The sequence below is a fragment of the Anopheles maculipalpis genome, chromosome 3RL (assembly GCF_943734695.1).
Source record: "Anopheles maculipalpis chromosome 3RL, idAnoMacuDA_375_x, whole genome shotgun sequence".
Lineage (NCBI taxonomy): Eukaryota > Metazoa > Arthropoda > Insecta > Diptera > Culicidae > Anopheles > Anopheles maculipalpis.
Genome location: NC_064872.1, coordinates 91,864,775 through 91,997,525, shown reverse-complemented (window position 1 = coordinate 91,997,525; position 132,751 = coordinate 91,864,775). Strand labels below are relative to the sequence as shown.

Below are 132,751 nucleotides of genomic sequence, written 5' to 3'. Positions count from 1 at the left end.
GCATTATGGCTTCTTTGGTGCTTTTCAAGTTCAATCCACCGTCGGCTCATGGTGTCGCATGTCCCGCGTCTGTCCATGAAATGTTCGATGTACTTGAAGGCTCATGATCTCATAAGGACGCAATGGCACAGTTCTGTAAAAGCGATGGGCATGCTGAAGGACGCCCTGAATAGTCGAGCGAAAGGGATCGGCTTAGGTCATGCCCTCTCCCCAACAGGCTGAGGCGGAACCAAAGGACGGAAGTAATTATAGCTAGCGCGTAGGTCAACCGCAAAACATCTCCACCGTGGCACGACAACTTGCTAAATGTTTCACTTTCGGTGCACTCACACAAAGCACTTTATTTGGTCGTTAATTGTAGTACATGACCAGTAATGAGTTTGCCGGCTTGGCATGAGAAAGCTGAAGAGTGTTTTATCACATTAAAAAAGCAACAACACCTCCCAAGGCAAATCAGCATCTGACTAGCTATTGCGCAAGCGAAACCATTTAAAACACTGAAGCGGAAAATGAAATTCGTCTGTAAAATGTTGTGTTGGTGGAAATCAAGCATTCGCTTTCGTCTCGAAGCCATGCAAATGTCGTACACAAGAGCTTCAATTTGGTAAGTAGTATCCGTGTCCTGTGAGCACATATTTGGAAGTGATTTCATATCAGTTTTCGTCTCGGATTGTTGAACATATTTATGTCTGTCGGTTTTCTGCACTCGGGGCAACACCAATGTGTTGCAGTTCCGTACAAGTGTTGATTTGTTGCATACAGGCTGTGAGCTTTTTCGCACACAACCAACAGCAAAGCTTACTTTGTCAAAGCTCGCCGTACACAATGTTACGGCAACATTTTTCAACAGCTGTCTGAGTATGAACAACAACACAGTAAAAACAGTTTTAAATCTCATACTGCACATACAAAATTAGTATCAATATGAAAGTTATAATCATTACCTTTTGAAACTAGTCAAACGGATGACGATTGTAACCCTCAAATGCACGGTTCGGAGAATCAACATCCCTATAAACCAACAATGAAAGAGCTTCTTTCTCACCTTATGATTAAATATTTATTATTTCATTCTCATTATTTTATACGATTCCGTTTTTTTGCTAAAATACTTTTGCCTTTCACTTGTAGCTATTGAGTGCGGCGATCTCACTGCCATTTACCTTTATCCCGTTTCAGTTCCTTGCTATCCCTTAATGAATCCAGCGTGAAAACAAAAAAGAAAAGAAATCCTCCGTCAACCGTCAACTGCGCAGCGATAAGTTTTCGTACTGAATATTCGTTGCATTTTCTAACAAAAACACTTTTTTTTACAACATTTTACAATTTTAAAACACTAACTTCGTTATACCACCCTTGGCAAAGACTGTCGGGGCGAGACATCTTCGCAGATGAGAAGGGCATTGGTAATCCGGGTTTTAATTTTGCCTCCTATTCATCTACCTAATAGTGGAATGTATTGAAACTACGTTACGCACGCTTCACGGCGGCATTGCGGCGCATTGAAGCAGTGAGTATCGCTTACATATCTTGTCTCTATCACGGCTATCTGTCGTCTACTTATCAATTACCCATTTGGAAAGGGCTTCGAACGATGACTTCGAACCACATACAATCACACCTAGATTGCAGTAGTAGTTGTTGCTGTTATTGGTGTAGTAATAATAATAGTAGTAGTAGTAGTAGTAGTTTAAAACACATCACATTTCACGAGCGCCCCTCGTCCATCGATTGCTGCCTTCGTTTCTTCGTAAATGCTCCTATTTTGTTGTTGTTTATCTCAAGTAGGATCTCGTCTCGTCGTTTCATCAATTGGCTTCCCCGCGGCCAGACTCTGGCTCCTTTTATCTTTTGTATCGTCCGTGGCGTGCGTCCGTGATGGCGCCCCAGAGCTCGATGATGAAATCGTCAGTAAAACCAAAAGCCTCCAGATCGGACGCATCGATCGCTTCCGCAAAGTCCATCGAATTAATTTTGTTGTTACCTAGTTCCCAGATCTGCAGGCAAGAAACGAAGTTATTTTCATTTTATGGTTATATCATGCGCGCCCGAACGGGTGATGTGCTTTGCATCGGTTACTCACTTGTGTGGCGAGCTCACTATCGTTGATTCCCATGAAGGAGTCGAGCAGTGAGTTAATGGCATCAATTCCACTTTGCGTAGCATCGTCGTGCTGAAACGAAGTTGGCGAAATGCGTGTTACAATGCTGACTGTTTCCTTGTTACCTGCCCATGGCCACGATAGCCAGATTCACCAACGTACCTCATCTTCAATGGCTGCATTTCCATTGGCCTTAAACCGCAGCGTCTCCTTGCCACTGCCATATCCCTGCTTGCCCGGTTTGCTACCAGCCGTACCCTTCCGTGGCGCTATTCCCTGGAACCCGCTCTTCATCGGTTCCACCAGACGAATGGTAAATGTGGATCCCGTGGGAATGTCTTTCAGCATGCGGGCCACCTCGTAGTGTCTCTTTCCAACCACATTGATCCCGTCCAGCTTCTCGATGTGATCCCCAATCTGCAGCGAAAGTAAAGTGATCAGGAAACCATATAAGTTTAATGCTTGATTTCGCTATCACAATGATCATTCGATTGTTCGATCGGTAGACGGACACTTTACCTGTATGTGAGGGATCCGATCGATGACACTGCCGCTTTTTATGCGCTTGATAAACGCGTAACCCGCACCGTTGTCCGTGATCGTTAGACCGAGGGCGTCCTCCGATTTGACGATCTCCACCTCCTTTGGGCGACCCTTTTTATGTGCGAAAATGAAATCGTTCAACCCGATCTGACCGCCCAGCAGATTGCTCATGTCGACTTTGTGCGAGTTTAGCGTGCAGAACAGAATCTGAAAGGATTATATATAAGAAGCTTGATGAATCATTTTTAAACACAAGGAGCAAACAAATAAATTGCAATTTAAAATCTAACACAAGTTCACGTTCGTTTAAAAGCAGGTCAACAAATTGTTTATCTATATTGTGATGAGATGTGCACTACGAAGCATTATTCTGTCCTTCTTTAGCTACCTTTTGACACCGTTTTGTGCAGTGCAAAGTTTAGTAAACAATAAATCAAAACTATTCTAAAGCAGCACTCCAAAACTATCGAACAAAAGCACAAACGTGTCTCGAAAGATCCACTCCGCAGCACCGACTGCAGAGTTCGAGGTGATCGTGCATGCTGAGTGCCTTACCATGGAGCACACCTTTGAGAAAAGTGTGATCATCATCAAGTAAGACGCTCTCGCGCACATCTCGCACTTTTCGCGGAAGGGTACAACCGACTCTGGCCAGTTGAAAAGGGGAAATTTGACCCAATGGTCTAGCAAAGGTGGCAATCAATTCCATGCAACCGATGCCGTGTTTTTCTTTGTGACTTGTTTTCCCTCTTGACGCTTTGTTGCTTTCCATCGGGCGCCATGGGAGGGAAAATCCACCCGAAAACAAGCCCCAAAAAAGCCTCATCATCATCCATCGCTGACGTGAGCGGGTGCAATTTTACTATTATTATTGCGATGCGATGGTGCCAACCGTTCGGCTGTGGATGAAAATTCATCATGAGTGCCCATGTTCGTCTACGGTGGTGTGCACGGCCGACATTATTTTCCACTGACTTCCTCCGCCCGGCCGCCGGGCTGTGGGTGGTCCCGGTTTCGGAATTTCCTCGACAGTTTCGTGACTTTCCTTGAAATTCCAACAATTTCACTCTTGTCCTTCGGGTCAGGCTGTACGCGAGTACATTCGGGTGCACAACAGCTTACACGTGCCTTCGCTAATAGGCTTTTCGTAGCTCTGCTTTTGTTTGTGAAAATTACCGAGTAGATCACTTGGTGTGGGGTGTTTGAGATGTTTTAGGAATATGTAACTCCGGTTGTTTGCAGTTAAGCACAATATGATTTGTTTATCATCAGCAGTCGAAAAAAGGCTCGTGCGATGGTATATAGTTCGTAATAAACGTAATGGGTTACGTTGAGGGCGTAGTAGACCGCCTCTAGACGAAGCAGTTGTTTCGATCGAGTACGCTCGAGAAGAACGCATGATGATGGATTATCGGAAAGTTATCGATAAAACTTAACACTCCTCAATGACCCACTCGTAACGATTGGCTCGCAACCTTGACACGCCACCCAAGCGCAGAGAAACGATCCACCGTACAAACAGGGGAGGAATCGCCTAAAATCGTCAACGGTCACACAACTTTCGAGCTGCATATGCGTTACGTATCGGTGCACTTTCGCTCCAACAACCCTTCCCTCGCCCAACAACCAATGCACGATCGATCTCCGGTGTGGAAAGTTTTCCATCCACAGTGATCCATCATCTCTCCGCTTTGGTTGTGTGATGCTTTGGTTGGATTGATTTCGACCTCGAGCGTTGAGCTTCTCGCTGTTCACCGGCAAATTAAATACCTTCGCATGTTCCTTTCCTCCCCTACTGCTCGTTTGTGTTGAGCAAGCGGAAGTGAATCCAACTGTGCGGAACCAGCAGCTAGCGCAGCGCAGGTTGCAATCACGGTGTCGCCGATGTGGTGTACTGCCCTCGAACCTCTTTAGCGAGATTCGGCCGGCAAGACGAAGTGTCAGGTCAGGTCAGACCGGAATCTCGTACGACAACCACCCCGTGCCAAACAGAGCGTGATTCCTATGCTGCGTGTGTGTGAGTGGGTAATGGGTGCGGGTTTCTGTCGCGGTTTTAGACCTCTCACCATCCACAAGGGTCTTCTGAGTACGAGCAAGCGAACAATTAGGGGTGGTACGATGTAAAAGTTCCATCACTCGTTGACTGAACAGTTTGTCTGCTGTCTCTTAATTGATATCAGTTAATTAAAAAGAAATATGTTTTTATGGAGAGTTAATCAAGCGACTGCTCAGCTGTTCTGTTCTACTACATAGACATAAATCTTCTCTTTTTTCCATTGAAGTGCATTAGGTGCATAATGTGATTGCACAGTGGAATTAATTTCCCTCGGTCCGTTTTACAGCAAACATGACGGGAGCTGCAATAACATCACCATTTGTAGCCTCCATCTTTAATTAGCTTTATATGTTTCCATTATTTGCTCATTATTTAGTTAGTTTTCCACGCAAACGCTTGCGGTAAAACACCTGGACGTATTTTTAGAGACGAAGCCCCACATGGTATTTCGGCGAGCGAAGGAGAAACAGGCTGTTAGCCATCGGCAAAGCATGCAGTTGACAGGCCACAGCGATGTGGTGAAGGTCCGGACTTTAGTTGCAGCTAGGGGCTCCAATTGCAACGAGTGTATGAAGTTACTTTCTAATTGAATTGAACCACACCAAAAGACCTTGCCAGTGAAAAGGCCGGCTGCAACCTTTCGCGTTAGCGCAAACACAAATGGTCACAAACGTGTGCGAGCTATTTTGTTGGCACAACACGGCGTAACAGACTTTATCTATATCGGATGTGCATGGATCCAGCAGGAGCTGGATGGTACTGTTAGTAAATTATGCAATTTTTGCTATCACCAGTTATTTTTCCTGTTGTTTCTCAATGGAATCATCTCGGTGGATGTTTCTTTTTTGTTTTAATCATGTTTGCAAGCATCGTCACATCCATAACAAACTTATACACGTTACTGGGAATAGTTTTATGTATCACATCCACGAACACACAATCGGCAGACGTGATGAGCGCCCTACAGCCCAACACAACCGCTTTTTAATGCGACCTGCAGTATGCAAATGCAACGCAATCCCCACGCATTACTACGGCCTGTGTGGATTGGAGGTGAAAAGCGGGGTTTTGTTTGTCTATACCTATGCTGCCCTAGTCACGTTCACACGGCCACAAACATCAAACAGGCCACAAATGTTGTTTTGCGCTGATGTATAGCTACAAAAGGAAAGCACAACACTCCTGTACACCCTAGCAGCGCCAACCGCCGCACCTAACGGTAACAAATCGCGCTGATGCATTTGAGCTGGTAGGGCCCTATTTAGGGTCGCCCATGCTGGTACTACCAGTTTGGGGACGGGACTGGTTCTAGTCCACTTTCGGATGGGTCGTTAATCCTATTCCGCGCTCCAGTAAAAGCGAAGAAATAGAATTAACCTTGCATTGCGTTAGAAATTGTCAGAGTTATCGGTCCAATAAAATAGTCCTTCCCTAACATTTCGGTCGATCATTTAACTATATCGTCATAGATCAAGTCTAAAAAAAATTTTGTCTTGCACCAGCCTAGTCCAAACACGATCACTTACATTTTAACGAACGAACAAAACTGATCCAGTTCGGCTATTCCGACCAAAACTTGTCCCGATCGGGCTGCTTCCGGAACCGACAAGAGAAAGTAGTTAGACGTAAGTCGAGCTGCAAGCTTTAACTAATTTCACTTGGGCACACATTTCCACTGCACCAGGTTCGACCAAGAGGGCCAACCACTTTGTTGCAGTTTAGTGGGAACAGTGGATGTAGACGGTGACCACAGACTACGGCGGAATGGGTGGGTTAGGAGTGGAAACCGGTAAAGGAGTGTTCCATCCCAACGAAACTTTGGTCCACGCCAACCACCACAGTTGGGACAGTTTCCTTCTTTTACATTTTACGATTTATCTTGCTCACTTTGTCTTTCGCCAAACGGTACACGATCTCGATCGCTGTTACCGATCGCCTGTCGCAGGATGGCAGTTCATGATGCATCGAAAACATATCCAAGTTAATGGGCGAGTTATTTTCCATTTATCTTCCCTTGATGCTGCTGCTGCTATCTATTTATTCTCGATCGTCGATCCATTCTGCAGCCTATTGGATCTGTAATCGGGCTGAAGCATCGGAAACGTATTTAGCGACTTGCTTTTCACATCTTCCTTTCCTGCGCTAAAGATGCGATCTTGGATGAGTTAGTCGCAAATTACCTTGCAGGCAGTAATATTGGACATAGGGTCGAAAACGGGTGGAGTGACTCGGTTTAGCTCTGACTGACTTTCACTCCTAGGAAGACAAACTCGCTGTCAAACGGAGCTTAGAAATGAAGACTTTTTCATCGCTTGACACGATACTGCCACCATCGTTTCCTACCACAGCTGTATGGTTTATAATAATTATATTTAGCTTTAGTGCCATTGTGAAGCTTGCAAGACATGAAACATTTTGTTGTTCATTGTACTTCATTAGATCAAACATTCGTAGCCGCGCAAACATTACAGTAGTCGCTTTTCCGCTACAGTACTTTTCCGCTTCTTATGTGTTTCACATTTCATTTCATTCACACGTTCCGCATTATTGCACCAACACACGGTAACAACGAATGTACATTGTCCGATCACATGAAAATATGCACTTCAAGCATTATCTTACCCAGAAAAGAAAACCGTACATCCCACGATGTACATGTGACTGCACCGATAGCAAAGAATGGCGATTGCATCCACGATCCTCTCTCGTCCAAACATCAATAACCGTCCTCCAAACTAATCGCTGTCATAATGATTCACATGCTGCTAAATGTCGGTCAAACAGCGGGCTCATCACGTTATTCATGAGCGTTATTCAATACATGGGCAAAGCTGTGAGAACTTCTTTAAGATCAATCCAACAGAGACGATCGTCGTACATCATGGCACGTATGTGGGGCCTTAATTCTCGCCCCTCAGCCTATTTTTCGACACGCTAATGATGCACAACCTGCGTGGCCTCATTTTTCGCGGATCCCAAAAAACACCGACTCCAGAAAACTTTCAGAAATAGGTTGCCGAATACTACCAACGAGAGGGTTCGGAGTTTTTTTTTCACACATACATACATATACACACAAACGTTCCATAAGCCAAGTGTGGTGGTAGGGTCTTAATCATTTGGAAGAAGCATAAGAAAGATGCTAGAGGTAGAAATATACCGAGAGGCCAACCAACACCTCCCAAAGCTCGAGTTTCATCGACCCAATTTGGGATTCCAACGGCAATAGAAACGGGCTCCGCCACACCACCGGGTTCGCTGGGATTGTATCTTTAACTCGTTTCTTTTCCAATTTTCTAAATTTCTTCCTCCACCGGGGCCTTCGGGGAGGGATGGAGGTGGTATTTTGCGGTACTTTGCCAACGCAGCTGACCAACGGAACAATCGCACCGTGCTGTTGTGCTGCCTAGATCGATCGTTATTGCACTGTAAAGTCAATACGAATGACAATCAACTGGTAGCTCACTGCCTCACTACCTACCGTCGCTGTTATTTAGCTCCAATCAGCATGTTCTGGCATGGCTCAATGTGTGCTTACTAAAATCTATGTTTTATAGTTACCGTGCCTCGATCAAATCAATCTGCACGAAAGCAACGAACTTGCTGGCGAGTTTCCGTCAATGACCGGGCCAAAAATTCATTCCCTCGTAACACTACAAAAACATTGGTCATGCGTACAAACAGCTGACGGGGTAGCAATAATGGCCCCATGCCATGATGCCGTTACGCAATCCGTTGAGCGTTTTTTTATCCACCAAAAATGGCTAGTTCCTTGCATCAGTACCGATTGGATTTGAGGAAGAAAATAAAATAATCGGCTTTTATGACAGGTTTGCACAAGTAGAAGAGGAAGGTGCATTCAACTGTGTACACCGCACTGCACAGAAGCGCAGGTGAAACCAATAGAAGTGGGAATATTATTATCATAGGCCTAAAGAGGACTGTGAACTTAAGAAGCTACACAAGTACAGGGTTGCTGATCGTGATATAAGGATAGATGATCTTCTCTTGGAAACTTTGAATAACGTTATAAAAATATTTGGACACGTCATGCAAATGGCACGTCGTATTTTCTAGAAAAGCCTGTATAAATGTTTCGTTGACAATATGTGACGGCTTTAGAGTTTCCGGATGACAAAGTGACACTCATACACTAGACACCCTCTCCATGGGACAGTGTGTAATTTGTGGCATTATCGATTGCGAGCGGTTTCGCTACAACGATTTCTTCAAGTACCTCATCTCAAGTCTACAATCGCTGGGACAGGGCTATGTTCTTTGACATGTGCTATGTGCTTTGGGCTATGTGCTATGACAAAGATAATTCGCCCACGAATCACACCTCGTAAAATCGTCAATTGGAAGATAAGATACTGTAGTGCGAATATAGCCGTGAAACATGGAAGGCACAAAGGGACTTTGCTGGCTAATTCATACAATTTCCATACGCCCATTCATTGGTGCCCTAAAGCCATAAACCTAAACCTTGACTTACCTCATCCATAGCAAAATCGTAACATTCGGCGATCTTCTGGTAAAGCTCCTTCACACTGGCAAACCCGGTGATGAAGCCGGTCGGACTGCCGTGCGCCAGCTGACAATTGAACACCAGCTGTGGCTTGGTGACGGTCGATTCGCCGTGGCCACCGTTGCTCATGCTGTCTTGGTGGATCGTGGGCGCTGTTGGGATCGGAGGGTTTTTGTAGTTGTTGTTATCGTGGTACGCGTGCGGATCCTTGGTCATCGGTGGCGAAGGATTGGATATTTTGGTGCTTTTCTTATTGAACAACGGCATCGTGATCGGTGGTGGTCGTGTCAAAAACCCAGCAGGGGCGATTGGAGGAAGTGAGGTATGGGGAAGGGACTCGAGTGGGGGAGGGGGGGGGGGGCGTTATTCTCTACTGGCACTTTACACTAGGGATGAGAGACACGTTTTAGCTCGTGTCCGCAATGACGCGCCCCGTTTATAATTAAAAAAACAGTTTATAAGGGGAAGGAAGGAATGGGCAAAGTAAATTTTGTTTTTAAGGAAACCGGAACCGGAAGATCAAACGGAGCAAATGGGTGAAAAGTCACAACAACAATAATAACAACAAAAAAACACGAATCAAAACCACCCGGGAAAACACACACGTCTCCAGCCGATGGGAGTTGGAAGTTTAGGCTGGCGGGTTAGAATGCTGCTTCTATGCAGTGGACCAGAATTTAGGTCCGGGGTTCTTTTTTTATCGAACTTAAACGTGTTAACAGCTAGTAGCTGTATGAGTTTTGTCAGTAGGTTAGCTATGTCAGTGGGAAGTTATCGAAGTTGTTGGAACATGGGAACAGGAAGTTAAGGAAGGGAATATTAAAAAAGAGAAAAAAGAAAAAAAGATAGAAGAGATTGTAGAGCACTCAGCGATATACGGTACTGATTCAACGTACGCAACCACACACATATATTCACACATACAAAAGACACACACACACACACACACACGCAGACGTTATCTTGGTATTATCTAAAATATGAGCAATATCTGTTTAAACTCGCAAACGCGCAAACACGGGCAATTCGCGCTTGCTGTTGCAAATATTTGCCACATAGCGAAAAAAACGGAAACCCGTACATTATGGTTGTTGTTCCCCAACAAAGTGTGCTTAGCTCAATTCACCAAGATTTACTTCACAGTACGGTAACAGTTAGCACACGATCAACTACTACACTAATCATGCTCAAAGGCTCCGTTAAACTTTCGCTGGCGTGTAACTAAGGACGCTTTTCCGGTCTGCTTACTACTATCGTACAGGATACACTGTTTGGTAGCGCTCGTAAGCAGTCTTGTAGATGGGCAGCTTTTCTTATCGGGTGCCCCACCGGTTCGGTTCGCTGATAAGAGCGCGCACTCTATACAATGTACACACCGTGACACCAACAACGTTTAAGGGGTGAAAACAAAACAAAAAACTAAACGACCACCACATACTGCACGACACTTTACAATACAACGGTTTCCTACGTCTGCCGGAGTTGTCGATAAAGCGGGAAGCGCACAGATAACAAACCGTACGTACCAGCGATCGAAAACGGCCAGAAACTATACTTTGCCCACATGGAACGTCGCTGCACAAGGTGTAAGGTGTCGGCAAACTGCGGCGAACACGAATTGTCTCCGGGCTGTGCTGCGTGCGAAGGAGCCTGCTGCTGCCCTTTTGGGGCTCCCCTTTGGTTTTCCGATCGACAATGCCGTTGACAGTGTACAACCTCACGGACAGGTATTTGCCGCGCGTAACAATATCTCGTACCGGATCGGAAGTACACGGATCGATCAGCCAATTACTGTGTACCGTCGCAGGCTCTGCGTACGTGTACGCTGTCGCGAATAACACGGGTCGTTTTCCACTGCCAAAGGCCGTTTTCCGCGCGACGAATTCACTAACGGACTAGCAGCAGCAACAGCAGCAGCAGCCTACACCGCGCGCGCTTGGTCCGACCTTCGTGGGGTTCTCTCGGCTGTGCTCTTTCTCACGTATCGCTGCTGGCTTTCTCGCTTTAACGGCTGTTATGCACCGTTACAACAGCAGCAGCGAGCGAAGAAACGGGTTAGGTGGCGAACCACTCGATGGGTGGGGGGAGGGGAGGGTCTACGTGTACACGCTGCTGTTTCACTTGACCGCGTAACCGACCGCACCGCAACGCACCTCGTGGCTTCCGACCAGCTCTCTCAAACCTCTCACGCACAACCAAACACCACGTAGTCGGGAGGGGGAAAAACCATCCCCCAAGTGCGCGCATACACAAACACACAACACACAGAGAGAGAGAGAGAGAACCGGGAGGGAAATTGTAGCTGAACGAGCAAACACACACACAACCACACAGCGCAACTAACCGTAAGTAATCTGTGCGTCGAATTTCGCGACTTCCACACGGGGCACTTTACAGCCTTCAATTGGGGATTTTGACCGGTTTGCACTGTTGCACTTATGGCGTGTGTATTTCTCGACCTCACGCGAACGAATGCAGGAACACAACCGGCAGGAACGCGTGGCTAACTCGTACGCCGCCTCTTGGCAAATGAAAATGCGTTCGTTGAGTGTGGCGCTCGATGGAAAGCAAACGATGGAAGTGCGATGCAGTGCTTCTCAATCAAATTCCGATCCGCGATCGTCCCTGCTGATCGCACGTGATCGTATTTGAAATTATTTTTAAGTCATGGAAATACGGAATAATTAACACACGGAATAACAACACAATTATTAAGTTGTTGCTAGAAAACTTTCAAGGTAGCTTGAGTGGGACTGACATCGTTTGTGTCAGGGGTTTTGTAAGCCCCCGCACCAAAAGAGGGACAACCAATGAGATGGACTTCAGACCTTTATTTTGTTCCGTCAACTTCATCTTGGATCGTTTCTTGCTTACTTCCGTTTACCGTTATCAAAGGCGAAAGGGGACAGTCTCCAGTCGGCTATCTGCGGCGGCTCACACGTGTTGGTGGGAGAAGTTTCTCAAATCTATTCTCTTTGTACATCGCACTCTCATCGTAGGGCCCTTCTATCCAATTGATCCACGATCCATGCATACCTTCGCTTGTAATACGCCGTGAATGGGACGACCTTCAATATGTTCTAGTGTTAGTTCTAGCAAAGATGCTGTCCATGTTCCACTCGTCGGAGTTGTGCTCGATGTGCTGAATATAAGCAATGTCTCCCGATGTTGTATGGTCAAGCACAGCACCCAGAGCAAGGTACTGCGTAGGAATATGCCAAAAGCTGCATGAGACCGAATTCGATCGTTCCATCAGCGGTAAGAGCAAATGATCGCCCATTGTTTCCCCGGATGTTGGGTCTGTAAATGGTGCCTGTAGTCTGGGGTGTTATTTTTCCTCTCTTTACTTTTCATACCATTTGCATAATTTATGACCAAGAGGTGGGTGATTGTCCTATTTGCATTAGAATGCGCTATGGCGCTGGCACGGGATATTCTCGATAGTGTGACAGTCCGTGCGTGCGTATTGAGCAACAACAAAAAGTGGCGAAGTTCAACGACCAATCCAATTCCTCCCACAAACCCCCTTTTTGGTTACAGAGAGCAGGTGTGAGCGTGTAGAGTTTGGTTTCTCACTTTAGTTAGACAATTCGGACACATTACGATCGTTACTTGATCTAGCAGTGTGTTTCAGCTGCATGATCTATTTTTTAGGGACTAGTTAGGCCGTTCTTTATGTAATAAACTAATGTTATTATTAAATTACATTATTTTTAACTTACCTTCGTGCAGGTGTAGATGAAGTTCGTTACCATCAGATGTGAAGGTCATCGACCAACGCCGAATCCGGAGCGAGAGAGCCATTCGATCCGGATTTATCTTCCGCACTGCTGCAATAGGGCATGATGGTAGGATATATCGTTTACGCACAGTCATGTCCAGCCCCGGGGAAAATGCACTAAGAAAAAGTCTTCCATTCCTTAATATGGTGCGGGAGCCTTAATATGGTCCAGCCCGCTTCATCCATACCGCTTCATGCTCAAACCAGTACCGAACATAGCTCGCATTTCCTTTTTGTTTTCCCTTCTACCGGCGCAATGACGACTGTTATGGCTATTTCCGAAGCTATGTCAACATAGCTCCGGAAGCAATACCATACGTTATTCTATCACGATCACGGTACAGCATAAATTTTTGAAAGCTTGTTTCGAATTACACGAAAGAAACGAATGGGGTAATTAAATTAGATTTATTCGCCTAGTAATTCGTCCACGAAAATGACATATACAATAGACATTCACTTTGATTTTCTTTGTCCACTTCTGCTCTTTACTTTCATGACCAAACATTGCATGTTGTGTGTTATGATAAAGCGGCAGGAATGCAAAGAAAATACAAAGATGACCGGCTTGAAAGGTTAGTCATGGTGTTACGAGAAGCGAAATCATTTTCAGGTGATTTTTATTATACTTTTGTTTGATAAGGACTTTCATACAGATAAGGAGGATAAGGAGTTTTCATACATATATAATTTTTTCATTCATAAAGGACGGCCAGGCCGTATTGCTTGTTTTCATACATATCGTCTCGATACAATTGTCAAAAACCACTAGTAAGTCAATATATTTGATAAAATTACCCATGCCGTAATTTGTTTCGTTTATTTATATAGGCTTTGAGTCTTAGTGACAACATTCGCCTCTACCTATGCTGTAATCCTATTCATAATCTTCTCACTCAAAAAAAAATTCTTTATTTAGAGGGCTACTTAATGTTTCATTTTCGTTAAATTCTTGTTTGATTGATACTTTTTACTATATTATGCGTTTTCCAAATATTAAATTTGTCAATAATCCACGAAATTGAATTATTTCAAATATTTTTTGTACAGTTGTAATAACGAATGCGTACCGGCTTTTTCAAATTTATTCCGAACAGCAAATGTCAAACAACCAGGTTGGATCATCTACTCGCTTGACAGTCATCGAGCGCGCCAACAACAACGCCGCACAATGAAAGCACATACACAAATATGTCAGACAAAAACAATTGTACCAAAAACCGCGTGCTTTGTGAATTCAAAACAACGAAATAGTATTTGTATCATGTGTAGTGCTAGTACATTAATAATAAAAGTAACAAGATCAACTAGTTTTATAGTGTGTAAAGTGCAATAAAAAGTGTTTATTCCCAATTTCACAAGCGTTGAGTGTTAAAATTTTGAAGTTAACACTACATAAACTAATTTTAGTGCATTTGTTTTCTTGTGTTGTTTTTCTATTCCAAATATTAGTGAACGGTGATCCAATTACTTGATATCACACAAAAGTGCAACTCCGCGAAGAACCCAATGTTCCGGTGGTTTCGCTGTTTGTAACCACAGTGGAGTAATGTAATTCAAATCAGTTCGATTGGCTTTCTTGTAAACTGGACACTGTAGTGAAAAGGAATAAGGTGATAACATGTAATAAGGTGTGAAATGTAAAGTGAAATTTACCTCGTACAGCTTTGGATCTTTCGGTGCCGTGGAGTTGATGGCGTAAACATGTATGACAGGCATGGGTGAGTAGAGAACTTTGTTAGTAGCTTCCTGCAGACGAATAAACCGTTTGTCCCATCCAGCTCCATCGATGTACAGACCATAAACATACACTCCTTCCGGTGGTGTTACCTTGCACTCCTCGGTGAGCATCTGTGTGACGTCGTTATGAAGCGTGATCATATCTAATGCCCACCCTTTGTGTGCACGAGCCACTTCCTGTCGCATGGCCGTTAAAAATCCTTGCGGGTTGAAAAATCCTGTCATCCAGAACATGTTGGGCCGCTTCCGGAAACACCAGTTATAGAATTGTGTGTTTCTCTCGATAAGCTCGGTGAACCAGAAGCCAAGCGATGCCGAAGCCCAGCTACCTCGCTTCCAGACGGTCGGCACACGGGCATCGTAGATGTTGTCCAGTGCATCGCGGAGCTGTTCATTCATTATAATGACTCCGTCGATAGCTAGCAGTAGATCGTCTAATGTTTGTCGTACGAGCAACAGGATGCGCTGAATGCGGTCGATTTCCTGGCGCAAAAAGATATTCATTGACTCTTGGTGGCCCATGATGCGTAATCGTTCCTTCACAGCGTACGGATCGTACGGAGGAGGCACCTTGCCCAACATGTCGTGCACCATCCGTGCTACGGTTACTTCACGCGTCTCGCCACCACCACCGGATGATTCTGTACGAAAGATATAAGATTAAATGTTACTATATGTATTTTCTCACTAAACTTATGCTGTGTAAAACACTTTACCTTTTGGTTGAATCGATAGAATTGTATCTAAAATTTCTTTCGTTGTATTGCTTTGGTATGTAATGTCCGCGTTCGAGTGCAATCCATAAACTTGCGGAGGATCCACGAGTGGCATATTGTCTATCGCCTCCAGATAATCTTCGATAGTCTTGAAACGCATAATACGATACTCACGGAAGAACCGGAATGTTTCCTCAAACATTGCATCGGAGAACCAAACGCGAGCGAAGGTATTGAGTAGCCGCTTGTCGTAGTCGTCGGTAACGCGTCCGCCGTACTGCACCTCACCCAACATGTAACGCATCGTTTTCCAGCTAACACGACCTATTTTAGGGTCTAGTGCATCCAAATGGTTCTGTACAAACATGCAGCTCGCCAGCCAATCGGCCGAATTGAATTCGTATGGAATGTTCCATCCCAACGGTCCAAACTTCCGTCGTTCTTGCACAACCGTATGCAGAAACGAAATGCCGTATATCAGTGGCACATACAGCGGAGAATCACTGTATTCAAACATCTCTATGGACATTGATGCGTAGGTACGTTTCAAACCTGCCTTCACCCCGGACGGTGGTTCGTTGGTGAATTTCAGGGCCATCTGTAGAAATGTGATTGGAAACTGGGGATGTGGTTCGGTCGTCATCCAAATACGGAAATTTTCATGATACGTCGTGGGGCCGGCTCGTTCCAAATCCAGTATCTGAAGCATCAGCTCATTCATGTATTCCAATCCGAGATGGCAGTTCTGCAGCAACACCCAAGAACCTTCTTCTAATGAGGTGCCTACAAGCTTGCGGGCATGCACCTCCTGTCCTTGGCCCATCGAAATAGAGCGACACTTGAATCCGTTCTTTTTGGCCAAATTCTCAATGCTTGGCGTGGGATCGGAGCCCATAGACAAAAAGCAAACTAATGGTGTCAAGGGCCGACTTTCTTCCAGCAGTGCATCATAGTTGATGATAACTGGATCGGCAAAACGTTCACCTAGTGACATGCCCAGATACCGACGACTTTGGAACAGTGTTCTGTCCGGACACCAGGCTCGTATAAGCAGCAAGCGTCGGAAGGCATCCATCGACTGGTAGCCTCCTTCCGGTGGTAACGGCTCTTCTTCGGGTGCTTCTTTTGAGAACCAAGCTTTCCAACCCTTCTCATTGTTTCGTATGCTGTCCAGAATGGCACCGAAATGATCAAGTTTAGAGAGTTGCACCAAATTTAACCAGGTCACATCGGCGATCCATTTGTATGGCTTTTCTGGACATGTGTTGATGTCCAATGCAGCGCCTCCCTTGATGAAGGTTTGGAACTCTGCATGCGTAACTGTTTTTCGGTCCAGATCAATGTTTAGTGCCATCAGTAGGACAAAGAGGTATTTGTGCACTTCGTACAATCCACGGCAAACATAGCGGAATATATCGTATGTGAGGTATTCGATGATGTTATTGATGCGTCTGGTTGGCACTGGATGTCGATCAGAGCGTAACATTGAAATATCAAACCGTTCCAGGAACTGTACTAGTGACGTTTGATACATGTTGTTCACCATGGTCATACTGCATATGAGAAAGTATAGTACGCTGCCTCTTGCAGCCACCGGTCGATACTCTTCACGAGCTCGATTGATTTTAATCTCCGTTTCTCGGGCAATCTTCAGTTTCTCCCGAACTTCTATCGACGTTATTTTACTTGTATTCAGCACTCCGATAACTGTCACATCGTCTACCAGGCTGCCTTGTGTAGTGGACAACTTGTGCAGCAGATTGGCTTCCAGTTCCTGCATTTTTCGACGGTTTGTGGTGACGTCTTTAATCAGATTGGTACGTTCTGATTCGAGCTCCCGTTTCTCTGTAAGAATCACTCGGCCGAGCAATTGATCCTCGAGTCCGCGCATCGTAACTGTAAAGTCAATTATCGACGTTCGAGCAGATACTTCAGGCGTGTAAAGCGGGTTCGGAAGTTTTGTGGTCATGTACATGCGGAACGAATCGTTTACATCGACCTCCTTGTCGCCTACCTTCACCTTGTACGTATTGCCCATTTTGATAAAGTTCTTTTCCAGAACATTATCCAGTACGGGATCGAGTTCTTCACCGATGTCCTCTATCAGCATCGGGTAGCCAAGTGAAACACAGTCCTCAATGTGGTTACGGAAGTACTTGTGGTTTAGAGAGGTTACCACTAGCCCAAAATCGTTTTCTTTACTTCTTATCCACATTTTTCCTTGCGACTGTGGATCTATAAGCAAGGGGTAGCGGGCTGCTTTTGTCACAATGATTCCATTCTGAATCGAAAGCTCATCATTTGGTAGGCCCTGTAAATTCCACTCTCCTATGGTGGCAGGATCGGTAAGACTTTCCGTGATGTTGATACTGCGAGACACTGGAATTCTGCGTCGGCTCAGCTCGTTTTGCCAACTTGTCTGCAGTACTGTACGGTACTCCTGATTAAACGGTCCAGTGTATGAAAGGAAGCCTGTTAAAATCAGGACATCTCCAACAAGTCGTTCGGTTTCGTCCTTAAATTGTTCCAGTTGCTCCGTCCAGCGCACTCGTTCGTCAGCTAATCCATCAATCAGTGCAGAGGCTGCATCCATCTTATCTTGACATAGCTTCGCATCATCTAGGACGGCTTTTTTCTTTGCCATAGCCTCGTCAAACATTTGTTGCACAACGGCCAGTTCCTCCTCCTTTGCTTTTAGAAGTGCCTCTGCGGCGCCTTTCTCAGCCATGGCAATGTCTAGTTTCTTTTGTTGCCGCGCCAAGTTGGCTTTTAGGGGTAAAACGTCCTTATTTACGTCGTAGAAGTCGGCCATTGCAACAGTCCATTTGAGCAGACCGGCCACATTACCGCAAGCTGCTTTGGCCGCCTCAAAAGTGTATAGATGATAGTTAAAATACGGCATCATAAGATCTACCGTTTCGGCGTTAATAAGATCAGCCTGGTAACGAACAATTTTTCCAAGGAAGCCAGTGTCAGCCATTACCTTTAGCGATTGTTCCCAGGAGGCCAACATGAATTGGCGTTCCTCGTCCGGTTTAACAGGTGCCACTCTTCTTCCAAACAGTATGAGCACCACGTCCATAATCAATGTGATCAAATACGGTGGCTTGCCCAACTTTCGTACCGTCGCAATGTCGGCGCCAGTTACAGTTTTCAAGGCAGCCTCGGCCTGTTCCAGCGCTGGTCTTGCAGCTTCGAGTTTTTCCTCTGCAACCAGTGTGTCGGCCTGTATTTGGTCTACCAGGATGTCGGCTTTGTTTTTAACCACCATTACGTCAGCCTTCACCAATTCGGCAGCACGCTGGGACTCTGTCACGGAAGCTAATACCACTTCCGCTGCTTTGGTGGCAATGACGATATCTTTCTCCTTTTCCTCCAATTCTACTCGTAACACATCAACGGATTCGGCCGCCTCAATAAGCTTCACCAGTCCAGTTTGCATACGGCCTGCAAGAATGGCAATATTTTCGTGCTTCTGTCTGTAGATCACTTTGTAACCTTCCAAGAACGAAAGGAACGATTTGGGAGTTACGTGCGCTTGTCGACGGAATCGCTCAAAGTATTCGATGCACACTTCCGCAACGCGGTTCTGTACGAAAGCCATGATTTCGATCAAGCGCACCTTAATGTCGGCCGTGCAGACGATATTGTAGTCGCGCAGGAAATGCGTCGATACAGCGATGAGCGCATCCTCGGGCCATCGTTGGAACCAATCGATAGTGCAGCCTGAGATGAGACCGGGGAACTTGAGTGATCGGTTTCGGAACTTTTCTCCGACTGGCGAGAAACAAAGAACGATGTGCAGATTTGCCCGTGCTCTAGAGATGAAGAAATCGTACAGATTGTCCTGCGTCGGAATTCGCTTGGGATCAACTTTTTTCATCACCGGTATCAGCTCATTTGTGATTTGATCGATTTCGTCCTTCGGGAATAGGTTGGCAATCTCACCAGAACTTAGCACGTTGTTAATGTACTCCAGAAAGCCTTCATCCTTAATGTCATTATCGGTAAAAATGAATGTTATTCCTTGACCGTCAACTCCAGCCACGCGATACAGATACTTGAGATCCTCCATGAGGTTGTTCACATTATACGCCCTTGTCAAAGTGATTTGATAAAACTTGTACCCAGCAATGAAAGATGCCAGACGAGTTAAACTCTGTTTTCCTGAGCCGCCTACACCGACAAGCAGCGCATTTCCGCGCGGGGTGCCCATTATACGTGAAATGATCATCATGTGGATTAGGGCGTCACGGAAGAACACCAAGTCCATTGTAGCTCCACGTATCAGCTCGTTGTACTGCTCAAGAAACATTTTAACTCGTGCCGTCGTTTCTTCGAATCCAGGCATTTCTTCGTACAACTTGGGTGGCTCTAGACTAACATCGTCACCTTCGTCACCAGTTGGTTCGGGTGCATCTCGTAGGAAATCCACAAAGAATTGTTCTTCATCCTGATAGTGTTCAAAGTCAGGTCCCAGTTCCTTTTCAGCAGTCGATCGCAAGTTGTCCACAAACCAATTACGGTCCTCAAAATTAGTAAATCGATCCGCTATCACCCGTGTACATTCGTGTCTCCAAAGCTGCAATAAAAATGGAATTAGATAATAGTTTGGCCAAAAGTTCGATCAATTCTCACACTTACGTTGATGGCTGTTCGGATGGTATTGCACTGTTCTGATTTAACTTTCAACATGCCTTCCCAAATGCGTGAAAGATCGCGGAGGTTGAACACGTAATGGAATTTGGCCGGCGTTGGCAGCATCTTCACCTTTGTCGCCTGCCAAATTTTGCGTGTCAGTGGCACAAGCCGAGGAATAAACCGAACCACCACATCGTTGAATCGAGTATCGCAAAAGTATCCTTCACCAAGCACGCCAAATATCTTGTCCATCGATTTGTTGCTTGGAATGGCACAGTTAAAAATGCAAAATTGGCGTTTTAATCGCGGTGGTATGTCATTTCTGCCACCACCTGGATGAATCATCGCGGCCAGCATTTGAATATCTAGCACTGTTAAGAAATCGCCGGGTTTATCCAAGGAGTAGAAGCCATGATTCTCCATTAGCTGGCGCACGATTTCGTTCGTCACTTGGTCACCCCATTCGTTTACGATCGGCATATTGACATCGTCGATAAAGATGGACATCTTGCGCTGTTGAGGTGGACCGTAAGTTGTTCCGACGCGCTTCTCTACGTACGACTCGATAATGCGCTGAAACATGTTCGGCGTGGTGGCAGAAGAAAAGTTTAAGCTTTTCGAGAGGTGATATTCGGGATCGTATTGTAGCATGTAACCCTTGATCATGACGGTTTTCCCGGTACCTTGTTCGCCAATCAACAGAACCGCTTTACTTTGTCGGGCCACCAAGTCGATCAGGAATGAAGTGCGCACATTGTCTACGTTTGGCACTAGGATACTAGCAAATTCGGGTTCACTGTCATTGGGGTAGATATATTCCTCCACTCGATCGTTCCAATGCTGCCAATTACCCTCTGTTGATACGACATATTCGAAGATTGTTTCTCCCGATTGCAGCTTTGGCCATTCTGAATGACAATTTAAATGAAATGATGATATAAAGATAAAATAATCCACATTTGTACAATCGACATACTTACTCATTTTAGACGGGTGCTTTGCTATAAATTCTCCCATTTTCTCGCGGTCCTCCAGTTCAAGCACGGCACCTAATGACCACATCAACGAAAACAAAAACAGTCGCTCCACATGAGCATCCGTAAAATCTATGATTTCGTTTTCACTTTGTGGAGCCAACAATCCTTCCAGAAGATCACAACACTGACGGATGTAGATTGCTTCCAGTATCTTCATTTTGGCCTTCAGTTTCGTTTGGACAAATTCGTGCAAGTCATTATAGATTTTTAGGAACAATCGCCGCAGCAGGTCGCTTTGGTCTGCTGGCTTAGTTTTGAGCCAACCGTTCAAAATTGGTTCCCACTTCATGACGGATGCACTCATAAACACCATGCCCATACGACTGACGGTTGCCGGTGACGCATTGTCTACGTTGTCAGGTTCAAAAACTAGCTTTGCGTTCGGTGCCATCGTTATACGATCGCCGTTTGCCAACGTTAGTGTTTTGTTATCGTCTAGCACGGAATTTAAGTTCTCAATCCAAACTGCATCGACTGGCCCGTCTAGCACAAGCCATACAAAGTCCGTTTTCTTCACCTTCAGTGTTCGGCGCCACAGGGTGGAGAAGATTCCATCTGTCCAGTCATTTGTAGCCACGTCCAGCCTTCCAAACATCTGTGGAGCAGTAATTGCTTTCGGATTCATTCGAATCTCTTTGTGCGGCATTCCAAGCTCGGTAAAGCTTTTCAACAGTGTCAGAATGCACTGCGTCTTACCCGCTCCGGTCGGTCCCAGTGTCATGAGACCGTGTCGCACTAATGACGTTTCGTACAGTTGAATTACTTTCAAATTCCACTCAGGATGATTCATCAGTCCGAGAGATTCTGCACTGTTTGCTATGGCTTTCTGGAGCTCCTTATAACTGGAGGTGCTTAGCTTGATGCCCGGGAATAGATCCTCAATCAACGAAATAAACAGAGGCTCGTCTTCATCGACAAGTTTCGACACATTCATATCACGCAACACACGCATTACGATAGTTTCCTCTGTGTCGGTGGGATTTGCTCGCTTTTGCGCACCTAGGGTTCTCAAAACGGATAGAATGTTACGCAAACCGAAATCGTAATGCACCTGCTTCGAAAGCTGTTCTTCGCAAAGTTTGTACAGCGTGAAGAATTTTCTCGCTAGTATGACATTGTCCTTAAAACCGCAGCTGGCCAGTTTGACACGCATAATAATCTGCCGATCAGGTACCATCATGGCCACCGAGCGAAACATAATTTTCAAGTTCTCTGGGAGTTCCTGTCTTCCTGCATACCCTGGGTTCATAGTGATGAAAAGTCCAAATTCCGGATTCAACGAAACGGTATCGCCATCACTAAATAAGAAGGATGTTTTTTTCTCCTTTCTGGCAGTAAGTACGATGCTGTTAAACAGAAAAGAAAAATTATAATCACACAATTTGCAAATTATACTGCAACTACTTACTGGATCTGCTGTGCTGCAACCGATAACACTGGGAGCTCGATGCGATTGAACTCATCAAAACAACCCCATGAGCCGGATTGTGCGAGACCTTTGTAAATTCGACCAAGGCCACGGAAATCCATCTGATCGGAGCAATTAAAGACCACGACTAATTTTCCCAGCGCCCGACCCATATCCTTGGTGGTTTCAGTTTTTCCTGTTCCCGCGGGTCCAGCTGGCGCTCCGCCCATCGACATACCGATCGCTTGAGCAAGCGTGATATAGCACCGATCAGTTAGCGGTGTGATGGCCAATCGCTCCGTAACGCCGAGATACTCGTTTTGATAGATGAAATCGACATCTGTTATCTTCACTATCACATCGTCTGTTTCTTCGATGTAGTAAAATCTAGCCTGCTTTTGCCACTCAAAATCCATGGCCGTTCGAATGCGGAAACGAACTAGATCGTCAAAAATGTCACGTTGATGAACGTGTATGGTGACCATCGTTTCAAAACGAATGCGTTCCAGCTTCGTTAAATCCTTTACCGTCAGCTCGATGAGGCTGTTCAGAAGGTTAAGAAACCTATTGTTTGTAACGCGCATGATCGCTTTATCCGTACGGCATCTACTCAGTGCGATCTCAGCTTCGTTTGTCCACAGCAGCTGTACTCCAACGAGTCCCGCTTGTCCGCAATATTCTTGAAATCCGATGATAAAGTTGAAATCAGCACTTGCTAGACAATGCGCCATCTGAGCTAGGATCGTTCGGATGGTGTCTTGCATTTCACCTAGCAAATTTCCGAGCCACATCTCTACTCCGCCGGTACAAAATACGGGATTGGTCAAAGGGACACGCTCGCCATTATCCGAATAAAGGGCAACGATTTTTCCGAACGTTTTTTCATCAAACTCCACCTTGGCAACAGCATCAAATATGCTCAACAGATGCGCTTGAATGGAGGTCGGGTCTGAACTTTGACCAAGAATCTCGAGCAACACCGGATCGGAAATGAAGAAAAAGCGAGGGAATAAGAGTCGCTTTGATTCGAGATATCCAGTAAGCGACTTTTGGCAAGTTTCCAACTGCTCCAACAGGGAAGTTAGAGTATATGACATGACATCTTCACCCGTACAACACTGCACAACGTTTGGATTGTCTCGTGCGCGAAACATTATGCGCACCCAGCTCTTATCGATTCCCGCGAAGCGTTTGGCATCTTGTGGCAGTTGTTTAGATATATCTCCGCCAACGAATACCGCCTCGAGGTATATCCATAGGTTCTGCACTTGTAGCCATTTTTCTAGGATTTCCCCAGTGTTTACCAGCTTGTGCAACCACATCATAATGTCCTTCTTGAAGTGTGCATTGAATCGGTTTGAAGCCAGTGAGTTCACAATCATGATGCTATCCTCGAGTAACGATATGATTTCAACGGTTTCAGCAGGTTTAATGAGCAGTTCGCCACGCGTCTTGAAGGTGGCAAATTGCAGGTTCACCGTAGACCATTCGGCGACGATCGTGCGCAGCTTGGTATCGATATCATTCTCCTTTACAGCGCCAATGCATGTGTCTTCGATGTCATCGGAAAACTTGAGCAATGGTGCTTCCATGATGTTGCCAAGGGTAAATGTCGGATTGGTCACATCGAATTTGCACTCTAGCATCAGCTCCATTTTTTCCCAGTGGCGGTCTTTCATTGCTTCGTTGCACATAAGCTCCAGCAGTGGACAACTGTTGTTGAAATCGTCGATCTTCTGTTTCAATTCAATGTATGCGGGCCAATCCTTCATTGCTTTTGGAAGCTTTCGACAACGATTTTGGAATTCGGTGAGCTCCGCATTAATGTTCTCTATGTTCACATCTTGCCATGGGGTTTCGTAGTACTGATCGATACTTTTCATCACTTGCAGGTACAATGAATACAGTTTGTTGAGCAGATTAAATTCTTTCTTTCGCTTGTGCAACACCGGATAGTCGTTCACTTTCAGTCCCAAGAACGCTTCACCGTTCGCGTACATTTCAAACTTACGCCAAAGCTCATCAAAACGACCCTGAAACATGAGCAACCGATCGCTAGCTTCTTTTGCAGGAATCCCTTCCTCCATCGGGCCGCTCGTTTCAAACTCTTGATCAAATCCGGTTATTTCTTCGTTGAACTTTGCCACGCCTGCCGCGAGTTCTCGCTGCAGTGGTACCTGCAGGGCTATGATATCGTTTTCGACCTTTTCTACCAATTTGACCATTGACTTGAAAGTGTCCCGAATACCATACACGTTATCCACTTGCTCCTGAGTTATTCCGAGCTGCTCGAAGTCGGCCAGTGTGCGGTAGGTTTGCTCGATAAACGTTAGATCAACGTCAATGAAGGAAAAGTTCTCCTGCACCGTTTGCAAGCAGTCCATCGCCATGCGAATGTCGTCCAAATCTGTGAGCGTACGTTTGAGCGTTTCATCGTGTTTGGTGATAAAATCAACTATTTCTTCTATTCGGATGTTGTAGAAAGCGTAGAAACGTCGCAGTACAAGTTCAACTACAGCGTCTAGATTGATGACGATCGGCCCGATGTGACTACTGTAGGTGACGGATGTGAGATCTTCCTTGATCTTTTCGAACAGTCCCGGCTTTGTTTCCAGAGGGACAGTGAACAAATTTTGTTTCCAAAGGTATTCGTAATGGTTGTAGACCTTTTTCAATACGTAACTTATATCGGGCTTCAGCAATAACATTCCGCCATCAAATTCGTGCACCATTCTTGTCACCTCCTTGTGCTCGGAGATGAGTTTGTACCAATCTCGTTCAGCGCGCTGTTCGGCCAACACTGGGCGTCGGGTTTTTCTCTCTGCCGACTTTGCCTGACGGCCCCAAGTCGAAATAGCGTAGAAAGTTTCGACCACATTCAGCACAACTCTTTCGAACGAAAGCTGTATATCTTCTAGCGAGGGCATTATGTCACAGCAGTCGGCCTGCAATTGCATTGCGGTAACGATGAGTGGTTGGATTTCGCTTAAAATGGCTGCCTTGTTTAGCTGTAGACGCACTAGTTCTAGCCGAGAGCGTAGCTTTTCCAATGAATTTTTCACCATACGTACGAAAACATTTATGATTCGATTGTTGAAATATGCAAACAGCTCCATGCAGTCAATGTGCAGTGTACTAACGTCGTAATTGAGCCCTCCATAGTCCTGGAAAAGAGCTTCCAGATGTGCTTCTGGTGTTGGATTAGCAGGCGTTTTATACAGTTTGTCGAAGCGTATCCAATCAAACTTATCGGTTGGGAGTTGCTCTTCGTTGCGCCTATTTTCATCATTGATTTCATCCAGAGGAAGTTGATATCGTCGATTTCCACGATCATCCCTATCGGGAACATCTATTTTATGGACAAACTTATTAATCAACTCTATAACTGCCCCTTCCATAGCCTGAGACTTTTTTTCTAAGTAAACTTGCACCGATTGACGATATCGAATGTTCATTTCGTAAAATTCGTTCGGATCAACAGGGTCAGTCGGGAGCGTCAGAAGGTCGGTGCTTTCAAAGGAATTCAAGGTATCTTCCACGCGCGCCTGCCAAATGTCGTGAACTTCCTTGTAGAACTGTTCCGTTTCTACTAGCGTATTTTCGACATCATCCAGATATTTATCAACGTTCAAAGATTCCCATGTAATGACGCACAGCCCTGGCAAGAAAACTTCGTCTAATTTCACCAACATTGTTCTCATCAATGGCAGAAATATCGCTGGAATGGCTAAACGTAGTGTATTGTTTCTCTGCAATAGATGCTTGGTCCTTTCAAAGCATTGATAAATTTTCTCTTTGCTCTGTACCAGTACAATCGTAAAATCTGGTGCACTTAAACCGAGCTTAAGTATAACTTCCGTTTCCCTGATGACTTGCTTGATCCATGGATGAAAGTTGAGCTCCAACCAGTTATCGGTAGAACGTTTGCGGTACACCGGTGTTGACAGTTTAGTTCTAGCTTGTTCTGCAAACATCATCCATGCTTTGTGATGCAGCAACTCGTAGTGAATCAACACTTCACACAGATAGTTATAATATTTGATACAGAGTTGCGCCTTTCGGTGGTTTAAGACACACGTTCTATTTTTAAGGGCACCAAGCGGTACATCCATTTGACGAAATAGCGCTCGAGCCCACATGATGCGACCCACCGTTTCCGGGACACCGTACGGTACTGGTGGATTCGCCCGATGCTCGTTGTAGATATCCTTGAGTTGAAAAATTTCGCTTTCCAGCATCATTGCGACATCCAGATAGCGACGATCGATGCACAAACAGTCCAGTTGCAACTTCTCGAATCTTCGTAAGATCAAAAGACTACTATCGACGGTACGCTCGTTGATAAGTTGATGTTTGAGAAACTTTTGAAGACCTGATTCAGCTGTTTCTACTTCTTTCAGATAACATTCATAATCGGTATCGAACTGATGTTCGGTGTAAATCAGGGGATCGTAAGGCTTCGAGGTGAGTGTTTCGTACGCTGCCTTAATTCGTCCCGAGAAAACTTCCGTGCCAGATATGGCCACCCGGTCGATAACTTCATACTTCAGATACAACTCCATTACTTCTAGTATTCGTGCCAACCGTAACTTGAAGTGGTTTAATTTTCCAAAAATAAACACTTGTGAGCATTCCCATGGTGTTTCAGTCGGGTTTTCCGTCATTTTCTGTACCGTTTGAGCATAGCTATCTCGAAAAGCAGCATCCAAATTGTGACAAATGATAATTTTACTGATCAGTACTTTCTTGGGCTGATGATAAATCCGTATCTTTCCACGATCAGTAAGAAATAATCGACAGTTTATGATGATCTGATTGGCGATTTTTGTCAGCAGCCCTGTGATGCGATCCGTCGTGTTGTAATACATGGATGACTTGAATACGTGACGAATGACTTCCATCAAGCTTGGAATGCTACGCGTTGCTTCGTGTGGTTCACACCGATACAGAGGATCCCAAAAACGTTCGATTGAGCTGATGAAACGCACGTTGTCCCGAGACTCAATCAATTTTTTTGATAATTCTGCCGCTAATCCTTCCCAAACTTTCACCAACTTGCCACGAGATATTTTTAAGGATTCCAAAAATTGTAGAAAAACTTTGCTCTCCGTAAATTCACTGATCGATGTATAGCGCGTCAGTATAGTACGCCAATATTCTAACTCCACGAGTGGCCCAGCGTAATGGGGCGCTTGCTCTATCTGATCGCCCTGCGTAAGAGCGTACTGAATTTGCTCCATCCATCTACTGAAAATTTGCTCCACACGACCCATCCGTTCTCGATCGCGCACCGTTTCTTTTACCTGAATTGCAGTCAGCAGAAAACCTAAGTACAAATCTCGGTCTACATCAAATACGATTCGCTGTGAAATGTCCTTTTCGGTGCTCTTGAGAAAGTTGATGAACCGATTTACACCGTATTTGAAATTGCTCTTTTGAACATCATTACAATGTCCATAATCGCGAATGTGATCGATAGCTGGTTTAAGAACCTTCTCCAACATAGAAACCAAGCTGTAGACAACTGAACATCCTTCGGGTATTGTGATGTAGGTGAATAGGATTTCCTACAAAGTAAAGTCAATTACATTTTGTGTGCTTTTTCAAGCTCCGAGCCAAAAATGCCTTTACTTACATCACCAAGTCCTTTGGCTTCGATAAGTTTGACGTTACTGTGGCGAAAAACTCCTACACAAATCTTCGTCACTTTACCACTACGCCCATCGGTGATCCAAACTTGATTGTTGTCCTGTTTATGCTTTGCGTTGTATCTTCCCGTGTCCATCCCTGGTGGCGGGCACATTCCATAAAACAGCAACAATGCCTTCACGCCCTCAGGTTCGAAAAAGTTGTCGAGCAAATGCACGTCTGAAATTCGATCCGCAACACATTCGGCAGCATAGTCTTGATCTTCGGCTAAAATGTAAGCACCTACCTCTAGCACATGTCGATGCTTGGTAGCCAATATATTAAGGCGTTCCGAGCGCGCCTCTTTAGATTTCTCGAGCCGTTGTTGAATTTCCTGCTCTTCCGTAATCTTCGGAGGACTCCCACGTCGGCGCTTGACCAGCTGTAACACATTACCGATTTTCGTACTGACACCGATCACATTCAGCACTTTCTTCAGATGGCGCTCTGGATCTGGATCCGTCATGTTGGTTCCAACGATGCACTATTTTCTCTCGGAAGCTCCCAGTGTAGGTGTTGGGAGCGGAATAGTGAACGAATAGTGTGTAATAAAATGTTCAATGCTTGCTACGTTCTTTTATTCTCGGGATACTCTGTTTGTCCTTGCATGAGACTTGAATAAAAGCGTTGATTGTTTTTTTATTTTGGGAAAAAAAAGTTTTAATAACGTTTTTTCGTATTCATAATTAATCATTTCAAAAGTTAAGTATTTTTGCACTCATTATCCCGTCCCGGGAGTACCCCGTCATCGTACAAAAAACAATGACGCTTCTAGTGTTATTTCGATGTTTAAAACATACACACTGCAGCCTGCCAATACGGCACTGGACCGTAATAATTAATTGTAAATAAAAACACTGCAGCCTATCGAACGATGTAAATTATTGCTTATTTTAATGGTACTTTTTCCCATTTCATTGTGTCTTGCTTTGTATTCTTTCGTTCGTAAGTCGCCATATCTTAATCGTAAGCGAATTTAATCGACCCCTGATACATCTTCTTTGATAGACTATCAGGGCAATGCTTTATCGGAGTGTTTGTGTATTGTGATACGGGTACGATTGCGCGGAGCTATTAAATGCCCCACATGCGATATGATAATGGTTTACCCGATTATAGCATTCCACATTTGAAAGGGTCGGTACCAGTTCCTCTTAGTCTACCATACTCTTCAGACATGGAAGAAAGTGAAAATCAGACACCGGCGAACAATAGCTTGTAAGTTTGCTATTTTGCAAATAAAAAAATAAAAAAAAGTTCATTTACCTCCCTGATCTCGATTACAGATCATTACTCACACAGAAAAAGCCTTCAAAGCACGAAGAACAATTATCTGCTTGGTGGCTGCTTGCTATTACCGGTGCGGTTGTAGGAATCTATCTGCTCGTCTATTGGAATTGGGTGTCAATGCCAATAGCTCTGCGACGTGTGGATGAATCAACCTATCCGGATCGTTTCATTGCAGAGGTGGCTAAGCAACACCTGTTTGAGATGAGCAATGTTGGTCCTCGAGTGGCTGGCAGTTACGCCAACGAAATTATCACTGTTCAATTTCTCTTGCGGATCATCAATGAAATCATCGCCGAATCTAACCCGGCACACCGGATTGAGTTGGAAGTGCAGCAAGCCTATGGAAACATGTTTCTGGACTACGAGAAGTATCCACAGACGAGTGTATATCAAGGCATCCAGAATGTGGTTGCTCGTATAGTTCCGTCACAGGGTAAGGAACCGGACAACTATCTGATGCTTAGCTCCCACTTTGACAGTGTGCCGCAGAGTCCCGGAGCAGGTGACGATGGCACGATGAGTGTCATAATGCTGGAGGTGTTGAGAAAGATGTCACAAAACCCACATCCATATAATCATGGTATAGTGTTCGTATTTAATGGATGCGAAGAGAATACGCTTCAAGGTTCCCATGCATTTGTGACGCACCATCGCTGGTTCGACAAGGTGCGTACGTTCATCAACATGGACGTTGCGGCAAATGGGGGACGGGACATCATGTTTCAAGCCGGACCAAAGTATTCGTTCCTTATGAAAGTAAGTATAAACTGTGCCATATTCTCGTTCCTTTTTAATCACAGTTCCGTGTGTTTATATTTCAAACAATAGTATTATCGAGATAACGTTCCTCATCCATACTGTACGGCTGTAGCGGAGGAGCTGTTCCAGGCGGATCTGGTTCCGTCGGAAACGGATTACTACGTGTACTCCAAGTACGGCAAAATCCCAGGCATGGATTTCGCGCACAGTACCTGGGGCTATCTCTATCATACGGCGTACGATACGTACGACACCATACCTAATACAACACTACAGCACACAGGCGACAACGTGTTGGCCCTCGCGAAAGCGTTAGCCAACGCCGAGGAACTGTATGACATTCGTGAGCATGAAGGTAGCAAAGCAGTATTCTTTGATTTTCTTCACTGGTTCCTGGTCTACTACCCATTATGGGCATCGATCTTACTCAACATTGGTCTATCTGTAATTGCACTTTCGGCCATCATTTTATCACTATGGCTGTTGTCGCGAAACACAGATCTCAGTCTCTGGCAGTTGCTGCTACAAGATTTGACGGCCATGGGTGTGGTTCTGCTGTCAATTGTTGTCGGTGCTGGGCTGTCTTTGTTGCTCGCAGTCATTTTAAATGCCGTCGACTCGACGATGGCTTGGTTCACGCAGACATGGTTGATCTTTGGGCTCTACATTTGCCCTTTTCTTATTGCAACATGCAGTGGTCCAGTATTATATATTCACATTGTTAAAAACGTAAGTGTGCCCAATGATTGTGAGGAATTGCTTAAGTGATCAGCATACTATCTCCCAACAGAATCGTCTGTCGCTGCATGCGCGTGTTCAATTGCTGCTTCATGCAACTTGCGCTCTATACGTGTTGATACTGATCGTTCTGACTGGCATGAGCATCCGATCGGGCTATCTATTCACAATGGCCATCCTGTTCTACACCGTTACAACGTTGGTGAACGCGTTATTCAAGCGGGCATCCTTTTACTGGATATACGTACATCTTGTAGGACAAATCGCTCCGATCGCATACTTTAGCTCCGTTTCGCTCACCGCTTTTGGCACCTTCATTCCAATGCAAGGACGTGGTAACGCGGGTGCTAATCCCGAGCTACTGATCGCATTGTTTGCTGTGCTAGTGGGACTTCTGGTGACAGGTTTTCTTACACCGTTAGTCGCTTTGACACGCAAAGGATATCTTTTTATAAGTCTGATTTTCGTTTTCTTCATAATTTCAATCATCGTAATGGTAACCTCGGCCGGATTTCCTTTCCGAGCTCACACCTCGCCAGAACGATTTTATATCTACGTAAGTAATTTATTGCTACATTTTTTTTTCGAGTGTTTTTACTGTACTAAGCAACAGAAACTTTGTTTAATTCCATGATAGCATTGTACGCGCGAGTTTTATCATCAGAATGGAACACTTAGACGTCTCGAGGGTGGTTTCTACGTTCACCCTCAGGACCGGTACACAGGAGATCTTATCAGAGAGCTAGCGATCAAGTCTAGTGCCAATGCAGTACCGCTGGGCGATCAGTGCGAAAAAGAACTGTATTGCGGCATTCCCTTTTATCAAAACTCACATCACGGACAGCGCGAAAATGGTTTGTGGATAAAAGACAATACGTTTACCATTCCCGAAACAATTGATCTACAGTATATTGGCAACCAGCATGATTCCAACCTGAGTACGACTACTTTCTACTTTACCGTGAAAGGAACAGATCATATGAGTTTCTATGTTTCGCCGGTAAGAGGAGTGCAGCTGGTTGACTGGAGCTTTAGTAAGGACATTCCTCGTAGTGGATTGTCCTGGAATGGACAGGATGTGCATTACATAAACTTCGTCCACGGAATCGACGATAAACCGCACGAGTTTTACATTACCGTGCAAGGTTCAGCGAGCAAATCGTCAGAGACAGGCTGGAATTTTTACTTGAACGTCGTTGCGCAGTACATGCACCATGAGCAGTACCGTACGCGCGAATTCCGCCAATTTATTGACCAGTTTCCTGACTATGCACATGTTGTTGCTTACCCGGCACATCTCATAAGCAAAATTTTCTAATCACGTTCATCAGCATTCGCCGATTGAGTTTGAATAAAGATTTTATGAAAATAAACACGGCTAGTTACCCAACAAACTGAATAGTGTGTTATGCGAACGATCGATACAGCATGCTGTTCACTCGATTGTAACATAGAAGAACGAATTGAATTGGTTTTTTTTTTGTGGTTTGTGGCTCACCAGCAGGCTGGCTACAATTGAAGCGTGAATGATCTACATCAGGTGAATTTGTTCAACCGTCGCGACAATAATACGTGTATCAAACAATTGCGCAATAAATTCAAATAAATACAGGCTTGAAATGCGTGTTCATCTGTAGGGTAACAGTCATTGTCGTACGTACACTTCACCGAACAAGATGTATTTTAATTTACAACAATTGATGGTAAGTTAAAGCAAACTTATTATGTTGGATACATAATTTATTGAACATTTTCACGCTGCTTACAGGCTATGATCGCTTTGTTTCTATCAATTAGTTTGATTGCAACTGCAGCACCTCTGCTAGCCTACCAAACAAGCTCATACAAGCACATTCCTCGGCGCGTAGAAATAAGAGTATACCGTGGCCCTGTAGATCATTACACTGGATCAGTTCCGTGGGGTTATTTTGTCCGACAGCCCGCTGATCATTCGAAATAAATAGCTTCTACTGACACATGAGTTATACGGTTCTTGTTGATTTACTTTCCAGCTAGAATATCCAACTTTCCAAATATCCAGGATAAGCGACGGTGTGTGCGTATTTGGGCATTTTATCCAGTAGTGTTTGAAACTCCCGAGCACGATACACATGATCATGATGCATATACTGAGCGACAACTGAGATATAAAACATGGAACTATCTGATTGGTTTGATGATTGGTGCTCAATCTCAACGTAAAAACTTATTGGTGTTAAGTCCAATGAACCAGAGAAAAGGTTCACGAAATAAACGTCTTGATCTTTCCATCGTTTTCCACTTGGGGGAATTTGTTCGCTAAAACTCCATCCAACCAATTTTCGCCCGGCCATAGGAGATACGTACAGGCTCATATGACTTGGGCCTTGTATGCTAAAGTAAAAACGGTGCCGGCCGGGAGTTGGTGACTCACGAGAAACAAATTGGAATCTTAACGGTTCGGGCAGAATCGGTGGTTCCACTGCAGGTAGCCAGTAGCTTGACACACTCTGTCGATGATAGCGGTTGATGTAAAATGGAATGCCGCAGTAAAGCTCACGTTCGCACTCCGCGCCAAGCGTTTGAGCATTGGACCATTCTGGAACATCGGATTGTAATAGTTCCGGCGTATGGCGATCTTGTGGATGAAGGTAGTAGATCGCACCCGAGTCACGTAGTGTGCCGTTTGGCCAGTAGAAATTTCGCTGGTGATGCTGCCATACAGAATAAAAGAAAAAAAAAGGAGCTTTACAATATTTTGCCCTTGCAATGATGATAGATACTTACGAAAATGTAGTATCGCTGGGGTGAAGTTTGCTCCCGGAACGCGAAACCTTCTGGGGTGGCTGCAACAATGGCCGTTACGAGGAAAATTAGCAGTAGCGTACCAAATACGTACAACTTTCGCCGAAACAGCACTATAAATGGTGTCAAGAAACCGACTAACAGTAGCGTCAAAAGTGAGGAAAAGAGGGCCATCTGTAGATCCGGATTGGAGCGATTATCGCTACGACCAGTCATTGGAACAAACACAGCAAACAGTGTCACAGCCAAAGAGCAGAAGTAAAAAATCGGTATTAGTTGACCGACGAGATGCACATAGATCCAGATCTTCAGCCGAAACTGAACGATCATGTTTACTATCGTCGTGGCGCAGTAAAAAATGATTGGAAACAGCAACACGAACGCAGATCGAATGCCACCGATCGATAGCGTTATCAGCAGTACGGCATAGATGCAGTGTTGTGCATGCAGGAAGAGAATAACCCGGCCTTGATCGTGCAGGAAGAGCTGGCGGTGAAAGAAAGTGATTTATAATAGTGTTATAAAACGTACGTCGGAACAACTCACGATTTTCCGAAAATGAACGTACACAAATGGCCCTAGGGTGAGACCAGCGATGCACGGTACAAAGTACAATCCGAACAGCAACCAGGTGGAGGAAAACCAACTCATCGATCGACCGCACGCATCAAATATGACAGCCACCAAAACTGAAAGTCCAGCTCCTAGTATGATGGACAGTGTTTGCACTATAAGAGCCATACCAGACTCGAAGAGCACATTGGTGCCAACTGCTCCTTCCTTTCGCACGATCATGCAAAGGGTTCCAACAATGAGCCCCAACGAGAACACTCCCAGCAGAATGTTGATGATCAGTCCGGTCGTTTCCGTGTAGTACACCAGAAATAGGTGCATAAAGTCGAAAAATACAGCTGTTCCTTCGCTATGTTCCTGTATGTTACCCAGCTCGTCAGCATTGCTCAGGGCGCGCACAAGCCCCAACAGATTGTCTCCAATATGCTGCAAAGTTCCGCCAGATATGGTCTCCCGTGCATCCAACGCTGTGTGGTAAAGGTATCCGTAGGACGACAAGGCAAAGTCTAGTCCCGGCCAACCGCCCTGCTTTGAGAGTGTTTCGTAGTCGGTAAAGGACGGTACCAGTCCCATCTGGAAAACTTCTTCTCCCAGCGTATTTGCATACGGACGACAAATGTGATCGCGATAGTAAGCCATCAAGAATGGATAGTTTGGACCGGATTGAAACATGATCTCTCGCCCACTGTTGGCAGCTACATCCAGATTGATGAAAGCCGCAACGGACTGCGCCAGTGGATGTCCTCGTACAAATCCATGTGCACCCTGCATAGTGTTCTCCTCGCACCCATTAAAGAGAAACAGCACTCCATGCTGCATTGGCGATTTGATACTTTGTGTCAACTGGCGCATCAGTTCCAGCATTACCACAACCATTGTACCATCGTCACCAGCGCCCGGACTCGTCACCGCACTGTCAAAGTGTGCATTCAGCAGAAGGTACTTTCCACTAAACCAGCCCCGACGCACAACGGACACGACGATATTCTGCACATTACGGTAGTAGCTCGTGATGGGATAATCATCGTAATCTAAGAAATAGCTCCCACTGGCTCGCTGTACCTCGTACACAACTTCATACTCGGGAAGAGCTTGGCTTGCGATACGTTCGACTAGTTCATAAAGCGTATCTACTGCAAATTTTTCGTTTGTTTCACTTCCGGCTACCCGTGGTCCACGGCTTGTTAGCGCACCCAGATCATAAAGGGCTCGTTCCGCCACGAAGCGTTCGTCAGCTGACTCAACCTGGAATGAAACCGTGATGCAATAGAGTACATGGTTCAAATAATCTTCTACCGTTATTCATACTCACTGCATCGGCCAGATATACTTCACTCGGAAGAGTATTCCAGTTCCAGTACGTGAGAAAGTACACCCCTATACCTATGCCGGGACCGAGGACACACCAAAGCAGTTCCAGTGTTAGTATGTTCGCAAGCAGCTTCCTAAAAAACATGCCAACATGGGTAATTCAATTTGATAGCTCGCAAGATCAAGCTCTCAACTTACATGCCGACATTTACCAGTTTAAGCTCCGGCTTTCGGGACACAGCACACGCACCAAAGATTGAATGATACTGATGCACGACTCGCTCAAATCACCCGTGTACCACCCGGTCACCCGTTATCTCGAGTCGTGGGAAGTGACAAAAAATGCTAAATAAAAACCATTCGCTACGTGTATGACGAACTCTGTGCTCTGTAGGTTGTTGTTTTGGGGCTTATCGCAATAGCATAAGCTATTCCCTTGTTCAATTCGGCAATCTGGTTGATAAGATAGTTTTTTATGTGTGCGCGCAATGCAGACGACTGGTGGCTGTTAAACATTCGCGCTTGATTATTAGAAATCTGCATGGGGTACAAAAATCATTTGCCAGTGCGGCGAGGTATTGTTTGGTACATCCGATAAATTGCCTACATTGGGAGGCATTGTTTTAGCTGGGTTAATTGTTTAATTTACGAGCTCCAATCGGTTGATGACAAGGGAACCAAGGCAGCTTGTGACAGCTTAAAAATTGTTTATGATTTTAATCTCCGTTGAGTGGTCATGTTTTGTGCTACGAGATCATTGGAGATGACGACGCTCTTGCCTGTGCTTCGACACGTAAACAGAGAGCAATTTTCCTCACGTGGTGTGCTTTTCCTCGGGGTTTTCTTCGGTTCCAGCTATCGGCTACTTTTCGGTCCACTCTCTGTGGAATGTTTTCGTCGCGCTCACCCTAACCAAGCACGCGCTTTCTACACGGTTCGAGTGCTTTTCTCGTAGCGTCGTTTATAAGGTAGAACGCGCGCGCTCTCGCTCTCTCTCATTCGCTCTCTTAGCAGGAAGTAGAGTCCGCATCGAAAATTGCTGCATCTCGGCATATCCGGCCGAGTCGAACATTACGAACGAATAAAAGTACCGACCCGAGGACGAAAAAGCTCAATTTTAAACGAAACGCCGCCGTGGGAGCTTGGCTTTTAGCGTGCGTAGTTCAATAATAGGTCGGTTTGGTGAAGCTTTGTGTGGGTTTGCCCTTTTTTGTTTTGGTTTCTGTGTGTGTATGCTGCGCGTTCACGTTGAAAACCTTCCCATTTTCTCAACCCTTCGAAATATTACGCGGTGGCGAGTGGGATGTGTAAATAGAAACAAAACTACGAGCTGATCGTACCGAATAAAGTGAAAATTTAGAATTGTGTGTTGTGAAAAGAGTTTAACAAATTTTTACCGCACTCCTAGAAGATGGTAGAGGAAAACAAACGAGTGGAGTGCAATAATCAGTGCCCAGCGTGAAGTAAAAAATAACGAGAGAGCAGAAGCAGAATGGAGTTCGAAAAGTCTTCCTTTTATTTCTCTCACTTACAGCACCATGCGAAAAGTTGACTTTTCGTGTTGTTTCATTCGACAGAATTTTAGAAATTGCTACTGCAAAAGTTGTTCGCCGATGGGACGGGATTAGTCAGCGACTTGTCGAGTCTAAGTGTCCCGTTTTGCTAGACGAGGGGTTCCTTAAACGGCGTGTATCAATCGATAAACTTGTGTGTTCTCTCATCCACTCGGACACTCGCCATAGCACAACAGCTGGCTTGTTGGATTATGCTACGTACGTACTGCGATAACCATGTGCTGATAGCATAAGCGCACAGTTTCCCTTGGATGTTGCGATGATTTCCGGTCATTGCACCAACCGAAGCAACCGATTGCATTGCGGCCTGAAACTGCAGCACCAACGCGTGAAAATGTTGGTCCGACAGGGTAAATCCGCACGGACCTCAAACAGACGTGGGTTTATAAAGTATTCAATAATGTAAAGTGTTGCGGCAGGCAGCGTGGCGTATGGATCGCTGCTAAGCATCGTTCTTAACCGTTCCGTTGACGATGATGACGACATGACAACGTCGTCATTCAACACAATTGTGTCGACATGTGCCTATGTTTATTGATTATTGGATATGGCGTAGTATAAAACATATCCCCATCGAGCCACGTGGTCAAACAAACCATCCTCACTTTTGCCGAAACATTTTGCGTATTTTGCGTTATGAATTTCTGTCTTCTATGTGTGTGTGTGTGTGTTTTTTGGGGGAAGTTTTTTGGTCATTTCCTTTGACCGTGAAGTCTTTAATCTCCATGGGAATCTCTGCCCATGTTCAAATTTAAAGGCACTTGCACGATTTGCCTGGGAGAGCAACAGCAGCAACACAAAGAACGAGAAACCGAAAGAATTTTAATTTCCGGAACCGGCGGACGAACCTTGCGAAACAGTACTATGTGTCTGACTGTGACGAGAAGGTGGTTCCTGTGTCTGTTGTTGTTGTGCACAATAGGGATAACATCAAATATAGGAAATTATTATTAGCAATGCAGGCAGCAATCGTCATCAAATTTCAATTATGTGAACCTCGGCAGAGCTTGGCACACCACTGTTTAAGACCCAGTGAATTTTGATGGACTTTCTCGTAATTGGAAGCACGATTACGATTGCAGAAGCAGAGGCCAAAAGGACACTAAATACAAGCATGCCTGCATAAATGAGCAAACCATTAGCGTAGGGATGATGGTTTCAAATAATGTAAAATCTTCAAACCACTCACGACCAGCTCCCAACCAATGTGAAATGGATTCCAAATTCTTGGTAAGTAAACAGTGTTAGTAGCAGTCCTTTCAAGACTATAATCAAAAGCCCCGAATCAGTCATAAATTATGCAAATGCTTTTGGTGGAATATTGCAATTAGCTAGAATGCTGACGAGAGGTACAAAACATTCGAGGGATATTTGTTGTTTGTCATAAATCTTAAATTAGTTTAATAAGCCTTTCAGATATATTTTGAAACTATAAAACATCATCTTGCTTTCTCCCAATTTCCACTTGACTTTTCATTATTTTTATTTAACAAAAATATAGCGATGCAAGTGAAAATTCGCTTTACACGACAACCGGTTGATCCGTTGGGTTGTTTTAACAAAAAAGTTTCACTCAATAGCAAAATGAAAATTGTTTTCATCACTTATCCCTGGAGATGTGCCTTAGGCTAACATATATTCACACAATCCTTTCACTGGAAACTGACTGACACTGAAAGGCCGTATGAATCAACTTTCATTATGTAGAACAGAGAACGATATATAGCTGTGTGGAATCGATAGAACCTGCAGAAACTAAAGTTTTACAGTTCGTGGGGCATGCGGTCAAGTTTACTGTTTTTCGCTTCACTGTTTGCGCTCCCGTGTCAGGATACTTACCACATATCTACTTCTGAATTGAGTGAAATGTCTGAGTGCGACACATCTGTCAATAGGACTGACTGTTATAGAGCAGAAGGGAGGGAAAGGGAGGGAAAAGAAGAAGTTGTTTGTCTTTAGACAAAGACCATCGAGACCCCCATCGGACAACGATGAGAACCGTTTTTTTATCAACGACATGCGGGTGGTTCATTGAGCCTTCCGTGCTCAAAGTTTTAAAGATGTATAAGTATCAAAACTTTATCACCCCCGTGTTAACATTCTAATCCCCTCAGCAGATCATACGATTGCGTTCACGGGAAAAGGACCAAATCTATCCATTAGAGAAAACGCTTCCTTCTTCATGCTTGTTCAGGGGGTAATGGAAAAAGCTGTGCTCAGTAACTTAATAAAAATCTAAAGTGTAGAAAAGTTGAATAACGCTCCACCAAACCGAATTTGTCGTGATTGTTTTTTCTGTTAGTGAGTCATAGAAAACTTGCAGGCCAGGACGACCTTTTACCTTTTTGGTTTTAAATATTTTCCGAAGAGAAACTCAGAAAAGGTGACCAGAATGAATGGTACACAAAATTAGTAAAAGTAGAAAGTAAATTGAAATTCTCCGACCTGATTTAGAAGAGGGTTAAAAAAGGAGGATGATTGACCGTATCATCTTCAGGATGGTAAAGAGCTGCAAATACCAAACTTTACTGTTAAAAGTACGTGGTTAGGTTATATCACGGGAGCCAGAGTTATGTAATTGAAATTTACAACACGAGCTACACCTCCGTTCCCATGGCGACTACAATAGTGCGAAAAGCATGAGAGCAGACAGTGGAATCGCTTACCAGATTCCGGTAATTGGCTCTTGGCGCAATTGCTGTGTCTGCGTTATGTCTCGCTACACTTGCAAATCTGTAGTTTCAACTAACGCGTCACATTCAATGGAAACACCAGACGCAAAGCCGAACGACTGGCTGCTGGCCTGGGTGGATAGAAAATCGGTGTAGAATTTAGCAAAGTTCCTTACCCCGGTACAAAATGGAAAACGCTATGACAACGTAATGTTTCGTTGTTTTCACAGCGATCGAAATGTTCCAAGGCATAAATTATGGCAAATGTCTGTATACCTCTATCTTTCCTTTTGCTTTGAACTACCTTTTAATTTTTAAACGATTAGACCCGAACTTCTCCTTCTACGTGCCTGCAAAACATAACCCTGAGAGTAACCCGTTTCTGCCTTTAGATTTATCTTAGCAACAAGTTGAATGTATAGTTGAATAAAATGATACTTGCCTATTTCTGCTGCTTCCTTCAGTATCATATTAATTCACTTATGTGCATGCTATTTATCTGATTAAAACATGATAGAAACATGATCTGAATAGAAACATGATAACTCAATGTGCAGTAAATTTTAGACGCACATCTAACGATTAATATTGTGCTTTTTTAACATATCCTACACAGAATTGAAGGTTGAAAAAGTAGGTCATGTTTGGGATATTGCACAATTCAGCGCCAAGTGTAACTTGCAGTTTGAATTCAGGACAAGGTGATAGAAAATTCATTAATCACCTTTTTACTTCCTGTGGCGAACTGTAGTGTCCTTGCCCTATGAAGGCTGAACTAAGCACTACTACAGTGAACCGCGTATATCCGTGGATCTAAACAAACTTTCAGTAGGTCATTCTTTCAGTGCAATGACCATCATCAGTTTTACAGCTACAGCAAACTCATCGCAAGCCTCGTTCGACCAACCGTTACTACGTGTTTTGGTTAGCTGTCCTTCATTGAACCATCCGACCGCTCGACCAAGCTACCTATTTTTCTCGTGACTATGTTTATCTACCAGTTAATCATTTCTTTACTTTCAGCTGCTTTTCATTCATTGATTTTTGTGGTAGTAGTGGCTTCTGAATGTTTAGCATAGAAAAGTGTGTAATTTTCGTAAAATTTAAATTTTTTTCATCACTTGTTTTAAAATTTAATCAACTTTATACTGATACTGCTTTTCTAATTCGATTTCTTTATTCAGATCGCTTAACTTCCATGACAAAAACTGAATACTGCGTCTCACTTCCGTGCGGATGGTTGGTATGTGCTTCATCGGGCCATTGAAACCGTCACTTATCATCATCGTTCAATCAATCTCGTAAATCCGAACAGTTTTCCAGAGCCATATGCGGCTCCAGGTGTAGTGATGTTGATTTGTTCGTACAAACATTTGTTCTATTGAGTGTGATCTTGTTGGTACGCTAGAATATCTCTCTCAACGGGGTTCGGCGTTACCGTTTTGTGATGTTTTGGAGTGTTGTGTAGGAATGGTTATGTTATCCTTAAACTTCCAATATGCCTTTGTTCTGCAGTGCTCGAATGTTTACGTTTACGTTTGTTGTTTTGCAGCATGCGGTGGTGTATGGGGGGTGAAGTGCAATTACCGTTTGCTAACAGGCGGATGTAACGTGAGTGCAAGATTATGTTGTTCGCTTAGATCTAGTGCGCTGCAAGGTTCACGAAGCAAGTGCAATCAAAAGCAATATTTATAAATATAGCTCAAAGTGGTGTTATACAATTTTGAGTGTGTGTGTGTGTGTGTAGCAGTGTCAATGAGTGTGGTGGAAAGCTTGGTGCGAAGGTGTAGCGAGCCGGAGATTGGCACTGTTTAACCATATCAGCTCAAGTGAAAAAGGAAGCAGAATCTACAAGCGACGATTGTATATCAGCAGTGTAACAGTGTGGCAACCTGACATAGACTTTCAAGCTGTTCCTGTGCGGTTGTTATACTTTTGAACGGGGGGCCAAACATAGCAGTACGGAAGGTCTCAGGAGTGCTCTAGCCCGTCTTCGTAGGTCGGGCCCACTCCCTAACCCTTCCAGTTCCGAGCATGTAAGTATATTTCCCCTTTACGAAAACATTTGTATGAAATTCAAGAAAATTTAGTTTTATTGATAATTAACATGCTTTTCAAATGACTATACTGTCGCACAAACACACAGACGTCCTAACCGTTCGATAATGTACATATAATCGATAAATGCATTTGAACTGGACTAATTCGAAACAATGGAATTCAATTTGCTTGCCACAAACGCCGATGAGACACCGCGTGCCCGTATGAAGCTGTAATGAGATACAATACGTACTAAAAACAGCCACCCATCAACCGGCAGCCTTTGATGAGGCTAGTGCCGGTCAGCCATAAATGCTGACGATAGGTTGTGCTTGCATTTCCTCTTCAATAAACGCGCAATCGATCAAGCTCGTCAAAACCAGCAGAATGGCCAGCATTGCGCACAATGAACGTAGCCCCGTCAAAGTGCATTCGACGCTCTTCACGTCTGTGTAGGATATGTATAGGCAAAGGTCAGTGTGAGTGATGCTGCTGCCAGAGGGTAACTTGAAAAAAAAAACGGATTGAAGTGAAAAAAACAAGTCCTACCGTACAAACAGATGGGAGGACGTTCCGAGCGATGCGGTGCAATGGATAGAATTTGTTGTGACTGTCGCACAACCGTTGGTGGGGCTGGTGCGAATCGAGCAGCGGTTGTTGGAACGATATATCTTCACCAACCCATCACCACCCTGAGTGATACGGAAGCCATTTACCTGGAACTGCAGGCTACCCTCTTGACCGAGCTGGTAGCTCGAGTTCTGGATGATTTGCCATTGGTCTATGTAGTTATGGGCTGCTGGTACAACGCCACTGCAACGGGGAATAAAAGGAGAAGGAAACCCGAGGCAATCAGATTGTTAAAACTACAAATCCCGACAGATTATGCTGCTGGGAGGGTGCTTACTTGAAGAAAACCTGGTTCACATAATCCGCTTCCATATCCATACTAATCATGTCTGACGTGGTACGTGTGCCAGCCGAATCAACCAGGTAAATTAAGGCGTATCTTGTGCTCGTTAGGCTAATTCCTTTATGCCACATTTTAGCAAAACGGCTGCGTGGAGAAATGAAATGCATACAGCAATCATTGCACAGTTCTCAACTATCTCCGCATGTACTTACATATAAGGATATTTCCGTCTTGCATCGACTGCAGCTATATCAACTCGTGGGCCGTTTTGAAATACGATTCCATTTGGATGATGCATCGCAGTAGCTAGCGTATCGCTCGAAATAGCTATTGCAATATTATGGTTACCATTGACAACCTTCACCGATGCGTCCGCCGTCATGTCCACTCTATGAAAAACAAAAAGGCTTGTCTTATTCAACTGTTTTATGAAGAAAATCTCAATATATCAGAAAGAAAACTCACGTAATTGAATCTCGCAAGCGCAACTGTATGACACCATTATCAAGCAAGATTGGTCCGAAAGGAAATTGGGTAGACTGTGTAGTAGGCTGTTGAAATGGAGACTTTAAGCAGCTTGAAGCTGGCATTGCACTGTTGCTAGGGAATACATTTATGATCTGGCTCTGGGTCGGTCTTGCTGAAGGACCCGTTCGAGCAATGTCTTCGAGCGAATATGAGGAAATCGAGTTCCACACGCGTGTATTAACGGGAAGATGTGTTGGGCCGATGTAAGCAATTTCTTCAATTTTATTGCTGCCCTTGCTGTTACCGTTGCTGTCGCCCTGTGAGTTGGATGGTGCTACTACATTTATCCGACGCAACGGCAGCGTGAAGGGCTTTGCTGCCAAATTTAACTTTAAAAAACGAGCGAGGAAAAGTATTTATCGTCAGGTGTTTTGTCTATTGCTGCGCACACATAAGGGAAGTATTTGTACCCATACCTTGGAGGGAGACTCAGGACCGTCACCACCACTAATTTGACCTTTCCCATTCGTGCTGGCCATATCCTCTTTTCTATTGCGCCACATAACACTTCCGTTTGTGGTTGCTGCACGGAATTGAAGCACTTTTGTGATCTAATCGTACTTTACACTGCACGCTATTCACTTTACGAAAATTTTCGCTAAGAAAGGTCCTGCACCTCCTTAGCCAACGTACCGTCCAAATACTAATGATGCAATATCCTTGGTTTTGCAAATATCCTAAATCGATGGAAGTAACCTTGTTGGAAGTCACCTAGACTACCTATGGTTACTGCAATGCACTTTTGAATTTAACCGATTTGCTATCCGAAAACAATTGTCAAACATGTAAACATACAGATCCTCCTCCTCTCCCCGCCCACCACCATACTGCTTCTTCTTTTTATCCACGCTGACATTTAGTTGACAGGCCACAATGCTTGGAGCGCTCAGTATAGGGGCAGTGTCGCATGACGCTGTTAAGTAATCTAATTTTTAATAAAGTTTCCTTGAGTTTAATCATTCGAAATAGTGTTTTAAAAGTGCACCGTAAGCTTGTGGTATATGAATTGTGAAATATTGTGAAAAGTGTATAAATAGCGTGATTTCATTGGCTCGATCACTCATATCGAAAAAGTGAGGTTAGGGATATATGGAAGCCGTTCGCTACCTTCTTTTGTTTAATTCGTAATTCAATTTGTACAGTTTTTATTGATACTCGTTGATGAAATAATGTTACAATGTTTATTTTGTGAAAGATTAATTTTATGAAAATGGCAGTGTGTTCAAATATTCAGTAAAAATCCGTCCATAGCGAAAACTTGTTCGAGTGGTGCACATCGTACAAACTCTTACTGCAACCTATCGGTGAGCTAATAGTTGCAGAGATAGGTCACCCGCATGGCTGTTACACGAAAGGAATCATCTCAACCGATACAGAAGGTACGAAAACCTTTGTACTGCTTCAAACACTTTCATCTCAAACGTTATCAATCCTACAAACGAAAATTGTGACTTTTTCAAAAGTCTTGGCAACCGGCACGATGTGGTGATGCCCTAGTCATCTTTTGTTTGGACGTTGGGTGAACTCTCAGATCCGACGATGGTGTTGCGCTCTGTAGTCCGTGTGTTTCAAATTATGCGTGCCGCCCAGAAAGTAAATTATGCTCCAATGGGTCTGATGAAATCAATCGGCCGTAACTAATTGATCCGATAAAGGTCTGTCCATCGATGGATGCTTGGATGTGGCTGTTGTTTGCCTAGTACCAACACAGCAAAACAGATTACTGTTCATCGCAGTGAAACTGTACCAAACTTCCAGAACCATTCATGTAAAAGGAAGAGCGCTCGAAATCGACTCATCGAACGTTTGCGGCCCCGAAATCAGTTCCATTATGTACTGCTTACGGATAAACGGGTATGTTCACAACACAGTGTTCTGAAACGAATTTAAGAAACGACACGAAAATGAGAAATTGATATAAATTCATAAATCGTTTATTCGCGCTTTTAGGCCAACAGCCAGTGTATTCAAATACTCCTCATCAGCCTAAGTTACGAAAGATGATATCGATTTTTATAAGCGATCTTTAAAGCAGACATTCAAAACCGGAGGAACGAGTACGGTGAGCTAAAATGTTGCCGCTGCCTTTACTTGGGTGCCTTAGAAAGGGCACTGTATACAAACAGCCACCGTACGGGCTGTTCACCATAAATTGCACGGTAGATGAAAATTAATGTATTTTTAACTAGACTACCGGGTTAGAAAGATGAGAGAAACCACCGATGAGTGTTTTGCATATTCCATCCATTCGTTACAGTGTTTCTGACGCTTCTCATCATAGTCCTTGAAAGTACGATGTGATGTGTCATAACAAGTCGGCAGCCTACGAAGCGATCGCTGTAAATATTCAAACAAATGAGTAACAGGTTTCGTCCTAGGTAATATATAGACACTACTGAGAGGACATACCATGGACTGGTATTACATATCAAAATATTTCATAAACTTTTTCTATTTAACGAGAAAAAATCCTGATAATAGCTGCGCTAGCTAGCTGGCCCAAGCAACATTCCGGAACATTCTACAAATGGGACAAGAAATTTGCGCTCTATCCTTTTATCTTAACCTTAACCTGGCATGGGGCACACGGAATATCCAGGTGTGATATCCACTTGGAACAAGGAAGATACGCACAGCGGAAAGAAGTTAAAAACTCTTATGAATAATTAATGATACCTAAATCTCTACCCGTGACAGGTATTTGATGAATTTCGAAGCACTAATCGAATGTGATGCGGTGTCTTTGGGATTCCCTATTATCAAGGGACCGATGAATTGGAAAAATAAGTTGTCCAATTCATGATACAACTGAACAAAAATAAAACAACCATGAAACAGCGAATCGTGTCACATTAGCTAGCAGGTGGTTTGATAGAAAGGTGATGATTTTGGCAAGAAATTAGCAGCATGCTTATGATATTAGCAATTATTACAATCACTGATTTAAAGCGGCTATTACAGTGTGAGCCTCCCAACCTTCTGGCGCTTTTTTGCGGTCAGCTGGTTAAGGCACGTGCGGTTCAAATAAACAGCTAGACGGTTTACTCCCCATTACCATAATTGGAATCTCTACCCTTGTTGGGCTTGTTGTTATACGGTGCAAAGTTGTGCAAAGACCACAACTCCTTGCCTTAGGGAATAAATTAAGTGGAATGTGTATGATTTACTTTCCCCGGGCAATTTCTCGGTGGGGACTGCGTGTGGGATCCAGTAATCCCTGCCTTTGTAGTTTCACACTTTTTGGACCATTTTCCTCATGGGAGCGAAAAAGCTGTCGACACACAAACTATTTCGCATGTTTGCAGCTCGTAACCGTTTCAAGCCGCGCTCTAATTACACGTTGGGGCGAAAAATGGGCTTGATGGGAAGCGACAAACAACCACTTTGTGTTGGACACGTTTAAACGGTCGAGTGTGTCTCGAAAGGATAGGGATCACTGTTTCAAGAGATCCTATCATCGTAGCGTTAGTGCAGAAGTGTGTTCAATTTGATTGAAAATTCGACCTGACTAATAAACAAAAGCTAGCTCGTTGTGGGATTTCGCCGAACCGACACAGCTCCAACCCCGATGGGGATAGAGTAGAGGGCGCTCGGAACGTACTGTTTCCGGCCATCTCGTTTCAACTACTTCGGTTTGTGTTGTTGAGGTTTCCGATGTGAATTAATCACACCTTATCTACTTTGGCATCATCATTGTGATCCCCATCATCATCTACATTATTCTCCTGGCGGGAGTTAAACAGCGTAGCGTAGCGAACGGAACGGACCCGGTTATGTACGTACGCGGTTTGGAAACGATAAACCCAGAATTGGTTCTGGTGCACCTGGTAAATTACACCATAAATTTACCCGTAGCCAAAACAGGCGCATCGTTCGACCGCTTCATTGCCATTGGTTTACCGGAACCCGGACCATTTTTGGTCACGTTGCAGGATGGAAAAATTTAACGGACAAGGAAACGCAAACCAACGCTCCCTGTGGCGCTGTTGCTATCGCGTTCGACCACAACCCTTCGAGAGAAAAGGATTCTTTCTTCACCCAAAAACCGGCAAGTCATCTATGGAGCTTTCATGCCCACTCTAGGGTTTGCCAGCAACCCGCTGGCAAACCTTGTAGCAAACCGAGACCATTTCATTCTAGGGCCCCGTTTCTGGGTCTATCACGAATCGAGTCATGCACAAAACTTATCCGGTCTGTTTGGAGTAGATCCCGTTCCGAGGCACCATTGAACGTGTCGAAAAATTTCGCCCACGGGTGGGAATATAAATGACACATTGGACGATAAGAGAATTCATCCGTTTAAGGATTAACCACCGGAACAACAAGGGTATACAAAGCGTGTTGCTTTTGGTTGACTTCCTGAAGCGGTTCGGAAACCTCTCATGTCATAAAGAGAACCGTAAGGGAAAGGGTGATTGAGTGAATGAGAAAAAAAAACAGCAAATTCCCAGGGCGCAATATGTTCAACGTAGGTGTAAGAATAATTTGATCAAGCGGAAAATTGGGATGTGTGTACTACCATAAGCCGGACTTGCAAATTTAGGGGCAGCAGCTGGGATGGAAGGCCCCCGGATGGATCGGAAAATAAGCTCATTAGATCGAACAAAAGCAAATGATTTCATCCTCAAATAAGCTGAGACGGATTGATGGAATAAAGGTCCTTGATTCATTATTTAGTCTTCTTCATGTGGGGTGATCCTTTTGCTACATTGTGATGTAGTAGTAGAGTCGGTCTATATAATATTTGCACTCGCGCCCAAAGTTGTCTTAGACAGAAACATTTTGATTTGCATGCATTAACTTATGTTGTCCGCTCCAAAATAACTCGTTAGCCTAACGCACAAAATACAGTGTGCAATTTTTATATTCTCTATTATATGAACAGGAGACGGACAAATTCTTGATTATGATGAATGTTGCTTTGGGAGTTCGTTTGATTGAGTCCGGGTGTCAGTAAAGGGTTAACTACAATTCTGGAAGTCACGGTAGGAAATTGGATTTCTTATTTCACCACGCTACGAATAACACATATCATCGCATGAAAATCCTAAACAATAATCGAGTCATGCGTCCTTTTCTAGGCAACAGATCCTTAGTGGTAAAAGGAATAGCAATCGATTACGTTTTTATTTCACATAGGCGAGCATAGCGAGAGAGGTCAACATTATTCATACGGTTCGAGTTTTCGATACTTACAGTCCGATTGCGGTCAATGAAGGAGATGTATTGATGGACTGGAATAGGAAAAATAGTTGCTTTTTAATTCGCAATTCGAATTTTAAACCGAACGTCTGGTGTCAAGTCTCTGTAGTGGAAAAAGTGCTATCGTATAATACAATTTTTTTTTGGTTCCGAATAAAAGTATCCTTCGTAGTGCAATTTACATCTGACAGCTTTTTCCCTTTTCAACATGTCGGTGTGACGTGCGACTCATGAAAAAAGACGAAAAAAAATTATACAAAGCATTAAAGTTTTCTCGAAATTTAGCCCCAAATAATAAACCTCTCGTCTCTGGGGGGAAAAACGCAACGGTTTCCTAGGGCATCAGCAGCTAAACCGACACGCACCTCCCGTAAAATACGTGACAGTAAGCGACAGTTATTCTGCCCTGCCACTTTGCGTTTGGACTCCGTAGAAATCGGACACCGATCTGTTTCCTTGCCGTTTCGAAGGCGTACAATAGAGTGGCGTGCGTGGTAACAGCTCGTTTTGCCACTTTCGTTGGCGCGGTTATGCTGGTGTGCCTGTCATGGCGATATTTGTCTTCCTTTTAACCCAAACTCCTGGGATCCCTGGGTGCCAGTTAAATAGCCTCCAAAGTTCGGCCGTCGCTTCGTCCTTAACGACTTCTTAACGGTTTGTTGAACACTTTAGCACAACGCACATCTTGTCTTCGTTGCGGTATTGTCGATGAGAGATATCCTTCCGTTCCTCCGCTGTTGCTGGACTGGACTGGAGTTTGCCATTCGCTCCTTCGTCGGTATGGTGGGTTCCTTTTGAACGATAATCCGGTTTCGTTGTAGATTGATTGTGTTCATGCAAAAGATAGATAGATACACCCTCAGGAAAAGTCCACCAAGAACACACTGAGAACGGTATAGAGCCTCATGGCCTTTTAGACTTATTTACACTGATACCCGACCGATTGCCGCTTTCTCCATCTTTATTCATCATTGACTGTTGCTGGTACCGCTGATGTCGTGTCGGTCTATCTCCCTACCCGATTACTGTTGCTTAGTACAAAAGGGTTACTTATTGTACTGAACTAAGGTTTGGTGAGTAAAGACGTGAAAATTGGATTGGAATGATGCTAAAGGGGATCGCTTTTCTTTCCTCGTACTGTTACTACTAAAACGTTCTCCCTGCATATGCCAAGCTGGCAAGCGTGTCTGTTAATGATAATATTACGGTTCTTTCCAGCAAGCTATTCCTTAAATTCTATCTACTTTGTTTATCCGGATAAGTCCACGATATAAAAGAACGCTGTTTGTTGTGCATTTGCTGTTAGAAAAGCTCCCATTATCAAAGGACCCTTCTGTTATGGACAAAAAAGGATGTAGGTGAGAGTTGTGATAAATTTTGCATGGAAGCCATATCATGGTGGATATATTTTTCGCTTTACGGTTGTAGGAAGAGCTATACGTTGTCGGAATATTATGTCCTTTTTGGCTAAATATGGAATTAGGAAAGTTAGAGTCGATAGCACTCTCTGCATGACACAACACAGAAAGAGAGTTCGAACACAGAAAAGGCACGCTTCAATCCATAGTACTACGAATGTCTTTAGTTAGTAAAGCCGGTCTTCTTAAGCGATTAACTAAAAAGACCCAAGCGAACCGTATATTTGATGTTGCCGTAGCAAACAACGATGGGTTAGACGAACTGTTTGACCCGCATATGAACGAAAAACATTATTTATTTACTAACTTCTAGGAAAGTAAATAAACTCGACTGTTGTGCGTTTTCAGCGACGATACACGCCAACGCAAGGGAAAGTAGATTATGGATATGGAACTTTTATCCCTCAATTCTTCACCCAATCTCATTAATATCAGGTCGGTTGTCCTTTTCCGCAGGAAGAACGAAAGCTCTACACTGTGATGCGTGCCACCGATATTGCCAGTGATGTGATTTTAATGAGCGGCAGTAATGGAGATGTCGTCGTTGTCGGTTGAACACCGCTGCTGGGCAATCCGGGCACGATCAAATTGTCCGACGCTCCCTCGTTGAGCCCGTTCAGCGCGGAGCCGGAGGATCCGAGAGCATCACCGTCGTTGCACAGATCAGTTGTGCAGGACCGGTAGTAGGTGATGAAAGTAGGATCTTCGATGACTTCGTCGAGATACTGCGAGAGAAATGCGTGAAATTTGACACCCAATTAGGGGCTACGGTATATATACAACCACCATCACTCGCTAAGATGTCGAAACTAGTGATATCTACCAGTGGGCTTTCTTCACATCCCCGCAAGAAAGTAACCAGCTTACCGGGTGGATCCTGCGAACGAAAAGATGATGTTGGTTGAATGAAAAAGGAGCTTGAAGGTTCGCAAATGCATGTACTATAAATAATTCAGAATTGAATCGCAAACGTTAAAACAACAACGTATATTAAAACATTGTGCACTTCATGCACCGATAATGGTTTACAACAGCACTCAAATGTGATTAAATGAGATAAAACCACCACTGCCAGGAGTGCTTTTATTCCATTTCCTTCCTAAACGTTTTGAAAACTATAAAAAACTGTTTCGATTCTACGTGGACGAGTTGTATACATTACAGTTTAATGTTACACAAATGATACATACCACCAATTCCTGTCGCGTGATGGTGCAATACTTTCTAGAGCAAGTAACTACACTTTGTCCCTCAACACTCTGTGGCTCAGTTACACACCTCACGTCCCCGGAAGTTTGTGTCAATCCACATGCATAGCATCGTAATGCTGGTTGATGAGAGATGTTGTGTTCGAGTTATTCGAGTTATTGATAGTATTAGCAAACAACGATAACACACCAAACTTCCAACAATATAACAATCGTCACGTTAACGTTGGCAAGATGCTTGAGGAAACTTACCTTCAATCGTAGGGGTGTTAAATTGTATCATCATTAACAGAATTGGAATCAGCATGACAGCTTTGTCGATAATTGAAAAGGGCGATTTATTTAATAGCAAAAAACGACCGAATCGACAACCATCACCATCACTGCGACTTGACATTTTTATTGATTTCAACTCTTACTCCTTGTTCGTTTGGCTTAAAGTATATTGAAAAAAATGGATCGAATACAGGCCAAGTTCCTGGCTACCTTCGTATGGGTCAGTATGCTACGTTGAACTGCATACTGAGTCTCGAAGATCCGTGGGGAAACACTAAACTATCAATTGAATCACCCGTGGAAGTAGGGGACGCAATACAGTGCGCAACAGCTTTTATGGATGCCAAGTGGACGAATAATATTAGAACAAAGTAATGTAAAGTAATATGAACTTGAACTAACTGTTCACTATGTTCGTAAAACGTTTTGGGATCTTTATCAGTGAATGCACTTTTCCAGCATTTTATATGAAGAGTAAATTTCTAATATATTTATAACCTGAATCTGCAGCCTATCGTCAGACTCGCACTGTAAACTGTCCGGTGTTGATGCAGATAGTAGAAGATAGTGGCGATAAGATAAGATGGTACATTGTACAAGTAGGAGAAAAAAACATCTTTTTTATTTCAGTAGAAATGCAATACGACAGGCGAAGTTATCAGTTTGTCATTGATAGCATCAGCGAACTACTTGTTTTCTACGCTATGTCCGCCTGCAATGGTATATCGTGTTGGAGTTGAGGGGCATGCACTCAGAATAAATTAAATTTCTTCTCTTTACTTGGTATGTGTCAAAATAAGCTACTGCTTTACCGCGTCAAGACCTATTTTAAGGAAATGTATCCACGGTAGAGAGCGAGTTTGCATGTACACAATTATGTTGTGCTGTATTTATCAATCACCTGATTTTCTTCTTCGTGACCTGCTCAGGATTGAGCACGTCGCGTCGACATGGCCAGGTCGCCAATGAATTTCCAGGAAACTCGGTCTAGGGCTGCAGTCCTCCATCCACGGCTGCATCCGATCTCTGACAGGTTGGACTCTACTTGATCCAGCCAACGAGCTTGCTGTGCTCCTCTACCCCTCGTGCCGAACGGGTCGCTGACTAGCACCTTCTTGGTGGGGCATTAGTTCGGCATCCTCTTCACGTGCCGCAGCCAACATATCCTTCCAAACCATCAATCAGCTCGGCAAGCTCGTGGTGCATTCTTCTTCGCCACACGCCCTGCTCGCACACACCGTCAAAGATAGTCCGTAGGAATTGCAGAGATCGGGTGAAAATCGTGCCCCGGATGTCGAAGCCCGCGCTTCGAATGACACCCTCCAGAGCGATGATGAACAACAAACAGTCAAACAAACAACAGACAACAAACAGTCAATCCTCCTGCCTCAGACCCCGGTGAGATTCGAACGATTCCGAAAGCATGCCCGAAACTCTCCGATCTATGGTATCTTAGGCCGCCTTGAAGTCAATGAACAGGTGGTGCGTAGGGATCTGGTGCTCCTGGCATTTTTAAAGGATCTGCCGTCGAGTAAAGATTTAGTCGGTTGTCGAGTTGCCTCCAACAAATCCAGCTTAGCAGCTAGGAGCTCAAGTCTGCAGAAGAGTATTCGGGACTCGATCTTATAGGCAACATTAAGGACTGTGATGACCCGGAAGTTAGCACAGTCCATCCTGTCGCCCTTTTTGTTCACCGGGTGTATGACACCCAGTTTCCACTCGTCCGGTAATCCTTCCTGATCTCAAATCTTAACAATCAGTCGATGCATGATGGCGTTAGGCCTCTCGGGACCAATCTTGAACAGTTCGGCCACCAGCCCATCGCTGCCAGCTGATTTGTTGCATTTCAGCTGTTTGATGGCACTGATGACTTCATCCGAGGATGGCGTGGGCATAGTTCGGTGTCTCCTGCATCTGTTCCGTTAACGTGTCTGTCAGCACTTCCACCGACAGGATATCTCCTTCCTCGCTGCGGCACATAACGATCATTGGAGTAAAACCGTCTCGTGCCATTCAACATACTGCAGAACTTGCAACTTTCCCCCGACTGGGATAGCTGCTGCATCAGTAGCTCGTCCGACACTTCCACTGGGGAATACCAGGACAGAAGGACAACCAGCCGCCCCTAACATGGAGAACAAACGTTTCTTATATCCACCCCCTCCCCAACTCAATATAGCCAAAAAAAACCCATCTTCCCAAGGAGTTGGGTTTCCCCATATACCAATGCTCAGATATTTGGTGATATATGCTACCATTATGTACGCCGTGGACGTTTTGAGTCGGAGTAGAGTATGGAGAGCATATGATGTCCTTCAAAAGGAGTCGGATCTATACCCATATCAGTGCGGTATTGCTACATACACTGATAACAGAACCAGCTGATTATATAAATGTATAATATCCATCCTCGTTCTTCATACGATTATCGACGATAATCGAATAATAATTTATTAATTCTTTCGGAAGAATCATATCGAGTATGATTCTTCCGAAAGGAAACAATTCGAACAAAGACCGCAGTGTGATGCGCATTGATCCATGATTTGTTTATCGTTCACTTTTCCTTTTCTTCGTTGTGTTACAGATTGAAAGTGTTGAACGATCCTCCTCACCTTTCCGATGTCGCCGCGAGCGAGATAAATGCCGATCTCCGCCTCCAACGCCGGCACCACCTCCTTCAACACCTCGGAAAATTAAAGGTAAGACCTCCTTGTCACTGAAGCGTGAGGCCACGCGACGACGGTATGCAGTTTTTCGTTCGTGGTTGTCGAATTGTTGGCTCAAGGTAAACGGAGTCAAGATAAAGGGAGTCCTTACCCCCTAGGGAAGCGAACTTTTCGTTGCGGAGAGTATACTTTTTGAAGTTTGTTTTTCTAGTTGGAACGCATTTAAGGTTGATTGTACCATGAGACGTCCTCTGTCAGAAGAAAAACGAATAACCTCCAACACAAGCAAACAAAAATCGACAGAGTTCAACTCAGGCTTGCCCTCAAACATTTGTAGAACACAACACAGTGAGCAAACCTGGCCTGTTCAAACTGGTCGATTGGTTGTCTAGAACAGAAAAGATTTACGTGCAGGTAACGTTACGTCAACTTTGTACAGTCAACAAGCAATCTTTACTCCTTAAAGTGTGAGGTGAAATTCAAACATTGTAATAACTTTGTCGTTCCATCCCAGGGACGGGTCCCTCCTAAGTTGCAACTACCCGCTAACATTCAAAAGCCTTTGGAAATATTTTCGACGATATATGGTGCGGAGTCAGTTGAAATTTTGGCGGAGAACTAATCGACGTTTTGGAGTGGTTTGAAAAAAAACTTTTCAAAATCTGCCATCGTGTCACGGCTGGACGGAACCACTGGGTAAACATTCAATTTTAACAGCTGACAACCAATCACGCATAACACTATAATGTTCGATGAAGCTTTTTATATCATAAATAAAATTAAAAATTTCTACTTGAAGGTCGATTGATGATTTACACATCATACAATCTTTATGCCCTAAAAATATCGAACAACAATTTTCATTTAACAACCTGTATTATGTACTTTTCACGAAACTGGAACTGAGTAGAACTTTCCATTTGGTTTTAATTGGACTTTTTTTTTGGTATAGTTCCCCCCGATGCCATGACAGTGTCGGTAACGCAGCCGCAGCAGCCGATTGAAAGCGTCCACTGCGGTCCCTTGAAGCCCAACTACATCTTACCCCCTGCCGCATCCTCATCCTCTTCGACTTCATCTACTGCCATCGTTGAAACTGTCGTCAGTTCTTCAATGGCACTGTCTACGTCCACTATGTCATCCGCCTCCTCATCCACCACACACTCGGGAAGTCCAGGACATGGGCGTTCGCACTCATCCCGCGCTAGTCCCGAACCGGAATCGACCCAAGGCAACCATTCACAGCACACGTCCACACCAACGTCGGCACTACGAAGGCTTTATTTCAAGACCGCTCGGGCAAGCAAGGCAGCCAAAATGGCAGCAACAGCAGCTACCACGGTAACCGCAGTTGCTGCAGCAGCCGCCAACTCCTCAACAGTGCCGAAGGTAGTCGTAATGGGGTCGTCTACAACGTCCGAGGCTACTATCAACACCTCCACCGATTCAGCCTCGACGCACGTCACCAACGTCACGACAACTACGGACACGGAGACTAACGATTCACTAGATTTAGGTAAGAAAGATAGCGTTATATATATATATATATTCGTTTTTCTGCAACCCTTTTTCTATGCCACACGTGCAGAACGTATCACTGACCCTTTAAGTTAAAATAAATCTACTTTAGCATGTAACTTTTTTAATTCCACAATATAAAATATACGAAGCCGTAATGGATTGAACTCACCTTTTGTTTTTTAATCCATTAAAATCTATTATCAGACCTAAAAACAAGCAACCGAATTTACGTCGCAAATACACCTAAAAACATTACCTTCATCATGACCCTTTTCACCGATCTTCCTCAGTTGTCATAAGAATTTATGAAAGAGTTTCGTAGATGTTTATCACTCGTTCCGCACTGGTGGCGGGGGGACCCTACAATGTCTTGTTGCCAGTTGAAAGTAATGTTTACAAATATTTCGCTCACCAGCGGTGGCGCGGTAGGATGGTGATGTAAGAATGTATCGGAAGCCAGAAGATGAAAAAGGCAAAGGAAAATAACGTGTTTTGCTTGTTTTGTATTTGGTTTGCAATTCCGCGATTGCAGTGATGCAGCATCGTTTGTTTTGTTTTGTTTATAGGATTCAACGTACTCTCGTATCCTTTCTGCATATGCTTTGAATTAAAAATTATGGTTGTTTGCCGGAAAACAACAACGAAACGCACATTACAAGTAATTAAGTAAAATTGATTGTTTTCATCTTTCACACGGCCGTGTAAGTGGAGTAGGGATGGCCAATGGAAATATTGTTTTGATTTTTTCTTTCCAACACATTGGATATTGAATTGAAATTCCATTTTATCAACATTCCATACCTTTTTGTTTCTGTATTCTGTCGACGACAATAACTGATTGGAAATCATTTTCCCTTTGTTCACAGGTGATGTTTCTGGACAAAGTGAACCTCTGTTAAGCTCGCTCGAAGACGAAAGCTCCAGCATCATTGTATTGAACCAAACTGCAGGCGATGAGGAGGATGAAAACATTACCGTCATCAATGGACCCGATACCCCATTACTGATCAGTTACCAGGTAAGTGGCTATTTCGTGACAATTTCTTGCATGCTGCGATATTCTCATGATCATAAAATTCACAGTCAAAATGGGTGAAACTATTACTGCAACAGCATTACCCCTTCGCAGAACATATTACGTGTTCTCATTGATTACCGGAGTACGAGAACATTATCAAAATTGGGTACAAATTTGGTACAATTATCCACCTTCAATTGGTTTGCCCTTTTCGTTGTTTTCGCCCGACTCACTTTATTTCGATTTAACTGCGTTCATTAGTTCGTTACAAGCAAATTGGTTAAGTGCGTGGGTCTTGTTCCCGGAAACCTGTTCCCGAGCAGAAGTTTGCTGTTTACAATCTCTCTGCAAGCGATGGAATGCAGTTACCCCGAAACTGTCGAACTGCACTTTCCCATTAAGCAGTTTTCAATAGCGGTGGCGATTGTGCTGCTGCAGGAATAGACGGTTGATCTCGCGCGAGCTCGTAATATCTCAATTTGTAGCGAGGGAGACTACCGTCTCTAGGTAACAACCACTGCGCCAATCCCCCAGAAGGCAGACCGACATGGGTAAATATTGAAATTGCAATTATGATCAACATTTTAGTGGCATTTCGTTGCGTCCGTTGGGTTGGAGAAGGAGGCGGTGGCGGCGCACTCAGGAATCCTACATCCTTGTTTTGTTCCATGGAAGAGACCGTTGTTTTCAGATTCAATTTTTTTTCAGCTCGGTTGTGCTGCTCGAACGCGCAGCAGCAGAAACACGTGAGCGCTTGACGATCGTTTGCAATCTGCAACGACGACGCAACCTAAATTCTAAAGTACCAAAAAGAAAGCACTCAGTACCACTAGGCCACTACTTTCTACTGCTCGTCGCGCTTTGCAATGCAGCCAGTACCGCTTCTATGACGTCATTTGCGCAGTGTTGAGTAACTTTAGAGAAATGGCCTCATCGCTCACCCATTCATTCGACCCGCTCTTCCTACTCCGTTGTGCCTGCCTGCCTGTACTGCTTTGTGGTACAGGGAGGAGGATGATTGTCGTGTGTTACTGTTGGTAAGAAGAGGGCTGCCGCTTCTGTTGGCAAGATTTCTAAGACGGGTGGTGTACGCATATGCCGCCGCTTGCATCCAATTGCTGCACATCCAGCCGTAAGGTATAGCACGTTTCTCGCGCGAGTTGCAACTCACGTTGCCTATATGCGTGTGTGTACGCGAAGCGATCTTATTAATAGCTAGCGTCACTCTGTGGGCATTTTATAATTAGCATGTTTGTGTGTTATTTTTAGGCACAAACATTGATATGTGTGGCGATCGGGCACGATTTTTCATCTCACTATTGTGTAAACATATCAGAATGGGCGACAGCAGTAATGTATGGTTGAAAAATTGCACCTACAATAGTAGCGCACAACACGCCGTCGCTGCACGTGTTGTTCGTGCGGAAAAAGCGTTGTGTGTGGCGAGCGCTGAGAGTGAAGGATTAATTTGTTATACGCTTTTAAATCATTGCAACATATTAAATTGAGTTTGATGGATGTTGGTTCGATGATGCGCTTGTAAAGTCAGGACTACCTTCTTGACGAATCGTTTCTTACAGAGGCAGCGGTCGTCTGCGGAAGAAGTTCATTGAGAAAGCCTGTTGGGATGACATTAAGAAAGGTTTTATTTTATTGACATTCAAAGAAGTTGCTCAGCTGTGATGAAAAACATTTTCCTTTGTACCCGATGCGCGCTGCGAAACTGTAGCCAATTTGGAAAAAACGCAACACACACACACACACACACACACCAACAATCAATAGAAAGCTGATTTGCGGAGGTACAGCGGTACGACACGAAGCTGCGTTCTCCTTTTCCCAAACACTTACGATGTGCTTTATCATCGTTTATCAAAGCGTAGTCGGATTCAGCTTCAAGGAATCTGTATTACAAAGGTAGACACATTTTGGCTTCCCTTTTATCGGGAACTGCTTTGGTTTGCTGTTTTCCATACCTTGTTTCCATAGTGTTTTCGCCGTCTCTGCCATCGCTCGCCCCATCAACAAACATTGTCCACTTCGATCAACAAGATGTTTCTTACTGCCCCTTACTCGTTATTCTTATTTAGCTTGCCAAATAAATAGGAGCGAAATGTCAGCAACAGGAACAAATGTCTCCAAACATTGGGCGCTGGTGTGTGTCCCTTGTGGAAGGACAATCGCAACCACATGGCGATGCTGACAAATCCGACACACGCGACCACTATTCCGATGCCCGGCGAAGCGTATTTTTGCGGGAAACGTCTGCCGACTCGAAATTCTGCCACTCAAAAACACACTTCACATGAGAAGTGGCAGTCATCCTCCTGATGGTTTGGAGGAGACATGAGTCATCTTTACGGCGAGCCGGAACCAAAGGCGGGGTGCGCTCTCTTGAACAATCCACTTACAGTGAGTTGAGGCCAGCGTTCTACCTGTGTTTCGTATCGTGCTGATGAGAGTTTCATGTAGAATTGACTCCCCGGTATTGCGAGGAAGGTATCTCCGCGCTGCTCTTAAGATTGATCCAGAGATACAAATTAAGTGACGAGTAGGTGACGCTGACATAGCACGATATCTGAAGAGAATACCCGCCCCTAATTAAAAGGCTTCGCAAATGAAAAAATATGAAACAACATTTACCACAACGAAAGGGATTCTCGTCATTTATATCAATATCAACAGCTCGAAACAACAACAAAAAAGACGTGAGAAAGGACTCAAGTTTATGAAACAGCAAAAATATCGAATGTAGGAGTTTCCCTTCAGCTTATGAAAAAAAGGACAATGAAATAAAAAGTATAGTGATGGTATGGACGCGGCCACATCATAAACGGCACAGATCCCGAGGGGGCTGATTTAATTTTCATCTCACACTGAGTTGCATCGTTCGCCTAGTGGCTTTTATGTTGTGTCTGTTTCGCGAACGTAGGACATGAAATACCGCAAGAAAGCACTACGTTCCTCTTTGAAAAAGGGTTACAGCATCCGGGTGTTTCAGCTAAAGAATTGTCATTAGTTATTATTTCTTGCTTGCGATATTTTCTTTTCTTGTTGACTGATCCGCCTCTAAAATTGTCTGGTGTTGGTACAGAGTGAAACGTGCGTGGTGATACTTCTGCTAATTAATGTAATTAGATAAATAAAGCTTTGTCCTTAAAGCCTATTTAAGGTACGATTTTCTATACACAAATAGTATGCTCTTTAAACGAAAATGCGCACTGACCTTGTGCATTCGTGATTGTAGCAACCTGCGAACCACAGCAGAGCACCATTTCTGTCTTGCTGCGTTGGTGTGATGCGTGCCTGATACTGTTTCGTATGAAAGCACCGCTAACATTTCTCGCTAATGACCCCGGACGCGTTACGTACGACATGCCACATTTTTTCAGTAGTACACTTTTTGCATTTCTCTTATGTTTGGTCTGCCGGAATGTGCCCTTTGCTTATGCTTTTTTGTTTTGTTTGAAAAGTTGGATTGACTAATGGTTTAACGCTCTCATACGTTTTACCTTCTCTTGCCTTAATGTACCTTGCAAAACCGGGCATTATGGTGTACTTTAGTGAGTGATGCTTTGTTTGATGCTCTATGTAAGTGTTGTTTTTCGTTCTGTTTTACGTTCTTACTCTGTCTCTCTGCTTTTCTTTTGGTTTACTTCTATCTCAACACTCTCCACATCGGCTCATTACGGCTGCAGACAAATGTTGTATTGTTATTGTATAATGCTTCTTTGTTCGGCTCGGCAAATTCGTATGCTGCGTGCTAGGGGGGAGGGTTCTCCGGAAGAGCGAACCCGCTGGAACACAAACACATGCAAGGCAATATTTTATATGCGTAAAAGTTGCACAACACGAAACAAGGTATATTGCGCCGTCGAAGATGGGAAGAAGGATGTGGCCGTAATACTGGGTTTCCCATTTCATGAGCCGTGTACCTCTCTCTTTTGCTGTTTAGTTTTCATTTACCTCTGGTGTCATAGCATTGTTTCGACGCAAGAATGAAAATGCAGAAAGCTCTCGATGTTAAAACGGGAACTTGAGGGTACACATTTCGTCGAATTTTTCGTTTCCAGGAAACAGTTGCGATTCGATTCTGTCGTACATTCTACGCTATGCAGAATTCCTGCATAATATGTGTAGCTTGTCAGAGGGCGAAAGTAGCATGCCTTTCTGCCGATTCTTGCAAGCTCTAACAATAACGTGTAAGTTCTTTTCACCTATCGGAGAAGTATGTCGTGCATTGTGTCTGCTGCATGTAAAAGAAATACGTTGGATTTTGCACCATCCGTCTATTGGAGTGTGTGTGCAAATAAATGTCTGGCCAGGAAGTTCCGTGCCACAGGAAAGTGAAGACTGAAAAAAGGTGTTACACCTTCTACATATTCGTTCCCGTAGGTTTGCTATTTCACTAATCTCTTACTGTGATTTTTCAAAGACACCGTATGCGATTCCTCATCTAAGGCAGAAGTAAATCAACAAAGTGCGATTTATACAGCAGAGTATTCATTGTGTTACGTTTAGTGCAACGATCTTCCGAGCTGTTGCTCGATCGTCGGGATCGTAACAAAGAAAACATCCGCTTGAAACGGCGTATAAAAGAAGGAAAAGTCGCAAAAACAACAAACATAATATTGCCCAACACGGGTAGACACATTTTTCGAATTGGCGCACGCTCGAGTAGGATAGCTGATCAAAGTTATTGGCGACGCTGTTGACGAGCGAACGTTTCCTGGACACCCCGCCTGGATTGGATGTTGTCTGCCAGTCACTGACATGACGTGTGTTTGGACAACAATTTGCTCCGTTACCGCAAGCAAGCCGATGCCCGCTCCTGTTTAGCTTGCGAAGTTAGCCTTTGCGTGTGCCTCATGTGTGACGGATGAGCAGGTTCCATTCCCGTCTCTCCTTTTTTCCTCCATCGAGTGTCGCGAGATTCTTCGACGCTAAAAGTCCAATGACTTTGCAATGGAGTGAACACGAGCAGATGGATGATTTTATTGACTCTGGTCACCGAATCCTCCTTCCGTATCAGAGTGCCGCTAGAGTTTGCTCGTAACAAAAGTGTCGTTCGTTTCACTAGAAACGTTGTTTCTTTCTCGCCATTCTGCGAGAGCCGCACAGACCATACCAGACGTGTTGGGGCCAACGTCCAACAGGCTGTGTTTGGGAGCGTTGCTACATTGATTCACGCACCGTTTTACTATTAATGGTCGTTTGTCGTGTGATGGTGCGAAATGAAATGTGGCTTCTAATCGCCAATAGAGAGGATTATATGTCAATAGTGCTGATATTAATAATCATAAGAGTCACTAAAACTGGCAATCACTGTGGGGTAGTAATAACACAGTAATGACTGTTGTGCCGGAAGCACTGTGACTTACACGCGGAGACGCACAGAAGCTTGGAGTGATAGTAATTAATTTCAAATGGTGTCACTCAAGCCGTGTGTAAGATGCTTCGGTGTTGAAAGGACAGGAACATTCATGAAACAATTGCAATTAATCTTTTTCTACCGACTTCACTGTAATATCTCGCCGCCGCACAGCTGTAGTCTTCGCCGGTTTTGGTTTTATTCTGTCTACTTGTGTGCATTACTGGGGAAGTCTTGAGGAAGGTCTTTTACCTTTGTAACCGTGAAAACGGTCATAAATCTCTTTTTGTACACATTGCGCGCACGTACAACATTTCGTTACGGCACGACTTTGTGCAGAAGTGTACAGGACACTACAACGCCTAGCCGTACATACGAATCTGTCTTGGCCAGTAGTTGACAGAGTTTTAAATCGTCTACCGTGTCACGTTGGCTGTACAAGGGTCTTCGGAATTATCCTAACTGGAAGACGATGCGCTGGACCGACGCGCAAACGCTTGATGTTTACTCGAGGACAATAAATTACTCGCTAATTAGTGAGAGTTTTTAGAGTGTCGGGTGTCTGCTTTGAACTACAATAGCGCTGCGACTAGAGAATTTGTCTTGAACAGTCGTCAAATGATATAACGTAATGGTTGCTTGTGTTCAGATTTACGATGGTGGTACATTACGTTGTTGAATTTACATTTCATCCGTCCAGTGCTGTTGCTAGTGAAAGTATTGTTTATTTAAACAGTCCGTCTAAATTACTCCCACTTGGAAAATAATGAGCATATCTTGCAAGCAGGTATGCGTTAGCAAAGGTGTTCATTTTAAATACATACAAAACTGTGATGGAGGCGCCTGGTGTTTCGCACTTTCAGTGGAGACGCCCAGTCATTTATAGGGAATAGTTTTTTGCTGTGTTTCAATGAAAAAAAAATATGTTACTTAATTTATATTACTCTGCGCATATTCATAATTTAAAACTATCTTTTCTTTGTTTTTTCGTTTCTTAGGAGCTGGAAGATCTTTCACCCAAATCTCCCATGTTTTCCTCGCGTGAATCTCCAAACACAAAAGCCGGAGCCACCAACCGAACGCAACAGCCCCGCACAGCACCAATTTCATCGAATGCGACGTGCTTTCCTTTTGATCCCCCCATATCACCGAAGACGTACAGTGGGGGTGTTAGCCGCGGTGATTTTGCTTCCTTTGCTCGTACGCACGAAACCATGTTTAGTTTCGATGAGTCACCAAACCCAGTGAGGCGTCCACCACCAAAAATGCTACCCACTTCGGCAGAGCACACGCCCGACCATTCTCCAAACACAATCGAGTCTGTCGCTAGTCCTGAACAGATTATTAGCACACCATTAGCAAAAGAACGTGTAACGGACGCTGCGCAGCCTCCAAAGCAGCACATGGAACCGATACAAACGTCCACATCAACCCCCAAGCGTCTGATGAATAGTTTCAAGACTCGTAAAGAACGTCTCGTACAGCAGGCGGGAAGCGCTGTTGCTGCAGCGACAGCCGCAGTTACGTCCGCTGGAGCGTCTGGTAAACCGTTCAAGAATCCAAATTACGATCCCGACCTGACCATGTTTCCTTTCGACCGAGAAGCAATCGATTACGATCGCATCCAGCGTGAATGTTTCGCCGTGGAAGAGGAGTTACTATTCGAACACGATCGACGCGCTGATGATGAGTATCGCAGCGGCGTAGGAACTGTTGGTTGTGGCGAGTCTCCCTCAAAAACGTTGTACGATGCGGAGATCTTCAGCGATCATTACTCGATCTTTCAGCAGTACGCTTATTTGTCACAACAGGAGACTCGAGACGCGCCTGCCGACCGCAATGCGACACCCTCCAAGCGCAATCGAATGGCGGCAACATCTGATGCGTTTTCACCCCAACGCCGAAACGATCACAACACGGCGACAACAGGTTCGGGTGCGGCCGTTCACCCGCGGCTCTCCAAGTTTGAACAGATCGCCACCAAGTTCGACATGATGCCGTCAAAGTCTATCGGTCCGACGGGCGCGACACAACAGCTTGGTTGCGGCACACTTCCGGACCTACGCGTCGACTACTTCGCAGAAACGTCGTGTTGTTCCGTTGCGGGAATTTCCGTCTCATCAAGCGGAGAATCCGGCAGCGAAACTGCTACCGGCAAAGCGCGTGCGTCGTCTCCGGTATCATCATCATCATCATCGATGGCGACCTCTGGTGGTGGTGGCCTCCGTTCGATGGAAGTCGTTGGCACAGGCGCACTGGTTACCGGTGCTATAAATGTTACGCCAAACCCGATGGAAGGAGCAGTTTGTACACAACCACGGGCGACAATAGTCGTACAGCAAGTACGTAGTTTTGTCTGTCCTCTAAAATCGTTCTTATGTGCAGTATTGTCGATTTTTAGTTTATTATTCATTCATCTTTTGTACGAAAGTAGCAAGTTTGAATCGTTTAAATCATCTGAGTGTGTGTTTGTGCGTGTGAAGGTAAAACCTGTCCGTTGTGTACGGTATGACATCTGCAATTTCGTTTCGGACTGTGTGTAACGTGCGAGCAAACGTTTATCATCATCAGTGTTTTATGTGATACGTATATAAAACTATACGATTGCGTACTGTCGTGACCCTTTGTACGTGAACAGCATTGCTGGAATTGATCTTTGGAAAGAGCTTCACGGCTTCCAGAGTACGGTTGTTATTCTGTCGGAGCTATTTTTAAGCGCTCCCCGTTGTTACCTCTGTTTCGGACTGCTGGTTTATCTCATCGAAAATTTAACTTTTTTCGGTCTGACAATTGTTTACGGTAGCCGGCGATCGACTGACTGGTGGCAGCAATACGCACATCTCCCACAACATCAACACCAACAGTCCCAATTGTGGTGCAAAAAGAAAATGATAAACTTCGCAAAAACGCTGTGAAAGTTACCGATCGTTGTAGAGTAAAGTTGTTAAACGTCTCGACATGAATCGATTAATTAAGAAAGTGACAAAATTTTTAGACCAAAAGGTATGCAGTGCTTGACAATGCGGCGTAGAGCCGTTATACTAAATTAAATAAATAATAAAAATATGCAGTGCTAATGTGGTGTGTATTGATGCCGTTGAATGTGCTCTTCCAGTGCTTTGCAATATTCAAAACTTAACTAAACATGCTTACTTAGCGCAAATGTCTCATATTTTTTTGGTAATTAGTAAGTAAAACTGTAACTAATAGTCGTGTAGCAACACGAACCTTTTTCCGTGTATAGGGGCCTTGGATTTAAATGGTTAACGGTGTATAGTTGTTATTTCGGAACTACAAACAACAATATGTTTATATCTGTAGGACACGTGCTCGTCGCCACAATGCAGGTCTTTTGCGTCATTGGCCAGCCGCACTGTGAGTGCTTGCGTGCGTTGTTTAATGAAAAACAATCGACAACGAGCGCCATTTCCGGAACTCGAACGAATTGACCCTACGATTGGCATCGCTCCGTCATATTACTCTGCGTTCAGATTTTTAATGTGAACTTTTAATATTTCACGCCTGCCGTTTGGAATCTGGCCAGTTTGTTTTTATCGGATTGTTTTCCTTCCGGCACTTTACTTTGTTATTGTTTTGTTAGCTGGGGAGGAGAAAAAAACATAACACTAACTGAACTAATTATATCAAATCGAATATCCAACGAGACTTCAGTTTCCGATGTCAAGTGTAGTGGATATGTTTCCTTTTTTTCATATACGTTTGATGTTCTTTGGCCCACACCTTTTGGCATTTTCGTCACACAGAATAACGCAAAACGTAGTTAACCTGTAAAAGTCAATTTAATGTTTGTGGTAGGCTTTAACCTGCCTGCTATCTTAAGCTAACACCCTCGCGAACGGAAAAGCATAAAAGATTGTTCAATAGACCTGCAAACATAAAACGCTTTGATGGAATAGGCTCAGGCGCGGTTTTTTTTCATTTTCAATCTTTTAAAATAATCGAATTCGTTTCTTTGAGTTTCCACTGAAGCATAATCGGCCGGGAAATTTGATTCTAACTTTGTATTATGTGCTATTTTCCATCCGTGCGACGCCTTATCCCACGAACTCGTCACGTATCAAACAAGTGGTACGGCCAAGAACAAGTCGTCGATAAGGAGACGATTAGAGTAAAGCGATGCGGATTCACGGCAGAATTCATGTTTCTTCGATATACTTGTTGTGCGTATGTGTGACTGGAATGCGACTGAAAATGTGCAATCCTTGTCGAAAAAATATTCCGATAAAATACGATCGCAAAAATTGTTCCTTTTGAAATGATTTTTTTATTTGACTGGACAATTCGATTGTTGTCCATGTTATCGAAAATAATGTGTACCAAAATTGAACCAAGTGGCTTTCCTGAATTATTTAAAGTGATAGTTAACAGTATAATCCACAATTTTATAGGAACTACTTCTAACACTGAAAATCTTTCAAAGTAAAATCCATTCTATAGAATTAGATTTGTGCGTTTTCTAGTGGCATGTGTTTAGCCACATACTTGTATAGTACATTCACAGAAGATGAGATATTCTCTTCTACAAAAGCACAATTTTTTGAATCTGAACAATGATGTTGAGTAGTTCTGCAGAAAAAAATCAAACAAAGGATCTTCATGTATCGTACAAAACTCAGCATCGAAGATAATCCGTTTTGCTTTCTGAGACGAACAAACGACGCGCGCGAACGTTGCGAAAATTATGCCTGAGTCATTTGCGGTCCATCCTTTCACACGGTGACAGTATAAGTTGGTTAAAAATATTAGTCATCTTTCTGAGAATGAAAGTGAAAAAGGCGCGTATAAGATGAGGAAGATCGACGAACAACACAGATGGAGTGAACTCACTTCCTAGAAGTACTGTTTTCGTTAGGAATAGGTTTCTGCTCTGATGCTCGGGCATAGTGAGTAAATTCAAAAACGAAGAGTATCTCCATCCTGCTGCTTGTATATACTCATAAGCGGCATACGGTTTTCAGTCATCAAGTTAGATGATTGGCTTTTCACGTTTCCATCCTACCAGTCCCTCTCTGTCGACTAGTGCTCTAACCGATCTGCATAAAGACCGGTTGCAGAAGCCGTTAGTTCAAAATTCATCAAATCTTTCCCGCCACACGTCTCCAGTATATAGTTGAAACGGTGTCATGTTGTCATTGTCAATGGAGCGTCGATGATTTCATTAAGGGTGCCGCGCGCGCCGTACGTTGACGAGCAGACGGACAACTACAGCATTACGTGGGCGTCCACTGAATGAGTTGCGAGAGCATTAAACATGTGCGAACGATCATCAGTGTAGCGTGCACGAAAAAAGGAACAAACCACTCACCCCAAGTGGATGACGGTGTGCCGCATGTGTTGTCGTCGTGTCGCATCAGCCGGTCAGAGTTTCCTGTTTTAATCAGGCCACATTTGGGACAAACCCACAGCCAGCCCTTCATGGAAAACTGCATGGACCAGTTCAGGTTAATAGCAGCCACGTCCCACACTTTGGTACTAACCGCGCATAATGACTGTCCAGATAGGAGTTTCCATGTTTTTGTTTTGAGAGGCACTTCAGGACATTGATTAATTTTATTTGATGATGTTTGCCCGACCCCCTGGTTAGGATGATCACTACCACGGGGTGAAAGACTATATCTTCTTCACACAATACACGTAATAACCTCCTCGTCCCCAGACGGACAGACCACGAGCGAACGATAGCGGGAAAGCGATCTGTGTAAGTTGAACATGCTTGACAGTGTCACGTTCGTGCGGAAGAGACTCTTTCAACTTGTCCATTCTTGGGCTGTATTTGCTCTGCTGGGATTGCTGCCTTATCTTGCTCATCGCATCGTTTGCTCTGAATTCGGCGGGCTTGTGCTATAAATCACGCCCGTAATTCGTGCAGAAAATTATCCCATTCATTAGCGTTCACGCACCAATGCGAATGTTGAAATATATTGGAGGACCAGTGGTAACAGCATCAGCTTTTGTGGGTTTCCAAAAGGGCCTACGAACCTTACCCTAATTAATGCCGTTACCATTGACAATCGTGTCGCTGATTTGGATGGTTTGTCTAGTTCAAGTTGAATTTAAACTAATTGCTCTTGAAAGTTAGAATATGCTCGAAATTGATCGCGCGTGTGGTACGGCACATGACAATTTTTCGAAAATTGCTTTTGTATTGTATTTTAAAAATTGTATTTTACTCAGTTTCGTTGTAAATTTAAAAAAGAGGCGTCGAAGGTTGATCCGGAGTTTGTCGTGGTTAACGACTTGAGCTTACATTCGTTGTTTATTGACTTGACCCTTGGAAAATTTGATAATTAATCTTTATTATATTACCTTTTCGTTATTATTACACTCGCTTGTTATATACAATTTTCGGCGAAGTGTTTTATTAAATATACTCTACTTTTTCCTGGCTTTTCTTCACACAGCCATCGCTCAGTCTGGACTATACGTCCGTTGAAACGATTCTGCTAAAAAATGAAGGAGACTTCATCAGTGTCGGCGAGCAAGGAACGAAAGGCGAATTACAATCGACGCAAAGGAAAAAACAGCAACGGGAGGAACACATGCGACAGTTGCTGGACGTGACCAATACGCTAACCACGGAGGAAATTAAGGATTTCGAAATGAGGTAAGTGAATTGATGTGGTTCGTGTTTTGTTTGCTGGGACCGTGTCGTATGGGTGTGGAGGATACAGGAAAGACGAAACACCATTTGCAACAAAAATGGTCCGCCTTTTTGAGGAGGCTTCATTGGGAGAACGGAAACTTATTATGTGTACGATTAAAATATGGCCCTGACGCATATTTTGCACATAAAGTTTTCCGACGATCCTTCACGACTTGCTATGGAACTGCTAGGGAGCTTCTTTCTGAGTCTTTACGAGAGGACATCATTACTTGCGCCATTTGATGCTGTAATAATATTCATTAAATAGTTTACGGGAAACCCGAGATACTGGACACGATACCACCACTGTCGTATCTCAAGCACCAAAATGGCATCGTGTCAAGTCTCTGTCAACGATATTCGTTGATTAAATTTCCACCGCCCATAACTGCTGTCCTCGCGTCTATAAAAGAAGGACTACTGTTGCGTTTTGGAATGATTTTCGGCATCGTTTTCGAAACAATATCGTATATTCGTATTATGTTGTATAACGGAAAAGCAGCTTCCTACACACTCCACTGAATCACCAAGAAGAGCCACGCGTACGTGATCGATTTATGTCCATCGATTCGCCTAAAAGAATGGACCCTGTGTGTCCTGTTCTCGCAATGGCGGAATGATGTGTGCCTGCCGTATGATCATCAGATGAAATTGGATTTCCCCAAGTTCACGCGAAGATCCGGCCTCAGCTATCACCCACCACGAGACACATCGGCTCTGGATGTTGATAAATAAACATTTTACCATGAATTTCAATTCCCGACATTCCGCCCAAGATACAAAGCAATACACACATCGTTCTAGTTTCAACAAAGAACCCGTCGGATGATCTTTTTTTTCTTTCTACTCTGTCTTGTGACTTCCGCTTGAGCTCACCATACCGCTGCTGTGTGTCGGTCCGTGGTAATAGCACGGGAATTTGTTAATTCGCAGAATCAACACACCGGAGCGAATAGCCGTATGTTGTTACAAAACAGTGGCAACGCATAGCCAAAGTATTTTTACCGATTTTTCGCCATTTCTTCCCGTTTTCGGACTAATTGGCAATGTGGTTCGCCGTGACCGTTGATGTTGTTGCACGCAGGAGCACTAGATGGAGCACGGAGATGTCCAAGGCCAACCAACAGACGATGCTCCTTTTTTCCTCCATCTGTCTTAGGTCTGCTGCTTGGGTTCACATTAATTACGGCACCATTACATCCGCCCTCTATCACCAGCGTCACCTCAACCCCAGGACAGGTGGTTGATGTCGAATTCGATTCAACTGCGAACGCTAAAAGCGAAAAACGCTGTCCTAAATTAAACCATGTTTGGTACTCATTATGTGTTTAATCTAAACATCCAAAAGCGGGAGCTGCCTTATCTTCTAGCTACAAAAAATGTTCGCTTCACTATGATCATAAAGCCTTCCATCTTTTCATGCGTTAATATCACAAAGTTTACATGCTTTGCTGATAGTTTTTGTTTGTGACAATCTGCTAGATATCCCAACTTATCCCTAAAAAAAATTCTTGGCAAGCGGTGCGCTTGAGTAGTCGGCAACGTCTTCGTTGGCAAACCGTATGCTTTCGCATGTCCTCAAATGAGATGGAATAAAGTTAGCATTTTTCATTTCAGAACAAACTATAGCTATCGACGGATCGATTTCATTGCTGCTCCTGGATAGAAGATGAAGCTAGCAGCAGCAATGCTCTCTGTACATCTTACCACCCTCTTGTGCAATTTGTCGCTGACAAAGACCTTTTCTTGCCAGCACAAATTCGTGGAAGTACAACTTCTAGCACACAGCGAGTGGGAGCAAAAAGTTTTTGCTTGCTCCTATTCCCCGATCTTGTTTGCTGTGGGAGGCTTTTTTTGTTTATGAACATGTTTTTGTTTCGTATTTTTTCTTACTGGCTGACGTTTTTCTATCAACGTAAATTTCTTAGAAATTGTACAACCAATAGCATTCGCTTATTCCGTTTCGAATAAATGTTTCTTTTTATGTTAATAAGCAAAACAACTTACCTTCGAAATGATTATTGTCAACCAGTCTGCGGTAGTAAATTTTGGATACCGAATTTCATTAAATCGTCCAGAAACAGAGGAGATGGTTTTTCGGAACTGCATCACCCAGTGAGTGCGCCAGGGAAACAGACCCTCTACAAGAGCATTCGTCCCATCCTGGTGGCGTACGACGGAGATATTGATTTTTCACTCAAAAATTCCCATTTTGCATTAAAAGGTTCTCGGTTGTAGGTGCTGTTGGGGGTAATATAAGGAGAGGAAAACCAGTGGCCCCAGCAAACATAAACAACGCCTGCAGCAATATGGAGCAAAAAGGCTATTAAAGTCGTTGCACCATTCCCTAAATATCGGCATTTTCCCGCACTCACGGCTTTTCTTTTTTATGGAATATTTGAAATATTTCCATTTGGCCTAATGCCAAGAATGCGGCCTGTGCAAAGTGCTCTCTTACCTCCTTAGGGACAATGGAAATATCATAGGGCGCGAAGTGAAAGAAGAACTACGGCGCTAGGTCGTTGTGTGTTGTTTGTACCTTCCGATGCAACCCTTTTATAGCTCTTCGTTTTGATGGTCAGTAAAGTGGAAAAACCTTTCATCCTATAGGTTGGACGAACGGATGAAACAGCAACGATACGCTACAGTTTCAATTGTGTCACCATCCTGTCTTCTTGTATCATTCGTAGCCAGCCAGCAAGTCTGTGCTCACTCATCATGATGCTGCAGTCGATGGAACGTGTAAATTAAATTCGTAACCTCCAATGCAACAAAAAAGCACGAAAGCGAACATAAAATGCTTTTAAATATGATTCTACACTATCCAAGGATTTGTCATCGGCGTATGAGAAGAATCCATTCCTTTACTGGGGTTAAAAAAGCAACATTCGATTATGCATATTGCCTAGCTTTATTTTTACGTACTATACGTGAGGCGCAGCGGCAGAGCCCAATCACGCGTCGCCGAGAATTTGCTTTAAATCATCCGGAAGACTTTTCTTCATGTTTTCCATGTGCCGTAACAGTTGCTCTCGCGTATCGCGCACGTTCAGCTGCACGGGTAGCGCGGTCATAACGCTGCTACTATTGCCCTGTAGCAGCGTCAATTTGTGACGCAACCGCAGGATCATGTCGACTATTTCCACCTCGAGCTTTCCCCTGGCCCATTCGGCCAGATTGGATTCGGAGAGTGTCTGCATGTGCAGTACCTGAAGCGTTTGCTCCAACTCAAAATAGCGCGTCTCGTACCAGCCTTTAAAGTTGGGCGAACTGAAAAACCGACGATACAAACCCTCCCAATCGCCCTTGCAGCTAGAGGTTAGCTGAGGCCCGCAGTCATCCAGTGTGGCCAGGAAGTCTTCCTGTTTGAATGGGTTTGGTTGGGGTGCTGATCGAAACGGTGAAATGTCCTTCTGTAGTGGCATTAGCGAGGCCATGTATCGTTCCAATGGAATCATGAAGCTTTGCGTTAGTTCTAGCAAATGACGTCTTAGCAGGGCAGATTGCACGGAAAGCGGACGGTCTGTCTTAAGGCCAAGTAAAATCTTCTTGATGAACGCTTTGTCCTTTTGCACGAACGGTTTGTACTGTGTGTAAAGACCGGGCGAAGTATCTAGCAGCTTGTGAGTGATTTGTTTGATTTTCGAGAGTCGCGACAGTGTTGCCGACCCATCGGAAGACAGGCCTGCAGTGCTGGTGGTATGGGTCGTAACTGATGCACCACTCGAAGGTGTTGATGTTCGTTGCCGTTGTATCTGCGCTTCCGCACTATCCTGTAGGCGTATCGTATGCGGCCAATGTTGAAGTGTTTTAGCAAAGAACGGATTTGTCACACCCAGTATAATCGCCGGATGGCCGTTCTTGTTCTGCGTGAACTCTTTGAACTCAGTATCGTGGATGGTAAAGTAAGGACGGCTTTCGGCGCAGTACGCCAGCGGACTGATAAGGCTAGTAAGGGATTGCACCATGTGTGCACAATCGGTCGGCGAGGTACCGGTAACGATGATCGGCTCTCCGGTAAGCACCAGCTCCCAGAGCAGATGAATGTGAGGCAGAAACAATTGCAAACTGCGGAAGATGTCGATTTCGTGCACGGATGATATGGTGCGGGTTTGATTGTGACGCCCATTGACGCCGGATTTGTTGGCCGGGTAGAGGCTATCGACTGGCGATATAAGTGTACAATATTTACCATTTTGCTTCGGTATAGCAACCTCGTATATACTGCCGAGCAGTTGTAACTGTAAAGGTTCATCGGTGAGCAGGGACGGCCACTTGCAGACACTGTCACAGACCGCTTCTAGGGTAGGTTCTCCAGTGCTAAAGTAAGACGGTGCAATAACACTGCATAGTTCGTAGTACAGATTGACGAAAGGCAGCCGTGTTAGCAAAACTAAACTCTTCTGGAAGTAACCTCGCTTGAGCGTGGCATCCTTGATCTGTCGGAAGTACACAAATCCCCAGAAATGACCCGGATCGGCCCGATGCACTGGCATACAGTGGCAATTAAACTCCTGCAAACCTTTGGGGAGCGTTGAGTTTTCCGAGCCTGATGAGACACGCAAACGAATGTGAAACTGGGAATCACCCATACAGCCAGAGTTCGAATCTGGGAATGCCAGGTAGCAAATGTTCATCTTTTCCTGCTCGGTTAACGTAACGTGCTTTGGATAGATAAGCTCCATCGCCTGACCCAGTTCAAGATCGAACGTAACAACACAGATACAGTGCAACCATTCACTAAATCGGTCCCAAGTGCCTATCGTCTGCCCATCCGATTCCACTTGTTCCTGCCGGTCAATCACACTCTCAGATATTTCCTTTCGTTTGCGCAGCTCCTCTTCTTCCTGACCATGTTCCATTTCTAGTATTAGGCGTTTGTGTTCATACACGATACGATCAATCTCGTACCGTTCGAGCCGTCCCTTGTCCAAGGTGGCCTTCAGTTCAATGTTTCCTTCCACCATTACGTGCAGCACACCATTAAGATCCACATTAAACGAAAGACCAACGTCTTCGAGCCCTTCGCCAAAGCTTCCCTCGAGCTGCAACCGTCCCAGCGTAATATTATCACTAACAATGGCACTTTCTCCTTCGTACAGTCGATGGGTCTCACGAAAGTTTTTCACCCGGTGGCGTACTTTAAGCGGAAGTGTCGAATTACGACTGATCAGTATGCGGGGTGACTCTGCTGCTCCTTCCGCATCCTCGATCTCTTCACCGATCATCCCGATCGAACGCGGCACTAAATCCCACCAGAGAAGATCCTGAATCGCGCATGATTTATCTCCACTTAGTATGCCGGCGGCAATGGCCGTCCCAACAACGACCGCTTCGTCCGAATTGACCGAACTGCTGAGCGATCGACGATCAAAGAATTCACTCAGCATTATTTGCACCCGAGGGATGCGCGAAGATTCGCCCACTAGCATAATTTCGTGTATCGCAAATCGGTCCTTCCGGGCACGCCGTAGGGCAGTTTCCACATGCAGGATAACACGTTCGAACAAATCCTTACACAGCTCGTCTACGTTGTCTTTCGTTAGCGTCGTGCAGAGTTTGTAACCGTCGAGCAGATCATCGATTTCCACCGTCACCTGACTCGTGTAAGAGAGTGTGCGTTTTGCCTGTTCACAAGCCTTCCGAAGCTTCCGTATGGCCACGCGATCACGTGCGATGTCTTGCGCCTGTTTGTCCTGCAGTTCTTTCATGAAATAGTCCACTAACCGATTGTCGATATCTGCACCACCGAGTCTGGTATCGCCGGAACTGGCTTTAACCTGAAACACCCCGTTATAGATGGTCACGATCGATACGTCCAGGAATCCGCCACCAAACGAACACACCAGCACGTACTGTTCGCCGATAAGTTTTTTGTTTATTCCGATTGAAATAGCCGCAGCGGTGGGTTCGTTAATTAATCGAAGTACGGTCAAGCCGGCAATGGTGGCCGCATCCAGTACGGCTTGCCTTTGCCCGTCGGAGAACTGAGCAGGTACGGCGATGACGGCACATGTAACAGGACCGCCAAGCTGTCTCTCTGCCGTCGAGCGCAAGTGTGCCAGTATAATGCCACAGATTTCCTCCGGATGGTAACACTTGGTCTCGCCTTTAAACTGCACCTGCAAGCCACCCTCCTTTTTGTGGCGACCCAGAATCCTCTTCACTTCAATCACGCAGTTGGCCGGATCAATATCAGCCTGCGCAAGAGCATCCTCACCCACTAAGCGACCCTTTTCAGTAAACGCAACCACCGATGGAATGCGATGATTGCCGCATTCGTTGGCGATGATTTCAAACTTGCCATTTCGGTAAATACCTACACTGGAGTAACTGGTGCCAAAATCGATTCCAATCGCAACCGTCGGCACTGACGTGTTTCCGGTTCCCGTTGATGTTGGTTGCTGCTGCGAGCCAGTGGTTTTTTTCGGTGAAGTCATTATGGTGCGCTTGCTATGTTTAAACTTGTGCTTTCCTTCCGGTTTCGAACGGTCCGTACCAATTGCACTAGATCTAATACAACAAGCTGGAGCAGACGATCGTTGATAGCATTCCCGATGAGAAGACACTGCCTAGGAAAGCCGATCCCTCTCTCTCACTAATCCGTTGTGCCTATGGCGGAAGAAATAATTAAATCTCATTAAACCATGCTGATAACCGGCCACTGTACGTAATACGATGGGCCGCGCGCAATCAGTTAAACTGATTACAGGCTTTGCATTCGTCACGCGCGACTTGCCTCGAACCACGCACCACCATGTGTTGCCGCTATTTATTTATTTTCTTCCATGCACTCGTTTTGACATTTCGAACGAAACAAAACGTAAACAAACAAACAATTTACGTATGTTTCTTTAACTTCGCTACTGCTCAGCACACATACACATGCAAATAGGGTTATTTACGAAACCTAGCATGGAGCTGCAGCTGTGATTCGTGATTGGTGTGTGGAAATGGCTAGGCAACGTAACAGGCGGACAACATAATGCTTTCGATGTGGTGGGAATTTTCCTCACATACCTGCCATAGAGATAATATCGTCTGGATCTTGGTTTGCAGCGGATTGCTTGTACTTGTATTACATGCAATCGAAAGGATTTACGAGCAGCACTGATTATCACATAAGCAACTGAATAATTGAGTCTAGAATTGGCCCTAAAGGCGTACGAATGTCTTTACAACAGTAATACTGCTTCTGCCACTTTCACCTGTAGTATGTGTATCACAAGCGAATCGATGAACCTACAACCTTCACCACCCAACAAAACTAGGCTCACTATTCTATAGAACAACGAAACTATTTTATTAACAAATCACGAGCTCCAACACACAACTTAAACGTACTCAAATCAGCCGTACAAACAAGAACTAATTTGTTGGACGAAAACCAGACCGTTTCTCTCTTCGCAGGGTATTTCCGATTTTCAGCGCAGTCGCGCAACAGCCGTGCAAAAACGACACACGGCTGCGCGTTTGTATCCCATGTTTCAGTGCTTCTGGTCAAAACGATGGACGAGTACAGTAGTAGAGAAATGCTTATAAACAAAGCCACTGTTTGAAGAAATTAACCCTTAAATTGTAATATAATTATAACTTTATAACTTTTTCGTTTTTAATTTAATTTTTCTACCTTAGATACGGTAGCCCTCATCACAGTCGGTCCCAATCGGTCAAAACTCCAGGAAGTAGAGCATCAGGCCGTCCAAATCAGCTATGCTTGCCACAGCAACGTTCGAGGTACTACAGATAGCTTACCCAACGGTTCCAAGCCAACAATACTTAACAGTTAAAATTTCCAAAATTCTTTCCAGAGTGGCTTCCATGCCCAACACAGGCGTCGAAGAGGAATACTACAGACTGAGACACTTTTCCATCACTGGCAAAGGTGTCGTGAATCGGGGTGATTCGTTGAAAAGTAGACGGAGCAAATCAAATAATAGTGTAGCCAGCTCAAATTCCAGGTATTATTATTATGTACAGTATTATTAAGATGGCGAAGTTTCTACAAATGAAATTTCATTTCCAAAACGGTTGTTGTTTTGTGCAAAGCTGCTGTAGTTAAAGTTTTAATGACATATATACGCTTAACTACACTGCACGTCGAGAACAAGGTACAACATTTTAACTTGCTCCACTTGGTCCCATTTTTATTTGATTCCATTACAGTACTGAACATCTAACTCCTGCCACCGGGGCCGTTGCTGCTGGTTCTGCCCGCACGTCAGCCACGTGTAGTTTGGCATCTAGCCGAGAGAGTAGTACATCTAATCCGGCATCAGGACCGTACAAGTAAGCACCGAGACTAGGTCGGTTGTGATTGTGTAGACATACAAATGCAATATTTTTGTTGGATTCTCTTTCCAGAGTGCTGATGCTGGGTGGGCAAGCGGTGGGTAAAAGCTCATTAGTGTCGCAGTTCATGACATCGGAATATCTACATGCGTATGATACTAGCATAGGTAAGTGTTGAAGCTTATTTTGCTGATTTAATAATATAGTATAAGCTATCAGAAATGTTCTTAACAAATTTTATAGCCTAATAATTGCGTATTTATGTTAACATCAATTTGATTCTATACACAAAGCAAACACTTTGCTTTCCCAAACCTCGCAGTGAGCTCAAACCAGTTTGTAAAGTACGGAGGAAACAATTGATTATCCATTAGTGAAAATGCCTGCGTAGTGCATGCTGTGTGACATGATTTCGCCTAATGGGCGCCTAAATGTTACGGACATGCCAACAATACAAACCCCTTTTGTACCCCATGCATATTCTTACGCTCCTTGCGACAAAATGGGATGTAGCACACATGTGTACGTAATGGTTTTTAGCGTAATGAAACTGTCAACAGCACCTTGCAAATCGTCAATATTCCTGTGGAAAATGGGCCCCGGAGAGAAACTCATGTTCAGTTATTTTCCGGAACCGTGGTCGTTCACGAAAACATCCGGGAAGAGTGCTGCATTACACCATTGTATGCTACATGTTGCAATTGTTTTTGTTTTGTTATTTTTGAAAGGTTTACGGCATCGGTGTATTGTTAGTTCTCGGGATGGCGTAAACAGAATAGAGCCTGAAATTCGAAAACTTTTTTTGAAAATTGTTTTATTGTACTTTATGATCAACAGTTTACATCGTTGTTTAGTGCATGTCAAGTTGTAAGAACATGCAATTAGTTTGCAGCTTGTTTGTCGAGACAAAAGTAATTGCTAAGTATCAATATGCATCTCAAAAGCCAGCAATTTCCGCCGAAGAAAATCAATTTCCTCTCTGCCAGACACGCCAGACTAGTCTGCCGACAAAGATCACTGTAGAACTGTAAGGCATATGGTCGTCATCTATTCGTAACGACAAGCCGCGCGTGGATGGAAGTGACATTGTATTGGTCTTCCATCGGTGGAGCAAAGGACTTAATTAAATTTCCTTCTTTATTCTGCAACGCAACTGCTCATATTACCGGTGACGCGTACAGCATCTAACCTTAGCGCGAGTGCTGATTTAATATTGGTCTCTACCTTTGACTGACCTAGCTAGCGATGTGCTTTTCACATTTTCGCTTGTCTGTTGATTGCTTCGGCCACAATTTCTAACCCATCTCATGCATACATGACGGGCGCGATGAAGCGTTATTTCTTCAAAGGCAAAACGGGATAAATGTGCGAATATTGCCTCCAATGCCAGCACTAGTATTGCATTGTTGATGTTTTCCCTATCTCCAACCCATCTTTTAAAATGCGACACGTTCCATAGTCTATGAAGCATAGTACTATCCAGCAAAACCCGCAACCAATGAGGTCAACTTTTGTATTTAATGCTTACGCTGGATGCTTACAGAACTAGAATTGTTCAACATTCAACAATACTCTGGACTGTGTTGAAGCTGGTAAATGCAATTATTTATAAAAGATGACATGCTCTTTCTGCACTATCCCTTATTATCCTCCAGCAGGGAGCATTTGTCCGCAGGAAGACAAATACCAAAACGAAAAGCTTTTTATTTCACCATATTCTACGCTGGATGGTAGAACTATATTGTATCAACTCAAAGCAGTGTACGATCCGTAGATTGTTGGGATAAAAGCGATAATTGCATTTAATTGCCAAATTCGTTTTACGCGACATTAACTCTCGCTGACAAGATTAACTTTTGACGGTTGACCGGTATGATGAATAAGCTAAAATAACATTTGATTATCCTACTTACTAAGCGGTGAGCATTCGTTTTAAAGCTTTTTTCGCCTTATTCATTTCTGGACAGAGATGTGTAATTTTTGGTAAACTGTACCAAGAAAAAATGTATTACTTCCTGCTATTTCTTCTAACAAGTCTAATGTATTTCAAATACAAAACATATATGATAAAATTCTTAATACCTATCTCACCTTTAGAACTTGTAGTAGAAGAAGCAAGATAATTTTTTGTTTGTAAATTTATGCTTGATGATTTTTTTTTTCATCTCCATGTTTATGCCCTTTTTTAGATGATGATTCGGGCGAGAAAACGGTTTCTGTGCTTCTCAGTGGAGAAGAATCCGAACTGACGTTCATTGACCATAGCTATAATGAAATGGCGGTAAGTAACACTTATAGTAAAACTTTTTTGTTCTACGTTTCCCTCCGTATCAATCATCTAATTAATTTTCTTGCTACATTCCAGCCCGAAAATTGTATGGCTACGTACGATCCTCACGGTTATTGCGTGATATATTCGTCGACGGACAAGGAAACCTTCTGCATAGCGGAGCGCATTCTGCAAATCCTTTGGACGACAGAAAACATCGCCCAAAAGGCAGTGATACTGGTGGCCAACAAGGCAGACCTGGCACGATGTCGGGTGGTAACGTCGGATGGTAAGATCGCGAGGCTTTTGTGTACAGAGCGAAAATATGAAAACCAACTCATTCGCTTATTTTCCTTTGCTTCCAATCGACAGAGGGTAAAGCAATGGCAACACAATACGATTGTAAATTCATCGAAACATCTGTCGGAATCAATCACAATGTAGACGAGTTGCTGGTTGGGCTTCTCTCCCAGATAAGATTAAAATTGGAAAATCCGGAAAAATCACGGTATGTATTTCTTTTTTTTTTTCGTCAATACTATCCTATTTATTCTTGCTCCTGTTTGTTGTTCTTTGTAGGGATCTTTTCCGGAAACGATCGATACGGAAATCGAAACGTCGCGCCTGTTCGCCACTGGGCGGTGCGATTTGTTTAGCCGGCATCGGTGGCAGCACGAATCCCAGCACACCAATTTCGGGACCTCCGGCTAGTGGTGGTGGTTTTGTCGATACGCCACCCGGAAGTGCACACAGCAGGTAAGGAGAATCTCAATAATATTCGTTTTGGTGGTGGTACTAATCGGTAGATAATGGTTACTTTTTTCTTCTTCTTCCCTTCTTATCTCCTGCGGCATTAGTCCTAGGAAGTATAGAGGATCGCGAACATCTGCTAGCCTTAAGGTGAAAGGGTTGCTAGGCCGTGTGTGGGCTCGTGATTCGAAATCCAAGAGCTGTGAAAATTTGCATGTACTGTAAATTTCCTTCATCAACTCTTACTTTCGTCTCGCTAAACTGCGGACATGTGTCACAGCAAGTGCAAAACAATCGAACTCTAGGGACAATACATTAAAGCTGATGCAGTCTGTAGATCACGTTTGCATGTCCTGCATTTGTTCGATTGATTTGCTATTGCCGAGATACGTATCAATACGACGCAGCACTGAATGATGTCCCAAAACGGGAACTTATTCCCAGATTGTAAAAGCAACCGTTATTAGTAAGCCGTATAATCCGCTGCCATTGATTTAACTATATCTTGAATGCACCGTTTATTCTAAAGCAATTTCTTTAAATTACCTTTTTGTTTCTCGCGATGAACTTATCCACGCTCGATACGTGTATATACATATTTATCATCATTCAAATGGAACGTATTGGAGAGATTATTAGAGACATGTACTCGTCTTAAAGTTCCTAATAAGTGTTACCAAACCAAATCAGCAAACCTCCCTCAGGAACCCAAATGGAGCTGTGCTATCCTCTAGACAGCGTTTGAGTGCTACTGACATCGGAAAGGAGGTGAATTGGTATTATTAAAAGCTCTCACTGTATGCTTTGCTTTATTATTTTTTCCTATTATCTTTTGCTAATATTCCAAACATTAGCAAACAGAGATCATCCTGAGATTTTGTATTGTTTTACCTTGATCTTCGTTGAGTGTAATCCCGCGCTACTTCAAGAGTGAAAATATCGAGAAATAATCAGAAGATCGACTGATCAAACATTTAACAAAAAACATCAAACTAATAGTGAACAATAATGGAAGATACATAGGAAATCGACCATTTTCTATCAACGAAATGAAGCAAAACAAATCACAACAAGCTGCTTTGAAAGCAGTATTTTCTGGTAGAGTGTGGTAAAAGTGCCTTTTCTTAGTTGCCCCGTTGACATCATTATAATTGATTATGAAGTCGTTTTACCCTGATATCGCGTACGTTCATTCTGAACCGACAAAATCTTTGGTTTAGTTTTCCTTACCAAAAAGATTGGATGTTCAGTAAAATGTTCAGTAGCAGAGAGGAGTATAAAAGATAGATAAAATGCATATTTACCGGAATATAAAGTACATCCAACGCGACGCGTTGACAATGACAACGCGAGCAAATTATAGTCTTCAAATTGTTGAACCGAGTTGAACGATCGTTCACCACAGTTAGCACACATCTGCTTGTTAACAATGTTTCTCAAGTTTTGCATAAGCTGCGACTTCAAAGCGTGGCACTAAAAATTACCAATTTTACTCTTTCTATTCCCTTTGCACACGCGCCGTTCGAGCAAGTGAGCGGTACTTTAGAATTAGAAGGTTTTATTAGAACGATAGCGCAAGTTTTGCATTTTTCCGAGCTAATCAACACATTGCTAGAGAGAGAGAGAGAGAGAGAGAGAGAGAGAGAGAAAAGAGAGAGAAATACAAATATATTTCAGTAATATAGTAGATCAAACAAGGAAAAACAAACGCCGCGCGTATCAATAACGCACAATTGACCAAACAAGAATCATAATACACCACAAACGAGAGCGTGTAGAGAAAGTAATAACATTTTGACAAATACAGCATTAAAAGAAAATTGATACCTTAGGCCATGTTTTACCGTGTCGCGTACATTTTGAAGGATATCGCAAACCAACACCATATTCGAGTTCAGCTTCATAAGAACAGGATAGTCATAGTATGTAGCGTGTAGTGCGGATCGGATAAGCGTTTTGAAGCAATTCCATGCACTCAGTACCATTTCCTAGCCCAATCCTGCCTTGTTTTTTGTAGTGAGACCGAGGACAGAGAGCGTATTAGCAGTGAGAAGGATAATGAAATCAACAGATGCAGGTGAAGTTTTTTACAGTGGTGTCGTTTGTCGTCAAACCGAGCTAAAACAGTAAAGCCTGTCCCCACGTAACATTAGTATACACACGGTAGAGAGCGATGAGAAACAGTATTTCAACCCTAATATTAATCGAATTAAATTATCGAAAATGACGGTCAGCGAATCGTGTGCAATAGATTTTTTTCGATAGAATTTTTACACCGTACCAAAAATTTAACGATTAAAAATACAAGCAAAGGTTTATACGCATGTTCTCGCGCATAGGAAAACATATATAAATAAATCATAACGCATAGCAGAAAGAACAAAAAAAGATAAAACAAAGAGGCAGCATATAGGTAGAAGAGGGAGAGTATAGCCGGAAAGGCACAATAATACGGCGCTAGCTCGCGCGTCGATCTTAAAGAGGCAGTATCAAAAGCAATCGAATCTTGTGTATCAATGGTGAACCATTTCCTTGTCCACTAGCACCTTTCTCCCCGTAGTAAAGCCCAGCCCATGTGTGGTCTTCGTTTTTTTTGGCGTGTTTAGATGTACGCACAATATGTGTAAAACGCACACTGCACAATATGAACCGTATCATTCCGTTTATGCGTCGCCGTATTGTTAGGTCTTTGTCTGATTCGTTCGTGGCGTTAAAATCACATTATGACTTACTGTGCTTTTGAAATTCGTGAAAGAAAAACGTTGCAAATTAGATTCTACATAGCTCAACTATCTTCATTTTCTATCAACGCCACAAGTAGAAGATAAATATGTAATAATAATTTTCGACGCGTAAGTTTTAGAATAGCTTAATTTTTTCACATGTACCAACACGCTGTTCCAAAAAACCGCGTGTCCCTTGTGTGCAATAATTAGGAGTAATCAATCTAAAAAGGTACATTTTCTATGTCGAATTCTCGTGCGCGTTGTGGTATAAGAGTAATATTCAACATTGTTGTTTCGTTACAAAATTATAAACTGTGGATTGGGTTTTCTCTCTTTATGTTATTTACGTCGTTTACGGTGACGGACAAACAATAGAAACGCGGAAGCAGAGCAGCGCAATCAAATACTACTTGTTATTACTACTACAACTACTACTGCACATGATTGTTATCTGAATGTGATTTGTGGACTACATGTGGACAAACAGAACCGTGCACAGAGATCGATATATATATATATATATATATATAGATATATATATATATATATATATATATATATATATATATATATATATATATATATATATATATATATATATATATATATATATATATATATATATATATATATATATATTAATATATATATATATACATATATATATATATATATATATATATATATATATATATATATATATATTCTCGTATTGTCCCTTCTTTTCGTACGTTCGTTATCAGGGGAGAGGGGAGAGGACAGACAGAGGACAGAAGGAGGCAAGGAAAAGGTTTAGAGGCAGGAGTATGTGTGTGTGTGTGTGTGTGTGTGTGTGTGTGTGTGCATAAAGAGGAAGCTAGAAATACGCAAGCAATAGGCGCACACACATAACAACAACGCACATTGTTCGATGCGACGAATCGTGTTGGGTCCAACAACAAAGCAAACAAAACGAAACAAAAAAAAACATATGAACCTTTTCTCAAAACAACACGTCATGATTCTTGCTGTTTCTAAAATAAACTTTAAGGTGTAAAACTATTTAATCGCAAGAATCAATCAGTATCTTCGGTAAATAGCGAACGAATAGTTAAAAATGGTAGCGAGGAAAATTTTTAGCTACGTTAAAGAAAAGCTCTTGAGAATCGAATGTTTATTTATTGCTATTTAGATTGATTATAATTAATAACATTTGGGGTGGTGACGGTAAGTTTCTCTTCAACCACTAGGTTTCTTCGCTAACCTTTCTAAATAGTTATCTGATATATTTATACATAAAAATGTTCTAACATCATGATACTTGTGTTCCATCACATTTAACACACTAATACAAAACACAAGAATTTTTTTTCTAATTCAATGTAATATCGGCAAAAGATGCCTCCAGTCCAGCATCGGTCGATTCCATCCGACTGCGAATGTGTGCCAATGTGTTTTGATAATGCATCTCAATTTGCTTCGTTTCTTCCGTGGGTTCCAAATTGGGGAGTTCTTCGTTGATTTTCGCTATCAACTGTGTTAATGGGAGAGACGAAAGAACATATTACTATTGCGTGTTTGCTCGAGTCATTGTTTTTTGGTCGTATTTTTACCTGATTAAGCATCAATACGGTGATTTGCGTATTTCCTCGGGTGAAGTAGAAAATGTAATGATTCAACAGCTCCACGTACAGCTGCAGCTGTACACCGACGTCCAAGCATTGCGAAGCTATTTTGGCTGCTTTTTTTAAACACTCGAGGGTACGTTTCTCGTCACGCAACTCTTGGCCGTTTTGCCTGCAAGAAGAGGTGGTATTATGTGTCCTTTGTTCTGTATGGAGAGACTTTTCATTCAGCAGCTTACTTTCCACTCCAGAAGAGGCTGGCACATGTTACCACTGCCCGGCATTGGTCCGGTTTTTTAAGCAGCTTCGAGGCGGCCAATGCACAGCTAGTGCGCAAGGGTTCGGCATTTTCTTCCGAGAAGCAGGTCATCTGTTCAACGGTTGAAATTATAAGCGTGATGGCAGCGAACTGTGATTTGGAGTCAGAAATTTCATCTTCGTAGAGAGAAAATGCCTACAAAGAAGAATACACATAATCAATGTTGTGAATCGATGAATCGAAAGCTATGGAAATGCGACGATGTTACCTGTGTCATGAAGTCGTATGCAACGGCTTCATGGTTGGTGTAGGCAATCTGCCCAATGCACAGTGCACCCTGAAGGTACATACGCAACGCCAACTCGGGTAGTTCCGATTTTGCCAGCACGGCAATGGTACTGTGGCAAAATTGTAGAATCTTCTGGCACTTTTTGTCCCACATATCGTCTTCCGCTGCAATGGACTTGTATTTGTAGGCCAGCTGGTAAGCCTGAAACACGAGCGGTGGTAGCACGTAGCGGATGCGCTGCTGTCCTCCCATTCCGAAATGCTTACGGGCAGCGATCAGTATTTTGTACTGCGTGTCAGGATCGTCCGAGCGTAGCAAATGTACGAACCGTCCTACAATGCCCTGATCCTCGGCAAAATCCTCCATGTTAACACGGACGTCCGCCGGTTGGTCGTCTTGATCGCGTATAAGCGGTGCAATGATCGTTAGCACACTGTCCACCTGTTCGGCCGTTGGGACAAGCGTCTCGTTCTCGAGAATATTCATCACGATGTACAGAGCAAGTGCTTTCCGTGAGGTGTAGTCGAACTTTTCCAGCAAAGGCGTGAAGAATTTTAACTGCAGAATCGTCAGTATGTTGTTGTAGAAATCGATGCATAACCGCAGCAATCGCGACAGTTCCTGGTTGACCGACAGGGAATGTGAAATGCTGAAAGAGGAGGGAACTTTGATATTAGTTTCCTATCATGGTCACCATCCTAGGGTACTTTTTTTTATGCCACAAATACTCACTTGGATAGCTTCAAACGATCCAAGATTTGAGCCGTTGTTTCGAGCACTTTGTCCACGTAGTCTACCCGTTCGGGGTACACCTTCTGGGCCAGACTGACAAGTGCTACCTGCAGCGATACCGTATCCTCCATTGGCATGTCCGTTCGAAGTTGAACGATGTTGGCTATCTGCGTGCTAAACACCTCAAACAGCTGAACCTCGGCAGGTATGGCGGATATCACTTCCGTGGTTCCCGCCGACGTTTGCGTGACCTTGCCATTACGCTGGTTGTACAGCGCCAGTCGGTCGATTAATGAAATGATAATGTTTTTTACATTCACACCCGGTTGTAGTTGGGCGCATGATTTCAAGAACGGGTCCAACGTTTGCAGATGGAATTCGTCTGGAAACACTTGGATAATGCACTCCATAAGATACTCCTGGGCGATCGCATCCCGACAGCTGACTACCTGCTCGAGGATACCGGGCAGAATGAGCCGCTGGTAGATATCGAGCGTAGCCGATTCGAGCTGTGACAATCGGACCAGATTTGTTCCGACCAAAATCTTTAGCTCTTCGCGCTCCTTCTCGCGCCGTGCTTTTTCACTCGAATGTCCCTGATGTTGGATCCGCACCCACAGCTTATTCATCTCGGCAAAGTTGGTTAGCACGAAATCGATGGCATCGATCACTGTGCCTTCGTTTTCATCGCCGGACGCACCCACCATCATCGTGTCCGGCAGGATGTTGCGCGTACATTGCAGCAGATAGTTCCGCAAGAACAGACCCCTCAAAGGATGTTGCACACCACGACACATTTCTACCAAATCCTTCAGGATGCTGCGCTTGAGGGCGCTGTTCGTTTTGATGTACACTAATCCGACCGTAATGAGCAGATACAGCCGTGGCACGATGTTGCCCGCGTACTGCACGTGTTCGTAGAGATCCGGCACTTTGCGACCCTTCTGAAATTCGTCCAGCAGATAATGCTCGAAATGGCGCAACTCATCCGTAATGGCCATGTACAGCTCGTAGTAGCTTTTGGGCGAAAGCAGCGATGTTCGCAGCTCCCCGAGCATTGTCGAAGCGCAACGCATCGCCTCCATTAGCCGATCCTTGTCCAGAAAGCGTTTCATCTGGAACGACTGTGACCGGACCACCGTCATCGCTTCATTCAGCAGCTTGTCCTGCTCGTCGACGGAGTTTATCGGTGTTTGGGGCTGTATGTGTATGGCGTGGATAAAGTAATCCGATTAGTGGTGCATGGCTGTCTTACAGTAATGTTGGTGAATGGAACGAAAGTGATAGAATGAGTCACAGGTACGTGTGATAACCTGGGCAGAGCGACGATACAGCGCCGAGTTATCCAGATTGACCGAATTCCACAGGTACATGATAGCAAGGTGGATTGTTTACTTCTGCTACTTGTACTGCTACTACCGGTGCAGGAAGGACGCTTTTGATGTTTGTGGTGCCGTACGTTGAAAAGGTGCACTTGCAAGGGGACGGGAAAGTGGCCGGAAAAGTAATTATTACTACGATTTGCACTTACCATTATTTATTATCTATCCTCTCTTGATTATCTTTGACTGCTTCTTATGCGATCGCGGTTCTTTTTTTCTTTCGTTCCCTTTCTGCTGTCAATTTGGACTTGTCAAACATCGGATGCGCGCTTCGGTTTTTGGTTCGTGGTTGTTGCCGACAAGTTGTATTCATACATGATTTAACGAAACTGTGCAACAAATGTTGCTATGTGCGAGGTTTCGTTAAATAATAGCATTTAAAAAAGTCGTTAGAAAAGGGGAACGACGATCTTGTAATGGAAAAAGGGCGCTTATAATAAATACTTGATAACATCTACAAAGGAAACAACTCTCCAAATGTGTGGTTTAATCACTTTATTATATAAACAGCATCTTTACATGTATTTTTCGTTTACACAGTTTTGATACCGTTGAAATCGGGAGAAAACTTAACGACAAAGTACACACCATTCTCTAACACATGAAAACAGCTATTTGGACCAAACGGTGTGTGTTAGATTCTTGAGTGAAAATTAGTTTGATTCGTAGAATTTGGTCAACACACGACGACGACGAGACGAATTTACGGAGTACACTATTCACAGAATTAGTGCGCTTCGTTTCGAAAGAAAGATTTGTTCGAAAGGAAACAAGTGTACAGTAGTAGTATCATACATGCCGTGTACCTAACGCTATTACTTGTTTGTAAAAAGAACCAACCATCAAACAGTACAACAAATTTGCACGCTTTGAACACCATCGAAAGCAGTTTTGGTTAAGGTTACAGATAGTGCTTCAGAGCGCAATGGCAGCATTTTGTTTTTGTATTGATTTCTTGCGACAGCTTCTCCGCCCATTCTCGTTTTCTGTGGTTTCTCATAGAAGCGCTTTGGCTTTTTGTTTTTAAATTGCACGATCTAATTTTGTCGAAGCTTTGATTAAAAGTTAAATGTCTTGCTCGATGACCGGCAGCTGTGTCTCTAGGCACTAATTTCGATTTCTTGTTTTATCTGGCCTTCGTGACCAACGGGAGAGAGTCGCCTCGCATGCAAGCTCCTTTCGCCCTTAATACTGTGTATATCTTCACAGCTAAAATATGGAAAATGAAGAAGTTTGTGCTAAGCGTTTGTGCATCGAGAGCAGGACAAAATACGCATAAACGATCACGATAGCATTTGTGCTGACGGCAGTTACCGTAAACATTGCACACACAGTAACTGAGCTCATTTTAGCCACGTCCATACGGTGGGTACCGGCGACTGGGATGTGGAACATAACCCGTGCCGACGTAGAACTCCTGCAGGTCACCCACATTGCGTATAGCCTCGACGTGCTCATGTACGTACGGGTTGGAGGCCAGGACGTAACTCTCAATTTCACACTCGTTTGATCCGCGCAGAATGCGGAAGCGCCCATTCTCGCCCCACCATTGGCCCCAGGAGTTGATCGCAATCTAACAAAAATAGAAGAAAAAAGAAACGAATCACATCTGTTCGCAGAAACGCACAGCGTGGTCATTTTGTGGAGCATTACCCAATATTTAACGACTTCATAGCCATGGCGTTCCTCGCCCCAACCGATCAGACGAACTGAGTGATAAGCGGAACGTTCGTCGGCAGGAGTGGCTGCGGCCGAATGACGGTAAATTCCACTTCGGTATGAGAAGAAATCGCGATACACTCGCATGATAGCTGCAAAGTAGAATAGGAAACATTTAGGACCTTCTGCATCAGTGTCAATCCGACGCCATAAAATCACTTACCCTGCACTGTTCCACGATCCTTGATCTCGGTCATGATATCGGTTTCGTTGTTCAGACTTAGCGCCGGTCCCATTCGGTACATGTCAGTACGATTCACCTTCGCTGGCAGTTCACAGTTGGCCGTGATCAATGTATCGCCCGGTTGGATTTTGCACACATTTTGTGCCGCAATGTAAGGGTAGCAGTCTTCATCGACAACACTACAAGCCAAAAGGGAAAATAAATTGAACTGTGAAAATGTAAAGGATGGCAACGGAAAACCACACACGTACCCTATTTTACGCAAGTAATACCAAGCTGCGTCCAAGTATCCACCATTACATCCGTGCTGGCGACGCACGCAGGCAAGCATCTGTTGTGGGGCTAACTGAATCATTTCGCGTCCCTTCGAAAGGATCGCGAAACGGTCGGAAGCCATCGTAGCAGTGGAAAAGGCCCAGGACGAACCGCACCATCCTAAGAAGAGGGGGAAAGTGTAGGCAACATTGAAAACTGTGACTTAGTTGATCATTAGGACGCATATCTGCAAAACACTTACCTTGATCCCGAGCCTCAGTTATCAGTCCGGTCCAATGCTCACTTGCATCAAAGTGTCTAGGCAACGTGCCAGCCTTATTCGTGATCCGTTTCATTCCCTTTACTGGGACCTTCGGATAGAATGTACCCAGGCGAAGCTTCTTTGCTTGGTCATATTTCCGTCCCCACCATTCGGTATAGTTGGTTGCCTTCCATCCAACGGACCGCTCCAGATGTTGCAACTGGCGCAGAAGATCGTCATCAACCAGGCATACATCCTCGGTACATGTGACCGATCCGTCGTAGTTGCATTTGCTGCAATGACAAAAAACACACTTCAACCTCAGCATCCACTTACACGGCCAACCCGGGTGGGGGACACTTTTGCGAACTCTTCTCACCAAGTATTGCAGTTGTCCACTATGACGTCATGGTACGGTGTGAAATAATGGTTCTTGTGTACGCACGATGTGGCATTTTCCGGTTCAGGAGTAATACCTTCACAAACTTCCTCGTAATCGGGACAGCAATCACCGTGCTCACCTCGTTGACAGAACTCATCACAGTAGCACAGCGTCGCTAAGGAGCGTATGAAATAACGTTGGTTGTTAGATCAAAGCGTTTCAGAAAGCAGAGTTCGTTAGCAAAACAAAACTCACTGGATATTGGTTGTGAACAGCCATCCTGACGATCGCGACAGCAGGGATCATACCTACGCGCCGCACAGTACGGTCCGGGGAATTCTTGACGGAAACGACTAACTGCTTGGACGCCAGCAAAGACTGCCAGCGCCAGAAAGAGCACCAGATACTTCATCCCTGTCGTGTTTTCAACTGCAAAAGAAGAAAAAAGGATCAGCAATCAGAGAATCTCCTTTCTATACAGCAGTTAGCGACCTGTTTATTTTGCGATTTGTACATAGTTAGCCAAACGGAGCCAGATCAGCCTTCCTCCCCATTTATTAAACCACCACACCGGTCCTCCAGAAATGCATATTAAAGAGTAACATTATGTAAAGCACATGATTGGGGCACGTTTTGGAATACATCACCCAAAAACGCTGGACTAGTAAACGTAACTAATTGCCTTAGATCTGGGAAGTGGCTGCAACATAAACAGAATCGGGAATTTAGCATCATGTTACGCATATTCACATTCGCCTGCCTGTGTTGGCTGGCTGTTTCTTTCGTGAGCAACGGTTTGTTGGAAGAGAGCAACTGAAACAACCAAATATTTTTTGGGGATTTTCCCAAACGCCTCTTCAAACATTAGCAAAAACAGAACTGTGTTTTCAATGAGCCCTAGCGGTGAAACTAAACGATACTGAAGAGACAGCTCTTGTAACTTTGCACAAGCACGTACGACGAATGTGAACGATTTTTAGTAAAGTGGCTCAATTGTCCTTTGGCAAACCTCCATACGTACTGCTGTGGGTAGCGCGGAGGCAGCTACACACTCGAGCGCAAAATGTTGACATTATTTCTTCTCGTAAGAAGTTACGAAGTTGGGTGCGAAGGCACTGTGGAAACTGTCAGCTGTACGGAAGGGAATGTGTCGATTCCAGTTTGAAAGAGAATGTTTCGAAACACTGGAAGGTACACTCAATGTATTCTGTTTCTAAATTAATGGATTGTGGTGCGTCCTTACCCAACACCGGGAGCGCATTCCCAAGTCACCGAGTGTCGATGATCTCCAGCTGTACTAACCCACTTGTGTTACCATTTTGCCTTCCTAAGCTTCAACCATCTTGTTTTGCAGTTTGGCAGCGATTCGCGCGGGTTCTCGTCATCGGTCTCTCATATCCGGCAAACCACCTTACAACGCATCGCATTCAACGCGGCCACCAAGTCCAAACACAAGCAGGTAAGTGTGCGTAGATAGGCGAGCGAAAACAAATGAAACGGAATGCCCCAGCAAAGAAGGGAGGAAAAATGGCAGTGGCTCAATTTAACACCGGGGTGAGTTCATAAATGTGGATAAAAATAAACATCATCTCATGTTTGCATGCTGCGCGAAACGGTTTGGTGATGCCACCCCGAGTGCGCTTGCCGCCCCTCCCACCCCCCGAAGAAGTGGATATCCGTTGGGTGAGTTGTTGATTAGAGACACGATGGCTTCTTCGGCGAGAATGCCATACTGTCGTGCCTGTGTCTGTGATCCCTGGGGCTGATTATATCGAAAGCACTACAACACTACGCTACGCTCTCCATACGGCAGGATGACCACTTCCAAACTGGGTCCCGTCGAGTAGGTACTGGCATTGACATTGACAGACAACTCATATACACACCGCCGCCAGGGTTTTGCGCCGATCGTAATCGGCGGCATAGCCATGTGCCGTTTAGTCAAACTTTGCTCACACTCAGTAAAACGTACCCCGCTTGGCACGGCTCGTTGGCAAATGGGGTTGACGCGAAACAAGGGGTGGACAAATGTGTCATTGTCCGAAACGACGCAGTTTAGGGGTTGGACTGGCATATTGTGTGTGAGTGTGTGAGCTTTGCAAATCTCCCAAAAATCCAACACCAAAACTTGTTTGCTTCTGTCGAGATCAGCGACCCGGCGACATTCCAACACTCGACTCGGCTCTTGTTTGATCTGCACTCGGTGCGGTTGCAGGTGACACGGTGCGATAATTGCATCCACCGCACCGCCGTGCCAGCACAATTGAACTGCATATCCGGGGCCGGGCAAACATACGAACAAGGTGTGAAATCTGACAAATGGCTGCTAAACGCTACATCCACAAACAACTTCTTGTGAATGTTATTGTAGATTAGCCTATCAGGGCACGATGCGGTTCTGCACGATATTTGGTAGCCATGGTACCTTAAAAAGTTCAGACTATCAGAAGATCAGTTAATCATTCTACGACAGCTCGCTAACGACCGTCTCGTGTATCATGAAATATGTCGATCAAGACCCAAGGCACTAGTTCCTCCCCGACACAACACGGCACTGCACGAAACACATTTATTGCATAACTTTCACACAAAGTCCCACACAATGTTGTGCTGCACGTGCGCGCACTAGTCATCCCCCTCGCTGTTGAATGAATCCCCAAATATACACGGGATGCCACACCAAGATTTCAGAAACATAAGACGACAGAGTATCTCTCTTTCTAAATCAGTCCAAATGCAACAGCACCTACCGCAGACTGCACCGTTCTCTCAAAACCGCCTAAGCGTCACAACGCAGGCAGACAGGACACAAAGCACGAGAAAGAACTAGTGACTGGTTGAGCCAAGAACGGTTCGTACGGAGTCTTCGCCGTTTGCATCCAAACTGACACCAACCGCGATGAAGACGTTCCCGACCACAGGTTCGCTCTGACAGACTTGCACACGCACACTCTCTCTCTCGTTGTTGCCGGCAGCTAATGATGCAACCTTATCACACTCTTCTATCTGCCACCTCCGCACAACACCCCACCCGCAGTAGAGGGATCTTCTGTTTCACGCCCGGTTTTTATCTAGCTAGGTCACACTTCCAAACTATCTTGCCCACTTTGCTACAATAATGCGGCGGACAAGTCGCGTGTGACATTGGACAAAAATCGGTTTTAATCTGCTCATTAGTGTCCAAGGGAATCCCTTGACCAATGATTATCCTAATGAATCCTTTCTTCAACTGTCACTAAATGGAACTGCGGGCGGCAATTTTATGGTGTATAAATCAAAGCTTCCATGACGCACGAAGTTCCGGTAGCGGGCACTTCTGTAGTTACCACTCTGTCAATTCATTAGAAATGCAAAACGCAGTTCGATGATTCACAACATCACTTAAGAAGTTGCATCTGTGGACGTTAGCGGGTGACCTCGTTCGAAGCTGTTGGCAATTAACGACGCCACCATGCACTTGTGGAGGGAACTATTTCTGCACGATGAATAACAGCGCTATTACCTTCCCGGTAATGGCCCTGAAGGTGATAGTGACTACCGGTAGTAACTCGATCCCGCCATAAAGGTTTACACTAATAAATTTTGGTACTCAGCAGAACCCGCCCAAGGGCACCGCTTGGAAGCTGTGGGTCATTTTGAAAAACAAAATCGGTCGAGTATTACCACAAGATATCGCAATCGTACCTTTTCTTCGCCACCTTTCACTTTAATCCGCAAGGATAATGGCGGGCTTGAAGTATCAAGGACCGACTAGTTTGATCGGTGGTTTACAATAAAATTGTCCCGTAAATTTCGGACACCGATCGGGATCGAGAGTCAAATGAGGCTGCGATGTTTGCGGGTAATTAAACTGTAAGACAAATGTCCCCCCTGTCCATTATTTTCCACAACACTCGATCGTTTTATTTGACTGATAGTGAGTCGTTTAAGTGCTTAAAAAACTTACTTTGCTCCGCATTCTATTTGCGATCGCTGTTGTAAGGTTTATTTTGTTTGATAATAGACTATTTCCTTATTTATGTATCACACGATAACAACACCCGCGACACAAGCAGGTGTCGCGTGCCTAATGTCTGAGTGCAAAATATTTGCTTCGAAAGTACATCCAGCCATCCGTTATAACTGAGCAAAAGGGTGGTTGGGCGTAAATAAAATGGCATTTTGAGCGATTAACTGACGAGGCAGTGGTATGCGAACCGTGAAACGATTCGCGATGCACATTCCACATTCCATTGCTCTAAGCATTGTGAGGATGGCCAGGAATAGCTGCAAGCAATCGAGATAATCAAAACGAATGGAGCAGCGATCATCATAGTAATCGCACGCGGTGCTGCTTCTTCTCACCACGCAGGAAATCACGTTTGTGGGGAGGATTACTCGAGTACGTATCAATTACACACTGTCATTCTTAGCTGAGAACTAGTTGCGCCCTGCCTCTGGCACTTGGAAGCGAATCGTGGAAATGATGACAACGGCGGGTGCTACCTCGCTTGTTGCCTATTTGATTAATTTAGGCTTAAATTGTAACGACGCATGGTCCAGTTATTGTTTGAAAAATGATGATATTGCCCTCAAACGCTCAAGATGGATTCTTTTTCAATCCTATTTGTGATTTAATTGCAACACACATTCCACACACAGGCCTGCCGATGTCGTCGTGGCTGATTGAGTGTTGCGGAGATTAATGTCGCAGCTTTCACCATGATAAGAATCTACCCACTCGAGAACGAGAACACACCTGATAATTGCGAGAACGGCCTTCACTGTGAGGTCGTTCTTACGCATTTGTTATGTGTGTGTTTCATGTTTCGTTCTGCATTAAAAAAATTGTCAACATCATCAGCAGTCCCACGCATTCCCAACAATGTTTCGCCAAAATGCCCACGTGCTGTTGGGGGGGGGGGGGGGGGGGAGGTTTCTTTTTTTTTGCCAGAAGACCCCGACCTTCACTACTAATTGTTCGCAATCGAGCGCGATCTTGATAAAGGGCGCGGAAGAAACGGGACCGACATAAGCTAATGGGGGCCGAACAATCAGCTGTGTGTCACTGCTATCTCGCATGTGCTTCGCTGTGGGGCGGGGGGGGGGGGGGGAGATTGGGTGATGTACCGGAGGTTGGGCTTGCCCGACTGACACTCACTTCACAATCAGCTGTTGTGAACGATTTGTATTCCTGTTCGCGTTTTTTGTACCTTTGTTCTGTCTCACTCTCCGCAACAGAACACAGCCATTGCTTGCTTGCATGCGTTTTTTCTCTCTACGTGGTAAATAAACCACTCGAGCATTAGAGTGTGGCCTGCCCGTAAGATAGGCCACTAGAGAGAGGATGATCAGAGGGAAGATCAGCGGAGAGGGTGAACTAGGGAATTTGAAATATTTTAATTGAAGGCTGATACAAATGGGTAGTTTGCCACTTCTACAAGGTGCAGGGTATCTCCTCTCCTATGGCCAAAAGGTCCGATCTTACGCCCCCGGGGGTAAGGATCGCGTGTCCCGCTCATGCTGAACGATGCCAAAGGTTTTGCACAGAGCACGCTCTCTACAAGGGTTGATCGTTTTCATTTCTTTTTCCAAATAGCATACCCGTGCAGGGCTCGCGTGAAACTGAAATGTGTAGAGAAATCATTATTTTTAGTCATTGCGTCCCTACCGAGCTTTAATAAAACCGAGGATTAAAGGATATTACAAGGAACACCAATTTCGACCACAGACTGATTAGCTGGCAGAGCAAACGTGTAATTGTTTTTTCCTAAGAACTGGCGAAAAAAACCCGTGTTCTCAGCCAGGTGCACGATCGTTTCGCTACGCCCCCGAGGGTGCACTTAATTCATTTCGCTCGCACAACGAAACTTTCATTTTTAATAGCACAAACGAAACATTCATCCCCGTAATGCGTGATGGCGCAGTGGCTAGGATATGGTGATTGTGTACAGATATTTTAGGACGATTAGTCATCCAGTCTCTGCCATCATCAAATGTACATTCATTCGTTTCTTTCGGGTGGCGGTGATACCATTCAAGTCTCATTGTCGATAATATGGCGTTGGCTTGCGAGATGTGTGTGTGTGCTGCTCGTGGAAAATCGACAGCAAAACAGAAAAAGTTAAAAGATTATTGAATTCTGCAACCCCTCGACGTCAACGGCGAACGAATTAAGCGATAAATAGTCAAAGTCGCTGCCGGAACTGCGCTTTCTGTTTTGTCTTTATGCGCACTTTTTTTTTGTAAATTCTTGTGGCGAATGCGCTGCTAGTTTGCGAGATCTCTTAATGAAAGTAACAGTTGGCAAAACTGCGCGCCTTCTGCACACTTTGCGTCTCTCGGTGGTGCGAGTGAGACGCTGTGTCGGTGTATCGGATAGGTAAATTGCTGATGCCAATGTTTACCTTTGAAAATATTTGCTCTTTGCTCGAAGTAAACAAACAGCATGGTGCCGTGTCTGCCCGTCCATCCGCTGCCGTCGATTGTTGGACCACTGGTGCTAGTGAACCAGCATAATGATGTAAACGAGACACCCTATGCGCCTGCGATGATGATTTTACCGGGAAGAATGATGGTGAAGAAAGTGAGTTCCCAGACGGCTGGGGTGAGATGTAGCGTTTTAAAATAGGCGAGAGTGGCTCGTTTCGCTAATCGAATTGTTGCTTGCCAATCTTCCGATGTATCGATTTGTCCTGCTGGTGGGACGAAAAGCGGTTAGTTTAACCCTTGATTGGAGTGCATTTTTCCAACAGCAGTGGAAGCGAAATTTAAACCAAACAAAAACGCGGATCGCGCTATAAGAGAGTGGCCAGGTCCACCTTGAGGTAAATAATTTGTAAGGAGACTGGTCCGACCGGTAGAGCTATTGATGGAAAATATGGCCGATTGTTTGATGCGATCATGCAGTTCTGCCTGCCTACTGGCGCCATCATGATCCACCAGTATAATGATCGTTTGTCAACCACAGGAGGAAACATCAGAGAGAAAGTCCGAAAAGGATACTCACCACCCACAGAACCGCTTGCGGGTGGTTAGCGCACGTTCGATCTCGCTACCTTACACAAACCGCATGCAGTGAAAGTGCAGTCGTCGTCGTCGTCGTCGTCGTCGGAAGCATGCAAATGCTGCTGCTCCCCGGATAGATTTGTTGCCTGTTTGTTGCTGCCCCCAGGGAACGCACAAGAGACCCCTAATCCATCTCATGTCCACTCTCGACATGCACACAGCTCTCTAGCGTGTGTTGTGTGGTGACGGTGCGTCACGATTCTACCGTACCTGGAACGCTGGGTAATGGATAGGTGTAGTGATAGAGAGCTCTCATCCAGATACCACCACCGAACCGGAAGGCATTCCGATGGGCAGCGACCGACCAGGGCTTCAGCGAGGCGCACATAAATCTTTTCTGCGCACAATATATTTTATCCGGATCATAGTGGTGGAGGTGGTGCATTGGTCATGGTATTTCGCGGAGATGATTTAGTTCCACGATTTTGCCAGCACCTTTCTGAAAGCCATGTGCTCGCCCCCCATCCCCGAACACCAATATCGCGGGACCAACGCAATCAGCTGTGTTGGGTCGCGCTGAGGTGCATCAGAGGTTGGCCACACAATTACGATTGTTGTGATAAGCACATAGGCACACACACATATGTACTTCACGGAGGATGCGCGTACTAAGCGGAAAATTTGATCGATGTGGCTATGAAAGGAATTGGAAATGGTCATTAAAAAGCCTTTCGTCGTGCCGCCCACCAATCAGCATCGTCATGATCCATCCGCGTACATTACCATGGTTCGCATGGAAAAACTAAGCCCGTTGAAGTTCCACTATTTGCTACCGTGAAATATGTAGAACCCGGGCGACGATCACGACGACGATCATCTTCCTGACGGTTAGCGGTTGCTCTGCGGCTGGGTTTGGATGATGCTGCGCACCTGCATTTCCACACACACACTCATCAATATCCGTCAAAACATTTGTACCACCAATCAAACCATGAGATTCGCCAACTGATCTGACCTCCTAACCCCTAGTCGCATCGTTTGGGGCACAATCAATTCCCTTAGCTGAAAAACTAGCGAAACCGGGACCGGGGCGTTAAGTGATTTATGTGTTTTCGATTGAATCGATAACCGTTCGTTCGTTGTTTGCTCTAAATTTCTTCACCCATTCGCGATCGTGACGGCGGTGGAAAGTTGTGCACAGCACTTTTTAAATTTTGAATGTCTGGAATTTCCTACCCACGGTTCTTTGATTGAAAAGACTCGAAACCGCGACCCCGCGGTTGGATAACAATTGTGCAAAAGTATAAATAGTGGCATACGCTGCGAATCTTTCGCCGGCATATTAGCACGTTCGTTTACGATTCTAAAGGTAAAGTAAGATGAATTAACGTAATAAATCTTAAAATTCCATTAGAGCTTGAAAATAGTATTCCCCCACCAATAGGCTCATGGCCACAAAGATTAAAGGCACTGGCAATGTGTGATGGTGCGGGTTCTTGTGTGCAAAGGGACTTGCATATTATACAGCGAGCTGAGGGCAAAACAATTGAGTAAACAACTCTCATCCCACAAAATAAACACATTGCATTACGATTGAGTGTATGCACGTCTGGCCGAGAAAAAAAAAGCGAGAAATCCCTTCTGCGTTCAGCTGACTCAGCGCAGCGCCCTATATTATCGCGCGAAAAAAAAGCGCGCGGTCTCGCGTTCTCGAGAGTTCGCCGAGCCAAACCTTGATCAGGAAGTCGTAAATATTACGCCCATGAGTTCCGTCGGTTCACATCTCAGCACCTCTCGAGGGAGACATTAGAAAGTTGTTGGTGCGACTAATAGTCTGGTGGTCTAGTTAGAAGAGAGAGGAAAAAAACACCTCGAAAGAAAACAAAGAATGTACCAAGTCAAGGCAGAACACGTGTGTACTCTGTGGCATGCCCCTCGAATTTGGCATGATTTTGCGTGTGATGTAGAGGAATTCGAACTCAAAGAACAGTAAATTTTGTTTTTTTCAACCCACTTGTAGTGAGTATGTTTTTATTGCTCATAAGAACGACAGCTTAGAATACACTTTCGTTTGGTCCGTTATGAGTTGTTTTATTACTCACGAAAACAAAACCTTTGAACATTTGGACGCACAAGACGAGATGTGGGTTGTCCAGTGCGAGATCCGTTTGCGGGTCGCGATTCATACCCCCTTCGGCAGGCGCCAAAGCTCCTGTTGTGAGCACTATCGGTTGCAATAAAACGAAATTAGCGCATTCAATTTACTGGTTTCCGAGACGCTTTGGTTCGTTTGCTACTAACTTTGATTGAAAAACAGAGTGGATGACGGTCGTAAAAATTGATAAAAGTAAATGTGCACCACTCCCACAAACAACCAGCAGACGATCGATCGGGGGCGATTTCAGGGAGACGTAACCCACAAATAAAACCTTACGATCGATCTACAGCGGATTCGGTAGCAACACCTGATAGATAGAACGACTTGGCTCAATAGGAACGTAATGTGATTAATAATTCCACAAACAGACACTCTCAGACAAGCGATCATGCGGCCATTTAGAGGGGCTCTTGGCGGAAAACTAGGGTATAAAAACAGACCTTAGGATGGATGATGATCTTCATCGACAACAAGACGCAGGCAACGACAAAGACAAACATTGTCGTCAAATCTGGCTAGTAGTGGATAAAGTAAACAAATTGTCACACAATTCATCAGCATTGGCGCAATTGTTCTTATGTGTATTTTCCATTCTTTCCTATAGTTTGTCATCGGAAAGTGCCAGCATAGCTATGCGGCCTTTATGCTAAAGCAATCCTATTCGCGTTTCGCTTCGCAGATCACCAGACCGGGCAATGGGCAAACAATCAATTATCATGTCACACTTGTGGCGCGAACCCGACCTATTCCGACTGTGACGCCAGCCGACGATCGCCTGGTGTGGTGCATTCTAATATGTGCCATTTTGCTACGGATCTTAACCCGCCCCGACGTAAAGTGACCATATTTGTACCTATTAACACCCTTATTGACACATAATCAAGAACGCGCCAAAGGCCGTATGTTTTTAGAACGTTTAAAAAATGGTAGTTTGTTGTTCGCTAGTTTCTTCTTTCCATCCGAGTTTTGTGGTGTAGAGAGGAAATGAAAGGACGCGAGCCGGTGTCGGAGTAGCGACCATTTCCTCGGAGACCTTTGACACATCTGGAGTCACGGCACGATTGTTTGCTTTTAATTAGGATAGCATTCAGCGTCCATTTTGTGCTGGTGGCGCCCGATGATGCCCTTTTGGACGCTAGTGTCGTAATGTGTTCTAGGTTGATTAGTGACACTGGCGCACTGGCTGGTTGGAACGCTGTCACTGCTGCTACTGCTGGGTTTACGACTAGGAACTGCGTCATCCGGCATTAATCATATCCAGCTCAGGACACTATCAGGGCTAGATGACACAGAGAGAACAATGGTGGTTTTGAGCGCACTTGGAGCACAAAGTGTGGGTTGGGTTGAGGGTTTGCATGTAAATCATTAAATGACCGAATGACTTTGCTATTCACCCACTCCCTAATCAGTACCGATTGGTTGTGACTGCATCACCTGTCACTAGCATGATGTTTGCCACGATGATCGCGTACGCCATAAATCAATTAGGCCATTGAACCACCCCCATCAACACCACTCCAGGTTGTACAGTAGGCAAATTGGATAGTATTATTTTGTTTTTGCCTGATTTTTTGTTACTTCTGGGTGTGTGAGTGCTGTCGACAACCACCAGGTTTCCAGCATTGTTGTCCTCAAAACAGAACAATTTGTCACCATTTAGACGGATGTTCATCATCTCCATCGGATTCAGCAAACGCGCGAGCGCGCGCACCACGGATTCAATGTCAGCCAGCGCAAGATTTATTGAACCGTACGCGCCTAATGACCTTCTGGTTGGGCTGAAAAAGGGCCGCCGTAAATCATGGGAACCGGAATTGAAGGCGACGGTCTCTACCGAGGAGCATATCAGCTGCTTTTCATCGATGTTATCATCTTCGCGCATCTACGCGCACTGCGTGTGGTGAGCTTCTGCTACCTAAATTGCCTATTCAATCAGCACTCGATAGATGATGATGATAGATGACGCTGGCGCATTCATTGATTCCATTTCCACCGAACCGGCGACGCCAAGTAGTCGCTGTCGTTGGTACTCAGCCAAATAGTTGCGTGTGGGTTAGGAAATAGCGCGCGCCCGTTGGCGAAAGGAAAAAAGGAAAAATGATTCTTAACCATAATCTGCTACTGCTGATAGCAGTAGGATAAATAACGGCTAGAGATCGGGTCGTCCGATGTAAACATACCAGAGTACAAGCAAGATCGTGTGTGCAAATAACACGCCAAAAAAAATAAGCGACAGATAACGATGCAGCTGTGTTACTAATCACTTGCAAAAGGGGTGTCATATAAGGCTTCCGCACATCGCGCCGCCATTCGACGTCGTTGAAGTCGGATACCACCAGTCGGATCCCATACCGATTGCATGACATCATAATTTTCAAAACCGCTGCAACCTAATAAACCACTTTCCAGCCTGTGTTGTGTGCGATGAGCAATAAAACGAGGCTTCGAAAAAAAACAGCGTCGAACAGCACGGAATTAATAATTCATCGCGGGGAAGGTGGCCAGCCCAAAATCCGCAAAGAAGCAGCAACGATGTTGCCCGGACGAATCGAAGAATTGGACCGCACGCAAATAAATGCTGGCTTATCATAAACATTTATCTTGATCTTGAGCCACACTCGCGCGCACACACACACACTCCTTTATGTCCCGGGACACGATCCTGATTGATCAAGTGTGTTGTTGCGATGGTCGAAATTTGTATTCGCTTCGCCACTCGCATGTCCAACAAATTCGCTAATGGTGTTAGAGCAAATGTTTATTTCCAAATACACTAATTCCCATGCATTCTTGGTGCAGTGAATTGAGCTCCATTAGCCCAACAAGGCACCATTTTATATTCCACACCATACAACTGGCTGTAATGTGGTTAGGTCAGTAGTAAGCATAGCACACATCACTTTCGCACAAGGTTAAACAAGCTGGATAGTGTACACCACAGTTCTTCCAAGTTGTTAGAAGGTTAAGGACAACGCACAAAACCCTACGAAGAACGAAGCGGGTGATCGATCCTCGAACATGACGGACGGACGCTCGATCAATCGAATTTACCAGCAATTGACATCAATCAAAACAAGCCACAAAATTCTTCGCTGTAGGTAGTTTGTAATTCCGATAGAGTGACCTAATTTTTGGACGGTCTTGGGGTCTTCTCTCTCGCCTTTTTCTAGGCAGTTCGTCCATGCACTAGCAACGATATCACACAGTGGGGATGTCATCCCCCTGCGTAGAATGACCGTGAGAGCCGGTCCACCTTTATGCCGGTAGTTCAGTGACATTCTACGCACTGGGGCCACACGCGCGGGTGTTTCATAAACGAACAGCCATTTTTCATGCCTCATTCACGTTGCTGGTAAAACTAATGGCCATTAAAATTAACTTGTTGTAGTATACCTCCCTTGCCTTCAATAAACATACGCTTCCAGTTACTGTGAGCCACCGTCGCTCTTAAAGCTACTTCGACATCTCCATCGACCGCCTCACACAAAAAGACACCCCAGAGAACAAGCGCATGCTGCGTCATAACAGACTCCCGGCGTATTCGTTTGACAGGGTAGGCTTAATGTGAAATACTTGTACGAGAATTTTTGCCGATTAGAATATGACCTTTTTTAAGCGGACTAATCCTATTTCACAGTGCAACGAGGGTGAGGGGAGGAGGGGAGGGGGAGGGGTCGTATAACAAGCCTCTAGAGGCGTACCTTCCATAATGATCGTGCTTAAGCTCATAAATGAAGGACCGGACATGATTCAGTGATCGATCACTGATCGTTGCGATGACTTTGAGGCGCTAATGCTACAACGATTCAATACGGACAGAGTAAACGGTGGCAAAATGCTTATCAAGAAACGAATCCGGAGGTGTATCGATGCAATTTACAATCCAGTAGTCAGCCAGCCAAGTGGCTAGAGAAGAAGTCTTCTTTCTGCTGCTACTGTTGCATGTTAAAAACAATGACGTCTCATAAAAAGCTCCCCAATGGAAAAAGCCTTCTGACTGACGTAGAAGTTTAGCAGCAGAGAGATAATTACAATTTTGTATCTGAGGCTTCGCTTATCTTGTTGCCACATTTTGCTGATCATGTCATGCATATAAAAATAACCTGCTAACTCAATTGATCTTTTCGGCTTGTTCATGTCGCTTCGGAAACGGTTTAATTGGATGCGCACAACAACAATCGGTGGTGCCGCACACTGATACAAAACATTGGTAGTAGTCGTTGTAATAGTAGTAATGGACCAGTGAAGCGAATGGGCATTCAATCGATCGACCAATACACCATTTGCGGATGTTTGCTAAAAAGATAACTCGCATTCCAAAGGATGGAGGGAGAGTATTTAAATCAGAAACCTGTAGTATTTCTTACACAACTCAGCCATTATCCTCCGGTATGTGCACTTAGTGCGAACTGCGAAGAAGCGAGCCCCATGAGGCAACTCCTTAGTCCTTAGAAGCTCCCAGTGTAAAATTCAAATTATTCTCCCGAATGTAGCTACTCGCACCGAGAGTAGTGTGTTTTGATTCTTTGTAAATAAATGAGACAACACAGAAATTCCATGCTCGATTGTTTAGCAATTCGAAACGGTTTTTCTGTTGATCCATTTGCTAAGAAAACATGCTCTGCTCTGCTCCCTTTAAATCATCCACTGTCATCGAGTGGCTTTGGCATGAGTCAGTGAATGATGTTGTCCTCGAAGCGTGTGATAACCTCACGTATGTTTACTCGCCTCACCAACACATGATGAATTTGTGAAAGAAATTTCGAAGAATTCTGCACTAATTCATCAATGACTAACAGCACACAAATGTGCAACACTGCTACATCGCGTGGTGAATCGATATCGAGAGCTTGTTTTACATGTGGGGCTTACCAACGGGTAAGCTGACTGAGTCCTAGCAAGGAGACTCAAGCATCGCTTCCCACATGACTTCAGCACAATCGGAATGCAAAACGCACACACCCTCGCACACGCGAAACTGTCAGCGGTGGCGTCATGCTGCACCTTTCAAAATAAGTCCGGCCAGCGTGTTACTCCACAATCGGTTCGATTGTCATTGATTATGGCACACACAAATTGACCTCTCGCAAGTGAATTGAGCCGCCTCGACGATATGATGGGCCCTGTGTATCGCACTACTCAGCTCCTCTACGCACATTTGTGTCCAATCCCGTTCTTCACTTCTAAACACGAAGTTCCTCGGAAACAATCGTGCGCGATAACTCGCGTGTGATTGGCGATAGCCTCCAAAGCACAATATCTTCCAGTGTTTAACCAAATTTTGGACAAGCAGAATATTGGTTAGAGGTTGAGCCTGAAGCCTTCACGACGCGGCCTTTTTGTATGGATTACGCTAAAACAGACCCACCGGATAGCGCATGCTTGCTGCTTCCATACGCTGTTGATCAACGCGTAATATGCTTCAGCGATTAAATCCAAATTGATTTGACACAGTCCCCTGTGGCTTCTCCGTTGTGATCACACCCGATTCGTGCCAGTATTATCTAGCAGTGCGAATTTGAATTCTTGCTGTGAAATACCGAACTGTAGCCTGAATATTTATCATAAAGGTCGACATAAACTGCAAACAAATTGATGCATTAGCATTAAACAGTGTTGGCTATAAAGAATATAGTGATGGGGGTGGGACTGGGACTGGGGAACTCTCCCGTTAAATTACGAGCACTGGCTAGATCCGTATCGCAAACGAACACGTATTACGATAACGCAATTCGCGCTCCATGACCCCGGATAGTACTCCCTAGTGTAATCGAACATTCCGGCGTTCCAAGGGCGGGCTTACCTGACGGAACCGTCCGCTACCGTTTATCTTAAACTTCGATTCGAACAACGCAATCGCACAAACAATCCATAGACATGGGAGTATCCCCGAAAAAACAAGAAAAACTCAACGTATCCCATCTTTCCTCACTTGTTGCGTGTATTTTAGAGTATTTACAAGCAACAGAAAACACGCTGCCGGCCCAGTAGCAGACTCTGTTTGAGTTGCACATTCCAAAGCCTCGTCGCATGCATGCTTCGAGTTTGCTCTAGTTCCTTCTTGTGTTTTAGGCGGCGAAACACTTTCGTGAAAAAGTTGTGTGTGTGTGTGTGTGTGTGTGTGTGTGTGTGTGTGTGTGTGTGTGTATGTGTGTGTGTGTGTATGTGTGTGTGCAATTGTGTATGTAGTGCATCGGAGAAGAGCAATGGAAGGTTTTGGATGCTCTATTCTCGCGTCGAATGCCGTCTTATCTTATCGTACATTTTGTCAACGTGCGCATCACACTAACTCTTCTTCCAAAAGCGAGAATTAGAGGTGTATTGCGTGGAAACGACGCAACATCCTCAATGTCATCTGCCAGCCATAGCCATTCATCGCATAGGTTGAGAACCGGAGTTCTAGAAACTGTTTGATTCCAATTTTCGGGTGTTGTTTCTAACATGTGTCGCAAACGATTCTAATGAGAAGTGAATGTGAATGAATGCATACAGCAGGAAAAAAAAAACATGGCAAAATCCTTGGCCACGTGGGCGAATCTCGACAGCTTGGTTTGCGTTCTCTCATGAATAGAATAAGAGGTAACCGGGAACAACAAACCAGAAATCAAGTTGAAATTCGATTGGAACACCCCCACGCATGTCACAAAGCGTTATAGCTTTAGCACACACCGAACAGTTTCGATCCACTTCCGATAACGAATAAGATTAGACGAGTCGTCGTGCACGAAACAAAAGCACCAACGGGGAAAGCAAATGATATAACCTGGGCAAAAACTACCCCCTATCTGACCGCACAAAATCTACAAGCACTCGAACTGTCCTCAAACAAGCAATTCCGTGGCTTCGCGAAACCTCAGTCCGAATCTCACCGAAACCAGCGTCCAATTTCCGCTAACGAAAGGAAAACGTATGTTGCTGCCAAAGAGAGGAAAACACACCGGGGGACGGACTACTCACTCGAAATGTGTTGTATGTTGTGAAGGATGGCCCAACTCGAGTCAAGTATCGGGGAACACACGTCACGGCACGGCACTCGGCACGGTACACAGTACACAGACCAACCAGTAGCACCAACAAAACGGCAAACTAAGCGTTTATTTCTTGTTGTTCTTCGCGTTACACACAAAACTAAAACCGCAACGAGAGGGTAATGCGCGACGACGACAGGCCACGACTCTTAGGACGAAACTGATCGCGCTTCTAAACACCGAAACTTCGACTAACCACCCCAGCCGTGCAGCAGCAGCAGCAGTACGGCTTCCTTGGGAGAGATGCGTCCACTTAAAAATAAGCTTCACTTCCGTCCGGATCCGGGATGCTAGGATGTGTTTGGTTTCGAGTCGCTCCGAGATGAATGCGCGTACTGGCTGTTGCGGCGCGCTGCCAGCTGTTGATATTGCCTTGCTGCTGCTTGAACAACGACCACGAAGACGATGACGACAGCGACGACGACGACGACGACAACGACCACGACGACGATGACGATCGGAGCTTTTACTCTTTTCCATCCTCGCCACATGTGCGTTCTTGCAGACACGGGACGCGCAAGGCAATCGCTTTCGCGCATATGCGGTTTTTGCAAAGGCGCGTACAATACTGCTACGCAGTTGTTGCTGCGGGTGCCAACAACTATGGACAATATTTAATGTGTGTTACCTCACCCTCATGTTACAACTTGCAAAATATAATGACTTATGCGGTTTTTCAAATTTGAATGGGTGAAATAAGTGCAATAATACTTTTCTATCTGTTGTTAACATACACACTTAACTGAATGTCCAGAAAAAATACAACATGTAAAGTGTCTGGTGAATCAATTTGAATGCTACAAACACATCATCACATGCTCACACATGCTGGTGTTGTCCGATGGGAATTGTTTCAAATGTACCGTTGCGTTAATTGCATGAATTTAGGGGCTTTCTAATGCTTGATTTCTGTTTGTGTGGGAGCGTTGGGGACAAAGAAAAATCCTAACCGTAGAGGGTGAAACATTGTGGTCATTTTACATCACTGCACAGCCGTATTAGAAGACCTCTCGAAATCTTCAATTAAATCCTGATCGTTTAGCTGATTCTCGAAAACGAGTGATGATCATCATATATGCCTGAATTTAAAAATCAATTCCATTCAACACGCAACTGAAAAATTCAAGTTCTGTCACGAGAACTGTCAGCGCGCATCAGCATAAGCGCATTCCCAATTAGCATTCATTAGGAATGCCCCAACCAACGCACTCTGTTCGTTATTGTAAATCGTATAATACTCAATTGAACAAAATTTTACAGGTTTAGAAAATTACCAAGTGTATTTATCAGGTTTACTCCAACAATGAAACAGGCTTAAAATTTTCTCTTCTTGGCTTAACGACCTTCTAAGGTCAAGCCGGCCATCCAATGGCTTACTAGATCTGATGTTACCACTACAAATAATTACTACTGAGGTACGATCCAGATGGGATTTGAACACCGTTCCTGCTGCATCGCTACCAGGTTTCCCTTGAAAATTTCAATATTATTTGTTAGTACAACAATATACAATCAATACACTCTATTTTTAAATACTTTTCCTCGAGAGTTTTGTTGCACTTCTTCTGATTGTAGGTTTTTATCACGGTACTAATACAAAAATATTTGTTATAGTTAATATTACTAATATTATTGTTATTTATTTACATTTTATTATTACCGTCCAAGGCCGTATTGTCTAGTAATATTATTATTATTATTTAAAATTTTCTAGTGAAATAGTTTTTAATCAAATATTTATTTGTTTTTTTATCCTTTTTTTTCAGTGTTTAAACGGAAAACATAAAAATTAAATGATTCTTTTTTGACGCCGACGCACCATCGCATGAAGAGTTCATTCGGAATGAATCATAGTTCATTCCAGCGCTGCTAGGGCACTGCCAGATCGACCAGACTAAATGATCTGCGTACACCACCATTGGCGATCGTCAACAATAGCAGCGCAGCAGGAAAACAAAGCACACCTCTTTTTCTGCGCAGCGTTGCTGCTGCCATGGTTCGATTGTTTTTCTTTCATCTTCCCCAACTTATTCACCTGTTTGTGAGTGCAGTGAAGAAAAGTGCATCGAGTTTTGGTAAGTGCGTGCCTCAGTAGCTTAATTGTACGGCTGTAAAAGATTCTGCAGAAGAGAAGCTACTGGTGCGCGCTGCCCGTACGTAAGGGGAGGAGATAAAGAATGTATTGAACGTGTGTGTACGGTTGTCTAATGCGTGACAATCGTTTTCAGTAGTGTGCGAGTTGGTAGTAAAACAGAGTACACCTTCAGTACGTCGTGAACCACGCTACGGGCAAGTGTCTTGCAATTGGGGCTGTGAAGCGCAGTGTGCCCTTTTTCCAGATTCTTTTCCCCCAACAGAAGGGACGCGCAGTGTAGATTGTGCGCGATTGTGTGCGTGGGCAATGTTGCAGCGAGTGTGAACGGTGTAGTAGCACAGCCGACCCCTAGGGTACGCTTTTAGTCGCGAATGCTGGTGTTCCCTGTGTTGCAATGTCGCCAGGGCCATTCCTCATCTGCAGCAAAAACGAGCATAGAGAACGGAAGCAGTGCGTACGTTGACGAAGTGGGTAGTGTGTTTTCGGGGTGTCATATTGATACGGCAATCAGCTGGCCAACACAATCAGCGGTAAAACAGCGGTGAACGGTGGCGTGAGTCAAGATATAGCGCAGTATAGCCGTAGCGCACTCCGCAGGCAGTTCTAAGTGTGCATGGATTTAGTGTGTGGTGCGTTTAGCAGCGTGTGAGCACAAACACACCTATAATCGGGTACGCGCATATCCGCAGGCAGACGTAGTAGCCGTGCTGGTCGAAAATGGATGTGGAATCGAACGGCTCGGAACGGTGGGAGGATTTTTTCGGTAAGTAAGCCGCGTGCGATGTAAAATTTACACCTTCTACCTTCATTGTGACAGAGCGCCTACTGCGACAATGTACTGCAAAGGGTTTAAAATTGAACTTTTAGAATCATATGAATCATTTTCCAGTAGGCATTGCTTTTGCTGGCTAGAAGCGCGAGGTAAAAACATGATCGAGCGCCCCCCCCCCCCCCTTCCCCTTCCTCCCTTTAAGATGCACTAGAAGAGAAGGAGAGCGAATGATGCATATTGTGTGAAGTATGTATGCTCTCGAGCACGGACAGGAAAGAGAAAGAGAAGCAGAAGTAGCGGATGAATGCAAACGGTCGATCTCGGGCGCAGTATCTTTGTGGGGGCCCTGGCTCCGAGTTCTCTACCGCCAAAACGGTGTCGACGAGACACTCTCCGAATGGGGTAGAACGATCGTGCCCTCCTTTGCTTGCTGCCGGGGCACTCTACCAGACGCGGTTATACAGTGGGGTTCCGTCTTCTGAAACGAAAAACCTGTTGAACCGTTCCCCCTCACTCCCTGCACCCCTTCTCATCCTCCGCCCCTTGTTGCCGGCCAATATCTATCCCAAACGACGGTCGAGAGAGATGTGCCGGTGTTGTGCGGTTTTGTTCGTGATCTCAATTTTTACACACGGAGGCGCGCGCGCCCCCGATGGTGGGCCGCACTGTCTTTTCCCCGGTAGACGCTAGTAGCTACCGGGTGACGAGTGTTATGTTTCGCAGGTTCGCTGCTCCAAGAGATGCTTTCCACTTTACCAACCGCCCACCGGCAAAGACCAAAAAGTGTTGTCGGTTTTGTTGGGTCCAGAAAACCGTGGCCTGAACTTATTTGCGATCCGTGCCCTCTGTGCGTGTGTGCGAGTGTGTGTCTTGAATGTATGCCAGCTTTGGACTGGATGATGGAAGTACTGCGAGCAAGCGAACAAGGTCAGCCGGTCAGCCGGCTATAAATCGCGCATGATGTCTGTAATTAGTAAAAACCAAAGCCTCTCGTCTCGCTGCGATGAAGAGCAGCAGTTGAACTTATGCCGCCCGATTGGCCCGATTGAGCAGGCGAGAAGATGTCGTCCTTCGCCGGCGTATGATTGATGATCATCCTCCAATCGCCGAGACATTCGATCATTATTCGGACAAACTGTCGTCGGCTTTATGCTCCAGTACAGCCATCTGCCAAAAGTCTGTGTTTTTTTTACAGTTAAATACTAAAAACTGTCAGACGAATGTACATATGTTGCGAGATTATGCTTGCTTGCCACATAAGAACAATCATTCCTCTCAAATACGTAGATGAATTTGTCCATTCCAGTGGTCGATGATCCTTGACTGATGATAAAATCAGCCAAATAAAACGATCACGTCAAATATTTATATTTTTAGACCATTACCCCAAGTTAAGCTCCCAATGTATTTCCCTAAGGTGAGGTTTCAATCGAGCAATGGACTTTTTTATCAAAGTCGCGCCTATCCACTTGAGAAAAGTTTATCGCTGGTCACGGAATAGAAATTGTTTGTTTGCCATTTGCTACTTCAACCCGTTCGATGGCAGGAGGAACTCTTGAATCATTTTCATTCGGCGCACTTTCAAGAGGATTGCTTATCAGATGATTTGTGATTGGACGACTGTTAGCCTTTCCCCAGCCAAGACAAATCATATCCACTTCACCGCCCTGATGCGAGCGTCGTAGGAAAGGAAACACAACGACGTTTCTCTGGGTTGGGTTGGATACATCCACGGTACTCGGTACTGGTCGGGTTAACGTAACATAGGTTTTGTTTGCATTTCCGGATGTTCGTTCCAGTGTGTCCTATCGCGCGAGCGCCGCACACACGGTAAACCACAAAAGCTGATAATGGTTGTACAAATTTCATCCATAAATACGACGACAAGAACCCTCGAGCTCAGAGAGCGCGGTTCAGGGCAAGCTGAGGTGTACAGAGAAAACGGTTACATAATGATCATGTTCTTTGTGCCGAAACAGCTTAAGAATAGCCTGTGGTCGTGTTTGTTGTACAAGAACTACAGGTAATTCGTTGCTCCTCGTCCTCCACGATACAGTTTTTTTGCTGGACATCGTGCAAATTACTTACCAGCATGCACAACAAGCCCAACAAATGCGTAGAAAAAAAAGGTAGCATCTCACGAGGTCGTCAAGAATGTCATAGTAACGTGTGTCCGGACCAGTCGCTTCCCCGCATCATCCACCTTCCTATTCATATGGGGTATCACACAATCACATGTCCCAAACTCGGTGATCTGGTTGCTCGTCTGTGACGATACACACGCGTAAAAGAATCCATTCAGCCCTTTCCCCCCCCCCTCCCCTCTCCCCATTCAGCCCCAGAGTCGCTTTGTTTCATCAGGTCAAGTTGTTTACACATCTATTTCCGGTGACTATGCATACGTCCGGAAGTTGTGTCCCCCGCCTGAGAGGGATTGCTGTCGAAAAAATAGAAATTCCCATCAGTCGTGGAATTTCGTAAGCCAAACAATTCCACAATCTCCACGGCCAGCTACTAATATTACCGTTTCTTGGGACGTCTGATGAAAGTGTCGCAATATTGTAATGGCTGAAACACATCTGAGGGTACAGCAAGAAAAGGGACACATGATTAATAGTCACTACACTATTACTCTGTCCTCGGGCGAGCGTGATGAAGGAATGGCGAGGAATTATGCTAAATAAATGACGCTAATTATGCTCGGACGCGTGAAAATCACTACCCTGCAGGGACGGGATCCGTTTATCGATGCACTTGTGTCGTTCGAATATTGAGCGATTAAGTGTACTGTGGTAACAGATCGGGTCGTCCACCCTTGGTGCAAGTGACGAGAGTTGAGTTCCTGACGGCAGCAAACGCATGCACAATCATAATCAGATTGTCGCGCCTCGCCAACACACACGGATCTTCCGGAGAGAAGAAATTATGCAAGCAGACTGCAGCTCAGAGTGGCCTAAGTTCGCGTCAAATCCTCCGTACTGTTGTGGCTATTTGGCTCCACCAGTGCGTGGGTTGCATTGCAATACGCTGGACTGTCCCGCTTTATTGCTTTCGGAGATTGGTTGGCTGTGGTTGTACGTCGTCGTCCGCGTCCAGTAGACCGCTGCACCACCGTGTAGGGTTTCTCCACCTAGGAGGGATTCATTTCTATCGTTCGTGGATCTTGGCGCCAGAGGTTGCCACAAACAGTACAGGACGGTTGTTTAAAGTGATAAATAGTCAGCTTAATTGCAATGCTTTACAATGTTAACGAAAAGTGGAGCGAAGGATCAGGGTAAGCGCGTGTAATAGAGTTCGTTGATGGTTTCATTTTTATTGCTGAACTTTATTTTGTTCTCTGGTCCAGCAAACTAATTTATAAAAATTGAGCTCTTTGATATATGTATATACGTTCAGCGGTCGCGGCTGTGTCTTGTGTCTACAGAGTGATATTTAGATTCCGGTACAATTTCATTTTTTCTTTTCTTGTTTTGTGCGAACTATGTAGCTATCTATGTATCTATATGCGTGACTTAAACTACTCACAGTAGAACAGTCTTGCGCGTATAGGAAGTACACTTTGACTGCCCTTTAGATTCCTATATCTCACAGTTTGCTTCGTCAAATTGGCCCTGTCGTCACAGGAATGCAATCTCAGCAACGCAATAGCCGTATGGCCATGAGTATAGACTTTCCGCCCCCAGCACAGATCGGAACAGATGGGCATGATAACGCCGATTCATCCACCGACCGAGCAGGCAACAATTGGACCTCTCGTCGAACTACGACGACGTTAGCTCGAGCTCTATAGTAAATGACTCACGATCCAGGCATGCATACTTCTACTTGCGATGCAAACGAACCCGCAGGGTGGTAAATTCACGCCATCCGATATTGTGCATGCATTACCAGTACCCCATACCACACACCCCTTGCGTTGCACTTCCGCTTCTCAGCGATTCCTCATGCACAATTCAAAACAGATTAAGATTGATGCAAGCGGCACGAAACTTCCACAACGGCGTCGTCACCGTGCACCACTAGTGGAGTGCCAGAGGAACTAGTGTTTGTTAGTAGCATGCGTTTGCGAAAAACGGTCCTGTCTATGTTATGTGGAGGACATGCGAAGGGATGGAGTAGTACGATAAGTTTGTCGCGACAAGCCTTCGCCGTGACCAACACAGAAAACTGCTGCCACAAGAAACACGATCACAAACGGAAATGCTGGTGGATGGAAGCATATGAGCCATGGGCACAGCTCGGTTGTGTTGGTACTATGTTGTGATTGTGTCCCCTACGGCTGTTCAATATGTCACCACCGGTTGGAGGATGGTGCACGCGGGGACAAGTGAGGTTGAGCTTATTAGCAGCTTCTCTATAGCTCTAGCTACTGCTCACCGCGCTATGACGCATTCTGTTTGGTAGGGGAAGCTCTGTCGATCGAGGGAAAATCATCGAAACAAACTCACACTTACATTTACACGATAGCGAGGGAGTTGAAGTGTATGGTATTGTGCATTATGTTTGCGTTGCTTCCGCGCATTTGAACCAGCCGGTGCGCAACGCTAAATTGTTCAAACGTCGCCCTAACGATCGCGCGAAGCGGAAACCATCAAGAGACCTCGCCAGGGGACCGATCGTGGTTGTATGCGGTGGGTTGGGAGGTGTATGTGTGCAATTTGAATGAATGCCATTCGCATCGACTGCACCAGGATTACCAACCGCGTAAAAGTAAAGGGGTGAAAGAGAGTGAGAGATCGAGAAAGTGTTCGCAGCTTTAAAGGGGAGCTTTAATGCGGATTTGACCTCGCGAGCGGCTATCGCACGCCGCTTGACACAAGTACCTGTAGCTGCACCCCGTGCTTTACTCGAGCGAATTATGCACACGGCGGTAGAAGGAAAACCCCTGAAACATTGCTGATAAGAACATCGGCAGGCAAACATAAAACGATCGAGAGACACTCTTCTGAATTCCTCGCGAGGATCGTCGTTGATCAATCCCAATAATAATACGAAGCGCAGAAGCTTGATGGAAAGACTAGACCGCGAACTAAGTATGCTGCAACGAACCATGAAAATGTCAATCGTCTTCTGCCTTACCATGCAAGTAAGATTTGAAGCAAGCATCCATTGCCCCATTGCTTCATCTCTGGTTTATCTTTTGTGATGTTTCTTATGGCGTTGAAGAAATAGTAAGAGCGTGCTAGTGAATGAAGAAATTGTTGCTTCCAACAATGTGTACAATCTTGTTCAATCGAAAATTACTCCCCAATTCCGGTTCTTCTCCGCTGGCTTCCTCTCCCTCTAGGGAGGAAACTCTACTACATCGAATTTTCGAACCCAACGAAATGTCTTGGCGCGATGGCAGCTTGCAGGCAAATTTACTACAATAATTTCAAAGATATTTGCTCTGAACTGTCCCATTTATCGGGGATAGCTCTTTCCCGATCTTAAATGCCACTAGCATCACAGGGTTAAAAGCGGGCGTCATTCGTCATCCTACGGTCCTTTTTTTCGGATCACGGCCTGTGTGTTTGTGGGGCTGTGCCATACCCATCCCGCGAAGAATGCAGATTGTTTTCTTATGAAGCGTGATTAATCGTGCTTCGAAAGCTTGTGATCCTCTTCTCGTGTGCTGTGTTGTAAGAAGAATGTTGCAACCACAACCTGAAGAATGCAGCGACAAATTTATGCAACGAACAGTTGGTTGCAGGCAAGAATGTTTTCCCATTTGCGCCTTAAATTGCACCATTGTCGTAAGTATAGCAGCGGCAAAGTTTTCCAGCCGAGAAACAACAAAATTATAGCAGGATAACGCAACGTGTTGAGATAACATTCCACTGGGACACTTTTTGTTAGACTGTTTTGGTTTAGTCGCAGTTAAGCAGAATGTTTTCGAAATTTAAGCACGTGAAACCCATAAACCTCCCGCAATGACACCCCCGCCCAAGAACTGTTAGTTCTGTGGCTGCTGTGAGTGTGTCACACGACACACACACACGTCGTAGGGCGGGCCCCATCCGATGCGATGATAAGAAAATAAATCATCAGCGCCATATGAGCCGTTCTCATGTTCAGCCGTAACACAATATGAGTAAGTCGCGGTCAACAGTCGACGACGTCGTTTAGTGGCCGTGTCGCACTACCTATGTACGCGCGCACTCGGTACTAAGATACGAACACACGTACACCCTCGAGAACTGTACCGTATCGCGAACGAACCAGCAACAGTGCCTCTTCCTAGGGTTTGTTAGTTTTGTCGGTGGTCGAAGCGAGTGACATCGCGTGACTGATAGACGGAGGTAAGGTCCCATTTTGTGTGTGCCATTCGAAGGGAACTTGCAGCAAGCCCGCAAATTGAAGGCCGCTAAACAGTGCTGCTAACTAAGTGAAACGTGTAAAGAAGCGTAGTTCGCTGTGCGTGTCCGTTGGGATCGATAATACATATCATCGGAACCCGTAGAAAAGCTTGCTAGTTTGCCTAGCAGTTGTGGACTGCACTTTGTATTGCTCTCTATAATATTGGATGGAGAAAAAATCAATAAGTGTTGCATTTTCTTCATGCTCGTTCCCGTATCTTATCGCTATCGGTGTTAGCTGACGAGAATTTCACAGGGATGTGTCTGCTATATTGTTAACAAGCTCCTATACGTTGTCTGTGTTCGTGTGTGCAAACGAAGGGCACAAACAACTGTGGCGAAAGACACTATCCAATGTTTTGAAATATTTTTTTTGCCATCCTCTGATTACGAACGTGGATTAGGAGGCATTCCCCTTATGGATAAAAAATGTTTCCTATCCCATGGCCAAACGTGTGTAACAGGTTGACTTTGTTAGTGGTAATTCCTGCAAACGATAATTTAATAGTTTGTCAGTCGATTGCGCAGTGAATCACTCTGCAACTCAGCACAGTCAACGTAAGCTGCAGTTTTTGCAATCTAAATTATGTATTCGTATCATGGGTGTGTGTCACGAATAAGCCAGCATTATCACTGCTGCTGCTGCATACATATTGTATCTGTCGGTCCAAGAAGAAGGCGCGGGTGTGAGTTTCGTGGAATTATGTAAAAAAAGGCCAGCCCTACACGGATACGGAAGCGTGCTCCGTGTATTGTGATTGAATGAACTCGTTTTTCACTACAATCGGTCCACCAGAGCCCTAAGGCTCCAGTTGGGAAGACGACTTTCCCATTATACCGACCAAGAAGCTGAAGTAGTTTTGGACAGTTTGGACAGCTGACTAATGAAGGAAAGTGCTTGTCAGTGACACATTCGATACCACCTCCAGCTCCAGATGTTACAACAGAGCGCACACGGTGTTGTTGGTGTGTTTTGCCGATGCAAAGTTTGACATGCTGCTGGACATGACAGAAACACGGTGAATTAGTCCATCGTTTGCGGCACATATCAATCAGCAAGCGAGACAAAAACTCTCTTCGCGAAGAAAGGGCAAACAAGAAAAATTGAAAAACAAACCGACCCCCCCCCCCCCCCCCCCCCAATGTCCATGCATGTCCATCCCTCCATTACATTTTTATGTTTTATTCTCCCCGAAAGCAAGGATATAGCGCGATAAAACCAACCTCACCTACCTTATATGGTATTTCACCAATTTATCATGCTCTCTCTTTAGTGTGTTTGGCTCTTTTGGCGTTACCTTTATTATGTTGACCTTCGGTCGTTGCCATTGAATGGAGCCATCATCGTCATCGTCATCTCCAAGGCTGGAGGGACTGGTCTGGCTTGGACACATAATTGCCTTTAGCCGACGACTGTCTTACCACACTAGTAAAAGGATACATAAATATGTAGCTCTGCAGCCCTAGGGGGGAGGACCGTCTTAATCGAACACATGGTTCACATTGTGTAATAACGTGACCATAGCCTGATTATTGCCAATAACACTATCCTTATGGGGTGCATTTTGATGGCTTTCGAGAACAAGTGCAACAAAAATTTGCCAATCGCAACGCAAGACGAGGTGATATATTTCATTTGCAGACTGAGTAAAAGGGTAATGGAACAAATGGAGCAGGTTTAACGAAATGTATTTATAACAATTAAAGCAAGAACTGTGCGATAGTAGCGCGACTTTAAAAAAAAACATTTGTCCACATGTCCTTGCGTAGTTGAACTGGTGATCAAAAGCAATAAAACTTAAAGGGCACCTCTGTTGCCCTATTTCGGAGGAAAAGGAAAGATACTTCACTTTTTGGTATGCTGTGGCGCTAAGAATTCAATCTTCTCTCGGGTGCTCCACCCCGAAACACTCAGCTCGAATCTGACTGTACTGAAGCAAATGTGACACGTGATCACTCAGGGGCGTGCGCGCGCGAGTGTGTGTGTGTGTGTAAAGCGAACACAATACCCGCAGGATGATTCTAAGTGGAGTGGAAATGCTAAAGAATTCCATTTTTAGTCGCGCAGATGAAGTTTGAAAGAGATCTTTTATTTATCCCTTCAGCTCCATCTGACGCTGGTGATGATCATCATTTCTTGGCAGGATCCACGTGGTGTGTTTGTTCACTCGCTAGTATTAAGCTCTCTGACATTACATTTGTCTTTAAGCACCGTACGACCGGAGTAGATGCCGCCGATGAGCGCGTGATTTGTGTAAATGGGAGCGATCAGGCATCATGAGTCTCGATCGATCGATCATCTCATACCTTTTTTGTTTGACGAAGTTTGTCGTAAAGGGCGTTCATTCTCGGAGACTACGTTCTTTTCCTTTCCGAGAATCGTTGATTACTTTCTTTGACTGTGAGGTAATTACATACACGAATCTGCCCGAAGCTTTCGTTGTCTCTGGGTCCTGCAGTAAAAAAAGGCCACGGCAAATTATATGGCAAACCATTAAAATGTAACGTAAAGTGCATTCGCTCTTCAGCAGCATTCACGATCGGTGAATCGACTCGCCGAAAATGGAATCCCTTTTATTGTATGTAAGCTTTTTTATTTACTCTTAGAATGATTTTATTTTTTCCTCGTGACTCATGCTAAAAAAGCAGTAATATGTAAACTTTTTGATCAATTTGTTAATCATTACTTACTCCAGATTGTTTTGAGTTAAACACCCTTAAATCTTTTATTTTTTTAACCTTACAATATTTGGAAATCTCTAACTAATTCTAAAAAACGACTATTCACCATATGAAGAATATATGCAACTAATGTATTCAAATAGATATGCCTATCTCTGAAATATCGGGAAAACTCAACCATGTGTGTTCTCTTATGTGGTCCCGCTTAATGTTTGACTCGAAAGGGATCTGTCGACGATGCCCTAGAAGTAGATGCATCGGATGGTTGCCGTTGTCTTATTCTTAACCACACTGCACCACAATAATGCACAGCACGTGCTTGTGATGTTTTTCTATGTTGCTTCAAAATGGCAACATAATGCGCCCCCAATCTTAATTCTAATGCGTTTCGATGCTCCGGCACGACAGTGCGACATCACCGCTGCACCGCATCACCGCTTCATTTGAGTAAAGATATTATAGTATCTATAATGTCGGTTCTCCTGCCTGCTCCAACCTCCGAATCTTCTCCGTTCGTTCACCATTCCTCTCGAGCGTTCTGGATGCCGCTATTTTAAGCTTTTCCACTCACGTCACGAAGATCCGTATGCTGAACCTTCATATGCGTGGTACAAATATTTCTGGTAAGTCACCAGTGAAGGGCGGAGATGTGGAGTGTGCCCACCGGTTAGGGGTGGTCTCAACACACATTATGCAAGTGTTGAAAGCAATAGCCCCCAGCTGACAGTTGGACCACCACCATTCTTCATTATCGGTACTTTGCTTGCATTGACTTAGCGACTTAAAATGAAAGTTTCGTACCTAACTGCAAGCCTTTACTTACGGGCGCGAACCCTCCTGGCAAGGGTAAAGAAAAGTCAAAATTTGTCATTGCAATGGCACCGGGATAAAACTACTCCACTTGGAACCCCCCCCCCCTCCCCTCCCGCTGTCCAAGGTACCCGGGGAATGGGAGCAATGGAATTTTCCCACTTCATTTAACATTTTGATAATCCTCTTTAAATCGGCCTGACGGACAGGGTGGTTAGTGTTGGTTTTTTTGTTTGGGTAGTGCTGAATGCGTGTGCCGGATTTGGCCATTGCGTCCAGCCCCCGCAAAGCTACGTTATCCGTCACCGGGCTCGTTCGAGTGGGATATATGGGCGGTACAGCAGCGCGAGCTGTACGAATTTAAGCGACATTGACATACACCCAGAAAGCGTAATTTACATACAGTTGTCGCAACGGGAAATCTAAATGCATCGCACCACAGCTGTGTATATAGTCGTGGTCGTCGTCATTTCACGTGGGAAGAAAGTGAATTAAAGAGTTGAGAAAAAAAGGCTCGAATGAAAGATACGGACCCGGCCGAAAGGGAACGCTTTAATTTTTGGGAATATAAATTTCCATTTGATGAATCGAAAGGGACAAATACCTACACCATCCCACCAGCAAATTGAGCGAGGCATCCGTGTAGAGTGTGTTGTTTTTACTCGTCTTCGTAACATAACACATGCCGGGTGAACGGAAGGCAAGGAGAAATGCTTCCAACCATCGTAGTGTCGCACGACCAAATACCACATTTCTTCGCGCCCAGCAATCTCGGGAACTGAAGAAACGAAGGTGTAAGAAAATGGTGTATAATGAATGTGACGTGTCTACAAAAATAAATATCAATAAAACGCCGAAAAACGTGTGTTTCTGACCGTCCGATATACACCGTGGAGTGGAAGACGAAGGAAATAGTGCAACGTTGAAAGCAGCTACAAATTATTCGTTGGTTCTTATGTCAGATAAGCAACGGTGTGCTCGCCCACACACAAAGATTGAGCCAAAAAAAAAAACTCGATCGATGACAATTGATTGTCTGTAGTAAAACATCCCGATGAGAGTATTTCCCCATGCCCAACGCATCGTTTTGGCACAACATACAAATTTATCAAACTGGTTTTGTGAAGATACTTCACGGACGATTCCGGCAAAACCATCGAATGCCGCATAGAGAGATTAAAGATGATTAACTAGCGTCCTGCTACCGAGTTCGTATAAACTACAGCTGTTTATTTATTTGCCTTTGCAGGGAGCAGCACCGACATTGGTCCATCGGTACTGGGTTATTTGGACACTCTAGCCAATAACTTCAACGAAGAAGCTAAACAACTAGTCGAATCATCCAACAATAAACCGCAACCCGCGACTCCCGCCACCGCGCTGGCAGCAACGGCTTCCGTGCTCTCAGTGAAAAGGGTTGCTCATGCGATCAACAAGCACGATCTATCCGACACGACCGTGTTGAACAGTAGCAGCGGTAGTGAGCTATCGCAACGAACTGATTGTGAGGCTGCGCCAGCTTGTGAAGCCGCTTCCCGCAGCAACAGCGTATTCAGGTCAACTCCACCAGCCACTTCCGATTTGGTGTGCACGGGAAGGGCTAAAAAGTTCTCCGATAAGTTCTTCAATTTGGTGTCACCAAATGTGCAACGGATGGTGTCTCACACGACAGCGGATACGAATGAGCATGCTGTAGCACCACCTTTCGTTCGCAACCATGTCCAGTCTCTCTCGTTCAGCGTCCCTAGTCGAAAGCCTTCTGCCGCAAAACAAATGCCGGCCAATAGTGTACCAGTACATGTAAATCATCACAAGCAGCAGCTACCCTTGTCGAAAAATATTGCCAAACTTACACATGTTAACAGCGGACTGATCGATCTCTTCATCGAAACTTCCCGGCAACAAAGGCATTCCCATCACCACAACAGGCGGGAAAACTCCGGCTCGGAAGATATTGCCCCAAGCGAAGCAATGGAAGAGACAACCTTGGCCGGTGGCGATGCCGTACTGGTCGATAGTAATGGTAATATTGCTAGTGAAAAACTGGAAGAACTTCAGAACGTGTCCGCATTGCAGCTAAAAATACGATCACTTACGGTAGACTTAGAAAAGGGCGATCGTGCGGAGGTAGAAATGGACGATAATTCGGCTTCCGCGCCTCAAACCCCCGACACGCTGACAGAAATGAGTGTGGCGTTGAGAAATGAAGCCAACATGGAGGACGCATTTGTAGAGAATTGTACCGACCTGTCGGAGCATCGGAACACTGTGGTCGAAGCGTGCAATTACTATCCCAACCTTGGACGGGACGTTCCGTACGGTCCGGACGATCGACGAAGGCTGGCCGATGCGCGGGCCAAGCTGCTCGATAGTAACAAAAATTGTAAGGTGTCCGTTCCTAACTCACCCAAACTGACCACGCGAGTCCAGTCAATCGAAAAAACTACGTCCACATCGACGCCCAGTTTGGATACGACGTACAGTAGCGGGTCGCCTTACTCGAGCAAAGCGTCCTTATTGATGCCACCGAACACACCAGTGCTTAGCTCGCGCCCACTATCGGCTTCGTCGATTTGCTCCTATTCGTCCAGTGCCAGCTCTTCTGGTTCGGAGCATCATCTCCCAGGTGGTAAGGGAAGTAGCGCACCGGGCTCGTATCAGGCCAGCGTGGAGAGTTTGGCCGATCACAGTGATCCCGAGCAGAACAAGTGCCTTTCTGAGGTAGGACCGGCCATAAGCGTTGTCGCCGGTATGACGATGTGCGAACGTGCTGTGCGAGAAATTATCGATTCCGAGAGCAGCTACGTCAAGGATCTTGGACAGGTTATTAGAGGGTAAGTGGTTAGTAAGAAGAATGACTGTCCAAAGCTTGGGGATTAATGCATCGGTATCGGTATCTATTCATAACAGCTATCTGGAAGACTGGAAGGAACGGGCCTGTCTGAAGCATGATCAGCTGAAGGTTCTGTTTAGCAACATTCAGGAAATTTACGATTTCAACTTTAAGCTACTTAATCGACTCCGCGAAGCCAAAGGTGATCCGGTTACGATTTCCAACTGCTTCATCGATCTCCACGCGGAATTCAGCTGCTACACCGCGTACTGGTAAGTGTCGATCAGAGAGAGAGAGAGAGAGAGAGAGAGAGAGAGAGAGAGAGAGAGATAATGTGTTGCGTTGCGATCGCTTATTGTGGCATTTATCTTCCCTAGCACCCGCTATCCGGAAGCCATTTCACTGCTAACGACACTGCTACAAGCTACGCACACGAATGCGCTGCTTGTGTCTACACAGAAAATGCTACAGCACACGCTCCCGCTCGGATCCTACCTGTTGAAACCGGTGCAGCGGATTCTAAAGTATCATCTACTGCTCGACGTAAGTGTATATGCGCCTTAGAATGGCGCAAGAATGAGACAGGCGCAATAATCCACCATAAGTCATCATAAACCTTTAGCCAGATCGATTGACCGATCAAAAGAACGAGCAACATTCATTTGTCACGCTTGCCTTCTCGACGTGACGACGATCGGTAATCACTTTCCTTTCCTTCCCTTCCAGAATCTACGGAAGCACTGCAACGATCAGCAAGTTGCGTTGGCCCACGAGCTGATGAAGAAGGTCGCACATAACATCGATCAGGTGAAGACAAAGCTGGATCAGGCTCGGCTCGTGAAAGAGCTGGCGGGAATACTGGACGGATGGCTCGGGCCCGATCTGTCCGTGCTGGGTGATCTGTTACATGAAGGCCGGCTGATGGAACACACCAAGCCACGTATCGTGCTGCTCTTCGAAACGATGCTGATCATAGCGAAACCAAAGGAGGACAAAAGACTTCAATTCCGTGCCTACATACCGGTATATTTATTACGATAGACTTTTTCTTCTTCGCGAACTTGAAACTTGACTCGTTTGATTACAGTGCAAAAATTTAATGCTGGTTGAACATCTTCCGGGCGAACCGGCCAGCTTCCGGGTGATTCCGTTCGACGATCCCAAAGGTGCACTTCAACTTACGACGCGCAATCGCGAGGAAAAGCGTCTCTGGACACAACAGATTAAACAAGCGATGCTGCAACACTACTCCGACATACCAACCAGAGCGAAAGAATTGGTCCTACAGCTCGGAGATGAAGATGGTTAGTATTTAAAACACAATTTTTCGCGTGGTTTCTCTTTACAAATGCTTATTAATAACCTTTTTTTTCCTTTTCTATCTGGCTCTTGTAGAACGCTTCACAGATAAACAGTACTGGAAGCGACCAGCAAATAATTCTCCAGTCCCGGAGTATCTCGAACGTCGCCAGCAGTTTCGTCGGAGTGAGATGCGAATGAGATCGAAGAAAAGTCTCCTTAAAAAAGATGCTATTCCAACGTCCGTTAATGGGTTGCTGTCTACCCCATCGTTCCGTTCGTATTCCAGCGATCTTGAGAATATTGCGGCTCCTTCGCTTAAGCAGCAGCACCATCAGACATCGTTGGAAGATTGTAAATGTGATGCGGTGAAACGGCAGCTGCAGGAAGAAATAAAAACTCGGCCTGTAATAGAATCAGCAGCGGGAGGGCCAAAGTCATCTCCACCACCAAAGCCCGTTCGAAGTCGTTCCGAAACGCGATGTGGTCCTGCCGATGACGAGGAAGAACGCTTGCTAAAGTCATTGTACGAGCGACGGAAGCTTTCGGCGCCGACGAAACGCGGAACGAAGGTTAAGGAAAGCTTTGCCAGTATTCGCTCGTACAACAGCACTATGATACCGAAACGTATAAGCGAAATGCGAAAACGGCGGCCAAAAACTGTAACGAGCAGTTCAACGTTCTATACAGATTTGGAGGTGAATAGTGAAACCGCCCTAACGACGGATCAGGAAGCATCTGAATCTTTGAATGACGATAGAGAGCGGTTAGAAAATGATGCAAAGGAATCGGAAAATCGTCGATCCGTCGCCCCAGGGCAATCGTCACCAACGGAGGGCAAATGTAGCGAACACAAAAAGGATTCCGAAATCATATCGCAACTCATCCTGGATGTCGAGCAGTTCAATAAGGTGCTTAACAAACCGGTGACGAAAAAGAAGTCCTTCGATGCGTCTAGTTGCACTCGTCCGGCGGGTTTGCTGAATCTCGACCGGAAACCTGAACCCCCCAGTACGGAACCACCTTGCGATGAGGAGTTGGGCATGGATGCACCCGGTGATGGGATTAGTACTACATCGCAAAGTGTCGAATCGGAACCGATCTACGAATCGTTACTGCGAAACGTACACGTGCCGTACAAGTATGCTCCACCAGCCTTGGCCAGACATTCGCTGCCTTGTGGTGAAGGCAGCACTGGAGGTGGATCGGTTCCTTTTCCGAATGCTACCGATGACCTGCTTGTTAGGAGAACTCGTCCAGAATCGGACTACGTCACGTTGGCGTATTCGGAACTCGGTCTGCTTAAGAGTATTGTTGAAGCGGACGCAAGAAGCTTGTGCCATGTGCAATCATGTACCCAACAGAAAACGCCACTACTGCTCCGGAACAGTGACACCAACATTAGCTACCACCGAGACACAGCTTGTCACGGGAAAGAATCGGATGAAGAGGGAGCACCAGCTTCTCCAGTATTGGCACCAATCTCTTCATCTTTGGGCGGCGGCGGTGAGGTTCTTTCGGAAGATTCTCCCGCCCTTAAGCAAGCTTTCCTCGAACGTCAAGGTAGTCTTAGCATGAAGTCGACGGCACAGAAAAGCATCCTGCAACGTTTCATCTCCCTGCACTCGACATCCTCATCCATCATGGCTTCGTCCAGCCCGTCGTCACAGCTGGGCAGTGAAGGCAATCTGCTGCATTCGTTGCAACGCAAACTTTCCGAACCAAATGGCGGCGGATCGATCGGTCACATCTACAAACAGGGCAGCATTGATCTGGGATCGCGCATTGCGCATCTGGACTATGCCGATCCGAAGACCCTTTTCTTTCAACCTTCGTCTACAGCCGCTTCTACAGCTACCCTTTCGACCACCAGCAACCAGAACGTTCTCATCAACAGAGCCTCGATGCAGTCGGTTTCGATTAGCAATGGGAAGAATGATCAACAGCGAGATTCGGTGCTGGCATCGAGTTCCTCCAATGATAGTGTGTGCGAGGAAATGAACACCACCCACGGTCCTCCTCCGGGCTACGATGATGATGAGAATTGTTGTTTCTACGAACGTACAGTAGAAGAATGTCTTGAGCACGATTTCCGCGATTCGGCCGTTTATAGTGGTGATGACAACGAGCGTCAACGGGGAACCATCGGAACGAGCGATGAGCAACACCTGTACGAAACCCTGTCCCCTGTCGCTTCACCACGCACGAAGCGACGACCCAGCAACGACGATCGACAGGCGCTAGGAGAAGTTCAACAAAGGAACTCGGGTCCGCCACCTCCGATTCCCCTTAAACCAGCGCATCTTGGGCAATGCAAACGTCAACAACCAGTCATAATTGCGAACTCTTCCAGTGCATCAGCAGCAGCTGCTGTAACAGCAAAGCCCGCCTCCAATAGCCGTGGCTGGGTTTTGCAGCAGGTTCGACGATTTCAGTAACAGCCGGGTGTATTCATACAAGAGTTTGATCTAGTAGTTTTTGGTGTATTAATTACATGTTTTAGTGTAAAATTCGGTGGTATGTATATTATCCAAAAAAAGCGATAGAGCGCAAAATACGATAGACTTACTACGGTAACAAGCAAGCCATCACTTCTATCTGACAAAAGATTTCTACTAACCGCCGTTTTTTTCTCGGAAGATGCCAAAGAATGTAATTTCGATCAATGTAAGCAATGTAGTAAGTCTATCCCTCCCCCTCGCTGCTAGGAGAGCAGTGGCGGATTAACCTGTGGGCGGAGCTGGTGGTCGCTAGGGACCTCGCCGGCCAGGGAGGCCCCTGGCACGGTCCAAAGACGCATCCAACGGTATGCGGAACGTTCCGATCGGACCAAATATGAGCGAATTATCGTCGATTTTTTGCAGAAAACCCCTTGTTCGTGAAATATCTGGGCGGTGGGTTAAGGAATCGAGGTGGGGTGTTTAACAAAAAAGATGTGCGTTTTAAAGACACGTCCAACGGTATTCAGAACGCCCCATTCGGGTCAAGACTGATCGAGATATCGCCGATTTTCCAAGGGCTAATGTGGTCCAGAAACATCCGGAAAATTCTGCCAGCAGCATTCCCGTGGTAAACCGGCGATAACTCAGTCATTCCAGATCCGAACAGGACGTTCCGCATACCGTTAGATGCATCTTTGGACCGCGCATTTTTCTCACCAGTACCCCATCCGGAACCCTCCACCCCACACCCAGTTATTGCTGAAAACAACAGCATTCCCGTGGAAAATCAGCGATAACTCGCTCATTTTTCGTACGTTCCTGGCGTCTGGCATACCGTTGGATGCGTCTTGAGGCCGCGCATCTTTTTTCTGAGCACCCCAACCCTATTCCTACACACCTCGCTCAGTTAATTCGGAATTTCCTGTGGAAAATCAGCGATAACTCGTTCAGTTTTGGTCTGATTCTGGCATCCGGCATACCGTTGGATGCGTCTTGAGGTCGAGCATCTTTTTATTGAACATACCAGCTCGATCACTCCACCCCTTGCCCAGTTATTCCGGAAAACAAAACCATTCCCGTGGAAAATCAGTGATAACTCGCTCTTTCTTAGTCTGATCCTGGCGTCCTGCATATAGATGGATGCGTATTGGGGCCGCTTATCTTTCTGTCGAACATCGTAACTCGTTCGCTCAACATCCTGCCGAGGTATTCAACAACAACCCTTTTTCGCAATTTTTCCGCAAAAACTTGGCGGAGGGTGGAGGGATCGGGTTGGGGTGTTCAGCAAAAAGATGTGTGGCCTCAAGACGCATCCAACGGTATGCCGGACGTCAGGATCGGACCAAGATTGAGCGAGTTATCGCTGATTTTCCAGGGGAACGCTGTGTTTTCCGCAATAACTGGGCGGGGGGTGGAGGGATCGAGTTGGGGTGTTCAGCAAAAAGATGTGTGGCCTCAAGACGCATCCAACGGTATGCCGGACGCCAGGATCGGACCAAGATTGATGTTGTTTTCCGCAATAACTGGGCGGGGGGTGGAGGTATCGGATTGGGGTGTTCAGCAAAGAGATGCGCGGGCTCAAGACGCATCCAATGGTATGCCGGACGCCAGGATCGTACCATAACTGAGCTAGTTATCACTAGTTTTCCACGAGAATGTTGTTGTTTTCCGCAATAACTGGGCGGGGGGTGGAGGGATCGGGTTGGGGTGTTCAGCAAAAAGATGCGCGACCTCAAGACGCATCTAACGATATAAGGAACGTCCCGATCGGACTAGGAATGAGCGAGTTATCGCCGGTTTTCCACAGGAATGCTGCTGGCAGAATTTTCCGGCAAATTGTTGGAAAACCTTCCTTCGTTTCCTTTAGTATTAAAAATACGTTACGGAAGTCCATTTTAAAAGATGTTTAAAGAAATAAATAAAAATGAGAATAAATAACATAAAATTGAAAAACACTTAAATGGAACGGAAAATTATTTTTCCCCACGGAAAGAAATTTATTTTGGCCCCAAAAAATTTGGCCAGTGCTACCTCCTGGCGTGCATACTCTCCTGTTACATGGTATCGAATTTTGGTGCAAAAATTTGCCAGTTTTCTGGGCCGGATTTTGGTGCGGCAACCGACCAGTAATAACAAGAGAGCATGCATGCGAGGAGGTAGCTGGAACTTTCCAAAAATTTCCAATTTTGCCCTTAAAGTTAGGCAGAAAATATTTTTTCGCCCGGAAAGAAATTTATTTTGGCTCCAAAAAATTTGGCTAGCGCTACCTCCTGGCGTGCATGCTCTCCTGTTACATGGTATCGAATTTTGGTGCAAAAATTTGCCAGTTTTCTGGGCCGGATTTTGGTGCGGCAACCGGCCGGTCATAACAAGAGAGCATGCATGCGAGGAGGTAGCTGGTACTTTCCAAAAATTTCCAATTTTGCCCTTAAAGTTTGGCCGAAAATATTTTTTCGCCCGGAAAGAAATTTATTTTGTCCAGCAAAAATATTTTTCCCCACGGAAAGAAATTTATTTTGGCCCCAAAAAATTTGGCCAGTGCTACCTCCTGGCGTGCATGCTCTCCTGTTACCTGGTATCGAAATTAAGTGCAGAAAATCGGCGATAACTCGCTCATTTTTCCTCCGATCCTGGCGTCCGGCATATCGTTGGATGCGTCTTGAGGCCGCGCATCTTTTTGCAGAACATCTCAACCCGATCCCTCCACCCCCCGCCCAGTTATTGCGGAAAACAACATCATTCCCGTGGAAAATCAGTGATAACTTGCTCAATCTTGGTCCGATCCTGGCGTCCGGCATACCGTTGGATGCGTCTTGAGGCCACACATCTTTTTGCTGAACACCCCAATCCGAAACCTCCACCCCCCGCCAAGTTATTGCGGAAAACAACAGCATTCCCGTGGAAAATCAGCGATAACTCGCTCATTTTTCGTACGTTCCTGGCGTCTGGCATACCGTTGGATGCGTTTTGAGGCCGCGCATCTTTTTTCTGAGCACCCCAACCCTATCCCTGCACCCCCTACCCAGTTATTTCGGAATTTCCCGTGGAAAATCAGCGATAACTCCCTCAATCTTGATCCGATCCTGGTGTCCGGCATACCGTTGGATGCGTCTTGGGGCCGCGCATCTTTTTGTCGATTAAAGCGCCTAAAGCGGTCCCTCTACTCACTGCTAAGTTATTCCACAAAACCCTTTTCACAGTTTTTCCGAAACAACTGGGTGGTGGGTGATACTACAAGTGGGTTGTGGGTCGGTTCGTTTGATACTAAGCAGGAAAATATTATATTTTTAGTTTAAATTTGATTATTTATTAATTTCTAGTTACTAAACGACGTTTCAAATGATATGTTAATGGCACTCAACAAAAATATATAATATATTAACACTTTACAATAGCTAAAGTTAATAGAAGTAACACTATTCTAGGCTCTATTCGATATCATTGGTTATCGTTATTTCTCTTTGGTTGATAATGTATGAAAATTAAGTATCCACTAGATGATAACTGAACCGCTTTCGTCAGCACACAAGGAATCGCGTCTTTCTATTGTCTATCCTAATTGTCAGCTGCTGATGTCATCCCCGGACCGATTAGCAGAACAGAATGCGTGGCTCCGTTTGTCATATCTCGAAGTGACCGTTGCGCTTTAACGGCGGCGACGAGTTGGCTGCTGCAACATTACCCGCCAGCTTGTAAGGTGGAGGTTTTGGACGCATGTACATGTTACCGATATGAGGACTTCCGTCACGGTAGTAACTTTCCGTGGGACTTAAAAAAAGACGGAAACAGAAATGAATTTCGACCGTGTTACACCGAATACCGAATACAGTACAATCACCTACCTGATGGAGTGACAATCATCGAACGGTGCATCCCGCAAACTTTTCAGCTTGATAGTAGACTTGATATCGTCTGGCGAATACTGCACCATCTGAACATTCGGCGCAGCAGGGCTGTATTCGGTACGGGAAGATTTTTGCATTCTGGTGAAAGAATTAAGCAGGAAAACAAAGAAACAATTAAACCCAACATAGGCATTCGGATTACACACACTGTCACACAATAATCTTCACCATCGTTACCTAAGGAAGTCAGTGCATATGTAGAAAACATAATTGAAATAATACTCTGAATCGTCGTCATGTCTTGGCGCATACACATAAAATACAAAAAAAAAGAAAAGAAAAGAAAGAAATTAACCAAATAACATAAAAAAGCTACATAGTGGAGAAAGATCGTCCAAATGATGGCATCGTGTTCCTTATTCTCTTACAGTTTTTCGTGTTGGAAGCAAAGGATGATGGTCAGACCGCAAAGCAGGAGGGCAAAAAACATCCCCGGAATGGCGAACGATATGGCAATCTCATCACTGTAGTTCCGTTCTGGCACTTCCGACTTGAGCGGAGCATCCCACTTATCCGGGAAGTGGGACAGCAAGTGCTGATGATCGGTCTTCCGTCCGCCGGCGTGTTTGTGGCTTTCGTTCGGATGATGCGGCAACGCGGTAATGTCATCCTCCGTGGTGACCTGGAAAAGCGATAATAAAGATCCACACTGTAATGCATTTCAGTTCCTGCGACCACACACACTCTCTCCGATTTCTACCCTACTAACCAGCCGGAAAGCACACCAATCCAGCTTGAATCCCGAATTTTCGAACGTCGTCTGCACTGAGGTCCGTTTGTACGTGCAGGAAGATATCTTGTACAGTGGTTTCACTTCCTCCTGCAGCTCCAGCATGCGCATAGAAAACTCGATGCTACTCCCAAGGTGCACCACCACCCCTTCTCGTTGCTGGGGTCGCAAGGGTAAACGGGCGCCCAGTTTGACGGCGGAATCCATAAAGATGACATGCAGATCAGCACGACTCTCGGGCCACAAATCGTTGCGAAAAATGTTTTTCAGGTTCTCGATGCGACCCGGATCCATCATGTGGACCCAGTTCAAATTGTCAATCTTCATCTGGATGATATGCTTTGCCGGTTGTTTGCGATGCACGGCCAGTATCAGCACGAGCCGTTTTGTTTCGTACGTCAGCCGGTTCAGGGCGATGATTTCGATCGGTACACGAGTGTCGGCCGTCCGAAAGGGCGGTGTTCCGTACAGGAAGCCGGAATGGTATTCCGGGCTGTACATATAGCGCACCCAGGACGGAAGATCCGGATAACCTTCTAGCGTTGAGCGGTACAGAAACTGCTCGTTCAGCCCCTCGTACGTCCAGTTAAACATACGCGGTTCCACACGCAAAGAAAACAGCTCCGAAACGGACACATCGTCCGTAATGTAGGTCGTCTCCTTGCCGTGGGCCAACGACGCGACGAGCAATAAAACACAGACCGTTTTCAGCATCATTTCAGCCATTGCACAGAAGACCGCCGCCGATAATCACGCTATTTGCATTCAGCTGTCTGCAACCGAAGGAAAACAATACCAAGCGGGGAGCATTAATATGTGAACTATCTCAGTTCCTTTGGGTTCATTCACATTCACTGATGCCATTCTTTTTCACTCGTTTTCGTTTACCTTCATCAACACCAGCATCATCACAGCAGATTCTAGTTTTGCTCCTTTTGACACAATTCTATTTTCTTGGAAATGATCGAATCTGCACATGCGCTTTAGCCCCCAAAACACACAGTCAATCGTGAAAGTCGATTTGAAACTGGATAAAAATCGAATGAGCAAAAGAATACTTTGTAAAACCCCGTTTTACCTCCGCTCCATCGTTTTACACGTGCTGCAGTGCTGAAAGATAATCATAGATTCACATCCACATTCAAAACAATATTATCGTTTAATTCGACACATTCAAATCTGTCTGAAGTTTTCAGACACACATCGTATAATCTTCCGACAATACTTGAAGCATTCAACCTACAATGGTACACGGTGCAGACAGATGGATGAAAAAAACGGAAATGAGTTAAAAGTAGAAGAGAAAGCAAAAGAAGGCCAATTCCGTTCCTCTTTCTTTGGATTCTTCTACGGGTACGGTTCATAAAAAATTACTCCGTCAAGCACTGAGAAGATGAACCATTCTCAAGTTTACAGTATCAGATTTATCTGCCAACCACCATAGCATGAATTCCGATAGAGTCAATCAGTTTGAAAGTGAAATCGGGCAGAAAATGGGTTAAATCCGAAACACATTCGATAGCCAACGCAGCGGTGTTTCAGGTTATGCTGCCGGTAGGGTGAAGCGTATAGCGTGATCTGGGCAACTCCCAAGAATGCCGTAAGACGCACGGTAGAACGTACCTCACATACGTTTATCAATATCAGGTAAATGCTTTTCAAATTAAACATTCAACACAACAAGTTCCTTGTGATGATTAATATAAGTGAACAATTTCTGACATCTCTTATGAATCGGCCGTGATTTGTAATGCTTAGTTAATGCCTGATAAAAATTGATTCCAGTTCTAACTACGCTCGACTCACCTAACAATTGCTAAACGAACCATTATCTGGTTGTTATTACAGTGGGGTGCGACCATCAATTACGCACGATGTACGACATCCTATCAGCAACGAAAGGAATGATCTACAGCCCAGCCGAATGATCGAACTCAAGAGTAGCAGGTAAATATAACAAGAATTATCAATAATCACTCCAAATTTCATGTGATGATCACAAAAGCCAACAATCTTTTCTGACTCCTCTAATGAATTGTATATGATTCAAATTAGCTTATGTAAAATACTGAAAAAAAAACAATTGATTCCGCTTTTACATTTGCCTACACGTGTCTAACCATAGCCTCACTATTCTTTCTTTTCAGGCGTGCCTGCTCTCTGAATGGACCGGTTGGAATGGTTGATGGATTGAGGTTGAGACAAATTCATATGCGTGCGAAGATTTCCTAGCCGAGACTAACAGGCGACTGGCGTCTACCGCAATGAATTAGACATTATTTATCCGTACTAAGTTTGATCGCTTGTGAATAAAGCTGATTATGGGATGGACACAAAATGACTATTTTTAACCAACTTTACTAGAGCTTTTTTTTGTTGTTGTTTAAATAAGAGTATGAAAATAATGAGATTTCCACACGAACTGATGTTGAGAGAAATATAGCACCCACGAGTCTGGAGAAGCAAACGTATCTTTCGAGCAGGTGTTGGTAAATTACTCTGATCGAAGAGAATCGGCCGCTCATTCTAAATGCCGCACTCGTGCCTAGCGGGCGGTACTTGTGGTGAAAAAATTGCATTTTAAGTGAATGTGGCACCCTCACTACAAAAAGTGTGTACCAATACGACAGAAAATAACTAAAACTCATCGAAAGATATTAATACATTTTGCCCCACGGCAAGGACATACACTGTACAACAATTGGCAAAGAGGACCGTCTTCGTCTTCGTCAGCTCTCCAGCAACATGACGGGTGTAAAGGTGATTTTTAGAATACAAAACATTGACAAACATAGAAATT

At 44.7% G+C, this 132,751-nt stretch overlaps 12 protein-coding genes and 1 non-coding gene across 15 annotated transcripts; 4 read left to right on the top strand and 9 right to left on the bottom strand.

The window, feature by feature from the left end:
• Nucleotides 1–1,836: 1,836 nt before the first annotated feature.
• LOC126562549 (PDZ domain-containing protein GIPC3) lies at nt 1,837–9,526 on the bottom strand. The gene is made up of 5 exons (XM_050219094.1): nt 9,196–9,526; nt 2,621–2,851; nt 2,264–2,518; nt 2,084–2,173; nt 1,837–1,997 (listed from the first exon to the last, which is right to left on the bottom strand). The coding sequence occupies exons 1-5, from the start codon at nt 9,493–9,495 to the stop codon at nt 1,845–1,847; spliced, it is 1,029 nt and encodes a 342-aa protein (XP_050075051.1). The 5' UTR covers nt 9,496–9,526; the 3' UTR covers nt 1,837–1,844.
• Nucleotides 9,527–14,476: 4,950 nt separating this feature from the next.
• LOC126563477 (dynein axonemal heavy chain 8) lies at nt 14,477–28,705 on the bottom strand. Its single transcript, XM_050220122.1, has 7 exons — nt 28,187–28,705; nt 22,552–28,118; nt 21,087–22,489; nt 20,110–21,014; nt 15,466–20,047; nt 14,666–15,390; nt 14,477–14,602 (listed from the first exon to the last, which is right to left on the bottom strand). Exons 1-7 carry the CDS (start codon nt 28,703–28,705, stop codon nt 14,477–14,479), a joined length of 13,827 nt encoding a protein of 4,608 aa, XP_050076079.1.
• A 711-nt stretch (nt 28,706–29,416) lies between these two features.
• Nucleotides 29,417–32,344, top strand: LOC126561218 (endoplasmic reticulum metallopeptidase 1-like). Its single transcript, XM_050217165.1, has 5 exons — nt 29,417–29,457; nt 29,526–30,285; nt 30,358–31,017; nt 31,079–31,582; nt 31,664–32,344. Exons 1-5 carry the CDS (start codon nt 29,417–29,419, stop codon nt 32,342–32,344), a joined length of 2,646 nt encoding a protein of 881 aa, XP_050073122.1.
• Nucleotides 32,345–33,037: 693 nt separating this feature from the next.
• LOC126561217 (endoplasmic reticulum metallopeptidase 1-like) lies at nt 33,038–39,112 on the bottom strand. Its single transcript, XM_050217164.1, has 5 exons — nt 39,108–39,112; nt 35,696–35,828; nt 34,357–35,628; nt 33,793–34,296; nt 33,038–33,719 (listed from the first exon to the last, which is right to left on the bottom strand). The coding sequence occupies exons 1-5, from the start codon at nt 39,110–39,112 to the stop codon at nt 33,039–33,041; spliced, it is 2,595 nt and encodes an 864-aa protein (XP_050073121.1). The 3' UTR covers nt 33,038.
• Nucleotides 39,113–41,845: 2,733 nt separating this feature from the next.
• On the top strand, nt 41,846–80,377 carry LOC126561514 (serine-rich adhesin for platelets). Of its 2 annotated transcripts, XM_050217709.1 has the most exons (15): nt 41,846–41,976; nt 54,113–54,227; nt 55,147–55,710; nt 56,582–56,733; nt 63,103–64,446; nt 68,527–68,729; nt 76,404–76,505; nt 76,580–76,729; nt 76,935–77,057; nt 77,133–77,227; nt 79,250–79,341; nt 79,426–79,618; nt 79,702–79,837; nt 79,909–80,085; nt 80,187–80,377. In XM_050217709.1, the coding sequence occupies exons 3-15, from the start codon at nt 55,161–55,163 to the stop codon at nt 80,302–80,304; spliced, it is 3,435 nt and encodes a 1,144-aa protein (XP_050073666.1). In that variant the 5' UTR covers nt 41,846–41,976; nt 54,113–54,227; nt 55,147–55,160; the 3' UTR covers nt 80,305–80,377. The 2 variants fall into 2 exon arrangements, with proteins under 2 accessions (XP_050073666.1, XP_050073667.1); XM_050217710.1 differs by lacking the exon at nt 55,147–55,710 and having other exon boundaries at nt 80,187–80,375.
• On the bottom strand, nt 42,173–43,900 carry LOC126561215 (uncharacterized). The gene is made up of 6 exons (XM_050217163.1): nt 43,838–43,900; nt 43,359–43,750; nt 43,106–43,282; nt 42,888–43,037; nt 42,530–42,793; nt 42,173–42,428 (listed from the first exon to the last, which is right to left on the bottom strand). Exons 1-6 carry the CDS (start codon nt 43,898–43,900, stop codon nt 42,326–42,328), a joined length of 1,149 nt encoding a protein of 382 aa, XP_050073120.1. The 3' UTR covers nt 42,173–42,325.
• LOC126563053 (uncharacterized) lies at nt 50,392–51,653 on the bottom strand. Its single transcript, XM_050219663.1, has 4 exons — nt 51,502–51,653; nt 51,232–51,368; nt 50,865–50,918; nt 50,392–50,766 (listed from the first exon to the last, which is right to left on the bottom strand). The coding sequence occupies exons 1-4, from the start codon at nt 51,644–51,646 to the stop codon at nt 50,512–50,514; spliced, it is 591 nt and encodes a 196-aa protein (XP_050075620.1). The 5' UTR covers nt 51,647–51,653; the 3' UTR covers nt 50,392–50,511.
• LOC126561457 (chaperone protein DnaK) lies at nt 71,661–75,208 on the bottom strand. Its single transcript, XM_050217611.1, has one exon. The coding sequence runs from the start codon at nt 75,206–75,208 to the stop codon at nt 71,723–71,725; it is 3,486 nt and encodes a 1,161-aa protein (XP_050073568.1). The 3' UTR covers nt 71,661–71,722.
• Nucleotides 80,378–84,156: 3,779 nt separating the features above from the next.
• On the bottom strand, nt 84,157–87,302 carry LOC126561639 (vacuolar protein sorting-associated protein 35). Of its 2 annotated transcripts, none has more exons than XM_050217912.1 (6): nt 87,221–87,302; nt 85,690–86,888; nt 84,937–85,606; nt 84,649–84,863; nt 84,398–84,581; nt 84,157–84,318 (listed from the first exon to the last, which is right to left on the bottom strand). In XM_050217912.1, the coding sequence occupies exons 1-6, from the start codon at nt 87,221–87,223 to the stop codon at nt 84,157–84,159; spliced, it is 2,433 nt and encodes an 810-aa protein (XP_050073869.1). In that variant the 5' UTR covers nt 87,224–87,302. The 2 variants fall into 2 exon arrangements, with proteins under 2 accessions (XP_050073869.1, XP_050073868.1); XM_050217911.1 differs by lacking the exon at nt 87,221–87,302 and adding an exon at nt 87,003–87,089.
• A 1,117-nt stretch (nt 87,303–88,419) lies between these two features.
• Nucleotides 88,420–90,316, bottom strand: LOC126562207 (uncharacterized peptidase C1-like protein F26E4.3). The gene is made up of 7 exons (XM_050218650.1): nt 90,129–90,316; nt 89,871–90,048; nt 89,492–89,784; nt 89,226–89,409; nt 88,954–89,153; nt 88,725–88,882; nt 88,420–88,644 (listed from the first exon to the last, which is right to left on the bottom strand). Exons 1-7 carry the CDS (start codon nt 90,283–90,285, stop codon nt 88,420–88,422), a joined length of 1,395 nt encoding a protein of 464 aa, XP_050074607.1. The 5' UTR covers nt 90,286–90,316.
• An 18,535-nt stretch (nt 90,317–108,851) lies between these two features.
• On the top strand, nt 108,852–125,313 carry LOC126561340 (uncharacterized). The gene is made up of 7 exons (XM_050217427.1): nt 108,852–108,904; nt 119,993–121,577; nt 121,654–121,848; nt 121,954–122,119; nt 122,303–122,599; nt 122,664–122,880; nt 122,972–125,313. Exons 1-7 carry the CDS (start codon nt 108,859–108,861, stop codon nt 125,311–125,313), a joined length of 4,848 nt encoding a protein of 1,615 aa, XP_050073384.1. The 5' UTR covers nt 108,852–108,858.
• A 3,586-nt stretch (nt 125,314–128,899) lies between these two features.
• On the bottom strand, nt 128,900–130,677 carry LOC126562243 (epsilon-sarcoglycan). Its single transcript, XM_050218691.1, has 5 exons — nt 129,931–130,677; nt 129,590–129,843; nt 129,399–129,461; nt 129,159–129,299; nt 128,900–129,084 (listed from the first exon to the last, which is right to left on the bottom strand). The coding sequence occupies exons 1-5, from the start codon at nt 130,675–130,677 to the stop codon at nt 128,937–128,939; spliced, it is 1,353 nt and encodes a 450-aa protein (XP_050074648.1). The 3' UTR covers nt 128,900–128,936.
• Nucleotides 130,678–131,934: 1,257 nt separating this feature from the next.
• LOC126566296 (small nucleolar RNA Me28S-Gm3255) lies at nt 131,935–132,027 on the top strand. Its single transcript, XR_007607354.1, has one exon. It is a non-coding gene; the product is annotated as a small nucleolar RNA Me28S-Gm3255 (small nucleolar RNA).
• Nucleotides 132,028–132,751: the final 724 nt, after the last annotated feature.

Bases quoted from the DNA above. Each gene is read 5' to 3' on its own strand.
- LOC126562549 (XM_050219094.1), bottom strand. From the start codon at position 9,495: ATGCCGTTGTTCAATAAGAAAAGCACCAAAATATCCAATCCTTCGCCA. The intron at 2,174-2,263 runs GTACGTTGGTGA...ACTTCGTTTCAG, and splicing joins ATGCAGCCATTGAAGATGAG to CACGACGATGCTACGCAAAG. The intron at 1,998-2,083 runs GTGAGTAACCGA...TCTTGCCTGCAG, and splicing joins ATAGTGAGCTCGCCACACAA to ATCTGGGAACTAGGTAACAA.
- LOC126563477 (XM_050220122.1), bottom strand. From the start codon at position 28,705: ATGACGGATCCAGATCCAGAGCGCCATCTGAAGAAAGTGCTGAATGTG. The intron at 22,490-22,551 runs GTAAGTAGTTGC...TCTGTTTAACAG, and splicing joins GTTGCAGCACAGCAGATCCA to CATCGTACTTACTGCCAGAA. The intron at 15,391-15,465 runs GTAAAGTGTTTT...TCTTTCGTACAG, and splicing joins TCTATCGATTCAACCAAAAG to AATCATCCGGTGGTGGTGGC.
- LOC126561218 (XM_050217165.1), top strand. From the start codon at position 29,417: ATGGAAGAAAGTGAAAATCAGACACCGGCGAACAATAGCTT. The intron at 29,458-29,525 runs GTAAGTTTGCTA...TCTCGATTACAG, and splicing joins ACACCGGCGAACAATAGCTT to ATCATTACTCACACAGAAAA. The intron at 30,286-30,357 runs GTAAGTATAAAC...TTCAAACAATAG, and splicing joins AGTATTCGTTCCTTATGAAA to TATTATCGAGATAACGTTCC.
- LOC126561217 (XM_050217164.1), bottom strand. The intron at 35,629-35,695 runs GTGAGTATGAAT...GTTTCATTCCAG, and splicing joins AAGTATATCTGGCCGATGCA to GTTGAGTCAGCTGACGAACG. The intron at 33,720-33,792 runs GTAAGTATCTAT...TCTGTATGGCAG, and splicing joins CCCAGCGATACTACATTTTC to CATCACCAGCGAAATTTCTA.
- LOC126561215 (XM_050217163.1), bottom strand. From the start codon at position 43,900: ATGGCCAGCACGAATGGGAAAGGTCAAATTAGTGGTGGTGACGGTCCT. The intron at 43,038-43,105 runs GTAAGTACATGC...TTCTCCACGCAG, and splicing joins AGACGGAAATATCCTTATAT to CCGTTTTGCTAAAATGTGGC. The intron at 42,429-42,529 runs GTAGGACTTGTT...TATCCTACACAG, and splicing joins TCCTCCCATCTGTTTGTACG to ACGTGAAGAGCGTCGAATGC.
- LOC126563053 (XM_050219663.1), bottom strand. From the start codon at position 51,646: ATGTCAAGTCGCAGTGATGGTGATGGTTGTCGATTCGGTCGTTTTTTG. The intron at 51,369-51,501 runs GTAAGTTTCCTC...CTCATCAACCAG, and splicing joins TAACACCCCTACGATTGAAG to CATTACGATGCTATGCATGT. The intron at 50,919-51,231 runs GTATGTATCATT...TTTCGTTCGCAG, and splicing joins TCACGCGACAGGAATTGGTG to GATCCACCCGGTAAGCTGGT.
- LOC126561514 (XM_050217709.1), top strand. From the start codon at position 55,161: ATGACAGTGTCGGTAACGCAGCCGCAGCAGCCGATTGAAAGCGTCCAC. The intron at 68,730-76,403 runs GTAAGTGAATTG...TTTCTACCTTAG, and splicing joins ATTAAGGATTTCGAAATGAG to ATACGGTAGCCCTCATCACA. The intron at 79,342-79,425 runs GTAAGTAACACT...GCTACATTCCAG, and splicing joins ATAGCTATAATGAAATGGCG to CCCGAAAATTGTATGGCTAC.
- LOC126561457 (XM_050217611.1), bottom strand. From the start codon at position 75,208: ATGACTTCACCGAAAAAAACCACTGGCTCGCAGCAGCAACCAACATCA.
- LOC126561639 (XM_050217911.1), bottom strand. From the start codon at position 87,062: ATGTACCTGTGGAATTCGGTCAATCTGGATAACTCGGCGCTGTATCGT. The intron at 85,607-85,689 runs GTGAGTATTTGT...CTCCTCTTTCAG, and splicing joins GATCGTTTGAAGCTATCCAA to CATTTCACATTCCCTGTCGG. The intron at 84,582-84,648 runs GTAAGCTGCTGA...CTCTTCTTGCAG, and splicing joins AGCCTCTTCTGGAGTGGAAA to GCAAAACGGCCAAGAGTTGC.
- LOC126562207 (XM_050218650.1), bottom strand. From the start codon at position 90,285: ATGAAGTATCTGGTGCTCTTTCTGGCGCTGGCAGTCTTTGCTGGCGTC. The intron at 89,410-89,491 runs GTAAGTGTTTTG...CCCTCTTCTTAG, and splicing joins AACTGAGGCTCGGGATCAAG to GATGGTGCGGTTCGTCCTGG. The intron at 89,154-89,225 runs GTACGTGTGTGG...TTTGGCTTGTAG, and splicing joins TATTACTTGCGTAAAATAGG to TGTTGTCGATGAAGACTGCT.
- LOC126561340 (XM_050217427.1), top strand. From the start codon at position 108,859: ATGGATGTGGAATCGAACGGCTCGGAACGGTGGGAGGATTTTTTCG. The intron at 121,849-121,953 runs GTAAGTGTCGAT...TATCTTCCCTAG, and splicing joins AGCTGCTACACCGCGTACTG to CACCCGCTATCCGGAAGCCA. The intron at 122,600-122,663 runs GTATATTTATTA...GTTTGATTACAG, and splicing joins AATTCCGTGCCTACATACCG to TGCAAAAATTTAATGCTGGT.
- LOC126562243 (XM_050218691.1), bottom strand. From the start codon at position 130,677: ATGGCTGAAATGATGCTGAAAACGGTCTGTGTTTTATTGCTCGTCGCG. The intron at 129,462-129,589 runs GTAAGAGAATAA...GTATGCGCCAAG, and splicing joins TGCTTCCAACACGAAAAACT to ACATGACGACGATTCAGAGT. The intron at 129,085-129,158 runs GTAGGTGATTGT...TCTTTTTTTAAG, and splicing joins GATGATTGTCACTCCATCAG to TCCCACGGAAAGTTACTACC.